Source organism: Simochromis diagramma, unplaced genomic scaffold (assembly GCF_900408965.1).
Source record: "Simochromis diagramma unplaced genomic scaffold, fSimDia1.1 OVJJ01000433.1, whole genome shotgun sequence".
In the NCBI taxonomy this organism is placed as follows: Eukaryota; Metazoa; Chordata; class Actinopteri; order Cichliformes; family Cichlidae; genus Simochromis; species Simochromis diagramma.
Window position 1 is genome coordinate 6,680,516 of NW_024387031.1, and position 142,216 is coordinate 6,822,731.

Below are 142,216 nucleotides of genomic sequence, written 5' to 3' on the forward strand. Positions count from 1 at the left end.
GGCTCAAGTTGCAAGTCTTTAAACTTTAAAGAGCTAGATTTGGGATTCTTTTTTACCGTTATGGGTAATAAAAATCGATAAAAAATACAAATGGACATTTTGGGACATTATATCAAACTGACCACTGATGTTCTTAAGAAAATATCAGAGTAGTCTGGGTTGAGATGTTAATAATCGGGAGAGAATATGCAAACATGTTATTAAAATGTTGTTAAGTTTTAAGTGCTACCCCCAGCCTCCTAGCAGATGCACCTATGACAACATTTTCAGAAAACTTGACCTCTGACCTTCACATTGAAGTTCAGGTCACTAAAAGGTCAACCTTTTATGGCTGAGGGGTAAAAAGCAAGAAACAACTTCAAGGCTCTGACAAATGGACCTATAAACTTCACAGGAGAATAAATAAGACCATTTTTAGCTGTGACTGCCGAGATCTCCAAATACCAAAGATATGATATCACACCTGAAGAGCGGCATGCAGAAACGGGGGCAGGTCAGGGTTAACCGTCCTCTTCAGGTTCTGTGAAATACTACTGACCACCTAAAACCTTGGTCACACAAACTCAAAGAACCAGCTCAAACAAGAGGAAGTCGTCCTGAATACATCTGCTCTTCTGCTTTTAGTTATTTCCTGTCATACTGAACAGGTTTCAAATAAAGAATTTCTCAAGTAATCCCTGTGAGCCAAAAGCTCAGGTTGCCACTCTAAAGGCTTAGATTCAAAGAGTTGTTTTCCTCTTTTGAAGCTGTATGAGTTAGGGCACAGTAGCCCCACCCACCTCCTGTTTAGACCACTTATTATAATTACTAAAGCCTGAAAAAACACTTTAGTTAACTGAAATACATAAAGCAAAACTTTGGGAAAAAATAATGGTGATGAACTGAAACAATGTTGTGAAGTAAAAAAAAAAACATACATGAAATTTACTTTGTATTTGGATAGTTTTTGTGAGTTTGGTCAAATTTGTCGAGACTCAAAGCTAACCCATTCTAATCTTCTTAAAGTAGAAAGACGAGATGCAACCTGATAACCCTCCAGTAACGATGAAGTTTTTATACTTCATTTTAAAGAAGAGGTGAAATGTTTTCACATAGGCTGTAACCTAAATGTCACTGAGCTACAAGCAGCTCAAACATCACAAACACCAGGTCACGTTTGTGACAGATATGGGGCTCAGTTCAGGTTTTGGAAACATTCTTTACCTTCTGAGACGAGACAGAATTTGACTTAAATCAGCCTTAAATTTGTGTTTTGTGTTTTTACCTGTATGATTTCAAACTGATGCTTCTTTTTTTAAAAGCTGTTTTCTTTATGCAAATTTGACAGATTTGACCTTAAAGTTAGATGCACCCTGTGTTTAAATAAAAAAATACAATAAGATCCACTTAAAAAAAGAAATCACAGTCTGATTATGACAACGCTGCATAAGTCAGTCGATACAAAGATTCTGATTGGAGTGTCACTAACCCACAGCTCACCTGCTGACCCTATACCTTCAGCAGCAGCTTGACCTCTGCGTGCAGACTGGATGGATAATGGATAGTGGATAATGGTAAATTAAACGTATAATTAATCAGCAGACAAGGAAGAGGAGCTGAAATGTTTCATTCCAAGAAGAAATAGAGTTAAATAAATAACAAATTTGCTTTGTTAGTTCATGATTTTCACATAAAGTCCTTAAACAGGCCGGTCACGCCAGAAAACCCTCTAAAGTTTCTCAATTAAAACAATTCTGTAGAGATGTCTGGACAAAAATACCCCAAAGTGAAGTCTGTTTGTGTTTAAAGCCTGATGAGGATTTTACTGTTTTTATATCACCACGTTTGTTTTCCATCTCGTTTTTGTCATTATTCCAATCACACTGATTGATTTGAGTCCTGTATATAAGTATCTGTACAAATTCTAACTGAATACTTGAAATGATCAGACTTTTCTGATGTTGGAATGAAACTTCTCAGTTCCAGGTTAATCTGCAGTCAGGTTAATCTGCCCAGCGACAGCAGTCACATGGTCCAAACTAATCTAAGTGTATCTGAATAGCAGGAGTTAAATATTTCCTTTGATTGCTCTTAGTTTTTTCTTTTTGGGACGTTTAAACATGAATAAATGTGTGTGTGTGTGTGAGAGAGTGTAAGTGTGTGTGGTAATATCTGAGCTACGAACACTGTTCATCTAAAATACTTTACAGCTAATTCAAACGGACGTCAGTGATGAATGAACTCCATCTTTAGTGCAATTAGTTAACATGCTCAGAGCATCGAGTGCGGCGACCACGGCCTCGCTGCTTTTTCACACACATGCGCTTAATAATTGAAAGCTGAATGTCAGACTGAGGTCCAGTTTTCTGCACACGGAGAGATTTTCCACAACAGCTTGTGAATCTGTCGGGTTGTTTTGTTTTTGTTTGGAGGAGACGCTCCTCAGTTTGGCCTCTCTGAGCGGTTTATCTGTCAAAGTGAAGGAGGTGTTTGGCAGAGACGAGGTGCATGATGGGAACAGTCGCAGCCTAAACACCGCCGGTCGGAGCCAATCAGCTGCGCCCATTAACATCTCAGGAACAAAAAAGTGTTAAACTGCACACAGATGTTCATCGTCACAGCAGCAGACTCAGACCAGAAACATGTCAGCAGGTCGATGTTTGAACACAACAAACTTTAAACTGACTGAACCCAGAGAACGTCCAAACTCCAGACTTCATCCTTAGGATGTCTCCATGGAAACACCTTCAGCTTCAGTTTACTGTAAACAGCTTGTAAAGGCAACATTTTTTAAATAATAATGTGAATGAAAGTTGCTCTGTTTCCACTGATGCAAATGGTAAAGTGCCCACAAGCTGCAGTTCCTCTAACATCCACCGGAGGCTCCAGCAGTGAGTCAGTCCCCATAAACCCCCATGTTAAAACTTTACAGCAGAAATAAACATGTTTACAGTTTATATAAAAACGTTTTTTGTCTCTATAGATAATTTACACCTTCATAACACGTCTACAGGTCAAGAATGTTTTTATAACTCACCTCTTTAAATTATATTAAGGCTTGAAGTTTGCATAATTAGGGGTGTGGTCTATTTGACTGACAGCTGGATAGTGATACAGGTGACTGTAGCTGCTAGCTGTCTGCTAGGCTTCACCTCAAGTAACTGGAGTTAGAACTGGACCTCTGCACCGTGTTTGTTGGAGCATTTTTATGCAATTATCTGACCAATAATATGGCTGCTGTGAGGTTTCTGTACTAACTGACTGTCCAAATGTTCTGAGCTTCAGTTTTGGTGAGGGAAATTTTAGGATTTTATTTGCAGCACTAATTAGGTTCTAAACCTTTATTAATTTCCCTCCATTTTGAACCTGGTTTCCAATGGGAGGTACTCATGTGCAGATCACCATAATGATTTAGGATTTGGGATGATATAGGAGTGTTCAGTCTACACAACATAACTGAGCTGTAGGTCCCCAAAGTGCCCAGATAAGGCCAGACATGTTTGCTATCTGGGTTAAGTCTGTATTTCAGTCTGAAGGAAGGACGCTTGGATTCAGCCTCACACACAGCTTAACCTGCAGTGCAACAAGGCAACATGTTGGCCAACCAGGAGAGCAGTTTCCTCGGCAGCACCGTTGCTCTCAAATCAAAAGTTTCACTTTCTTCAGCACTTGACTCAAGACATTCTGATAACTCAAACTCACATTTTGGGCAACCTTTCTTTCTCAGGTTGCCCAATGAGTTGCCTTGTTGAACAATAAAAGGAGATTAAACCTCTGACAGTCGAGCCATTGGTCGGACTTCCTGCCTGAGGCGAAATTAATCATTGAACCTGGAACATGTTGAACAAAAGGAAGCAGGAAGACTTGTTGTCGTTGTTGATGTGGTCACATGATGCAGTTTTTTTTATTGCTGACTGAACTCAGCCGTCACATCTCCCACCGTCTTCTCAATGGAAACAACAATTTGATTTGTGGCCGTTTCAGAGACGGCGGTTTCGGCTCTGGACAGGAAGTGGGATCCGGGTGATTGTTTGTTGGAGCATCCGTCTCTGACTCCAGTAAACCATTTTGAGCCCCGACCACAAGGGGACTCGGCTGATCGTTACAGCCTACGAGGTGAGAGTCATGTGACTGATGGAGACAGTTTTCTATAGGCTATTTATAGGTCTGATATGCATCAAAGATTCTGTCCTGATATGTTTAGGCAATGCACAATACATATCTTGGTGTTTGAAATGACTGATTGATATTTTTTTAAAAAGAGCGTGATTTCAAATGTATTGATTTATCAGTCAGGAAACCTTTTAAAATTATTTTCCATTGTTCACAGTCAATATGTTATCTGCAGTGGGTGGCAGAAGGCCACGCCCACAAGCAGATGCACAAACAAGAACCATGAGCTGCTATGTACACAAGATTTTCTCCACTTTACCCATATTAAACAGCTTTTCTTAAACAAGTAACTGAAGCTGTTACACTCCACCAGACCCCATTCATAAAAACAGTAATTTTACCTCAAAGAACACAGGAGTTACTCATCTACTGTTGCCACAATTGAATAGTTTGTAATATTGTGCTACTTTGGTGTTATAATGCATTAATTCGGACCTAAACTAATGCATTAAAAAGCAAAAGTCACACAAATAGGTCAATAACACTCATTTTCAGTGTTAAAAAAATCCCTGTTTTTGTCAAACAAGTCTGGTGGATTTAAAAAAGAGCCACTAACCCTGTCTTCTCCACAAGCTCTGTTGTCCTTCCTAGCTGCAGGAGAACTTCAGGCTTCAGCAAACTGAAGGTGCTGCATTAAGGAGTCACATGACTGGTCTCATGACCCACACCTTGCAGGTTGTAGCAGTAACTACGGTAGAAAAAACAAAAAACGCACACTCGTGGTGATCCATCCCACATAGAGTCTGACAGCCTCGGTATGACCTGGACAGATCTCATCCACCAAATAAATGGAGTTTTATGGCTGCTGTTCCGCCTGTCCACAGGCCCCGTCCCTTTGATGACTTGGTTGACGAGCTGTTTTCCGCGATGCGCGGGTCGTCTCCAAAACAAACGTTAAGACAAAAAACGGAAAAGTGGCTGAAAACTGTTAGGAACTGAAGAGTGAGCGATGAGTTGGGGTGAGTTTTATAAAAAAGGACATCACTACGAAAAAATGCATCAGCCGGTTTAAAATCTGCAGCGCTTCAATATAAAGTGCTTCATTACATTGTTACTTTTTTACAGTTTCTTATTAAAATATTGTTTTCCCTGGAGTGAAACCATAGTAAACATGTTACACGTTGGTAAAAATAAACATTTGGAATGTCTCTTTTTAACAAGTCCCATTGGCTGATTTTGGTCAAGCTGAACTCGTCCCCGGAGCCTGAAACAGCAAAACGGTCATATGGTTAACACAAGTCATTACACATTACAGGCAGTCACACAGGGTATGGATGAGAGAGCAGAGCATAATGGGAGATGAAGGTGAGTCAGGTCCACATAGCTGGAGCAGGGTTTGCTTATTTCCTAGTTTTTCTCACTAAGTTACTCACTTAAAAGTTTTTAATATTATTATCATTATTATCATCATCATTATTATCATCATGTAACAATTCTTCAGTTGGTCCCTTATTTCCATGAGAGTTCCAATCTCTGGGCATCCTGTTTCATGGGGACGCTCATGGGGATGCTTAGAATAAATGGGGCTCTATGGACTTAGAGCTAAAAGGGGTAAATGTTGTGGTAAAACCCCTTTCCTCGAGTACTACAGCACCATTTACTATATCTTACATTCTGATATCTGGCTTCATACAAGCAGTAGTTTCCAGATAGCATCACCTTTAACCACCACTTTGTCTACAAACACTTGTAAGATCTATGTAGCTATTGCCACCAAAGGACGACCTCCTGGCATAAATCCTAAACTGAGCAACCATTAGCAAAACAATGATAGTTTTTAGGCAAAATTGGCTTCACTGTAAGACTAACTGAAGGACCTTAGTGTTATATTTGTAAAAGATTAGCCTAGAAGCTGCCAAATAACCTCCAACTGATCGAGACAGTCCATCCTTCCCTGAGCCTGGTTCTGTTGGCGGTCTCTTCCTGTTAAAAGGGAGTTCTTCCTCTCCATCATCTCCAAGTGCTGTTCATAAAAGTTTTGTCTGATTGTTGGACCTCTTTCTTAAAGTTGTAGGCTTTTGACGTTATGGTATTACAATGAACTGGTGTTATAACAGTTGAAATAACCATTTTAGCTGTTTGGCTCCAGAGTGGAAAAGCTATCCTTAAACTGCTCTGCAAAACTTTTAGAAGCGATTCAGGGTAAAGTGTATCCACCACAGCTATTTTTCCAGTGCTGTTACTACTGTGACAGAATACTGGGGATTTTTCACAAACTGAAACACAATCTGCACAAACCTACAAAAGCTGGAGTGGTCCTTTGCATCTCTCTGTTGTTGCTGCGCTTCTAGATTTGGTTGTTTTTTGTTTCTCTGCAGTTTTTCTTTGGTTGATTGTTGGGGGTCGCTGAAGGACAAACATACAGGATGTGACAACCACCTGGTTTCTGGTTTTTAATTCGTCTCACTCTACCAGGAGCAAGCATCTGGTGGGGAAAATAATGAACCCTTTAGAATTCATTTCTGAGTCAGACCTAGCTCTTCCTAAGCTGCTCGAACTATGAGGGACATGAGTTCAAGTGATGAAATATCATTCTTTGAAATCAAATAGGAAGCTAGGACCCAGAAGAAAGCATCTTTCAAAAAACCACCTTTAGTTAACCTCAATCAGCTCCTGAAAAATAGATTGTTTTTAAATCGATGGTCCATAAACTGAACTCTGTAAACATTTTTGATTCATATTTTAAAAATTAACTAACCTGTCTTACGTCTGTTCCAATTTTATTGGTTATTCGATCATTCTGATCAGCGGGGAAGAGCAGAGTTTGCATCTCAGTTTACATAATTTTTCTCCAATCATAAGGTAGTATATCTAAAAATGTGATGACAGGACCAGAATCACAGAAGCATAAAGAGAGCCTGAGACTGAACCATGAACCTGAAGCTGCAGCTTACCATCTGCTGAGTCCTTCTTCTTGTTTAAAGCACCACAGTGAGAAAATAAGGCTGAACAGAAGTTCACTCAAACAGCAACAAAACAGCAACACATTTATAAAAAAAAAAATATTTCAAATATAAAAATTACAAATGTAAAAAATAAATAGATTACAAACAAAAAGTCAGTAGGAGTTTAGTCTCTGAGGAAGCAGCCAGCATGATGATGATGGTGATGATGGCGGCGATGTAAATGGGTTTGGCTTGCATGCGTCAGTGGGCCATCCAGTCAGCATGCTTGAGTCACCACATGCATCAGTTAGCATGTATAGGTTAGCACACAGTGTTTACGGCGGCTGATTTAACATGTGAATGGGCAGAGGGGGCGGGGTTTGGCGTGTTCAGCAGGCTGACGAACAGGAAGAGAGTGGAGGTGGGCAGGTAGACACACAGGAAGAGGACGACGTCCTCGCTGAGACAGAGGACAAAGTCGCTCTGCTCCATCAGCATCCAGTCCACCAGCACCCCCACCAACAGGTAGTACACCTGGAATTCCTGATGCTCCTCCCACTCCCCGTCACAACCCCAGTCTGGACCCACCGATGCCTCCTCCAACGAGTTCTTCTGCCTGACCACGCCCCCTCTGGTGTCATTGTCACTCACCATGGGCTTGATCTCCGCCCCTTCTGATGCCACTTCCTTCACCCGACTCCGCCCACGTTCCACAGCACGCTCCAACCGCCGGCTGCTCTCCACAAACTCCTGCAGGAACACAGAAAGGTGGACAAAGACCAAACACGTTAAAACACTGCGCCCCATTGATATTCAAGAAAGTCCTTTTATTAGGAATCATGATCAGAACTTTATTTTGAACATAATCATGTTTAACAATAAAGGAACTACACATCCCATGATGAATTGCAAACTGGAGATTCTACGACAAACAACTTCCCCTTCTTGAACTGACACCTGCAGGTCAATGTTCCCTCTAATTTTTCGTGTGTCTGAGCGAACACACAAACTCCCTGAGCGGTCCCTTGGACCACTGTGAGCAACATTAGACGTGTGCACTGTGGTCACGCCAGCATCAAATCCATCCAAGTTACATGGTTTATTAAAATAATCAAATTACAGCATTTACATTTATGTTAGACTACTTTTAATTAACTGCTTTAGCCCACTTACAATGAAAATTTTAAAAAATCTTGTTCATGACCTGTGTAGCATGTTAACACTATTGAAAGTAGTCTAAGGAGCTTGGAAAGAAAAGCGTCTGGACTTCTTTGAGTTGCTTCAAGACGTTTCACCTCTCATCCGAGAAGCTTCTTCAGTTCTAAGGTCAAATGGTGGAGAGTCCCAGATTTAAACCCAGTGGGAGTTTCCCCCCAAAGAGGGACAAAGGACCCCCTGATGATCCTCTACCTAATCACATGAGCCAAGGTGTGAAAGCGGGTGTGGGTCACAATCAGCCAGGGTTTAGGGTGAGCTCATTGTGAAACCTGGCCCCACCCTATCATGTGTTTTCCTGAGGTCAGATGGCCCAGGATGTGAGTGGGCGTTAAGGCGTCTGGGGAGGGATCTCAAAACTGGATTACAGATGGCAGACAGTTGGTGTCGTAAACCCCCGCCTCTGTTCAAAGATGGTCGCTCACAGTGGACATAGATGGCTTCTTTCACTCCTCTTTCAAACCATCTGTCCTCTCTGTCCAAAATGTGAACGTTGGCATCCTCGAAAGAGTGTCCTTTATCCTTAAGATGCAGATGAACTGCTGAGTCTTGTCCTGTGGAGGTGGCTCTTCTATGTTGTGCCATGCGCTTGTGAAGTGGCTGTTTGGTCTCTCCGACATAGAGGTCTGGGCATTCCTCGCTGCACTGTACAGCATACACCACGTTGTTAAGTTTGTGTTTTGGAGTTTTGTCTTTCGGGTGAACCAGTTTTTGTCTGAGTGTGTTGCTGGGTCTGAAATGCACCGGGATGTCATGCTTGGAGAAAACTCTCCTGAGTTTCTCTGATACACCGGCTACATAGGGGATGACAATGTTGTTGCATCTGTCCTTTTTATCCTCCCTCGCTGATGTCTGATCTTCTTTTCTGTGCATCTTTGCTGACTTGATAAATGCCCAATTAGGATAACCGTATGTTTTAAGTGCTTCCTTTACATGTGTGTGTTCCTTCTTTTTTCCTTCAGGCTTAGAGGGAACATGTTCTGCCCGGTGGTGTAGGGTCCTGATTACCCCAAGTTTGTGTTCCAGAGGGTGGTGGGAGTCAAAGAGGAGGTACTGGTCCGTGTGTGTGGGCTTCCGGTAAACTTTAATGTTGAGGTTGCCATTCTCTTCAATGTGCACAGCGCAGTCCAGGAAAGGCAAACAGTTGTCCTTTGTGTCTTCCCTGGTGAACTTGATGTTTTTATCCACGGCGTTAATGTGCGCAGTGAAGGATTCCACTTCTTGTGTTTTGATTTTGACCCAGGTGTCGTCCACATATCTGTACCAGTGGCTGGGTACTCTTCCTTTGAAAGAGCCAAGAGCCTTCCTTTCCACTTCCTCCATGTGTTTGTTTTTGTTTTTGTTTTTGCTCACAGGCTTTCGAGCGTTTTCCTTATAAAATGCCGTTTTTACCGTTTCTTCCCGCAGTAAATATAAACAACGATAGTATTAAGGAAGAAAACCAAACATTGCATATATTTTTATCATAACTCTGGTTTTACGTGGTCTATCAACACAATTTAAAAACTGGTATAAAGTCCACACTTTTCCCGTCAATTGTTCCGTCTGTCCTGCTCACATCTCCACGTTGTCATTAACGTGGCTTCACTCCACATCAGCCACGCCACTTTGCTAGCTAAAACACCGGTGTCGGCACATAATGACGCTGTCATAGCCTGTCAATGACGTTGATTAGCTGCGTATATACGAATGTGAATCGCATTATTGGCTGGATTATGGGATAAGGTGGCATCGTTCTAATCCCAGCAGCCAGTCACTTACTGACTAACACTGCAAAACAGAATTGTTAAAGTTTTAACGCAACGCAGATTTTCTGTGCGCAGAGACCGTGCCAGCAGTGCGCAATTGCGCATGCGCGCAGCTTAGAGGGAACATTGCTGCAGGTCATCATTACACTAACATATTTTCAGAGTTGAATGTTACCATATCAGTCCTTTTAGTAAATTCACCGAGCTCTGAGGGAGACAGACGAAAGATCTCACCATCAGAGCTTTGTCCATGAAGAACTCCTTCCCTGGAGTGCCGTCGTTGTACTTTGTATCAATGGCGAAGCAGAGGAAGAGGACGTCCACCACAATCTCAAAGATGGACAGGAAGCAGTGGGCCACCAGGAAGGAGAAAAGACACACGATGATGAGCGGCAGCAGCCACTCTGCGTAATCCCGCTGGTAGTTCAGGAGGAGGACTCCAGCGAACGCCGTCGTCGTCACAATCAGGATCTGAGGAGATATATTCAAATAAACTGATGACAGGTGGGAAAAGAAAAACTGAAATCCACTGTCCATATGCCGTGATGCTTCAAAGTTCACTAGCTACTTTTTTTCTACTAAAGACAGAAAGCAACAGAGCTCCCGAGAACACCTTAGACAGGTAACCTACAAGTCAACATCAGCTCCAGCTCTGCTGGGGTGTTTGTAAGCTAGAAATTTATCTGTCTGTGAGTGACAGGAGAATGGTGGACAAAAGCCAAGATGAAAGCCCTCCCTGCCACTAGATTTTACAGCTAAAAAACAAATGCAAAGAAAAGGAAGGAAGATGAACATAATAGCACTGTTTCTGGATCTGGCTAGCTAATAGCTCCTTTCCCCACCTATACTGGCGTATACGTATAGTATAGAAAAAACATTTAGGCATGGCATCAAATCTCATTTCACGGGACCAGTAAAAGTGTTTAAAGTCAATGTTTTGGAAATTCTGAACTTAATCCCACAGAACTGTAAATGGAAAATGGACTGGTTCTTATATAGTGCTTTTCTGCTGTAGCTGAGCACTCGAAGCTCTCTTACAGCAACATTCAGTTAGGTGATCACACTCAAAGTGAAGATCCTTCCTCCAAAGCAGCACAAACTGGCAGGAAAAATGAAAAATCAAGCTCCCGCCTCACCTTCCCCAGGAAGAGCACAAAGTCTCCAATGGCGTTTATTGTGGCGACTCGCAGCGCGTTTTCTACCAGGATCACGAAGGCATCACGTGCAGACGTGCAGAAACTGGTGCTGTTGATGGCTGTGGCTGCATATGCATTCTGGGAAATAAAACCAGACATGGTGAGATGATCATATCAATGAAGAGAAGAGAAGAGAAGAGAAGAGGGTGGAGTGTTACCTGATTGAGATAGTTGAGGCACTTCTCCAAACACCACAGACAACAGATACAAGTTTTCAGCATACAGCGAGCGCACGCATTCTCCTGATAAACAACAGATAATATCAGGTTATATATAAAATGTATTTATGTTTACATGTCACATACAACACACTGTACATGTAATCATTTTTAAAAAGGATGAACGAGTTGTTAATGCAACAGAAATGTTGTTGTAGTGACGAGGAGACTTCTGTTTGAACACCAAAACATCATCAGCATACAGACGGATGCCCTTCGGTCTGTATTGTTACCAAACCTTTAAAGGACATCAAGTCATTCTTCTGATGTTTTTTTTTCCAGATTGATCATAATTGGTGAAACTGTTCAATGAATCACTTCCGTGTAATCTTAGCAACAGTGTGTTCGCCACTGACAGGTTCACATTGTTCTTCTAAGTGACAGTGTCATGGTAAGGTTCCCTACTGAGAAAAAAAATCCATAAACCTATGCACATCTCAGGATTCATCAGGAGTTTCAAGAGGGCATACAGAAAAAGAGAAAATCTGCCTAAATGCTTTCTTTAATTAATTGTTACATAAAATCAATGTAAAATCTTAAATTTAATGGGATCTGGTGAAATAACATTTACTTGGTTGGTATATATTCAGTTTACACTAAGCACTGTCCTCTTTAAAAATTATTTATTTGAATAAATAAAACTTTGATTTTAGGTATTTTGTTTGCATCTTATTGCTTTATTACTTCATGTTTAGTAAAAGTGAAAACTAATTTTTTCAGGGTTGGATTTTTTTTAAAGGCTTCTGGCGTGTGGCAGCCTGTTACGGCAGCTCTGCTCATTTCTGAGCTTTTTTCTTATTTCCTCTTTCCTCTCTTCTTGTAACTTTCTAACTTAAGTCTTAGCAATTATATTCTGCCATCATGCACTACTGCTTTGTGCTAGTTATAGCATTTTATTCTATTTTTATATAGTATGTTATTCTTTTATCTTATTCTATTCCATTGTTTTTCTTAATATTTGCTGCTGTAACTTTGCACTGTCCACTTTCTGCTGTGACACAAAAAATTTCCCAGATGTGGGACTAATAAAGGTTTATCTTATCTTAACAGTCTAGTAAATAAAGTTTTTGTACCTTTCCTTTGAGCTGATTATGGATGTACATGAGGATGAGTCGTGGGATCTTGACCAGTGTGATGATGAAGGATCCTTTAGCAACTGTGCCCAGGTGGTACCGGACCAGCCTCAGGACTGAGGACAGGATTGGAGTCACTGGGAGTCGGTTCTTGTCCCTGAAACACAAAGTCCTGGTTAAGAGTCTTTCCTGCCAGGAGACATTTAGAAGAACCTTTATGTTTCCCGAAACGAGGGGGTACGCATGTGGAGAATTCACTCTGAAACCCAGAGTTTAAAAAGGCAGGCTAAAAAGATGCAGTATTATGCTGTCATTGTATACCAGAGTGACTAGAAATACAGACAGTATGATTTTAATACCTTGAGAGAAAACAAGCATAATAATTTTCTTGTAATTTTGACTCTGTACACCTCCACAGTGTACTTTACTTCAAACAATTACGATATGACTGAAGCGCACTCTCTAGAAGTATCACGGCCAATGTCTACAATCAAGAGAAACCTTCAAAAATATTATCTTTTTGCAGCTTGTTGTAAACAAGCTGCAACCCACTGCTTACAACCAATAAGAGGACCAGATTAGCCAGCAGAACTACCTCCAGATCAACACTAGTAAAACCAAGGAGCTGGTGGTAGACGTCTGCAGGCACAAACATCCTCCACTGCAACCACTAAACATTCAAGTTATGGACATTGAGACTCTGGACAGCTACAGGTACCTTGGTGTTCATCTGAACAATAAACTGGACTGGACTCATAATTCAGACGCCCTCTACAGAAAAGGGCAGAGCAGGCTGTAGCTGCTGCGGAGACTTAGGTCGTTTGGAGTGAAGAGCCCACTACTGAAGCGCTTCTATGACTCTGTGGTGGCCTCAGCCATCTTTTATGGTGTGGTCTGCAGGGGTGGCAGCATCTCTGCTGGGGACAGGAAGAGACTGAACAGGAGGGCCAGCTCTGTTCTAGGATGCCCTCTTGACAAGTGGAGGTGGTGAGTGACAGGAGAATGGTGGCTAAGCTGTCATCCCTGTTGGACAACATCTCCCATCACATGCAGGAGACTCTGAGAGCACTGAGCAGCTCCTTCAGTGGCTGCGGCACCCACGGTGTGGGACGGAGAGATTTCGCAGGTCTTTCCTCCCCACTGCTGTCAGACTCCACAACAAAGACTCCAACTGACCAAACACACACACATGTGCAAAAGCAATAATACTAAGTGCAATACTCTTTTCTGGCATCGTTGTATTATACTCAGTTGTATATAGCATTTGTATTCTATTTTATTCTGTTATATATAGTATTTTATTTTATTCTATTCTATTGTGTACAGTTGTGTACAGTATCTTATTCTTATCTTATTCCAGTGTTTTTCTAATTTTTGCTATGTAACTTTGCACTGTCCACTTTGTAACAAAACAAATTTCCCACGTGTGGGACTAATAAAGGTCATCTTATCTTATCTTAGATTAGACTTTATGACAAAACATCTAATGAGCCTGCACAGATAAATTTATACCAGAACGATTGCTAAAGAAAGGTATGGAGAATGATCCTGCTGTCATTGTCCAAATACCTACAGACCAGCTGTTCATTTTCCTAAAAGTATCCAAGCTGATTTTATCCACTTTCCACCATGTTGCTTTACTACATCGATTACAGTCAGTGTCTCAGGCGAAAAGAAGCTGTCTTTTCTCTTTAAATACCATCATATACCAAATTCCCCAGTGAAATATCAAGTATGAAAAAGGTATGTAAAGTGTAGTATGGACTCACCTTGTGAAATAGTACGTGACCACAGCACCGGCCACAGTCATCTGCTGACAGGCCAGGATGAACTCACTGATCCAGACCAGGCCCACAGCATGATACCAGGTCAAGTACTGAAGAGGACCGGTCAGTCTGAACTCCGTCAGCCCCGTCTCCTCGTTCTGTACGGGGTTACCTGCACGACCACACAGAGCAAAGAGAGAAAGAATAATTTGATGACTAAAACTAAATGAAATCTGCTACTTTACATTCAACGTTCAACAGAAACATAAATCCACAGAGACAGTTTCCAGTACCGCGATTCGCCCAAATTGGTTCAAGCATAATTTATAGGATAAACGATTTACGAATGAGTCAGTACAACCAAAAGGTACAACAAGAACAGAGAGAAACTGTAGATCTTGGACATGTGAACATGTGTATGTGATTGGGGGGGGTGGTTCAACCAAATATATACCAGCTGTTTGACTTATTAGCAAAACAAAGACGAATATCTAACAGCATTGTAGTTTAAACTGAAGACAGGAGGCCAAGGTAGCAGTAGCAGAGTTGAAGGTGTTAAGATGTTCCCTGGGAGTAACCAGGAGAGATAGGATTTGAAATGAGCACATCAGAGGGACAGCTCCATGTTTATGATGTCAGCTTTTCTCTTTGACTGCTGCAACTGACCGGTGGTTCCCAAGAAGAGAAGGACCAGGATCCAGTAGATCCAAAAGAGCAGGAGGGCAAAGAAGGTGACAAAGGGCTGCAGGGTGAGGAGGGGGAGGTGGATGAAGACTTTTCCTGCTACGTGGAACAGAGCGATGGTCAGAGCTACTCGTTTCCTCATGAAGAGCATCAGCAGCAGGAGGATGATCTGGAGACAAAACACACAGTCAGTCTCGGGTTTAAAACACCAATCGATCACACTTTCTATGCTCTGTTTGATGTCGAGTACATACAGTGAATACAGTGGCAGCAACGGCATAGACAAGTAGTGCCTGTCCGCTATCTCTGGTGACCTCCACCTCCTCCTTCGCTTCCTTCAGTACTTTAGAGGAAGTGTCGTTCCCGTATAGCCGGTAGTCAATGTAGAGCCACCAGAGCACACTAGTCCCCGCTTAGACACAAAAAGCAGAGCCCTGATTTCAGACACATTTCATCTGTTTACATCTTTTAATGCAACAAACAGACAGGAAGTGATCTCACCAAGGGATCCAAGGACAACCAGTGAGGTGAGGATCCAGACGAGGACAGCAGAGATGTAACGAATGATCACCATGAGGATCATGGAGAGGACTGAAAAAGACAGGGGAAAAAAAGTGATGTTAGAGCCTCAAGTGGCCATTAGAAGAACTGCAGTTTTTGGCACTTCCATATGAGAATTAGATTTTCGTCTTAGATGTTGATGCTTGTTCTCACACAGTGCGAGGACACAAAGTCCGATGATGATCTCTTTACTGGCAGCGACGCCAGCGATCAGTCGGTGCAGAACACTGTTATCCCCGACAAACGTCACCACAGCCTCAGCAAACCTTGCGTAGCAGGAGATGTCCACCGGAGTGCAGCGATTAAACACGGGCAGCGGTTTACTGAGAATGGAAGACAGAGGTCAGAGGTCACAGAAAAAGCAAAAAAGCAAGCGACTTTGGGGTGAAAAGCTGCTACATACCTTGGTGGAACAGGTAGTTTGGGGCATTTAGTGGTCCTCTGTTCGAGAACAGGATATCTATGAGCTGCTAACTCATAGGAGCACAGCTCAGAACCTGAAAGAAAAAAAACCCACCATCATATTTTAAATAATAATAAAATAACTTCTAATACGGCCCTTTAGATGCAGAGAAGGTCTTTGACAAGGTTTAATGATCCTAGTTCTTTAAAGTCTCACTGGGATGGTCCTCTGCTACCGCTGCTGTTTACACTAGCAATTCCACTTTTGCAGTAACTGTACAATCATACCCACAAATCTATGGGTTAACAACAGGACACACTGACCATCAACTATCCCTATATGTTGATAATATAATTTTGTTTATGCCAACAGCATCAGACTGATGTTTGCAGACAATATTCATGACCTAATGGAAGCACATCTGTTTCAGTAAATCAAACAGTTCCTGAAATAGGTTTTTACTGGCTTAACCATTTTAAAAACAATAAAACATAATAATAATCTTTATTTATAAACTGTTTTTCAGAACAAAGTACTTCACAGGACAATTCAGATAAATGGTAAATGGACTGGTTCTTATATAGCGCTTTTCTACTCTCACTGAGCACTCAAAGCACTCAGTAAAATAAACTTTATAAAATACTTGCAGGTGCCAGCGCCTCAGCCTCCTGGCAGTTGAATCTTTAGGTGGCACAATCCCACTTTTACATTTTAACAAGGTTAAAAGTTGTTCTATGATTATTGTGTAATGTTGAAACAACATTAACATCTTTTAACATTTTTGCAATCAAATTGTGCCCTGGCCTGAACATCCAGAAGCGTGATTATCATTATGAAAATTCACTGAATGTAAACTGGGAAAAAGCTTTGAATGTCACTGTGTCAAAACACTGAAACATTGACACCATTTTAACTACATATTGCTTTCTGCGTCATTGAGAAACCTGCAAAACAAAAATGCATGAATTGGATCAAGATTGTCAAATTGCAAAGTGTCAGAGATTGTCAGTTAAGTTATTAGTATGAGAAGCCTATATCATATTCTTCCTGTGTAAATACACCTATTGCATTCACAGGATTTTTAGTAAACATGACCTTTGACCTTAACCTTGAGGTCAAGGTCACCAATATTGATACTCATCCAAGATTTTTAGTAGATGCACTTATGGGATCAAGTCACTAAAAGTACAAAAAGGCACAACTGTTCAACTATAAGCTGTTCTGCTAAATTTGGGTTTTTTTGATATTCACAATATTTGTATTCTAGTCCTCAAGTTATAGAATCAGTATGATCTTAACATGCAGACTTTCATGGTTTTCACATCCAAGCTGATGGTCGGGGTGAGCGCTGGGTTTTTCCACAGTGCCGGCGTTTCCAACTCTGAGCGTATCCGCCGCATCACCGCTGACAGGCTGCACCTGAGTGTAATCTGGGCTGCTGGCTTCTTGGAATCAGTGCTCATATTCACTCTCCACCAGATCGTCTGCTAAGCCTCGTTAGTCAAGGCCGCCACAGTGACAGTATCTTGCCATAGTTATTCTTGTATTGACCTTGTACCTTCTGCTCACAGAAAACCTCTGGATGTTGCTGAAACTCACTGCCATAACCCGTCTTGGTTCAGTCACTGGTCAGCACACAGCTTCTCCACTTACACTCACCTGCCTGCCTTCCTGTCCAGCACTCTGATATTAACGGATTTACTCATCGGAGTACCTCTACACCCCATCCGCACCAACCCTTCTATGCTTCGCCTCCGCCTGTGAAAAGTAAGACTGTTTACAATTTGCAACCTACGCCTTGGATCCGCATCTGGCATCCCTTCTAACACTTGTTTCCCTTGTTTCAGTGACTCTGAGAATTACGCCACACCCTTTCCCTCTGTCCCACACCCCATGGGTCCTGCACTGGATGTTACCCAGTGTTGGGTCCCCAGCCCTCGTCCGCAACAGCCCCAAGGTCCCTCACGGACCATGTCACAGCTCACGTAGTGATTTACTAACCACTCGTTTCAGTGTTTTTGTAATCGTGTGACTTTTATAGTGTTGTTTCTTTGCTTCATAGTATACTTCACGTGATTATAGTACAGTTCAAGGAACTAGTACATCATAGTATTACTCCTGTTCATAATGTGTCAAAGAATTATTTGAGTAGTAGCTTCCTAGTTTGCTTTGTCACTTGCCCTAAGTTTATGGTATACTTGCTATCGCTCCTTGCATTTCTGTACACTTTGTGCCTCAGTTCACGTCTGTAATAAAAGTCTATTTTGCTCACAGTCCCTGACTCCAAGTGCGGTCTGCATTCAAGTCCATTCCCTCGTGTTGGCCCTCTGGCCTTGACATCTGGAGGAAAAGTTTAGGAATTATAGGTCTGTACTACATAGACAACTTCCAGGGGCCAAATGTAACCTGTGGTACACAGTTTCATTAATTCATCATAAATTAAACAGCTAAAAGGTTGATAGATGAGTCCAGGTCCATCTGCAATTGGCAGCTGCTTGTGTGAACCCACAGCATGCAGCCAGTTGAACTTCCCTAAACACAATACAAATCCTTCACTGTTCCCACGACCTGTGACACTAGGCAAGGATAGATCGATAGTTTGGTACATTCAGAAGAAAACTCGAACACAATGTTGGGCCCAGCAGCACTAAAAGGTCTGCACGTCCGCAGAAGACAACGGTGGAGGATGATCATAGGATCCTTTCCATGGTCAAGAAAAAAGAACACTTTCCAGGAGGTAAACATATTGTTGCTCAAGTTTACCATAAAGACACAACTTCAGAGAGCAACTCCAGTGGGTTCAGCACAAGCCGCAAAACCTATAGCTCTGAAACAGCAGACAGACAAAACTAAAATAAACATGTAGAGTAATGATGGAGGGAAAATGGGTGGAGAAGGCATTGAACAGCTCAGGATCTGAAGCAAACCACATCCATACAGTGTGCAGTCCAGACAGTGTGATGCATGGACCAGTTTAGCTTCCAGTGACACTAGGCCACTGCTGGTTACAGATGGACTCTGAAGTGTACATGGATATACTATACTGATATACTCTAGAGGTATGATACTATTTTTAAACCAGTTAGTTACTTGGGCTTTATTTATTGGTGCAACATAGACATATTGCAGAAAATTGCACATATTTGTATCAAAAAGATATCACTACCTCTGCTCTCCACAGTGATCATGCTTGCTGCCATACATAATCACCACCCAAAGGCACCATTCTTATGAGGGAAGAACTCGAACAAAAGAAACATGCAAAGCTCAGATGACTACAGTCATTAAAATGTCTTGTGTGCAAATCCTTTAAAAAAACCCATGGGAACGCGTGGCTGAAGAGGGGAAAAAACACCACCCAGTGCAAACAGCTCCAAGAGAAACTAGTCCCCAATATGCCCAGTCATTTGACTACTATGCCCAGTTTGTATCATTCCTGACTGTGAACTTGATTTGATTTTTATTTTGAACGTTTAATCTGAAACACAGATATGAATAATTCCGCTTGTATGAACAAACTGAGTGTGAGCGTGCTGGAGCTGGGCCTCTGTGACAGGCTGCTCAGGTGTAACAGATAAACTAGTTCCTCTGTGTGAATCTGTGACAGTGGATCCTTTATAAACGACTGCCGGAGGAGCTGTGAGGTCACCTGACCGAGGGTCTGCCGTCATGTTTCAACACGTTTGTGTCTCAAGTGAACAGTGAAGGCTCTGAGTCACAGAGCAGCCATGATGGAGGAGAAGCAGAGCAGAGTGGCACCAATGACACGACACGCATTAATGCTGCCTTTGTTACTGTACTGTAAGTTCAGTATACTGTTGGTGTGTCCGGTCTGCAGACATTCAATCATCACGGTGACGCGATGGCGCGCGGTCGGCCAAGTGCTGACATCACTGCTTCCTTTAAAACCAGCAACATGTTCGTACTTCGGTCTTTGTGAGAACATCGAGTCACACAGTGCACCCTCCAATCCCCCGCCACTTCCAGCACTCCACCTGCTTTTCGCCTCCAACGCATCACCCACCCTTCATATTTAACACCTGCTTTCAGATTCAGCACATTGTATGTTTTCACCTTCAGCAGATCACCCGTTACATCTTTAACACTTTGCATGCTGGAAAATGATTATTAAAAAAAAAATCAATAGAGAGAATGCCTTTGTCAGAAGTGTAAAGCTTGCACATGCATGCAGCAGAATGTGTGCAAAGCAAAAAATAACACAAGAAAACATGATGCAGCTGAACTGGTCCAGTTTAGAAGGTTGGTTTCAAATCCAATCCAGGACAAGGAGCAATGCAAGTGCAGGCAGGAGGGAGTGTTTCACTGGGCCCAGCTCTCACAGCTAATTACTCTCCAAATCAGACAAGACCACAAAACCAAAACCAAAACAGGGACATCTAGTGCCTAAGCGTCGTCACAACTTCAAGACAAGACTTCAAGACTTGCTTTCACCTCCAGCTGTTTACCTACTTCTATCTTTAATGGTTCACCTGCTTTAAGCTTCAATACTTCATCGGCTTTCCTCTTTAACACTTTGCATACTTCTTTCAAACTTTATTATATTATTTAACCTCAACATATCATCTGCTAGCCATAGAAGGGTATGGGGGGGGTGTGTTCTATAATGTGTTCTCTACTTTTTGTTTTGTTCTTTTTTGTCCCACATACATAATTGTTTCTTGTAATCACCAATATTGTTATTACTTTATGTGTTTGGTTTTCAGATGTTTGAAATTATCCTTGAATGGCATGGATACAAGAATATACACCTAAGTGTGTTCCTATAGTCACAATAACTTACCGTACTGTAACGAGTTGCAGATATTTACTATGTGCCATAAATGTTCTGTAACAGCTTTTGGGGTTTTTTTATTGAAAAATGAAAATAAATCTTATTAAAAAAACATCACCTGCTATCACCTCAAACACATCAGCTTCTTTACACTTTAATTCCTTCTATTTTTATTGCTTCCATTATCTTCATATTTATTAAGTTACCTGCTTTTATTTTTTTATATTCTGCACGCTTGATCTCAGCACAATCGTCACCTTTCAGTTTTCACCTCCAACACATCACCCCGGCCAGCTTCACCTGTTTTCATCTTTGACATATAATCTGTTTATACCTCAAAAACTTTACCTGCTTTAAATGTTTGACCTTGCTGAACAAATAAAGACACAGATTCAAATACATTTCCCATCAACACCCTCTCCTGCCTCTAAAGCCTAGAACAAAGCCTCTTTGTCCCTCAGCTCAGACGTGTAAAAATATATCTGGATATCCAGACACCTATTCAAGTGTGCAAGGAGTCGTGTGACATTTATGCCCTCACCATTGACCATAGCGAACTTCTTCAGGTCCTGGTAGGTCTTCAGCTCCTCTGTGGGACACAGAGACACACAAAGAGCCATCGACTTGATTTTCCTTTGAACAATGTCGATGTTACAGGGATCCAGGAAGAAAACAAACCTGTAAGCAACAGAAAGTACAGGAAGTCAGCACATCGACATTTATAATAGAAAAAATGACTCTCTCTCTCTCTCTCTCTCTCTCTCTCTCTCTCTCTCTCTCTCTCTATATATATATATATATATATATATATATATATATATATATATATATATATATATATATATATATATATATAATGCAGGTAAATGCCTCCAAAGACCTTAAAATCTAAAAAAGAGTGAGACCAAATAGGTCAGCAGTGGATTGGCATTTAAACCATTTAACAAATGGTGCTTCTAAAACCAGAAAAATCTCCATCTTCTAATAAATATGAAGACATGAAGCCAGTAACTTTATCAAAATTTAATTTCAGGAATTGCTGATAAAGAACACAATGCATTTTTAAAAGAAAAGCACAATTTTCCAGATTTTAGAAGAGTACCAAATATTATAAATAAAGCAAAAAATCTTCTGATAAAGTTCTTTAAGTGTCTTTAAGTGCAGGGAAGGCCTTCAGTAGGGTTGAATGGACCTACTTATTCAGTGCGTTTTAAAGTATCAGTTTTAAAGGATCACATTCAAATAAATATCAACTGCAGAAATGTTTAAGAACAGGAATATTTTACATCTAATTTCTATTAAAAGAGGTGTGTCGAGACTGCAATAGAATGCAATCACATTAAGGAAATATACTTTAAAAACTGGATAAACGGAGTGTAAGTTATAATTTTATACTCATGATCCATTTTATTATTAATCAACCTCATTATTATACAAAACCCAGCAGAAGCACTACATCAGCTGCCTGCTCTTCAGTCCATCGTGTATCAGTGCTGCTACTATCTGACTGTTTCACGTACTGTAGACTTGAACTGACTGCTGAATTTTGGCAGTGCTGCCCAGTCTGCCCAGTTTGATAATCCCGACTTGAGTCATGAACAGAAGTGTTTGAGTAAAAATAGAAGCTGAGTCTGAGCAGAGGAGGATTAAAGCTGAGCAGAATGCAGGAATGTAGATGTGGGAGAAACGTGTGACTCAACAACGAATGGAAACAAAGAGCCACAAAGAGTCTGCAGAGACTCAAACCCTCGCCGTTCCTCTCCTACAGGCGCAGGAATCTGTGATCCTGTGATCCCGCTCACTTCACCTGAAATCACCTCGCTCTCTGTTCAGCCTCGTGTTCCCGTGGGTTTATATCAGCTGAAGGACTACATCTGATCCCACATCAGTCAGAATGTCTCAGAGATCAAACAGTCTGAAACAGTAAAGAGCTGACAGATGTCTAACAAAGATCTGTACCGTGTGTAAAAGTAGGTCTGACATCGCCTCCAAACTCCAACAGCTGCTCGCCCTCCAGCAGGTGGAGCTCTGCGTGTGTGTGTGAGATGAGTCACAGCTCTCAGCTAGTGTCAGCATAATCAATGGTGAACTCTCCCACAGGACCTCAAACGCATCGAGTATTAAAGTGCCAGGATGAGCTGCCACAATGCTCTAAAAATACCCAAGTACTACTTCAGTAATACTGCAAATTAACAAAGACAGACTGTACAGGACAGACGTGCAACACAACCACAATACAAACAAAAATACTAAAGAATTACAGTGAAATTAAATTATTTACATATATCACCACCAGGAGCACAAAATAAATGAAACAAAAACTGCAAAAAGACCCTGCTAACTTAAAAAAAATCCAAAAATATTTATGCAATAAAATCCTAATTATTAGACACAAAACACAGCACTGTGTAATAAAATATCAACACAATAATCGAAACTGCTATGCACTGAAAGAGCTTTATAAACTGTAAAGATGAACACCTTAATACAACCTATAAACCAAGACAAGCCAAACTACAGAATTCCTGTAGTCGCGAGTTTTTCCGACAGAAAAATTCATACACAAAATCTCCCCTCTGATAACCTGTTTTTAAACATTGCTTTGTTAAGAGGAGTATATATTTACTCAAATATCACATTTTTGTTTCTCAAATAGTCAGAAGTAACTTCAAAATGCACAGATTCCTGTCAAACAGTAACAAACTCAACACTTTAACTGTACGAGGAACAGTAAAAACCTCAGTACTTACTTCCTGTCAGTGTGGTCGAGGCCACTCAGCCTGACGCCTTCAATCTGTTCATTTCGTTGGCCGCAAGTGTTGCCATAGCTGTCATATCCGAAGACGAGGCGAGCGGCGCCGCCGGTGACGATGGTGAACCCGCAGATGCTGCCCTGGAGGACAGAAAGAGAGTCAGCAAGTGCAACACACCTTTAGCAACAGGCGCGTTTCTTGCTGTCTATATTCACTGAATCTCATCCCTCAGTGCACTGTATCCCATCTACTGCTGTCACATTCTCCAGTTACACGTTAATTTATCTTCAGTCAATAATCTAATCTGATCAACTGCATACATTTGAATCTGGGCCTTCAGATTTTGCATGGTTGGGAAAATCTGTTGTGTTTTATCTGTACTGATACTCGCACCAGACTATGAATATATATGGAAACTTTCATGACTCTCATCTCAGCAGCACATAAAATGACCAAACTCAGGATGAGTTCCAGTAAAAACCCCGTCAGGACATCACTGTGAAAAATCTAAGACCACATGACATCTAAAAGGTTTAAATCCACAGAAATCAGGGCTGAATAGCAGATGTTCTGACCTGAACAGGTTCAGATTCACTGTTTATTCTCTACTCATAAAATTTTCATGCATCTATTCCTGTCCTCGCTTCAGTTGTAAAATCAAACGACTCTTGACCAGTCAGAGCTCTGCCTGAGGCTCTAAAAGCCAATCAGCTGCCTGCTCTGCTCCTGCTGCTACTTCCTGTTACCACAAGAATCTTAATCCAGATGTGCACATTCATTCAGTCCCCCCAAAAAATTATATAAAGGGGCAGAAATATATAGTTTAATAACATGCTTCAGTGTGGTCCACATAGCGCCACACAATTAGCCATCAAGTTATAGTTTGGAAAAGAATTCATTCTGATTGTATTTTTTCAGGTACCTCACAACTTTCACAAGCCTGAGTCTAACAGCTATGGTTAGAATGAGGCATTTAATAAAACCAAACATGTCGTGGTGCCGAGTCAAAAAATAGTACACCTAAATAATCAGAGTTTGCCCGCATCATACAGCCTGGCCTTCTGCCTTCAGACGTGCCGCAAATAAAAATGAGTTTTATCACTGCTGTGCTGTAGTTACAGGTCTCTTCAAACTGCTGCTTGCCTCAATAAGTCTGGCAGGAGATGTTGTTGATGTTCTAACAGCGTTTACGCTTGAGTTGTTGAACCCACCAGGGCCAGCAAATGAACATCTTTCCACTTCACCTTGAAAAGTAAAGCAATCTGTGCTGTCTTTTCTTTACTTCTGAGTTTTTTTCTCAGAAATTTAAGATGTAAGAGAACCCAAAAGTTGTGTAATTACTAAGCTGAAAAGGAAGAAAAACTACTTAACCACGTTTATTAAAGGGCAAAGACTCAGCGGCATTTCAGCAGTAATCCATCGTCAGCGATTACTGTGTTACAATGGCTAACTATATATAAAATATAAAAAACTGAAGACTTATTAAGTCAAAATCTACAATAAGGGGTTAAAATGTAAAATGAATGCAGTCACTGTGGCACAAGCTGGTAAAGATTTTCTGTATCTGTGCTTCTGGCAGCAGAAAAGTATTCAGCTGCATGTCCAGTAAGTAATTTTCCTCATAAATCAACTCAAACAGAAACGCTGTTAGAACATCAACAACACCAAACAAATTACAGAGGCAGGCAGCAGTTTGAAGGGGCTTCTAACTACAGTGCAAACAGTTTCTTCAAGTCGATTCTTAACAAGACAAAGCTGTAAAAGCAAGTTTCACCGACTTTACTTTTCATACATGTTTTTTTCTCTCAAAGTGTTCACACATCTCCCACGTCTTGCTTATACCGTCATGCGCTCTCACGCTGCTCAGCCAAATCCCAGTTACAGAGAAGCCTCAGAGTCCGTTCTTTATGAAAAACATTAGACTAAAACAGGCTTGTTCCACATTTTAGCACCAACTCTCAACCATAAACATCAGAAAATGCTAAATTCACTCGCCTGATTTTCTGGGTCAACGCTTATCGGTCAGTAAGATGCAGATTCATAATAATTTGTATTTTTATTTCATTTAAAATCTTTGGTTTAGTGTCAGTGAATAAAATTTGCTCATTTAAGTTTAAAAAACAAAATAAAACATAGTTTCATTTTTAGCCATCGGCCACTTTACTGGTTACATCTGTTCAGACTGCTTCAGACTCAAATAGCCACTCTGTGTTACTTTTACTTTTATTATTAATTAATTTGACTTCAGCCACAGAAAGCCTTAATAAAAACCACTCGATTGTCTCTCGAGAAGGAAGGACAAGCATTGTATTTCACCGTTTATGAGCTATATACCCATTATTGTTTATGTTCTTCCAGTCTTTGTAATGAAGTGATGATTTTAACCTTATTTTTTTATATGACCTGCTTCAAAGAACACGTTAAGAGTACGTTGGGCAAAATATCCAAGGTGAATTTAATAAGTAACAATATCATTTCATTTTTTTAATTAAGTCTAGTTTTTATTTCAGTAACTAAAATTTATTCCGCTTGTAACTCAGAAAATATTCATAAACGAAGCAAGTAACTTTTAAATAATGGCTAATATGGGATCAAGATTGCTAACAGTGAAAATACTTTTACTGCAGTTATCGTTAGAGATTTTGAACATAATCCTTCATAAACTGATAAAATTATTTTGTGAGCAACACAGACAGAAGAGTTATGCTCATAATCACAAGTGGGCTCTTATTTACCCAAAAATCTACTATAATTTGTGCTTTTATTTTACTTAGCAGCTAGTGCTGGTGGACATTATTAGCATAGTATGACTGTTTTATGAGGTATCACTACTGTAGTATCACTGTAGCATTGGTGGTATAATTGCTGTAATACAGGAGGGTGCTATTGCTACAGTATCACTGTAGTACAGGAAGTGTTATTACTGTGGTACTACTATATTATTGTGAGGTAATATAAATGCACTATTACTATTGTTTGGAACTCTTATTGCTATAATATCACTGTAATGTTGAGGGTATTGTTACTGTATTATTACTGTAGTACTGGGGTACCATTACTGTAATTGCTGTAATTAACTGCAATTACCGGAGTATCACTGTAGTTTTGTGTGCTATTATTACTGTATTGATACTGTATATCCGAGGGTATCATCACTGTAATACTGGGATGTTACTGTAGTATCACTGTAGTACTAAGAACAATATTTCTACAATAATATTGTAGTTCTGAGGTTATCATTACTGTAATAATAGGATATTAATACCTTATTGTCATTGTACTATTAGTTGGTATTAATACTCTAAAATTACTGTAGTTATGAGAACATCTTTACTGTAATATTTACTTTGTTATCATTGTAGTAGTATTAGGCATATCATTAATGTAATATTACTATAGTTCAGAGGTATAATACCCAGGGTATTACAGTAATAGTACTGTAGTGTCGTGTGGCAACATTACTGTATGTACTCCTGAGGTAATATCACTGGAATACCAGGTTACTATCGCCATATTATCATCGTAGTATTGTGTCTTTTATTACTGTAGCATTACTGTAGTACTGTGAGTGATGTGGGTGCTGATGGAGGGTTTCTGTGGTTACCATGCCGACGCAGAAGACGGTGAAGAGCAGAAACCAGGGCAGGTCTGTGCAGCTCCGGTCCTCCAGCGGTCTCCATTCTCTCTTTGTCCTCTGAAAGACACACACACACGCACGCACGCACACACACACACACACACACACGGTGAGAGCACAGCGGGGCCTTCAGGAACTCCATCCCTCCCTCTATCCCACCTGCCCCGGCCTGCTAACTCGGTTCCATCCCCCAGCTCCGTGTCTGTTTACGGCCGCAGAGAGCGGAGCGGGGCCGCTCACAGGCCGCGGTTACCCGCCTGTTCCCGGCTGGAGCTAATTGGATTAAACGAGCTGCTGGCTCTAATCCTAGCTCGGCCCGCTCTGGTCCCCGGGACCGGTTTCCCTTTCACGGTCACAAAATAAACACACACCGGCGCTCTGCTGAAGGACACGCTTAGAAGAACGAGCACGGTACCGGACCGAGCCGAACCGGACCGAACCGAACCAGGCCGCGCTTACCTCCGTGCTACCGCAGCATCCCATTGCAGTCAGGGTGGAGGTGCCCGGAGCTTCACGGAGCTTCACAGAGCTTCAGCTCAGCAGCAGCGGGGTCTGGAGCCCGACAGGCGGGGGGGTGGGGGGCGAGGAGGAGACGACCAGCCCCGCGTGATCCCGGAGGCCGAACCCGGAGCGGAGACGGTCCCGACGGTCAGACAGAACGCTCCGACCCGCTGAGCATTCTACTTGTCGGAGGCTACTCCGGGTACCTAACCGAGCGGGGATTAACGGCCGAGGATTTGTCCGCCACACTTCCTGGTGGGCCGTCAGGTGCTGCGGCCATTCATCTCATTGCGCTTGCGCTTGTGCCCGCGCCGTGAGCGGAGCAGAACAACAAAGCCGTTTTTGACCTGCAGCTGCAGTACCCGCTTTGACCACTAAATCCATTCTAAAGGCAAGATGCCGCTGTTTGCCCTGTAGAGCTAATCTACACTAGAAAGTAACACAAAACACTCTAAACAGTCACATCTTTTAAGTAATCATCAACAGTTTTCTCAAACAGAGTGAAATACCCCAAAGTTATGCAACAATCTATGCAATAAATAAAGAATTAAACCTCAGTTTCTCCCCCAAAATCCCGCAATTATACATTTCTGCAAACCTGATTGATATCTGCTATGAAAGGTTCAATAAAAGCATAAACCCATCGGAGGTGTGGGCTTATTTAACATAATAGTTTGAATACTAATAGTGTACGTCGTACTCTACCCTATTTATTTTGAAGCTTTATTTTTCAATAGAATATTTTATTATTATATAATGTATTTAATCTAGATTAGTTAGGAGTACAATCAGTGATGTGTTGCAAGGATAATGGAGCATTGTCTGATATGAAAATTAATGGATCAATACTTTTATTCACTTGCCATTCTACACTACAGAAGAGAGATGGATGCAAAATTAATTCAATTTAAATTCAGTGTGCCAAGCACTGAGCAGTGTATTTGCTTTGATTATTTTATTGACTGTATTTTTTATTGTTTTTTGTAACATGATATAACATAATATGAATCACACAAGAGCTGGAGGTGGCAGTACTGAAGATGCTCAGATTTCCATTGGAAGTAAACAGGATGCAGGATTAAAAATGAGTCTGTCAGGGGGATAGCTCAGTCAGAAACGTGAGGCTGAGATGATTTGCACATGTGCAGAGGAGGGAGAGTGAATGTACTGGACAAATGATGATGAAGGTGGAGCTGGCTGGCAGGAGGAAAGAGAAAGACGTTAGAGGAGGTTCATGGATATAGTGAAGGAGGACATACAGAGGGTTGTTGTGGAGATGGAGGCAAATGATCATCTGTGGCAACCAAAATAAGAGGAGCTGAAGATTAATTTTCAGTAAGCTTCCTCACTTACAAATACTGTTTATCCTTTTGATGTTTTCACTGTCGGGATGATAAGTTTGACCTGTGCTGCAGAAGAAGCTGCTCTGGTGTTGTCAGCTCCCCTGCATGTATGTATTTATGTACTTTCATTTCCCTCCTCTTCCTCAGTGTGCATTTGCTGTTGATGCTGAAGAAAGCCACTGTGTCTGTCACTGTAAACCTGCTGATTTTGATAAAGCTTTTAAAGAAAGCAGTTTGACCTCTGACCTCCACCGACAGACTGTCACGCAGAGCTCCTGCAACATTTAAAGAAGTGACATCTTTGTTTCACGTCCATGCGAACACTCAGTGCACTGTTGACATTCTCCACCAGTCACCACATACACAACACACCATCATACAGCAACATGCGCTTTCTTCCACATGCTGGACACATCACTGTCATAGCTAAGAAAGAAAAAAGGCTGGCGTTTGAACTTTGCATCACTACGTTCATATACCTCCAAGAGACTATGTTGGCTCATTTATGAAGCCATGCAGCTGCTGCGGTATTTTCAATTATAGAAATGTTTCCTACCATGAATTAGTCATAATTCTACTTTAGCAACTTTTCATAGCTATTAATAGAAACTGTTCCATTGGTGTGGAAAGGAAAGGGAAACAGAAAGTTGTGTGGAAATATTTTTAGCACTATACAGATTTTGTTCTGATTTTTGACTTCTAATGGCTACATTCTGATATTTCGAAGAGACAGATCTAGAAGAAGACTCGAAGATATCCTGAAGTACGTGCAGTTTGACAATCGAGCAGCCAGAGCAGATGGTGAACAAACCTTTCAGGAATATTTGAACAATATTTGTAGCTGGGCCTGTCTCCCTGGTTCTGATCTCTGTGAGGATGAACAGTTGGTAGCTTTCAGAGCCAGGTGCAGTTTCAGGCATACCGTCCCTTCTGAGAAAACTATGATGGCAGAACTGCGGGTTTGTTTGGGGTTTTTTTTTTTCATAAAATGATTGAAAATCATAATGCATGATGTCAAAATATTTTAGAGTATCTGTCATAGATTAAGAAAGGATGGAACTGTTATAAATACAGACAGAGCCATGTTGTTTAACTTGTCTAACTTAACCTAATTTAATGTTTGTATTTTATTTGTTTGTTTTAATCACTATTGTGTACATAAATTTTGCACATCATACTATGCACCTGTGGCACTTTTACTGTAACTATATTGTTTATTTATTGCAGGCTGTACTATTTGTATTCTGCACTAACACAATCATTTCCCTTATTCTCATTTGCTATTAACTGCTTTCCCCTGTGCTGTGTCCTGCAACCTTGTCTTCTTTTGTGCTCCTGTATTCCTCAAGTTAATTTTTTTGCTCCTTGTGCCCGTTGTGGATGCTGGTTTCTTTCTGGTTTTTGTTTACCTTTTGTTCAAACAGCCAAATAAATGACTCACTTTTGGTCTGATTGTGTCCTGCATTTGAATTCTTCACCCACCACATTCTCACACTAGATATTAGATTTCTGAGAAAGGACTTCTTCAAGTTTGTGTCACTTCTACAACCACAGCTAAACTGTAGATTCAACTTTCATCATGTCAAGCTTGAGTGTTTGAACTTTTATCTGAGAGCTGACCTGCTACTGCTGGTATAAATTTAAAGGAGGATTTTCCTTCAGTTGAAATCTGATCTGAATGTTTAAAGAAATTCTCAGTTTTTCCTTTGAGGCATTCATTAAACCACCTGTTAACGTGGGCGTGCCTTCAGCTGTGATCACCTTTTTTTTTAGCATTTTTATAGGCTGTCATGGCATCCCGCCCAAAGACTAAAAACGAAAGTTTATTTCGTACTCTCTCTGATTGCCATGAAGTAAAGGATTTGGTCTTCATGACAGCAGCTTCTGCAGGAGGCTGTGTGCCCCTCCTTAAACTGTTTTAGTGCTGATGTGACTGTAAGTGTGAGACAGTGAGGATGCTGATTTTCATTCAGTGTTACACTGATTTTGCAAAGTTTCCTTCACTTTTGTATTTGTCTTTAAAGCTGCACTCACTCTGCTAACTTCCTGTAGCCCCTCATAGGCTGAAATAAGTCAATTTCCGCACTTTGTGTTTAAATGCAGTTGTTTTCTTTTGCTGCATTTTACTCATACATTTGCTGCAGTGAAAGCTTCCCTACCTCCTCAGGTCATCCCTCAACAACAAATTGTTTCTGATGATTAAAATCAGGGGTTAAAGTGCTTTTTAAAAAAATACTTGCTTTGTATTGTTGAGCCATGAAGCTCTCTGCTTTCATCTTGTTAAGTTTAATTCTCCACAAAGGACGGTGAATATTGGAGTAGCAGCAGGGTTAGCAAATCACAGCCTGTACACAAAGCTCATGAAACAAAGTGTAAGGGTTCCCTCACCTTCCAAATCGCACTTTAACTCCTCAATAAAGGTACTGCAGTCAGTTTAGAAACTCCTGTATTCATTGTCCAGTCAGTGCTTTGTTATCATACTGTTGTTGTATTTTTGTAGTACTTTGGAGGTAAGTTTACTTTTTTTCTCCCACTAATTTTCCTGTAAATAATAATCAGATTCTCGCTGAGTCATTGAGTGAAACCAAACCCACTTTTTTATTGTTTTGTTCATTTTTGCGTTGCTTTTATTTTTTGAGTGTGTGTGTTCATGTAAAATAATCACGTTTGCTGTGTGAAGAGCAGCAGATCTTTTACCTTTTGCCTGAGTCGAACCTGTTGCTGAGAGCTTGAGGAGAGGCGCTTGGGGTCCATATTCCTGTGGGAGTCCTGGAGGGTCCCGGAGGGTTCCGCAGAGTCCTGGTGCTGCTGTCAGACTGAGGACGGCAGTGATGTAGGTCTGATCAGGCTGCAGAGGACAGAGAGCTTTTGTCTTATTGTTTACTGTTGTACCAGGCTGAACACTGGGGGGGGTGTGGGCATGTGTTTTCCTGCGTTCTTCTTGTTATGGGAGATTAAACTTTTCACGTGGTCACATTTCGGGCACATAAAGCAGTTGAACCTCATATACATACATAAATCATTAAGATTCATTAAAGTCTCAAATTAACGCACACAGTCATGTTTCCATTCCTTCAGAGGGCGTCATGACTGTGTGTGTTCATTTAAAGAGTTCACAGGCAGCAATGTTCAGCAGAAATATTTAACTTCTCTCAAAATCACATTTGAATCAGGCAGGAAGCAATCGTGACCAAACAAATCTGTCAGGAAGAGGCAAAAATCCAAAGACAGGCAGAAACACGAGGAAGGAAACAAACAAGACCAAAGAAATTTCTGGAAGGCTTAACTGGTGAGAACAAGAAAACACTGCAAAGGACCAAAGACACACAGAGGAGTTTATATACTGGAGAGTTCTTAACAGATTGCGAGCAGGTGATGGTGATGGAGCTGGGGCAATAAAGGTTTGCTCCCTTTCTTAGTCTGCCTCCTTAAGATGGCAGGAATACAGAAGAACCAAAGATTACAAAATAAATTACGAATTAGTTTGAAGCAAAGCAACTCTTGCAAAGATGACATACTTGTGTAAAATGTTCACAAAGAAACACTATAAATATTCAACTCTGTGCAATTTTTGGTCTCTGATTTCAAAACGAAAAAAAGATTGTGTTATTGGAAATGGAAAAAGTAGACAATGTAAAACTTGCAGTTTCCTTTGTTATCTTCTCTAAAACAAACAGACTGACATAATGAGGTGCCCTTTGACTTCTTGGGTCTGTTTGGAGGATTTGAGTTGTGTCGAGTTGATTGATCTTTTTATACCAACCAAAGTTCCTGTGAAGTCAGACACGGGTTCATCCATAATGTTTCCAATGTGCTAGCTGCCGGTGTCCAGTCCGACGCTGATGGAGACACAGCAGTGTTCAGATGTTTGTTTGGGGCTTTTACAGGCTGTAAATTCATCAGTCCACTTCAGCCACTTCTGTGTTTAATGCATTTATCAAGGGAAAGGAGGAATAACATGGTCTGACAAGATGAAACAACCTTAGTCATAAAATCCAAGCAGAATAAAAGAGCTGCTAATAGGCCATGTTTGCATTTCATTTACATTTATTCTGGTTTTACTTTCAAAATCAAACAAAGAAAGAAAATAACAATAAACAAACAAAAGGGAAAAAACTCCATTAGTTAATACATATTGAATCATATAGAATCAGGGAGGGGGACCCAGGGTTGGCCCGGGACAAGCTGGAGAGATTATATCTCTCAGCTGGCCCTGCAAGCTGGAGGAGGTGGCCGGGGAGAGGGAAGTCTGGGCTTCTCTGCTTAGGCTGCTGCCCCGCGACCTGGCCCCGGAGTGGAAGAAGGGATCATAATGAGCTTTTTGCCACTTGCTTGAGAACACTTGGGTATTGCCTCAGAGAGAATGGCTGATCTTATTAAACCACAGAGACACTGAGCATTGTACCTTTGTAAAGTTTCAGCAGATTGAAATTCTGGATTTGAAAAATTATGCTTTCTTTTCATTTTTAAGCACTAAAAATGTTATTACAGCTGTTGGGAAACGAATATCCAAGAGTGGTATGAGGAAGACTTTTTGTTTGTAAGTGATTTATTGTTTTTTTGTTTTTATTTCAGACTTTCACACTTTATTGGTAAATGTAATTCAGAATACAAAAAAACAAAAAATAAAAAAAATAAAAAAGTAATCATTTGATTGCTGTTTGAGTTCCATGAGGTCCATGAGCATGTCCACGAGGCATGCTTAACAGTCTGGAATTAAGTCTGCACAGGCTGCAGCTTTATTAAACAAGAAATTGTATAAAATTTCTTGAGTAGGGAAATAATAATAGTTCTTGGTATTGGCTAGACTTGGTATTTATCCACAAGATTAGCACTGTTATTAAATGTTGTTGTTATCGTGCTTATTTGAAGAGTTTCAGTTGGGTTTCAAAGCTCATCACAGTACAGAAACAGTACAGTGTTTAAAAGTAGAATGGGAGGGAGAGCCTTCGGTTTTCAGGCCCCTCCTCTATGGAACCAGCTTCCGGTTTGGATTCAGGAGACAGACACTATCTCTACTTTTAAGATTAGGCTTCAAATTTTCCTTTTTGCTAAAGCATATAGTTAGGGCTGGGTCAGGTGACCCTGAATCCTCCCTTAGTTATGCTGCAATAGGTGTAGACTGCTGATGGATTCCCATGATCCACTGAGTGTTTCTTCTTCACTCATATGTGTTTATACACCTCTCTGCATTTAATCATTACTTATTATTAATCTCTGGCTCTCTTCCACAGCATCCTCCCTTCACCCCTACCAGTCGGGGAGCAGATGGCCGCCCTTCCCTGAGATTGGTTCTGCTTGAGGCTTTTTCCTATTGAAAGGGAGTTTTTCCTTCCCACTTTCACCAAAGTGCTTGCTTATATGGGGACATATGATTGTTGTGTTTTTCTCTGTTTCTTTGTATTACTATAGGGTCTTTACCTTAAAATAGAAAGCACATTGAGGCAACTGCTGTTGTGATTTGGTACTGTATAAATAAACTTTTACTGAATTGAACAGAAGTTTATTAACAGGATCATCCAACATGTTCAACAAAGAAACTTTGCGTATTTATAACTGATGTGATGGGTGCAGTTTCACTCTGGTCCAGCAGAGGGCAGTGTGACACAGCAGATGCTTCATCATCGTCGGGAAAAACGCAACAAGACAACAAATTTAAACTTTCCAAGCTTTTACTTTATTTCACAGTTATAGACAACCAGGTTATTACAGGCTTTCTGAAATCTTATGTCAGCTAAAATCTATTAAAAGTGTGCTTTAATGTCTGCTAAAGTTCAAACAAACATCTTTTAATGCTTCCTGGGGGCAGCAGCTGGAAGTAAACTCTCACAGCTGGTTGTCATTTGTGCAGCTGTGCTGTCATGGCGATAAGTACCCTTTTGTAATTACCCACAAAAGAGCTCAGGTACAGCAGTGGTCTTCTGTGGCCCAGACTTGAATTCAGGTCATTTATTTCTGTTACACACACAATCAGGAGTTTACTCAAGGTGTTTTCCAGACAACAAGTATACAGAAAAATATGCACAATACACAGTGACAACACAGAATGGGTGGTGCAGGGAAAATCATGAAAATCTCATAAAAGGGATGTCAAATAGAGCAGCTTAGAGGAAAATACATTTAAAAAATATTATTGAATGGATAAAAGCTAAGCAAAAATGAGAACACAAATATCTGTATGAATGTCTTTATATTAGTTCAGTTATTTAACTGAACATATAGGTGAACACAATCAGGGAATAACTTTAAAATAAAACAGGAAATAGCCAAACAATAGAACATAACTACTAATACCTGAAATGAAAGAGACCAGGAAACAGAAGGGACCAAGGTATAAACGCAGAAACAAAGGAGGTACTGAAAGAAACACGAATGTACATACAATTTTCACAGGACTCTACTCTTTCCAGTGAAAACCTTCTTTTTCACATGAGTGTATCCTAATAACATGTAGTTAAGCACCCAAAACAGAAATCAGCGGGAATGTGGAAAACAACACTAGAGGCTAACTTCAAGCCAATAGCAAAAATCACCATTAACTGCGGAATCTACCAAGGAGATGTCCTGTGCCCACTGCTCTTCTACATAGGCAAGAACCCCTCAATGAGATTATTGAAAAGACTGGCTACGGATACCAGATGTCACTGTCTGTGTGGCAGACCGTGGGGATGAGAGGAATGAGGACCCAAGATGCAGGACTTAATGATGAAGGTAGTGCGTTTATTTACAGTGGTGCAAATAGTTCACAGAATAGATCCCCGTGTTTTCCCCTTGACTTCCGTGTCGTGTCTTCACCCACAAGTCCGTGCTCTTCCGCTCCTGTGTGTCCCCACACCCCGTGCTCGCTGCTCTTGTCTTCCCTGCTCCTTCCTGGAGAAAATAACAAAGAGGCAACTTGTCAGGACACTCGACCACCGCAGGCATGCACTCGCTGGACTTGACATTTAGCGCCACTAACGTGGAGTCTCACACAACAATCCCATGCCAAGGAGCGCTCAGCCACAGCCTTAAGAAGCTCCCCAACGTCACTTCATTAGCTTCAGGTGTGTGTGATCATCTGCTTCAGGTGTGGCCATCCTCTAGACAGGATACGCCCAGCAGGCCTACCTGAAACCCAGTACTCAGCCACACTCACAGACACACCCACTTGCCTATACATACAAGGGTGGGGAATCGCAAGAACAGCAGCAGTGCAGACAACACACACATCACAAAATAACAGCAATAATTATAACAGTAGTCCACGCTGCTCACGGACCCCGAGTCCCCGGAGCTTGAGTCCTGTGACACCAGATACAGATGGAATTGAGCATCAGCCACCTCCTCTACATGGATGACATCAAGCTGTATGCGAGGAGTGAACGAGACTTCAATTCGCTAATCCACACCACAAGGATATACAGCAATGAGACTGGAATGTCATTCGGACTGAAGAAGTGTAGTCGGATGGTAACCAATAGAGTTAAGGTAGTCAGACCTGAGGGTATCGCACTACCAGAAGGCAGTATCGCCAATATCAGGGACAGCTACAAGCACCTTGGAATCCCACAAGCAAATTGGAACCATGAATAGGCAAGGAAAGCTGCAACCACAAAATACCTGCAGAGGGTCAGGCAAGTCCTGAAAAGTCAGCTGAATGGGAAGAACAAGATCAGGACAATCAAAACCTACACCCTACCGGTGATCAGGTACCTTGCTGGGATAATAAGCTGCTCAAAGGAGGAGATAGAAGCCACTGACATCAAGACAAGGAAGCTCCTGAAAATGCAGAGTGGCCGGCATAGTATACCTGTATAGTATATCTGTGCCAAGTATTGCCTGGAAGTCCTGAGGGACAATGTCCGCTTTTATTAAAGTCAGTAAAGTCTGTACATCATCATATCAGTGAATATTAGTGCCAAATACCTAATAGACGCTAAAGTTTTTTAAATTCTCTGTACATTAAAGAGATTTTTCAAAAATAATAACTCTGAGGGGCAGCTCTTTCTCTGTGACAGGTCTGTGTGAACACTGAGTGTATACGGCAGAAGATTTTTAGGGTGACAGTTGAAGGGATTGTGTTTCTGTGGCACAACAGCTCAGATGCATGATTATATCGCACGTATCCAGCTGTGTGATCATCTGGAGCCAGGCCTCTGGGTCAGCAATCAAGCTGTGATGTCACTGTACAAACACCAATGAAATGGCTCCACTCTCACCTACTTATACAAAAGTCATATAGTTTGTGTGAGCGTTTTACTAGTTTGTGGTTTAGTATTTGGAACATTCTGATTCATTGTTAATCATCCAGGTAAGAAAATCAAATCACAAAAAGTTGATTCTGTGGGAGAAATGTGTCATCCAGGTAACTTCTTCGGTCTCAGCAGGCTTGCCCAAACTTATAAACAATACATTTGCAAACATTTAAGTACCATTCACAGAGAGTTGGGGAATGGTTGCAATCACAGCATTATAAGATGGTCAAAGATGTACTCACAGGAATTGAGGAAGAGTATATCTTTCACCATCCTACAATGCTGTGATTGCATTGTGAAAGTTGTCAGTTTTTGCCAACAGTGCATCAGCAGAATCTTGATAAGTTGAGTTTCATTTTTGATTAATAGAAACTATAAAGTTAAAAATAAACATTTTCCTGAATTATCTAAAGAAATCTAGAATCCTGCTTGAGAATATCAGGATTTCTTTTATTGTCTGAGATTCATTTTATTTTCTGAGTACGTCCTACCAGTGAGTCATCCATCAATTTAATGTGTCTAGTCAGGTCCTTGGACCACCTCAGCTGGCTCCCTTTGTTGTCGAGGACTAGCAGTTCTGCTCTGAGTTTCTCCAATATGACCAACCCCCTACCTTCCTCCTCATCTCTCCCAGAGAGGCCAGACACCCTCCATGGATCACCACCTTATCACTACTTAGTGTAAAATGTAGTAAAACAAAATAAATACCAAGTAAAATGGGCAAGCAACTTAAAATACATTAAAAGGGCAAACCACATTAACGTGTAATGAATTAAAATTCTAAATACCCCTTAGGTACTTCAGTGAGGCTGGGTCAGTAAAACTAACATCAACTTAGTGACAGAATAAATGTTTCAGCAATCAGTGAGCTCTAATCAGTGAATACATTCACACAGTTCCAGACTTAAAAAACAAACAAACAAGATAACAAAATAAAGAAACTACAAAATGGAGTAAGCAACGTGTATGTCAGGTTAAAGATCACTAAATAAATAAAGATCTAGTACGTTGCGTCTTCAGTGTTCTCATTTCACATGAATCACAGCGGAAACTCTCTTATTGTGAAACAGTGAATCCAGCTGCTGGTGACCGATAGAAACCCCGCAAAGTGAGCGCTCCATCAATGGACTCTCAGAATGACCGGAAGCGTTGCTACCACAATAAAAGCATATAAAAGCAATATAAAATATAAAAGCGATATAAAAACGATTTTCTTTTCACGCTTTTTAACAGGTTTAACTTTAAATTTTTAAATTTGCATCGGACCTGTTAAAACAAAAGCACGTCTTGAACAAAATACTCACAGAACTAATAGAAAGTTATTTTATAATACTAAAGTTTTTATATTTTGGTTGTTTCTGTCTTTTATTTTTATTCTTTGCCTGTACTTGACCGGTTGTTACCAATTTACTTAACTTATAATTGTACTGCAGTCATACAATATCAAGAGTCTTATTTTTTTTCCTTAATTAATAAGGTTGCATAAAATCTTATAAAATAAAATAAAGGTATTATATTTCATAAATTTAAATCAGGTAGCCTATTTGTTAGCTTATTACCTATTGGTCCACACTAAAAATTTATTATTTAATTAATTTTATTAGTTCCTTATGACAGGGTAAAAACCCCCACAAAATATCTCTGGTAAAAAGCAGAAATGAAATTGAAATATAAATATTGTTTCACTTTAAAATACACGAATAAATTGTCACTTTTAAAGAATAAATATGTTAAATATTATATAAAATATGATACACAATATACAATATTTAAAATATATTATCTAAAAATAGAATGTGATAAAATAAATATTTAAAAAAGGCACCCTTAAAATGTGCTCTTTAAAATGTAGTGCAGCTGGATAAAGAGCACTGACATGCTCACTACCCTCCACCTGAAGTCAGCAGCAAAAATCAATAAACCTGAAAGATCCGGTCTATGTAGATGAATTTAAGTAGATTTGCTTTGATTAGATCTGGAGGCAATTACATCAATGACTGCTTTCACGGACTTTTCTGTTGTTTTAGGGTTGCTCAGCTTTGACATTTGCTTGTTTTGTGTTTTTTGTTGTTATCCTGGTTGAATAAATTTTTCATTAATTATTTCCAAAACATAAACAAGTACAAAATCACACACCGGTTTGTAAAACTTCCACCAGTACGGGTGTTGGACTTCCTCACTGGCAGAACTCAGGTGGTGAGGGTGGGTAGATGCGTCTCTAACAGCATCACTATCAACACAGGAGCACCTCAGGGATGTGTCCTCTCGCCACTGCTCTACTCCCTCTACACTTCAGACTGTGTGGCCACCCACGGCTCCAACACCATTGTGAAGTTTGCTGACGACGCAGTGGTGTTGGGTGCCATCTCCAACAACGATGAGGCGGCCTACATGGATGAAGTGAAGAATCTGGCATCGTGGTGCCAGGACAACCACCTCCAGCTGAACGTTGGCAAGACCAAGGAGCTGGTGGTGGACTTCAGAAGGAGTCATTACAGAGACTACAAGCCCATCATCATCAATGGAGCTCCAGTGGAGAGGGTGCAGTCCTTCAAGTATCTCGGTGTCCACATCTCCTCAGACCTGACATGGTCTGCCCACATTCAGGTCCAGACCAAAAAGGCTAGGCAGCGCCTGTATCACCTACAACAACTGAGGAAGTCCAGGGTCTCTCCAAAGATCCTCAGGATTTTCTATACAGGCGCTGTGGAGAGCATCCTCACACAGAACATCACATCCTGGTTTGAGAACAGCTGTGTTAAGGACCAAACAGCTCTTCAGAGAGTGATCCGTACAGCAGAGCGATGCTGCAGGATTGATCTCCCCTCGCTTCAGGACACCTACAACAGGAGATGCCGGACTAGAGCAGCGCAGATACTGAAGGACCCGTCCCATCCTGGCATCCGGGCAAGGACAGAGAGACTCAAGAGGAGCTTCTATCCCCAAGCCCCCCCCCCCCACACACACACACACACGCCCTCTCACATCATCCATAAGTGACTGAGACAGGACTCTCTTCTAGACACTCTAAACCCACCGGCACAATGTACATTTCGAATTCCTTTAATTTTAAATATTGTCTATTTTGTAAAATGTTCAGATTGTCTATTCTTATTTAATTCACTTAATGTACAGAATTCACCTGCTTGCTACATGCTGCTGCTGCACATTCACTTAATGTATATATTATATATAATGTTCTCCCCCCCCTTTTGCACAAGTAGAGGAACGTGTCAGGTTTCATTTCACTGTTTGTTATACTTGTATAACTATGCATGTGACGAATAAAGAACCTTGAACCTTGAACATTCTTGTAGTTCATTTCCTCCATGGCGGTCGGGTTTTATTTTGAAGGTGCTAGGCGGAAGTGTGTTGTGACTATTGAGGCTTTACTCCGGTGAGTTTTGTCCGGCGGCTGTTGCTCCGTGAGGAGCAGATGCTGCTGAGTGAAGGCAGAGGAGAAGACAGGGAGTCCCGGACCGAGCAACTGACTGCTAGCCACACAGGTGAGATCACTTCGCTTCTCTCCTCCTGTCCTCCTCTTTCATGTTCTCCCCTCTGCTTCTGCTCTTTAATCCGGTTTAACTGCGGTACAGCGGGAACACAGGACTCGGTTTAAACGCTTCACCTTTTTTTTTTTCTCAGGGGGAAAGGGAAAAGTTCGCTTTAGGTTCTCGGACTGAATAAAAAGCACAGAAGAGGCTCAAAAATAAACTCCAAAGAACAAAAAGTGAGACAGTAAAGAGGAGGAGGACATCGGGGTGTGAACCCGGTTTACGTCAAACCTTTAAACTCTTTAAAAAACAGAATAAACTCTTGCTTTCAAAGTGCATTTTAATACATTTAGCAGGGGTTATTTGGATTTTTAATAAAGTTTTAAAGCGAGTTGAGAAGCAGAATGTGCAGTTTGTGATCGTACCGCTGGGGACGCTGCAGCAGCCCGTAGTTGAGGTTTTATGAATCAAACTCCTAAAGCGGCATCGAACTGCAGATCAAAGCTTCTGACATGTTTTATCTGCCCGGAAATGTTTATTCCTGAACCTCCACATGTGAGTGTGTGTGAAATGTTCATATTTACTCACCTTTTTTTTTACGCCACACAGCCTCCTTCAGAGTCCCAGGGGAGTAAAATCCAGACCTGATGAGCTGAAACCAGCAGCAGAATCTGCTTTTAGAAAGTCTGTGAAGACAAGCTCAGTTTTTATGTGTTGTAGATGATGCCAAGTCAGGCTGCAGTATTGTCATATTTCCTCAGTGTGTGTGTGTGTGTCACGCTGTCTATTAGAACCCACAGACATTACATCCTCAGTCTGGGAGTGTTATCACTGATGATTGGATTCTAATCATTTCCCTTAACCCTTGTGTTGTCCTCGGGTCAAAAATGACCCCTAGGTGAATGGCAAACAAGTATATGGGAATCCCGAGGACAACACAAGGGTTAATCAGTAACTGCATTGATTCGTTCAGACTTTGACGATGACAGTGTGGCGTTTTAGAGATGAAATGTGGAGTTGCAGATTTACCTGATCGAGCTTTATCGATAAAGTTTTCTATAGATGAAGCAGCTGTTGTGCCGTAGGCCGTTTCTGACCTTCTGATTTAATCATGGGCACACCACAAGAAACAAGTGTGTGTGTGTGTGTGTTAGAGGCGGAGCTGCAGCTCATTGATCAGTGTAAGTAAAGGTGTGTGTGTGTGTCCATGTGGTCTCCTTCCTTTTTGCCCAATCACATTGATCAGTCAGGCCACTGCTGCTTAAACTACTTTCAGATCAGTGAAAACTTTATTTAAAACCACGGGCGGCTCAGACTATTCTCGACTTTGCTCAAAGATTAAGGCAGATTAGTTGTAACTTTCAAAACTAAAGACTACGCCCAGGATAAGTAACGCTAAGTCTTATTTCAAAGACGTGCCTGAGGAGCTGCCCCGATGGCAAAGGACGGAAGAAACTTAAACAACACAGCCGATAATTTGCACAGCACAAAAGAAAGAGAAGAAATCGAGCTCAGCAGTTTAGATTAAAGACGTGATCCTAACATGCAGGTGATAGGCATGAATATAAATGCCAGCGGTGATAGGAGAAGATCAGTTCCAGCTTAAGCGCTCAGCACTCATCACTTCTTAAGCATGCACTGCAGCTCTTCACATGTGTTTGCTCAGATCAGATTAATCATGCCTGAAAGCTGCAGCTCCCAGTTGACGTCCAGCTGATCCCTGCGTTGATGCAGCAGGTAGATGTCCAGAGAGCGTACATCGATTCGTTTTAGACTCCATCTTTAGTGCCTGCTTTGTGATGAGACAAGACGCAACGAAAAACTCCCTTTTCAGGCTTGGGTAGGGGCATCCATCTGCTGCGACCGGTTGGCGGTGAGGGGAGGAAGACAGGATAAAGACACACTAGAGCCAGAGGTGAATAATAACTAAAATTCCTTCAAAAGGATCTTCCTCGAAATATAATTCAAATTAAAAAAATTAAAAGATGAAGAAAAGTCATTGTCGGGGTTTCTGCTATACACAGGGATGGATTCTGGGCGTTTTTGACTGTAAGGGTTATTACCCATTAAAACAGACTGTGAGAGTCACCTAGACCCTAATTCCTGGTCCCCTTCTTAGGGTCCTGAATCTCATTAACACCACGAGTAACACCTGAGCTGCCTAAACCTGGCGACAGGACGCATGATGACCTCTCACACCACCCAGACTTTAAACCCGAGACCTGCAGGTTAAAGAGCGACACCTGTGGCCCACTCTCAGGTTAATGTAGCGCGCGTGTAAAACCAGCTCGCTTTCTTATTTTCTTATCAAGTTTTACTGTTTCTGCATCCGAGAGTCTGCAGGGTGACATGAAGTTTGTTATCAGACGGTGAGGGTGGGGCTCGGCGTGGACATCCACAGGCTCTGCAGCTCTCGGTGTCCACACCAGTATGTGGGAGGTGAATGATTAAAATCAATACAAAATAAAATACAGAACTAGAGAGCATTGCATCTGCGTGTTGCCTTACATTGTGTGTGTTCTGCTTTTTTGTAAAGAAAACCACCAGTAGCCCACGAGAAGTTCTCAGAAACAGGGGCTGACGTCACATGGGTGAATATTGCTGACTGGAGCTTTAGTTGACATCTCTTATTTATTGAAATGTCTGACCTTAAACACCACATATCGTATCTAAGTGCGTATTCATGCCGCAGTAAAGGAAGAGATAAAGCTTTTGTTTCAAGCTTTATGGTGTAGATTTTCACGTGCACTTTGAGGCGTTTGAGTGCTTACACGCTGGATTTAAATCACAGGTGCTCAGATTGTTATTAGCGTGCAGGAGTGTTTTGCTTGGTTCAGACTTTCAGACCAATTGCAGTTATGGCAAAAAACCCACAAAGAGAAACAAAATCACTTGGCATGTGTTTGAAGATGCAGAAACGTATTTATTTGCAGCTTCTCGGTATTAGACCTTCCTTGAGTTCTCTACCTTTTCTGCTAATTAGTGTGTGGGAGGCTGTTTGCAGATCCAGACCTGAAAAAAAGTCAAAATACGAGGAAGGGATCAAGTTTTTACTGAATGATGGTTTGATGTTATACAAAGTGGGATAAAGTAACGCTTACAGGCAGGCAACACGATGGATGTGCTCTCTGTTTAATAAAGTCATAATCGAGTGGCAGTAGTCATCACGGTTCAAAGCGAGACCCAGCCCATGCAGGTGATGATGGCAGGGTGGAGGTATGCGAGGTGAAGTTGTTTTTGTGCTGTTGCGTGATTACAAGCTAAAGCAAACCAGAGTGCATGAAACCAAAACGTGAACCTTAGTTTGGAGTTTGTGGTGTGAGAGACCCTCAGGTGTGTATTTTTAAATCCTGAACGTTGGATTCATAGCCAGAAGTGACCGAATCTGGATGAGAGGGTGGAGTAAACCCGAGAGGAAAACGAGAGAGCTGAGAGGGTAAAAAAGGAGATTTTCTTAGAATCATCTACACTATAAATAATTCTAAGGAGATGAAATCCTGACTCCAGAAGGATACCTGGATCTGAAACGGGTTGCGATGTTCTCCTGAGATCATCCAGGAGACGCCCACAGTTTGATGTGTTTGTAAAGATGTGATGGCAGATGCGCAGTTTGCTCCAAAGGTTCCCTGGTCAGGATTCGAATCACCTTAAAAAATACTAATGTCAGGTCTCTGATTAAAATCCTCAGATAATTTAAAAATGTTTGATAAGATTTTTCGTGTTTTATTTGTGAAATATTTCCTGTTTTATTTCCAAATGCTCTCGCTAAGAATGAAGAGGGAAGCCTGTGAGGATGACTCTGATGGGAAACACTGGGACAGTTGCTGACTGTGTTTCAGCTGATAACTTGGACTGAGATCAGCAGCTTCAGTATCTGATGTGACCTTTGACCCCTGCACCTTTGAGCTCAGTGTTGTTTTGTGCTTTAATGCAGAGCGAGCAGCTGCTGACGATTATTCAGGCGGAGCAGCGACGGCGGCAGCAGGAATGTCTGTCACTACACAGCTGGGTCTGCTGCTGTGGAAGAACTTCACCTACAGACGACGACAGACGGTCAGTCACACACACACACACACACATCAGGGCTTAGCCTGTCAACCTTTACATCACTTTTCATTCATCAGGGTGTCATTTGGTCCATAAAAAGTCTTTTTAAAGGTTTTTTTTTTTTTTCAGTTTCTGCATTATTCAGTCAATCACTTGGTCCATAAATAACCTTTGAGGACCTTTAGACCCTTAAAATCTTAAATGTTGGACTGAACGAAATATATTTCTAGACAAAACAGTCGATTAGGCTGCTTTTATGAGCCTTTACTTTCCTGTCCTTAAAGAAACTGCACCTTCTGCTCTGACATGTTGGATTTATTAATCAGTCATGCGGTTCCTGAAACAGCCGATATCTTTAGCTGAAGGAAAAAGTGTTTGTGGGATTTTTACAGATGGTTACAGAAGAAAAGTCTAAACGCGTGGAATAAATGCCATGTTGTTTGTATATGTTATCAGTGTGTGCCTGTCCTCGGAGAAAGAACTACTTGTATAGCAATTTAGATTAAATGTTATTTAGCTGATCAGTTTCTGGATAAATCAATCGCTTGATTGTTTGATAACATGTCTGATAACAGAGAGAAACATTTTTTAATGATGCTTTTATGCAAAGCATCATGTGAGGAGCTGGAAATAAAAAAAATACTTTTATTTTCTACATTTTTATGTTTGCAAACTGAGATGAAGCTGACTTTAACTGGTTCAGTTTGTGTTACCTGGATAGGACCACCTGTCTGACTTGTTTTATGTTTGACCACAGAAACAAAGCGGTCAGCGTGATGGGGGTTTAAGGTCACCTCTCTGGAGTTATGTGGGGTTTTTTTGTTTTTTGGGGGGGATTTTCACTCGACCCTGATCAGTAACCTGGTTTGGGCTCCGTGCTCTGCTGCTGATCGATCAGTGACTTTTCATTACTTATGAATAACTTCTGATAATAAACACGTGAAGCTTAAAAGGAGCCAATCAGGAGGCTTTTAGACCGCATGCATGCACTCTTTTTGTGTTTCTCTAATGGTTTCCTGTTTCTAGCTGGATTACGTGTCAAAGTGTGTGTCTGTGTGTGTTTCAGCTCCAGCTCCTGGCGGAGATCGTCTGGCCCCTCTTCATCTTCTTCATCCTCATCTCTGTGCGGCTGAACTACCCTCCCTACGAGCAGCATGAGTGTGAGTTGAAAACCTTTATTTAAACGCTAATCAAACGGCGCTCTGGTTCAGAGCCTGAGCCGATCGATCCATTGAGGCAACGGCTGCCCCAGTTTCACAAAGTTTCAAGAGATGAAGAGTGATGTCGGAGAGCATCCTCATCCAATCAGCCTGCAGCATCGTGTCTGTTTGATCTGGGAGACAAATCTTGGTGTGATGCGAAGTTTATGCTTGTCATGGTTGACCCAGCACACGGAGCTTCGGGCTAAAAATGATGATGTCATAAAAATGGTGGTGACAACATCAGGCGGTGTTTGACGTATGTTGGACGTCATCTACGTTGACTTCGTTTTTCAGCTACGAAAGTGATTTTCTTTGCACAAAAAATGAGCACAGCTTCTGCTAGAAACACTGTCAAACCAAAACAGAACTGGACCAGCACCAGTCAGGTGGTGCAAATACGCGCTGGAGGTGAGAGACATGAACACAAAGCTTCAAATCTAGAACGTTCCTGCTGTGAGGTGCACCACCATTATATAAATCACACAATAGGCGTGTTTCTGACCCCAGCATCATCATGGAGGGGGGATAGAACTACCTTAATTTGTGCACCCTGACCCCGTCTCCTCCTCCGCCGTGGCAGTGAGGGTGTCAGTTATTGGTGGTCACACAGGGGGCGATCAGGCTGTAGGCACATACATTCCAGCCCAGTCCAGCTGGAGTCCTGTTTTCAGGTGTTCCTGGAGGGTCCAGGGGCGGCCAGATGAGTGCTGGAATATCTTGTGCTGGTTATCATCTCTCTTCAGACCCTTGCACCTTTAGGAACATCTGATATCAGTTTCACACTGATTGATTTCTCATTACCCGAGGTTATTGATTGACAGTGGTCCTGGAAGCAGGAGGAAGTGCAGTATTGCTTACTGCTGCAGGATTTCAAATTAAAGCTCCATGTGCTAAATGAATCTCCCCGTGTTGTTTATCACGAGGAGCTTGTTTTTATTGCTCTTTATCAGCCGTCGTGAAGGCCACAGTGATCCATCGACAATCAAAAAGCTCTGATAGGAGTGTTAAACTGCACGAAAGGGTTAAACCTCACTTCAGCGTCTTCTTTTTCCGTCTCAGCGTAGACCTCGATGTTGCATAAATAAATCAGCTGTTTGAAATCAGATGTTTTGAACATCTTCCCAAGCCTGAAAGGAAATATGACGAAGGACATGGAGAAGTTGGAGAGAAGAAGCTGACTCAGACAGGAAGTTATGGTGATCTCACAGAGAGAGAAAGTAGGAAAACATTTTCCAGGTTACTTCCACATGGAAACGATCTCAAGTTTGAATCAAAGGTGTTCGAAGCTGGACTGAACTGCAGATGGAAATTGGTGTTTTTTAAGTTTTCTGTTATGTGTAGATTCAACACCGGTTCATCTCTTGAGTTTGGCGAATTTTTATGTTTGAGTGATTCATTTGTTAATGCTAAATGGTTAAAAATGGTCAGGTATAAGAACTGGACTGAAAATGAGTGAAAAAGCAGCAAATGTCCAGAGAAAAACTGGATTTTGCTCCTTGAAAGCAAAATATGAAGACGTGAAGCAGTGACTCAGTAGCGAAGGTCCACTTTAAACCTATAGCGAATGGTTGTGTGATGCGAGGCCTTTTCGCCCGGCGAGCGCTGTGAAAATGAAGAAAAACTGAACAGCTGCTGGTAACTCCATTTATTAGTCACATGTCAGCAACTTAATTATGTTTCCACCCATCTGTTTGTTCATTTACTTTGAGCATTGACTGACACGTCCGCTCAGCGAAAGCTGACGTCACCCGACCAACAGTCCAGATCTCAAAAACACAGACTTCACGATTGATCAGTTCACGTTCTTTCCATCAACTGATCGGTAAACTCTTCCACAGCTGCAGACGATATTGTGCAGCCAACAGTCATATTTTAACCCGGATGAACCCTGTGAGATATAAAGTCACGATCTGGGACGACCCCAACCCCAAACTGTTTTACAGCAGTTCCGGAGAAAAAAAAAAGACTTCCTGTCGTGTGTTTTCATGCCGAGACTTTGAAGGGAAAAAAAGTAATTTTTCTCATTTGTTGAGCAGTTCAGTTGAAAAACAAAGGAAGAACAGCCTAAAATTGCTTAAGAGAAATTAGTGGAATCAGTGGAAATATACCAGTGTTTTTCCACACTGCTGTCCTTAGACACCTATTGTTATTCCACCCCCGTGAAATCTTTACCGTAAAGGCATTCAAGCAACTTGTCCAGATCAAGAAATGCTTTTAAGTGTTAACTTTTTACTATTAAATCTGGCATCACTGCACCGGGAATATCTGTGATTTTACTGGGAATTTGTCACAGTTAATAACAGCAATTTGCTGTAATTGACTCTTCAGCCGTCTTTTCATCTCGCTCTGTTGAAGCTCAGGAAATCCTTCCTTAAAACGACGCAGTTAAACTTTTAAAGTGTAACACATGTCGGCATAAACCGACTCAAATAGGGTGTAAAATGCCAAAGTTTAAAATGACTGAGGGGATCTTGAGATAATCCGGTGTCAGCGGCTGAAGATGAAGAATCAGAAGCTTCAGGCTATACTTTTTTACTGGATGAATGAAACCTGCCTCACAGGAAACAAAAGGAAACGCTTTCATTCCTCACCGATTATCTCAGAGGAGGAGTGCCTCTCTGCCTCACTCGGGCCAAACGTCAACATCAGGAGATGAAGACGGCACAGGAAGCTGCTCGTCTTCCTCTTTCCCCGTGAAAGCAGAAGCTCTGGGCACTCGAAGTACTTTCACTTCTCGTGCTGTGTGAGAATAGTTGTGCAGTGATTCACGCAGCATGTGAGCTGCAGGGACGTGTTGAAACTCGCCACGCTGGATCAGAGACGAGCTGGAGCCCGCTCGATCCTTTAATATCCAGTTTTACACACCAGCATAGCTTTGAACATGTTCATGGAGACGAATTTATAATGGTTAATCCCTCTGCGTGGGCACTTTGGGTCAACACTGCGTGCTAAACGTGCTGTACAAATTAATGTGACTTGACGTGACACGACAGCTCCGCTGCACACAGTTCAAACTTTTCTGTTTGTTTTTGTGGCAGATATTCAGAGCTGCTGAGCTGCTTTCAGCTGTAGATCCCACTTTTCTTTCAGGCGATTGTCCACCATGCCGGCCAAAAACATCAGAAGTATAATGGATGTGATTGAGTCAACAGGATAAAATTACTTTTTAAGATTAATTTCTAAAGAGAATGTGGCTGTTGACATCACCTTTAACGAGTCTGAATCAGTCATGTGAGGGCAGTCTTCTTCATCTGTGGCTTCTTTTTAAGGTTTTTCCGCATTATTCACTTCAGTTGACTCTGTTTACAGCATCTAAAAAAAAGTTTAGATGCTGTTTAAAATCTAAAGCGTAAAACCAAAGTGTGGATGTTTCATCCTAAAGCAACTCGTCAAGTGTTGAAATTTGATTGTCTTTTTAAAAAATATCAGCTCTTTCTCAAATTCAGTTGTTAACACGCTTGAGTGAAGTTGTTACGGGAGAACGTTTCCCACTGAGGTGCTTCACATCTGTACACCAACGTGTTACTCCAAAACCTCTGACCTTTCAGGGGTGTACTTGAATGCATCGCCAAGTCTCACAGGTGATTTAAGAGTTAAGGCGTTGTTGAAAAACTCACCTGCTGCACAGTGACCAGATAAAGAAGCGCTTTGGGAAGAAAATATTTCAACTGTGCTCCTGAGCAAATAAGATGGATAAGATACCTTTATTAGTCCCACGAGTGGGAAATTTCATGTTAAGGCTGCCGACCTAGTGCACGCAATAGCGGTGCCATCTTACCCCCCGACCATACATACATGACACAAAAACATCACATGGGGAAGACAGGTCAGAGAGGTATAACAATGGAAAATGCACAACACGAGGAAAGATGAGGAGAAAAAAATAACTCCCCCAGACTGAGCTCCAATAGGGAGATCAGTTTGAGAACAGAAAAAAACACCTCTGCACATAAGAGCACATGAAAAAACTCTTAATACACCAAAGAAACACATGACAAGCAACAGGGATGGGTAAAGGGTGAGAGACAGCCAGTGTAGACAGTGCATCCGGCCTGCAGCATAAGCGCTGGTCTCCTTGATCCACCGTCGGCATCGGAAGGGAATAAGCGTCGAAGGCGTTTGGAGGGGGAGGGGGGATGAGTGTACATCTGCATGTGTGTATATATGTGTGTGTGTGTGTGTGTGTGTGTGTGTGTGTGTGTGTGTATATATGTCCAAATGAGTTTATTTTACCAACTTCCAGCAAACTCTGAACACCTCAGGGGCCATGATAAGTGAAATTACTAAATAAAGCAGCCAGCTGACTGAGGTGTAACCACGCTGGAATATAACTGCAAAGAAAACAACGTGATGATGTGGATGGTGTGACGCAGTTATCACAGCAGAGTCAGGCCACAGTGCGTAGATCCACATGTTTGAGTTGGCAGCACGAAACAGAAGTTCTGTTTCATAATAAGGCACAGACAAGAGAGTCTCCACCTGCTGCTGGGACAGGTGGAGGACTGAAGGATATCCCTTTAGTCTGTCTGTGCCTAGACTAGCGCCATCTTTAGAGTATAACTATTTTCATTACAGTGTGTAAAAGGCTGTTTATGGCTATGATTCAGACGTCACTGAATAGCGAGCTAGCGTAGGTTACCAACCATAACACCCACATAACCTCAGCTTTCTTTCTTCCTCTAGTTTTTTCTTTTTCAGCCCCAGTGGGAAAAATCTTGATCTGACCTGTCTGTGTGTATGAACATGACTTCTCTGTCACGGGCAGCAGACATGATGAAAGTGATAAGTTTATTAAAATATTTGCCTAAACCCGCATGTTTATGTTTACCTGCCTGTTTTTGAAGATTGTTGGCAGACCGCCAACAATGCTGGTGTGGGGAAATCATGGTGCACACGTGCACAAGTGGACCCAAGTGCAGTAATGTAAATTGCACGAGTCTGCATATGGACCTGCTTACAATGTAAATCTGAACCTGACAAACACCAGGAGGGAGGTCCGAGTGGGTGGAGCTTTTGCTCGAGCTATTAATTGATTAAGCAGCACACAGTTCATCATTTGCTCTGTGGCACTCGTGGCTCAAGAGTTGGGAGTTTGCCTTGTAATTGGAAGGTTGCCGGTTCGAGCCCTGGCTTGGACAGTCTTGGCCGTTGTGTCTTTGGGCAAGACTCTTCACACTGGTGGTGGTCAGAGGGCCCGGTGGTGCCAGTGTCTGGCAGCCTCGTGGCTACAATGTAGCCTGCCATCACCAGTGTGTGAATGTGTGTGTGGATGACTGGATGTGTAAAGCGTTTTGGGGTCCTTAGGCACTAGTAAAGCGCTATACAAATACAGGCCATTTATTAACATGTTTTATGATCATTATCAGTTCACAGATTTAAGCTGCAGTGTGTCTTTTACACCCAGTTTAACAAGTCAAGCTCTGGTGTTTTGGTCTGGAGCCTGTGGGAGTTTTTCACCGCTGAGCTCATCCTGAAGCTGTTGTTCCACCTGTGTGGCCCTCACTCTGCTGTCGAGTGAAGTGAATCTGCGCCTCTCGTTTATCTTATCTGTGTTTTGATTAAAAAGAGGCCAGTTGGCAGTCTTAAAGGTTCCCTGATACCAGCGCCTTCTCTGCGCGTACAGCTGACACGGTGAAGCTCAATGAGAGAAAGGGGTAAAGGTCTTTGCTCTCAAAGTGAACCCGCTCGTGCCTCTGCCCTCGGCTTCAACCTGCAGCGGGTGCCGCTGATGCTCGACTGCGGGCGACAATAAACCAATTGTAGCTTATCTGACACCTCTGAGTCCAGGTGAACGTGGGAACACTTTGTTCCATCAGACCAGGAAGATAAAGAAACACCCTGAAGATCTTTCAGATTAAATCTGACCGCAGCACACAGGCAAAACCACATCTATGGCTTTAAAACCTACATATCTTACATTGGGAAACACAGGGGCTTTATTCTCTTCATGTTACAGTGCAGAGGTGAGTTGGAGGGCACCTAAAAATGTGCACTATATCTCCTGTGAGCCTGTTTGGAGCTGGTCACAGCTTTCCTGTCACTTTTACTGCAAGATCCTCCGACTTTCTTGTGACTTCCTGTTTTCTTTTCCTGTCTGCAGGTCATTTTCCAAACAAGGCGATGCCATCAGCCGGCACGCTGCCCTGGCTTCAGGGAATCCTCTGCAACGCCAACAACCCCTGCTTCAGACATCCGACACCGGGCGAGTCCCCGGGCATCGTCGGCAACTTCAACGACTCAATGTGAGTGGCCAAAAAAGAGGCTTTTATTCTGAAAAACTTCTCATCTTTATTAAACTGCTAAAGCGTGCTTGTGGTTTCATCTTTTACTAATCAGCAGACATTTTTAAGTAAAATGAATTTTATTCTGATAGTACCTCACATTCTTTCATTTCATTTTCATTACATTTACATATAGAGTGAAATCTCAGCTCAGTTCTTACATAAATGCCGTCTGTAGAGCTGAAACAGGCTGTCAGTGACTTTATTTCTGAAACTTTATTGATACACTTTAACTTTCCTCCTCTCACACATTAACAGACAAAACTGAATTTTAAGATTTCAGCTGCTTTTACCTCTAACCAACACCGGCAGGTCATCTGCTCTCAGTGTTTGTGTATAAGCTGACGCTTCAGCTGTTTTCATGGCCTAAACCCAAAATCAGTAAGGATTCATCATGACTGATTACATCACACACATCAGCCGATTTTGTGGTCGCTTTTTTCGCTATTAGTTTACACTCGGGAGCTGCTCGTTAAGCGGTACTGGAACAGTGACCTTCAAAGTAAAAGCTGCGGCCTTTTGAAATGTGTTGGTTTCAGCAATAAGGAGTCGCTTTTACTATGAAGGCGAACATAGTTTTTTTTTTTCTGGTTTGTGTCGTATGTTTTTGACTTTCACCACCACTCTGTGGTTAGTGGGCGAGCGTTTGCAGACTAACCGGCATCTTTCATCCAACCTGTGGTGTACCGTGGGAATCTGCTGGTGACCAGATCGATCATAAAGAGGTTTTGGGTGCAACATCTTCTTTGTGAGCCAATATCACCCAGAGGTCGCTGGAGGTTCGCTGGTCTCTAGGCCTGTGTGACTGAGGCCTCAAATCTTTAATCTTATTGGTTGCTTATCAAATTCCTGCTACGTTTTCATTCTCCTAAGGAGCCAGAAGCTCAATAACTCTCAGATGTTGTGACACATAAACATCAACTACTTTTAAGACTTAAAGCTACGATATAAATTACTTATCTGAGCTTTTTCACTTTAATACTTCATGTTCCTTTACTTGTTTTAAAGTGACACTTAAACTTCCTGTAGAGTTTAATTTTGAACCTTTTTCCACTGTTTCACTTCACATATTTTAAATGGCACCATCTGCTGACACCTTCCTCCCTTTTCTGTCTGCAGACAGTCGGTGTAAGAAGGTTAGCTTTTGAACCTGTGGACTGAAATAGTATCCTTACATATCTACTACTTTTATCTAGAACCTACTTTTGGCTGATGCCTTGTTCAGAAGGTGGTCACTTCAGCAGCAGATTGGATCTGTGATCAAACCGGGGGATCTTTTGCTTGTTAGGCGAATGTAAACCTTAAACTCTGGAGTTTAGTTAGTCACTGCTTCCATAATAACTAACACTTTAACTGTTTTGAGTGTCAACAGAAATGTCATTTTAACCTGTTTGTTGTTTTCACTGTAAGCTGGCATGTGCCGGGTCTTTCCCTCTGTGTTTGTATGTATGCTAAGAGCTCCTTTGTGGCTCACGTTTGATGTTTTACTTTTATTTTGCAGAATTTCTCGCCTTTTCTCGGACGCCAAGAAGATCCTCCTGTACAGTCAGAATGATAAAAACCTCGAGGGCTTCAAGGAGCTGGCTCAAGCCCTGCAGGTGCTGCAGTCCAGCCGCTCAGGTAGGACACGCAAAACGCAACCCTCACTGTGTGGGGATGAGCTCAGATCAGGGTTAGCGATGCAGTTTGACTTTGTTTGATTTCGCTAATCTGAGCATCAGTGTGGGTTGGAGTGATAACAGACATATCAGCCGTAATCACGTCATCACAAAATAAGAAATACACAGTGTAGATAAAAACTCAAAGCGTGTTTAAATGGCTTAAGTTCCAGCTACGAGGTGTATTTATAGACATGTTCTTGTTTTAATCTTAACAACCTGCACACGGCAGCAAAGATTAAAAAAAGGACTTTGCCAGCTTTTGGATAAGAAAAGTAAAATCTTACTGTGTCAACATGACCATAGTAATAATATTCATTATTATCATTTTTAAACTGTATAACAGAACAAATGCAGAATTTAAAAGAAGTCGAACATTTTCTTTTAACATCCAGCCGGTGCCTAAATGTGAAGGTTTTATCGCCATTCCTTTAACAGAGGAACCTAAAGGCCAAAATGCATGCACTTATTTTGAAAAGTAACGTTGTAAAAACACAGCAGAACCCTAAAACTGGTCACCTGGGCCCTGATTGGTGTTACGAAGTTAAACTTACTGAGACCTCGGGCCAGATGAGAGCCTCGGAAACCAGCCACATAACACCCATCTTCCATATTTCTGTGAGAACAGTTCCTCGTGCAAAACAAGGAAGCTGGAGGCAAATGTTTAAACATTTCTTGTGCTGATTTTATGGTAGCTATAGGACTTGGTCTTTTCAGACTTTTGAGACGCACCTGATGAATTCCTTAACCCCAGGTTACCATGTTAGAGGAGAAGATGGACTGAAGTTATCACCTAATGCTGGCTACATTGGTTAGCAAGCTTCATCTATAGACTGTACAGTAGGACACAAACAGTTAACAGACAACTTGGACGCCGTATTCATACAATTAAGCTAACAGCAGCCATAATATTGGTCGGATAATTGTATAAAAATTAAAAAACTGCTGGAGCCTCGAGTGGACGTTAGAGGAACTGCAGCTTTTGAAACTGGAGCCTTAGCTTTTATTTTTTAGCCCCAGAGATTAATGCTTGGAGAGAATGCCTTGACTAATCCTACAGTGTAATTCATAAACCTGTGAGTCATGACTGTCAGCAGGCTCTTTTTTGAATGCCACCTTCGTCAATAAATCATCTCTGAGATCAGCTCGCTGAAGGAACCTAACAGCTAGCGAGTCTTTGCAGAACCTCTCAAAGGTCAGCAGGTTTTTAGGCGTCCTCTCTCTGCCGCAGGAGTTTTCAGGCTCGCTGAACAAAAAGAATTTCTCTCTTTTGTGCGTTAATTTGCAGCTTTGGCTCTCTGTGGGGGGCGTTTGTTTTCCCTACCTGCACCGACCTGCCGGCTCTCTTGCTTCTCCTCCCTGTTGATTGAGCATCAGCACGTTTCTGCTCTTTATTCCCTCTAATCTGATAATAAATGAAGAAGTTTTATTGGTCAGGAGGGCGATGGTGTGATGAGGGGGCGGCATGACACGCTGCAGCAGGTTTACCTGCTTACCTTCCAGGTGAGCTCACCTGGTTAGAGGGCAGCAACCAGGATTCAGCAGTTCTCAGGAAACTTCATAGCCCGAGGCCTTAGAAACAGATCTGCGAAAATGCAAATGTTTCTCTGCAGGAAAGCGACCTTTAACAGTTTGTTCAGCACCAATAAAACAGATTTTCATCTGACAGACAATTTTCATGTCAGTTTTAAATCTAAAGCAAGCATAGAAAGCTTATCAGCTAATTATCAAGCTTCAAATGAGCCAAGACCTCCAACGTTCACATCGAGGCGTTAAGACTAAAGACCGCACAACGAAACACACTGAAAGTTTTTTCTTTGTTTGTTTCTTTCTGGTGGTTTTTATAGTTTGTTTTGTCACTTTGTGTTGTTTTTGTTTGTCTGTGTTTGTGTCCTGGTTTTTGTCTCTTCATGTTTAATTCGTTGTCTTTTTGTCGGTTTTTGTCTCTTTTGTAGTTGCTTTTTGTCTCTGTATGATATTTTGTTTCTTTGTATCCAGTTTTTGCCTCTTACTGTTTGATTTCTTCCTCTTTGTGTTTTTTGTCTTTGTTTTTGTGGTGTTTTTATTTGTCTGTGGTTGTTTTTTGCCTCGTTATGCTGGGTTTGTTGTTTTGTTCTGTTGTTTTTGGTCTTATGTTTTGGTTTGGTTTGTTTTGTATGACATGGGGTTTTTTTTTTGTCTCTGGTTTATTTATTTGTAGGGTTTGGGTTTTTTTGTCATTTTGTGTCCTGTCTTTGTCTCGTGTTGGTTTTCTTCTCTTTGTATTTGATTTTTGGCTGTTTATGTTGTTTTTGGCTCTCTGTAGTTTTTGTCTCTCTTTTGTTTTTATGGTTTTGTGTCTTATTGGTTTTTGTTTCTTTTTATCTTGTTTTTGCCTCTTCATGTTTGTGATTTGTGTCTGTTCGTGTTATTTTTTTTTTCTATGGTTCCATGGGTTATTTATTTGCCACTTTGTGTCCTTTTTTTATTTTTATGTGATTGTTTTTGTTTCTTTGTATTCAGTTATTGCATCTTTCTATTCAATTGTTCCCTCTTCGTGTTTGATTTTTTTCCACTTTGTGTTGTTTTCTCTCTGTTGTGGATTTTGTCTTTCGGTTGTCATCTGATCGCGAGCGGTCACTCCACACGCAGTTTTCTGATATTAACACAACTCTCTTCTGACTCTGCTGAGGGGGGTAGAAGGGTGGCAGCAGGAGCCGATTCTGATTGGCTGGCCCTGTGGCCCCTCCCCTGCAGGTGGACTGACAGGGTCAGTGTGTATCGTGCATGTTCGCGACGCCCTGTCGTGTTGGGTTTTCTGCTGCTCGGCTCGGCGCCGTCCCGCAGAGCGTCACTGAGTTCAGATGTGTCCCTGCAGCTGTACAAACGTGTAATTCAGAGTGCCCTAATGGGGGTCCACATCAGACCTGAACCTGGATTGGGTCGTTGCAGGCATCTCACATAACCATTACTGTACAGTTTAGCAGCTGACTGTTAGTTCCTCTGTGGATTAAAACCCATCCGGCAAGCTTGAAGTCATGAAAGTGGAGGACTCTTTGAACATCTTTAGTTTCTGAAACACTATCAAAAAGTTCAAACATGATGAGCGGCAGACAAGAACCAGTTTTTTAATGTCGTAGCGGAACGCGGTGGTGTGGTGGTTTAATGATGGTGAGTTGTGATTGAAGCAGACGGGCTTCTCTGCTGGAAACTGCTTCTCATTTGACCAATCACATCACTGCGAGCTGCTGATGTCAGACAGCTGTCCTCTGACCCATCACTAACACTAACTGTAGTAACACTCAGTCGGCTTTTTGTCCCCAAAGGGCCTCTATACCTCTGCTCATCTGAGCGCAGATGAACACCACATGATTGTCGCCTTCGAGCTGAAACAGGAAAATTAATCATCGATTGATTTATTAGAGACAGATCAGAGAACATATGATACTTCCTCGGAAAAGACTCGCTTTTACGGCAGTCCTGCCCGAACTTGATCTGTTCAGGGTTCCTCCTGCTCGAGCAGGAAGTGAAGCGAGTAGCTGATCTGGGTTGGCACTGAAATCAGATTGAGGCTGAGGAGTGACGGCTTCTGATTTTAAATAATTTCTTTCGCAACAAAATCACATAAATCATAAATATGATCTCTGTATTTTAGCTGAACATGCTGAAGTCTGCAAACATGGAATGAAAAGTGGAAAATTTAAACAGATAAATGGTAGATCGTCCAGGCTTACAGAAGCTTGTAAACCATAAAGTTGTGCTACGTGAGATAAGTGCAAAGACAAAGTGCATTTAGTGAAAACAATAAGCTGTCACACAAAACTGGACTAAAAGAAAATGTAAAGAAAATTGTGTGGGCTGTCACAACCCAGCGTACTCCTAGTGTCAGTCCCAAGCCCAGATAAGTGGGAGGTTTGCGTCAGGAAGGGCATCAGGCGTAAAATCTGTGGGAAAGCAGATGTGCAGATCCATCCATGGCGACCTCTGGGGAAAATAAGGAAGCAGCCGGAAGTACCTGTACTGTCCGGTCCAAATATGGTCGTTTGTGACAAACCTGTAATAAAATATGAATATAAAAAACCAACATGGCACGAGCCAAGTTACTAATGTTAAGTCACTTTGAGTGAGCTAAGGTAACAATTGTGTGACAGCACAATAGCTTTGTCCATGTTTTATAAAGTCTGTGAATAGAAGGGTAAAAATATTAATTGGATGTATGAAAATACAGATCACATCTTGGAAAATAAGAAGTGAAACAGGAAAATGCAGCAGAAGAGGGATAAAAAGATATGCCTCAGTTTGATGCTCTCCTGCTGATAAACAGAGTGATGAAGGAGCCGATTAATAACGGTGACGTCGTTCTAAGCTGGAGGATAAAAGCTTCTGAGGAAGCTCGACGATGCTTTTATTGAATTTTAGGGTTTCTGATGGAAGCTGGCTGATGGATCAGCAGCCGCATTTTACCAGTTAGAGCGTTTCTTCATGGATGTCCATAAAGCTGCAAATAAAACCAATCGATCGATACATTTCTGTGGTTTGCTGATGTTCAGCAGGCTGGAGGCAGGAGGACAGCAACGACTGTAATCTTGGATGATCCGTCATCTTAAATCTCCACATTTTGAAAGAGTGAAGCAACACAGGCAGAGAAGCTTCACACGTTAGCTTCCTGTTTGTTTCAAATGAATGACAAGAGAAGCTCCTCCCAGCCTTCGTTGCAGCTGCCTGTTCAAACCTGCAGAAGAAGAAGAAAGGCGCAGGGAGGGGTGGGCATGTATGCGTGCGGGGGCATCATGCAAAAGTGCATCCAGCTGCTGTGATGGAGCTGAGTGGAAAGTTTGAGCTGCAGGCGTGTGTGAGCACGCAGGTCGAACGAAGAGCAGCGATGACGTAGCAAAAATTGAACGTAAAGCCTACTCGCAGCCGCTCGGGTACGGACGTGCCCCCGACAAGCCCAAATATGGTCCGAACGCCTCCTCAGGCCGCAGTTATAGCATCTGTACCTTCACTAAAATGATTTCTATCTGACTTTCAGATTCAAACTGACATCAGATTAAAATAGAAAATCCAACCACAGTAAACGGACCATTAAACTCCAGCCGTCCAAATCCAAACACATAAAACCTCTCAATCGTCTGGGATTATTGGTAGTTCAAATATCTGTCAACAAAGGTTTTTATTGCTGTAGCAGTCGGCTCTGTTACCAACAGTCACACCTGTTTTTTGTTTTTTTTTTCTTTATTTTAATCTCAGATCTGTGTTTTTGTGCAATTGAATTTTTCTCATCGCAGTTTTTTGGGGTGTTTGAGGAATTTTGTTTTTCAGGGATTCCTCACAGTTTACTTACCAATGTCATAAGAACATAGAGGAATGTCTCTGTTTAATGGCCTGACTGTTACCTGTTAGTCTTTCTCCTGCACCAATCACGAGTCAGTGGTGTGTCACCTGAGAGGCCTAAAAGCTTGAATGAAACCAATGTTTTATCAGCCTGTCTCGTTCTCAGCTTGGACGGATTTTAGTCAAACCGAAAGCAGAGATGTCATTTTAAAAATGTGCTGGGGGAACTGCTTCACCCCCTCCTCTGTAAAAAATTACACAATTGTTTTGGCCACAAATACGTTCACATTTAAAAGACAAAACCCTCTGATTTACTGGAGGAGGAGAAGGAGGAGTCAGGTTTCTCTGACCTGCTCTGTTTTGTCTGTTTTTGTTTTTTCTCCCACAGGCTTCAAGTTGAAGCATTTCCTGCGAGACAATGAGACTCTGTCGAGTTTTCTGTTGAGGAACGCCTCCTTCCCCGAACACAGCGTCCAGCAGATCACGGAGGCCGACATAAACCTGCAGAAGGTGAGGAGGCATTCTGCACATGCTCAGTCTGACCCCTGTGAGCCCTACATGGATACGGGCAGCTGGAGGAATTTTACTCCAACTTTCATTCATGAGAAAACTAACAGTGTGGAGTAAAACCATCCACAATATACAAGATAAAAAGTTGACAGATATCAGATGAAAGTCTGAAAATATTGGTAAAATTAAAAAAATATAAAATGCACAGAAACACAACACAGTATGGAGTAAAAGAAGAAGAAGAAAGTGTCAGACTAAATAAAATAAATAAAAAAAATATGCAATAAAAGCTGGAATATTGTGAACTGGTGTACAGAACACAGGAAAGAAAAATGCAAATATGAATTAAGTGGAGAGGTGGAATAACAATAAGGAGGAAAAGTTCGTGAATGATTAAACACTTGAAATAGAATTTGCTAACTTGCAGAAAATCTGCAGAGTATATGGAATAAAAGACTGAAATGTCGGAGTACATGTTACACAGTAAAACATGAAAACAACACAATGATTGAAATTAATTTCAGAATATTAAAGTCAGACTATATGAAGCGAAACCTGAAGATAAAGAAATCCCTCTTTGGCCTCTGTTTCTGTCTCAGGTCCTCCTCGGGGGGTTCGGGGTCCACCTGAGGGACATGTGTCCCAGGAAGGGTGGCAAGCAGAGCCTGGAGGAATTTGTGACTATCTCGGACAAACAGGTGTCGGCGACGGTTCAAGAAAAGATCTGCCAGGCTCCGCCCGCCTGGCTCAACCACGCCGAGGAGCACTTTCTGGACAACTTGGACTTCCTCAAACCCATCCGGGTAAATACGGCCCTGCTAATCCACTGATATGATTCATGTTTTGCTCATTTAAAGCAGGTTTTTCATCCTGAAACTTTTAGAAACTTTTTCTCTCAGTGTGAAACCACCTCCTGCAGCGTTTCAGCTTATCCTGTATGAACACATTTCAAATCGTGACTTGTCTTCTTTTCTGTTAAATACTTTCTCAGATATAATGATCCTTATAGATGTCAAACACTTGAACTGGCACACGGAGCACCTTTTAGCCCAGAGTTCTGCCTGCAGGGGTGTCTTTCAGGCTGCCTCTAACATACTTTAAATAACAAACTTGTCTAAAAACGTGAATTTTACACTGGAATAGTCCAAAGGCATTTTTTCCTTCCCCCCCCCCCCCCCGCTCAGGTGACACAGCAAAGGTGTGCTGGCGTGTCCTCAGCATATTAAATGTGTGTGTGTGTGGGAGGAGGCGTGCCTCGGCCTGTCCCGGCTCTTTACAGTCTCAGTTTTCGTAGCCCGGAGACCAGTTTTAAAGAGTTTGAAGGATTCAATGCAGCCATATGTCACAAGAGGCCTCAGCCTCTTTTGTGTGCAGAAATCTACGAGCGCTTCGAGTGACTGCGAAGCTGAAACCGTGCGAGTTTCCACAGCAGCACAGAACGAAGTCCGTGAAAATCCAGCAGCCTCGTCTCAGAGAAGTCATAGGTGTTTGGCTAGTTATCAGTTATAGGAATCTTAAACAGAGTGAACTAGACTTAAAAGCCAGATTTTAGGGGAAAATCCCCCACACATGCCCATTATTGCCGTGCATTTATCTCCAGTTATGACACAGCAACTTTTAAAACTTGATTAAAAATCAGACAAATGACAACGTTCGGAGAAAAGTGGACAACACGAAAGCAAAGAAATGTTAGATACTCAGAGACAGAGAAGTGAAATCGTCACAAATATGAGCCAAAAATAAACAACAGTGAGCAGAGTTCAGGTGATCTGCTAGAAGTGCAGAACACCTAAAGAGTTCAGTTTGCTGAACGAGTGCTAAATCTGTCTGTTTACAGGGTCCAGAGAACGTTCGTATGATGACTTATGTCATCACTCAGTATCTTTCAACACTGCTGGGAAGGTCTCTGTCTCATCTGACTGTGAAACATGTAAAAATAAAAATGCACTGAAATGACTAAACTGAAGATAGATGAGTGGGTTATTATTTATTTCAGCCAAGGCTGAGCTGAAACTGAAAATGTCTCTTTGTGTCTTTCAGAGGGACGTCAGGGCTGACCCCGAGGCTGTCCAACAGGTCGCCAGGGCAACCGACAACCTGCTGGATAGTCTGGGTTCACTGGCAGTTGAGGTAAGTCATCAGCAGGAGCTCAGACCTTTATTAGTATGATTAATATCTCAGCAGCCGTGTTATTGGTTCACAGGTCCAGTTCAGACACTGAGGTTTAGCTTAGCATAAGCTAGCAGCTTAAACCACCTGTCAGTCAAAGAGGCCACTCCCCTTTTGTATCAGGCTCTGAAGGGGTTTATTTTTGCTTTAAATTGGCCTCTTTGGGGACTGGCTCACTGCTGGAGCCTCTGGTGGGCATTGGAGGAACTGGAGCTTTAGCTTAACTTTTCATCCTTGATGGCTGATGCTTGATTCAGGCTGATGCAAAGATCATCAGTCAGTTTTTCTTTGTGTCTTTTCATCATGTGCTTTTAATGATGGTGTTTGTCTCACGAACAAAGATCAGGGCACAAAATATCACAGTCAGCTTTTTACTGGACATGCGCGTCACCCAATCGAGTCTTCCGGGCCACGTCAGCACCATCAGGGGCCACTGGGTTTACTTGGCAGCTCCGAGTGTCTCTGCGAGTCTTTGTGTCCAGATAAAAGCAGTTTCCCTGCAGCAGAGACAGACGAGTTCCCAGCTGAACAAAGACTCAAATGTCTCAGTGGGTTTTTACTTCACAGCCGCCTCAGGAGGAGAAAGCACGAGTCCGAACAAACAGCAAACACTCAGCGTCCGTCTACGTCCTGCTGAGACGCTGAAGACCGCAGATGGCTGCATGCAGCCTTTAGTGACCATGTTAGAGGTCACAGAGACACTGAGGGGGCTCTGAAAGCTGCATTGTGCGGCAGAAAGTGGTTTGCGACACATCTGCAGCTCTGCAGAGCCTCCAGCCTGGGATTACAGTGGGAATAGACTGGAAATAAAGTTTGAGTGGGAGACTGTGGTTGGCGTGAACAGTTTGATAACCAGAGTAAAGTTCAGTTAGACTTCCCCAGATTGTTGTTTTTTGCCCCGAGGTTATCACACACTTTAAAACACACAGTACACACAATCGCTCTGTGGGCTAAAGTGAAAACATGTGACAGAGTGTTTTGTTTGGTTTGTGCAGGCGCTGAGTCAGGGACAGGATGAGTGTGATCCTGTGAAAAAGGGATTTAAGATGGGCATTATTGAACTGGCAATCCAGGAAATTACAACATTTAATTTAAAAAACCCGAACAGCTAAATAACTTTAACAATCTTATCTCCTTCGTTCTGCTTTGTTCTCATGGTCAGAGAGGAAGTGTTTTTCCCAGCACGGCATTAAAAATCATGTGATGAAGAAAGAAGAGACACTCAGCTGTGATGGGACCATTAGAACAAAACCCATTTTACATTTTCTGTGAAAAACTCCCAGTTTAAAATAACTTTATTCAAACATCTGGAGCTCCATCTGTTTGATAGGATCCCAGTCATATGAAAAACACATACAGGTAAACACGTAGTTTACACGCCCACGCCGTCAAAACCTGACCTACTTTCAAGCGTCTCAGCTGTTAGGTTTAAAGGAGATATGTACGGGATCTGATGATACGGCGACAATAAAGTAGTCCTTATTTTACTGCCTGGTTAATATATTTATTTGTTTAATCAGTTCATAAAAGAGTGCTTTGAACAATAACTTGAACAGCTTTAACATGAATGGTAAAACATGCCTGTCTGAATTTCCCAGAGCCCAGGGGACACACTATAGAAGCACTGACAACAAAGGCTGGGGACAGTAGAGAAACAATAAACATGCTGAGGACAAAAACGGGAAACCCAGCGTAGAAATACTGGAAACAAACTTTAGAGATACTCGACACATAGTACTCAAACTTTTGCAGATAATCCGGATAAATATTGAAGAGGTGGTGGGGACAAACTGAAGAAATACTGGGACAAAACTGTAGACATATTGAGGACATGTATGGGACAATAACTACCCTTTTCCTCAGATTGGAGCTGCAGCAGTTTCACTTCTGCTGATGCCGCTGACCGAAAGTAACCTGCGGCTCTTCCTCTTTGAGGTCCCTTCCTCCTGAGGCAATAAAAATAATAACATCTGAAGCTCCTTTTACCTTTCCTCTATTGGTACTTTTTTAATGCTCATATTTAGATTCTGCCAGCAGGCACCAAAACTCCTGTGGTGTTCCGGTCAAATTAGAACCTTTTCATTTCGAAGAAAATCACGTTGTTACAGAAGAATGTGTTCTTTCTGGCTCCTATTTTGTGACACACCTGGGGAACATCTGTGAGCTTAAAAGGACCTAATTACCAAAAACAGGTGAAATAGCAGAACTGGAAAGATTTTGAGTCAAACAAGCAAAAGTTGATGCTCAGATCTGTAAATCTGTTTGATTTATTCTCCTTTAAATTAGATATTTTTGGAGACTGAGCAGACACATAAATCATGACGTGGTTTAATGACCGAATGATTAATCTGTGAGCAGAAAACCAAACTGCTTAATGAGTTATCAGATATTTTGGTTTCAACTGTGAGACTTCAAATTAAGCATGTGGACCTTAAACCTTGTTTTTTGTACATTAACTGGATCAGCTCTTTGCATCTGAACTTTTGCTTTGTTACGTCACTTTTGTTATGATATGTATAAAATTAGTCTGAGCTTCAACAGGAAGCGCAGCCAGACACGAGTTTACTGTCAGCAGCTTTTAGCTAGGGGAGAGTTCAGCTTCATTCTGTGATCCATTTTTAGCATGTTCAGTTTTTAACCTTCGGCGAATGTCTATAATTCCTGAGTTCAGACTCTTTTTAAAGTTTATTTCATTTTTAATTACGCATTGTTTTCCACTTGAGCCTTAACTTTGATATTTTTCATTTATTACATGTTTATATATTTTAATTTAGAATTTTTCTGTAAATCTAGCGCTGGTTCATAACAACAGAGAGAACCCAAACATTGGGTCAGGGAGGAGCATCTGCCTTGATCTGAGGGGTGAAGGAACAGAGAGGAGAGTGTAGATAGACAGGGCAAAACACAAGCTACAGTCAAGTGCAGACAAAATGTAACAATTTGAAGAGGGAAGTGGATGCTCAGTGCATGATGGGAAGTCTCCCATCTCCTTGAGCATATAGCAGCGTAAATTAAGGGAGGGTTCAGGGTCGCGTGATCCAGCTTTAGCTATCAGTCGAGTCTCCCTCGACCAGTCTGACCAGTATCTTCTGTCTTGGGTCTACAGTTGGCCAGTATGAAGAGCTGGATCGATCTGAGGAACGAGATAGTCTTCCTGACGCAGAACGCCACGTCGTCGCCCAGCACCATGTACCAGGCCGTCTCCCGGATCGTGTGTGGTCACCCTGAAGGCGGCGGCCTGCAGATCAAATCCCTCAACTGGTACGAAGACAGCAACTACAAGGCTCTGTTCGGAAACTACAACAACAGCGAGGACGAGACGGCGTCGCTCTACGACAACTCCTCCAGTGAGTCCTCGGGGTCATCCTCGGACCTTCCAACCCCAATGAAGCTTTTGTATTCAGTAGACAAACATTCAGCTAATACAGCCCATGTCAGAGAATCTAAACTCTTGCTATATAACAGCCTCCTGTGAACAGACATATGTCCGAGTCCAAGAATAAAAACACTGAGGTGGACATTTATGTCTATTGGACTGTTATGTCCACTTCAAATAGGTGCTTTTAAAGCCAGACTCTGATACTTCTGTATTTATTTTTCTTTGTGTTATCGTGATTCCTGAAACACGCCTGCTACATGTATGTGGTAACCTCTGTCACGTGTGTGTTGTAGCTCCGTACTGTAACAGCCTGGTGAAGAACATGGACTCAAACCCCATGTCCAGGATGATCTGGCAGGCCCTGAAGCCCCTGCTGTTAGGGAAGCTCCTGTACACCCCCCACACACCTGCCACGCAGAAGATCATCCACGAGGTATGATGTCACTTCCTGTGCAAAAGCTCCAGACTGCAGCTGATTGGTCACCTTTAGCTAGTAACCCAGGGTAAAAAGACTCGTGTCTGTGGTGTGTTTAGGTGAATCGGACCTTCCAGGAGCTCGGTGTGTTCAGGGAGCTGGGGGGGATGTGGGAGGAGATCAGACCCAAAGTCTGGGACTTCATGGAGAACAGCGAGCAGATGAACGTGATCAGGGTAACCAAGCTCCGCCCACCACCTCACGTGTTCTTCATCATCGATGTCTTTCTAACTCATCTGCTTTATTTTAGACAAAATGTTCTCATACCTTTTCTTTTTTTCCTTTCTTCTGTCCTTCCTATCTTTCATTCAGACTCTGCTAAAGAACAACATCACTGCCAGAGTCTTCCGCGCTCAGCTTGCTGACACGGACTGGACCGTAGAGGACATCTCCAACTTCCTGTCCAAGCAGGCAGATAACCAGCAGCCACCAGGCAGCTACCTCACCTGGAGGGATGTGTTCAACGAGACCGATCAGGCCATCATGAGCATCTCCCACTTCATGGAGGTCAGTATCCAAGCATGCAGGGAAACTGGCTGTAGTTGGTGTGCACAGATCACATGACCGGATCTGTGTCTGTCTGTATTTTAAGTGTGTGAACCTGGACAAACTGGAGCCGGTCTCCAACGAGGAGAGAATGGTGAACGTGTCCATGAAGCTACTGGAAGACAGGAAGTTCTGGGCAGGGATTGTGTTTCTGGATGTCCCTTCCAACGCCACAGAGCTACCTCCCAAACTCAACTACAAGATCAGAATGGACATCGACAACGTGGAGCGGACCAATAAGATCAAAGACGCGTAAGGAGCCACACACACAGGAAGATAAAAGTGTCCTGTTCCTCATTCCTAAATTCCAGAATTTACTCCAGTAAAGCCAGCACAAATAGTTTATAGGTGGGTTTGTTTACGGTCCGTGTGAGGACTCGCCTCTCAGTCAGCAACAGCCAGGACATCCCCGTAATGTAAAGCATTTCATTTCTACAGGTAAAAACTGTATCTGGCAACACTGTAGAGAAAGCATAAACAGTATGTGGGTGAAAGGTTATCCGGTGCTGATGCTCTGCAAACCAGAGTTTTAGGTTTGTTTTTTAAAATTAATTGGAGCAAATTTTAACACTTAACATTTGTCTTATAATAATTACATTTTTACAACAACAATTTTTTTTAATGTACTTTTAAGTTACAGACCTTACAATGCAAAATAATGCATTTGAGGTCTAAATTGACAAAGTCATGGCCTTGGCTCCTTTGCTTGAGCATTACCTTTCTTTCAGTCTTGTACTGTTCCTTCTGTAGCTCTTTATCACACCCTGCTGTTTAACTAGCAGCACTTCCTGCACTCTGTCCTCCTTCTCAGATACTGGGACCCGGGTCCTCGTGCTGACCCGTTTGAGGACATGCGTTACATCTGGGGTGGGTTCTCGTACCTTCAGGACGTTATTGAGCAAGGCATCATCAGAGCGGTGACGGGCACCAAAGAGAAGACGGGAGTTTACATCCAGCAGATGCCGTACCCGTGTTACGTAGATGACATGTGAGATTATTTACATCATTTCCCAGGTTTGGTCCCCTCCTCGCCGCTCTCGGTCTGTAACCCCGTCCTTCCTGTCCTCTGTCTCAGTTTCCTGCGGGTGATGAGCCGCTCCATGCCTCTCTTCATGACTCTTGCCTGGATGTACTCAGTGGCCATCATCCTGAAGAGCGTGGTGTATGAGAAGGAGGCTCGACTGAAGGAGACTATGAGGATCATGGGTCTGGATAACGGCATCCTGTGGTTCAGCTGGTTCATCAGCAGCCTGATTCCTCTGCTCATCAGCGCCGGGCTGCTAGTGTTGCTGCTCAAGGTGACGACTAAAAACCAAAATGCATAGAAAACAGTGTCATTAGAAAAACAGAGCATCCACACATACACACCTCCAAGAATGCAATATTAATAATGTCCCATCTCTTCTTCTCGTGGTTCCTGTGCAGATGGGGAACCTCCTGCCCTACAGCGACCCCGGCGTCATCTTCCTCTTCCTGGGGTCCTTCGGTGTGGTGACCATCATGCAGTGCTTCCTGCTCAGCACGGCATTTGCCCGTGCCAACCTCGCCGCCGCCTGTGGAGGAATCATCTACTTCACCCTCTACTTGCCATACGTGCTCTGCGTCGCCTGGGAAGAGTACATCGGCTTCGGGACGAAAGTCTTCGCTGTAAGGCTGCGCATCTTTTTCACGATTTTGTTGTTGTGATGTGATGGGGCGAGTCACATGCCCACCTCTCGCTCTGCAGAGCCTTCTGTCCCCTGTGGCGTTCGGATTCGGCTGCGAGTACTTCGCCCTGTTTGAGGAGCAGGGAGTCGGTATCCAGTGGAAGAACCTGGTGTCCAGCCCACTGGAGGAGGATGACTTCAGCCTCCGCACCGCCATCATCATCATGTACTTTGACTCCTTCCTGTACGGAGTCCTGACCTGGTACCTTGAAGCCGTGTTTCCAGGTGAGAGCTTTTCTTCTTCATGTGTTTATTGAACTGCAGTCATCATTATTTAGCATGCTACAAGAAGTAAATGTTAGTTATACATTATTAACGGTTATAATCAACACATCCTTTGAATAGCTCATCCCCAGTTCTTCAAACTATCGATCAGTCCACAGGCTGTTTGTACACTGACCATGAAAAATCTCTGATACACAACAAAGACTCCATAAAGCACGTTCTGCTCCTCAGGTCAGTATGGGATCCCTCGCCCGTGGTACTTCCCCTTCACTAAATCCTATTGGATTGGAGAAAAGGACGGAAAGTCCAACAAACTCCCACTGAATCGGAGAGGAAACCCCGGAGGTGAGATTGCTGTGCTGCGAAGCTGCAGAACTTCCTCCTAAAAACCAACAACTGAGTTCTCTTTATTTTTAAACAGAGCTTTTAATGTGAAAGAGACTTCCTGAACAGTGCAGTAAGATGTGTCTGTATGTCTGCAGCGGTGTGCATGGAGGAGGAGCCGGCTCATCTGGAGCCTGGAGTCTACATCGAGAACCTGGTGAAAGTTTACCGTCATGGTAAGAAGCTGGCGGTGGATGGACTGACGCTCGGCTTCTACGAGGGACAAATCACCTCCTTCCTGGGACACAACGGAGCCGGAAAAACCACCACCATGTGAGTGCCAGACACACCACACTGCTGATACAGATTCTGCCACAGGTCCTGGTGCAGGTAATATCCTCCTCTCTTTTCCCTGCAGGTCCATACTTACTGGCCTGTTCCCACCTACCTCTGGCACTGCCTACATCCTGGGCAGAGACATCCGGACGGAGCTGAGCGCCATTAGGCAGAGTCTGGGAGTCTGTCCACAGCACAACGTCCTCTTCAGCATGTGAGTGCTTTTCCTCAACATGCTTCTTATGCTGTCTTCGCTCCGTCTTTACCTCGATTGTTACGTGACCTTGCTCATGTTGTGGCACCTCTTGCAGGCTCACGGTGGAGGAGCACATCTGGTTCTACGCACGGCTCAAAGGCCTGCCAGAGGAACGCGTGAAAGGCGAGATCGAGCAGATCCTGCAGGACACAGGGCTGCCGCACAAACGCAACTGCAGGACCAGCACTCTGTCTGGGGGCATGCAGAGGAAGCTGTCTGTGGCCCTGGCCTTCGTCGGGGGGTCAAAGGTTGTAATCCTGGACGAGCCCACAGCCGGCGTGGACCCTTACGCCCGCAGAGGAATCTGGGACTTGCTGCTGAAGTACCGTCAGGGTAAGGTTCTCCCAGATTGGTCAGATTTTAGCTACTCTCTTCGTTTTGACTGGATTTTTAACGTTGGGTCTCCTTTCAGGCCGGACCATCATCCTGTCCACTCACCACATGGACGAGGCTGACATCCTCGGCGACCGCATCGCCATCATCAGCCACGGGAAGCTGTGCTGCGTGGGCTCATCTCTGTACCTGAAGAACCAGCTGGGGACCGGCTACTACCTGACGCTGGTGAAGAAGAACCCAGAGCCATCACTCAGCTCCTGCAGGAACTCGGCCAGCACAGTCTCCTTCACCAAGAAGGTCTCTGTAGAATTTATTTACTAGTAATGCTTAGCTCTGCAGTTTTCAGTAGTATATAGGTCTTTCTTTACACTGTATTCCAGTATGATTAATTAATTTTCAGCAGTTTGTCTGTTAGTGAAAAGTATTTTTGCAGTATTTTACCTTTACCGTGTAGTTGTCTCCTTATAGTATTTTTCTTTAGCATTTGGAGTATTAATTAGCAATATTAATTCCTGTGAAGTAGCAATACCTTAAAGTAAAACCATTTGTGTTTTAGGAGGAGGAGTGCGGCTCAGTCAGCAGCAGCGACGCAGGACTCGGCAGCGAACATGAAAGTGAGGCCGCTACCATCGGTGAGCTCTCTGTTCCCACAGAGCGTTTGATTGGTTCGCTGTCCGGTGGATCTGATTTGTTTTGTGTTTCCGTCTTCAGAAAATGGCCCAGCAGCATCCATCTGCAATATCCCCTTTGTACCCCCGGACGTGTCGCTGGTTTCTGCCTTGATCCTGCGTCACGTCCCCGACGCCCGCCTGGTGGAGGACCTGGGACACGAGCTGACCTACGTCCTGCCGTACAGCGCTGCCAAAGACGGAGCCTTCGTGGAGCTCTTCAAAGACCTGGACATGAAGCTTTCCGACCTCGGCATTTCCAGCTACGGAGTGTCGGACACCACCCTGGAGGAGGTGGGACACATTTGAGTAAAACTGATTTGTGAAGCATTCTTCTCGGTGAATCACCGTGAAGCATGAAAACAAAAGTATGACATTAGTTTTAATGTTTTATGTCACTTTAGATTTTCCTGAAAGTGGCTGAAGACAACGGAGTCGACACTGAAGTGACCTCAGGTGAGGAAGGAGTGATGTCTGACTGTGACATATCAAAATAAGAGCCTGAAATCACATTTCCAAGTTTTTTTGTTTAGACGGGACACTTCCTGTTCAGAGGCGGAGGAGGACTCATGCTTTCGGTGGAGGAGACCCTCAGAGCTGCTTGAGACCGTTAACAGATGATGACAACGATGACTGCAATGATTCTGAAGACCAAGGTACAAAAAAAACACAGCAAAGCAAAATTTATTCACAGAGAGTTACAATGGGATAAAATACCAGGGGCGCAAAATTCAAGGGAAGAAATCAAAAGACTGGAATTTCAAAATAAAGCACCAACTGTACAAAGTAACGAGTGCAAATATGAGAAGTTTCTCACTTTTGTTGTCTTGTAACATCCTGTCTGCGCACTCTCAAAGTTTTCTTATTTGATCATGTGACATCGTTTCCTCTCAGAGTGCAAAGAAACCGACTGGCTGAACTGTACTGATGGTAAAGGCTCATATCAGGTGACAGGCTGGACTCTGAGGAGGCAGCAGTTTGTTGCTCTGATGTGGAAGCGGTTTCTGTATGCCCGGCGCTCCAGGAAGGGCTTCTTCGCTCAGGTATGCCGTCGTCAGCGATAAAAACCCGCTGCTGCTTTCTGATCAAACCGGCCTGCTGCGGCTCATCGGGGAAAAAAAATCTGTGTTTCAGATCGTCCTTCCGGCCGTGTTTGTCTGCATCGCTCTGGTCTTCAGTCTCATCGTGCCGCCGTTTGGAGTTTATCCCAGTTTGGAGCTGCAGCCATGGATGTACCAGGAACAAGCGACCTTCATCAGGTACACGACTGCCCTGAACTCTCACTGAGTTATCCAGAGGTATTTCCTGCAATCTGACTGTGGTTGTGTTTTTCGTCCTCTCAGTGATGATGCTCCTGGAAATGCCAACATGCAGAAGCTTTTAGATGCGCTGCTGAACGCTCCGGGATTTGGGACTCGCTGCATGGACGGATACACGATCCCGTAAGAAACTTCGACACCCTGAGCATTAAATTCTCTGTTGCTCCACTTTAAAGTAGTCTTCATCAACGTGTGAGTGAATCAGCTTTTACTCACCTGAAACCTCACTACATTTTTTTTTCTACCCTCTGTCTCTTCCTCTCCTCCTCCCTGTAGAGAGGCACCCTGTACGATGGGCGATGAGGACTGGTACACTCCTGAAGTTCCTGAAAGCGTCCTGGAACTCTTTAGCTCCAGAAACTGGACCATGGACGATCCCTCTCCAGCCTGCATGTGCAGCTGCGATAGCAAGAAGAAGATGCTGCCAGACTGCCCGGCTGGAGCCGGAGGTCTGCCCCCACCTGAGGTCAGAGCACGGGGAGTGGTGGGCAGATACGAAAGGAGGACACACACATTCAACCTCTATGGGATGCTCGTTTTACACCCAGTCAACTTGCTAATTAACGTCATTAGCTGGCAGATGTTCCAACAATAGGTTTTTAGTGTAATCGTTTTTTTAGCTGTAATAACTTTATCAAAGCCATCTTACTACAACAAATTCAAGACGAGCAATTATTTTTAATTTTAAATTATTTTGTGAATTAAATGCAGACGCTTTAAATGATTGTATTTACATTTTACACAGCATCCCAACATTTATTACTAGAAGAATTAGAACACTCAAATCATCCACTTTTTCACTTTGAGCTCTCTGAAGGGGAATTTCTGTAAGCTTAGAAAAACTTTGAAAAGAATCACCTGAACACACTTAATATTAAAATATTAGTTTTAACATAGTTTTAAAAAAAAACTCTTCTTTTGTGCATTTGGCCCAACTTTAGTCTTAGATTTACCCGACCTAAGCCTGACCCACCTGTGTGCAGCATCCTGTGAAATTGTGGTTAAATAAAAAGGGACTCTTCCTGTCGTTCAGATGAAGCTGAGTGAAACGGACATCCTACAGAACCTCACTGGGAGAAACATCTCCGACTACCTGGTGAAGACTTACGCTCAGATCATTGGCAAGAGGTAAGACACACTTAGAGGACTCACCTGCTCACACACACACACACACACACTCAGAGGACTCACCTGCTCACACACACACACACACTCAGAGGACTCACCTGCTCACACACACACACACACACACTCAGAGGACTCACCTGCTCACACACACACACACACACTCAGAGGACTCACCTGCTCACACACACACACACACACTCAGAGGACTCACCTGCTCACACACACACACACACACTCAGAGGACTCACCTGCTCACACACACACACACACTCAGAGGACTCACCTGCTCACACACACACACACACTCAGAGGACTCACCTGCTCACACACACACACACACTCAGAGGACTCACCTGCTCACACACACACACACACACTCAGAGGACTCACCTGCTCACACACACACACACACACTCAGAGGACTCACCTGCTCACACACACACCTGAACACAAGAGCCAGACTGAAAGTTTTTTTCTGTTTTCACAGCTTGAAGAACAAAGTCTGGGTGAATGAATTCAGGTCAGTGTCTGGTTTTATTTTGAAATCATAAACACCATCTGTTGGTCATTTGTAGGTGCTCAGCTGTTTTCTTTTGGTATTTTTACAGGTACGGAGGCTTCTCATTGGGTGCCAGGAGCACTCAAGTCCTCCCTCCGGCTAACGAGATCGACGACGCCATAGAGAGAGTCCGAAAGATCTTTGAGTTACAGAAGGTCAGTCAGAGAGAAACATGTTTGACTCATTGCAGCTTTTATTGTCCAGACATTCCTCCAGGCTGTCGGGTTTATTACAAAGCAGACGTTTTACTAAAAACACGCCGGCTTCAGGCTCGACTCACAGGCTGATGAACTCAAAAGACAATTACACCATCAGAATCTAAGTTGAGATGGTGGATATATTTTAGGTCAGAAATAATTTATCTTTAGTCTAATGAAGTTCATCAGAGGAAAGCCAGTCCACCTGTCTGATCCAGAACCAGCCCTTGGTTCTTTAAAGGGAAAGTAAGACTTTGAAATGTGACTGCTGTTTCCTGCAGGGAGCCGCTGCAGATCGATTCCTGGACACTCTGTCTGGCTTCATCAACGGTCTCGACACAAAGAACAACGTCAAGGTGAGAACACACGGTGGCGCCGGCCTCAGGAGTATGACTGCAATAATAACTGTAGTATTTTCAATGAAGGTCTGTTTGGTCTTTATACTATGAATTAGCGTTCCAGCATTTCGTGCTTTATATCAACAGGAGATATTAAGACAGTTTTTTCAGGGTTGAGAAACACTTAAGTTAAAATCGTTTTATAGTTACATTTTTTTCCAATTATTGAAATCTAATAATACGAGTGGACTTTTGTGGACTCAACATGAACGTGTGGCAGGTAAATTGTGTGGTTTACAGACAACTTGATGTCATTTTTCTTTGTTGTTTTGTTTGTAATGTAATATGTTTTTATTTTATTACTAATTACATGTTAGAAACAAAACCATCAGTCCTTCAATCAAATATTTGACTCACTTCACCCACTGACAGTTGAAAGAGTCAGTTTAGTCAAACCTGCTGATTAAAACTGGTCATTCACGGCTCTGTTGGGAGGAGGGGACGCCAGCTAACATGAAGAGGCTGTTCACTGGTTTGTCCTTGAATCCTCTCTCCTCAGATCTGGTTTAACAACAAAGGCTGGCACAGCATCGGTGCCTTCATCAACGTGATGAACAACGCCATCCTCAGGGCAAACCTCCCTCAGGGGAGAGACGCCAGCAAGTACGGCATCAGCGCCGTCAACCACCCGCTGAACTTGACCAAGGAGCAGCTGTCCCAGGTCGCTCTGTGAGTGCACACCTGAACGACACACCTGTCGGCAGTCTTTGTTTGCACCTCAGTCCTCTTAACCCCCCCCTCTTTGTCTCTCCCCACCACCTCCTTCTGCTCTTCATCTCCAGGGTGACGACCTCCGTGGACGTCCTTGTGTCCATCTGCGTCATCTTCGCCATGTCCTTCGTGCCTGCGAGCTTCGTGGTCTTCCTCATCCAGGAGCGGGTCAGCAAAGCCAAACACATGCATTTCATCAGTGGCGTCCATCCGCTGCTCTACTGGACCACCAACTTCATATGGGACATGGTGAGACCCGAAACAAGTGCCCCTGTGTCCTGTGTGTTTGTGCGCTTGGGTGTTTGCTGATGCCTGCTTGTCTCTGCAGTGCAACTACATCGTCCCGGCAACGCTCGTCATCCTCATCTTCATCTGCTTCCAACAAAAAGCCTACGTATCATCCACAAATCTGCCGACCCTCGCCCTGCTGCTGCTGCTCTACGGGTCAGATACTGCAAAATACTGCAAAATACTGCAAAGTACTGCAGTGTACTGCATGCTGCCACTGTATCATACTACATCAGACAGTGGCACCGAGCCAGTTTGGGCTCTAACAGAAACCTTTGTTTTCCTTTTTCTCCCAGCTGGTCAATCACGCCGCTCATGTACCCGGCTTCCTTCTTCTTCAAGATCCCCAGCACGGCGTACGTCGTCCTCACCAGCGTCAACATCCTCATCGGCATCAACGGCAGCATCTCCACCTTCGTCATGGAGCTGTTCGGAAACAACGTGAGTCCTCACGGACGTCAAGGCTAGATTTTAAAACGATTCACAGATCGAATGAAAATAGACCCGAGAGCAGCGGTTTGACTTTCCATTCTTTTCAGGAAATCGGAGGAATCAACGACATCCTGAAGAACGTCCTCCTCATCTTCCCTCATTTCTGTCTCGGTCGAGGTCTCATCGACATGGTGAAGAACCAGGCGATGGCCGACGCCCTCGAGAGATTCGGTAGCTTTCCAGTTTCTGATCGCAGCATTTATTTATTTGTTGTCTGTAGTCAGTAAGCGTGATGTGAGGCTGTTGAATGGCTCTGTGAACGCTGTGGTCGTGTTCCAGGTGAGAACAGGTTCCGCTCTCCTCTGGAGTGGGACATGGTGGGAAAGAACCTGCTCGCCATGGCTGTGGAGGGAGTTGTCTTCTTTTTCATCACCGTCCTCATTCAGTACAGGTTTTGCATCAAACCCAAGTGAGTCAGCACACCTGGATCGCTTCATTTCGTCTTATGCAGACCAGTTTGCAGGAAAGCCGGTATGAGCACCGTGTTTGTGCGTCTATGTGTGTGCAGGCCGGTCAGTAAGCTCACCAAACTGGCACCTCTGGGCGAGGAGGATGAGGACGTGGCCCGAGAGAGACAGAGGATCGTCCACGGCCTCGGACAAGGAGACATCGTGGAACTTCGGCAGCTGACGAAGGTGCAGATTTTTATCCAACTTGTTTTTTCCACCTGAACCAAACACACAGTCAGAGGCTGAATGACGCTGATAAACTATATTAATGAAACAAATCAAGTACTTCTTAAGAGCTGTTACCCAACGCAAGGAAATTTTAACACAGCTTTTCCAAACATCTGGTTTTATTTCAGATGCTTACGTTATTTTACTTTCCACACAGAAACAGAATTTTTTCACCAAAACCAGAAACTACCAGGGTCAAGATGATTAGCCCCCATCCTAACAGTCAGTTTTGTTTAATTTTTGCAGTCATTTCTTGTAGTTTTTAACAAGTCTCGTGTACGTCTCCTGAGCAATCCCAGCCCATTCTTCTTTTGGGAATGTCTCAGGCTTCTCCTCAAATTTGGAGGAGCCTGAGAAAGAAAACCTAATGAGTCACTCTCTCTTTCTCCCAGATTATAACAAATCTGTTGTTGTGTATGTGTATTTTTATGATGCTTGTTAATCTTTATTGGAGATAGGAAGTAGTTTAATCCAAAGTAAATGATTCGTGACCGAGTGAACTGTGTCCTGCAGGTGTTTAAGAGGAAGGAGAAGCCGGCGGTGGATCGACTGTGTGTCGGGATTCCTCCCGGAGAGGTGAGCTCGATCTGCAGTCTCATGTTTCAGTTCAGCCTCTAAAACCAAACCATCACCTTCGTAAAAACGAACCTGTGAATGGTGATTTTAAAATGTGCGTCCTCAGTGTTTCGGCCTCCTCGGTGTGAACGGAGCCGGAAAGACGACCACCTTCAAGATGCTGACGGGAGACACCATAGTGACCAGAGGAGAGGCTTTCCTGGCTGGGAAGAGGTGAGGTCAAAGGTCTAAGCAGCTCAGAGCTTATTGGAGCTGAAACTTTCTGGGTTGTTGTTGTTGTGTGTTGGAGTCGGGGATTGACCTGGTTTCCTGCAGATTTATTCTGAGGATTTAGTTCGCTGAGAACTCATTTCACTTCACGTGGTTGGGCCTTAAAATTGGAGGCCATAAGTCGTAATTAAATAATTTAACCTCATTTTAAAAGAGAAGGTAGGACGATGTGTGACACGTAAAAAAGTTTCAAAAAAGTTTCAAACAAGTGAAAGATCTCTGGATCGATCCTGAAATCTCTTTGGGGTTGTATCAGAAAGAACATCTAAGGTAAAAATCATGGATTTAAAATCTGTGGAGCCAGCCGCCATGTTATTCCAAATCATGAACACTGATTAATTAACTAAAGACATGAGCGTCTTCATCTCTGAGGGCTTTGTCTTCTCGTGATTTCTTCTGACTGTGCAAACAGAACCTGAGCTGAAGCTTTAACAGCCGAGCAGCTCATTACTCGCTGCTCGGATCCTCGTTCAGCAGCTCAAACAAAGTTGCTAAAACAAAGCCAGGAAGTTGCTCCATTATTTTATAATTGTCAGCAATTCACGTGCAGAGCTGCGCAATGTTCCCTGCAGGGCCTTCGCCCTCACACACCGTCCTCCATCCCCAAAAAGTCACACTAGGCACAGGTGCAGTGGTGGGACAGCAAGAGGATTAATCTAAATTAAAATTAAAGTATTTTTCTGCTCGTCATGCTAATATCTGTGTGTTTGCAGCATCCTGCGGGAGATTGACGAGGTGCATCGAAACATGGGTTACTGCCCTCAGTTTGACGCCATCAACGAGCTGCTGACAGGAAGAGAGCACCTGGAGCTGTACGCCATCCTCAGAGGGGTTCCTGAGAAGGAAGTGTGTGACGTGAGTGTGAACACACTGCCAACAGACTGCAAACACTCAAAAGCACAAAGCAAACATGCACTGCCAACACACGTTGTAAATATGCAGTTTTAAATAATAAGACACCCTGAGCAACACACTGCTGTGCATCTGCTACCCATGATAATGCTCATCATGATGATTCTGCTGCTGTTTGATTGACAGGTAGCAGAGTGGGGTATCAGGAAGCTGAGTCTGGTCAAGTATGCAGATAAAGCAGCTGGAAGCTACAGCGGAGGAAACATGAGGAAGCTGTCCACATCCATGGCTCTGATCGGAGCGCCCCCTGTAGTGTTTCTGGTAAGATGCACCTCACTGCCTAACTTTAGTTAAAGGTAAAACTAGATTGAAGTAAGATCACCACGAGGGGCATCGAAGCAGAGCCACAGATTCAAGACTGCAGGTTTTTCCTTTAATTTGTCACTCGTCTTGTAACTGAAGAAACACGCTGTTGCACAACAGCAGCAGAACCAAGGCAGCCAATCACAGTGCAGATACTTAACAGTAGGATTTGTGTGTGTGGGGGTGAGGTGGAGCTGGAAGGGTGGAGGTTGTGTAATGGGAAAAGGATTTAAAGGAGCTGCTGAGGAAAACAGGAGTAGGAGACGGGAAGGTCTGAAGCACAGAACAACGAGAGCCGGTGCTTTGTCAGGTGCAGGTGGAGGAGGTGTGGCTACAATGACACTCCTCCCCCTCCTCCTCACCTTTACCTTCTGCTTCCTGCTGCATCTGTGGGCCAACCTCAACCTGGCTATCCTACTCGTTACAGGACGAGCCGACCACGGGTATGGACCCCAAGGCCCGCCGAGCCCTCTGGAACTGCATCCACAGCGTCATCAAGGAGGGCCGCTCCGTCGTCCTCACCTCGCACAGGTAAACACAAGGACGGCGGATGGTTTCATGGTTAATGCGTCCTCATAGTGGGTCTGCCAGTCGCTCAGTTTAGTTGGTAGAGATTTTGAAAGGTTGAGACATGTTTTTACTATATCTGTAGAACATTTTTGGCACTTTTATATTTCCAGTTCAGATTTATCTTTATTGATTCCAAAATTGCTCACTGACATCAGTAACTAACCCTTTGGCTGGTGATAAAACAGTAATAGATATCTACAAGCACAGCCAAACATTTAAATGTTAAACAGTCATCGTGACACCAGCTGGCGTCCCCTCTAAATGTGCTTATTAAAGCGGCTGTGTGTGTTTCAGCATGGAGGAGTGTGAGGCTCTGTGCACGAGGATGGCAATCATGGTGAACGGCCGTTTCAGATGTCTCGGCAGCGTCCAGCACCTGAAGAACAGGTAGCGCTCACAGACACACGACAGCAGCTACATTTAAACACATTCATCCTCCAAATCCAGCTTTTTAAATTGATCGGTCAGAGAAGTTTGTGCTCAGAGAGCCTCTAATGTGAGCTTATTTCAAATGAGTATCTTCAGTGTTGAACTCCCGGTTTTGTGCCTCAGGTTTGGCGATGGGTACACCATCATCCTGCGGGTGGCGGGGCCGAACCCCGACCTGCTGCCCGTCATGAAGTTCATTGAAAGCGAGCTGAGCGGCAGCACGCTGAAGGAGAAGCACCGGAACATGCTGCAGTACCAGCTGCCGTCCTCGCTCACCTCGCTCGCTCACATCTTCTCCATCCTGGCCAAAAATAAAGAGACGCTGAGGATCGAGGACTACTCCGTCACTCAGACCACGCTGGACCAGGTAGAGACTCGCACGCACCTAAGAAGGTACTAAGGGGGTGTGGCGTGCAGAGGCTCTGACTGATGTTTGTACTTTCAGGTGTTTGTAAACTTCGCGAAGGACCAGAGCGACGACTATCACTCCAAAGACAACTCTGTGAGGCGGAAGGACGTCGTCGTCATCGACCTCCCGGTACAGAGCTCGACCAGCGGAGCCTCGCATGATGGTGGCGGGCTGTCGGAGAGCGTCATGTGACCGCACTGTGAGGCTGAAGCTTCAGCCTGGACTTGACCTGCAGCAGAGAAGACACCTACCTCTTCTCTGATGTCACACTGATTTTTAAAAAAAAATGGCGGTGGGTGGAGTCACCTGCTGCCTTATGCCAGTCAATGCAAATGATTTCCTCTGGAGGCGGGGAGCGCTTTGCCGACAACGCCGACTTAAACACTTGAACGAGTGCCTTCAGACCTCCCGCGGCTCCGAGACTCTTCTTCTCTTCCTGATTGAATGCGAAGAACGCGAGCGACTGTTTTTGGTGACAAACGATGAAGAATCCGAGGGCTGTTTGAAAAAATAAAATCACACGTTTAAAAACAAAACAAAACAAAAAACATTTGATTCCGTTTCTACTGTCAGACTTTATTTATATGTGTAGTGAAAAGAGACATGTGTAATTTGTTTTATTTTGACAGAGTCATTAACTGTTTCCTGTAGTGTTTAACTGCCAATCAAAGCACCTGATACAGAGGAGACATGTACTGATTTTTATAGTTTTGTTTTTTAAAGAAAGGATACTAAGAAAAGCCGATTTGTGAGTTTGGGTGTGAAACAGTGAAATACCTCATCAGCTTCTGAAGCACACTACAGTATTGATGAGCAGCCTTGCTGATCGATCGGCGCTCTGATTGGTCGGCGAGCTGCTAAAGGTGACTCTCTGTGACTGCAGCACTTGAAGTGTTCAAACACCATCAGTTTGTCTTTGCACTGAAATCAAACTTGATCACGCTTATTGACCGTGCGGCTGATGGATGAAGAGCTGTTACGACCCGAACCAGGATTAAACTGAAACAAATCTCCTGCCTCCACCCGGCTCTTTACTTCGCTCTGACACACACACACACACACACACACACACACACACACACACACACACACACACACACACACACACACACACACACACTCTCTTAGGTTTTTTTAAATCGCTAACAGTAAAAAATGAATTCAGGTTTGGAAAAGTTGGAAAAGTTCCGTTTAAAAAGCAGAATCAGTTTCTTTCTGACACTGAATCTCACCCAGCAATCCTGAACACCACCTCTGTGAGGTATTTTGACCATGTCCCTACAGGTAGGAGGCTTCTGAACACCTCCCTATCCCAACAGATGACTAGGAGGTGGTGTGTGGGGAGAGGGCAGTTAAGACGTCTCTGTTTAGACTGCTGGCCCCACTGATCTGAACCCGGATAACTGGCAGGAAGATGGATGGATGGATCCTGATGAATCTCCTCAGACCTCTCATATACACTCATGACTAAAAAATGTTTGTGGAAACAAAATTTGTGCCACTATATTCTTTATTATTATTATTATTATTATTATTATTTACATGTTTCTATGATGTAGTGAAGAACAATCGTGAGCATTTCATGTTTCAAAGGCTTTTATTAGCAAATAAATCAAATTTCAAGCAAAGACTTCTTCTGCTGCAGTTCTCTGTGACGTGCTGGCTATCAGTGCTGATCAGTTTGCGGGTTTCTGCTTGTCCACCCACTTTTTAAGGAAGAACCAAGTAATGTTACTGTTCATAATCCATGTGGCCAAAGGTTAAAGGCCCTGAGGTGGACATGCATAAAAATAAAGTCTAAACTTTAAAGACAGAATTCAGATTTACACACAGTTTGAAGTTTTTGTGTGAAAGAAAAGAAAACATGTTAAAACCAAGAAATCTTCAAATTCTAGAAATCTTAAGTTTTCTTCTTTATTTTGAATGAGATGCTTTCCCACAGGGTTAAATAAGATTTTAGGGTCATTTCATCAGAATCAGCTGATTTTTACCTGAATACTAGTAAAACTGCTATTACAGGAGAGCATCCATAGCTCACATCGCACCCCGAAGGCTAAAGGCTGCATTAAAACTTTGATGTTTGTATTACCACACGATGCCACCCACCTGTTATGGCGTGTCTGTGTCTTTTCATATAATATATTACTCCATGTTTTGTTTTTTTCAAGGTCAGCTTTGACCTTGGATCCCAACAATGAAGATCAAATGCTTAGTCAACCCAATGGCCTTTGTGTATTGATATAAAGTCTGAAGACTATGCATAGAAATTTTGGGAAGTAGAAAGTTTCTACTGATTTTCACAGTTGCTGTGACCTTGACCCGCGACCATCACACAAAATTTGAAAATGAAACCTTAAACTGTGGACGCCTGACTGCTAACAAACAAACAGACCGATTACATGCTCTCTCCCTTTGGTGGAAGAACAGGGACTGGATAGAAATAGAAAGTGTACTTTATTGGTCCCCGTGGGGAAAATCCCTCTCTGCATTTAACCCATTCACTCAGTGAAGCAGTGGGCAGCCATTGGGCGCCCGGGGAGCAGTGTGTAGGGACTGTACCTTGCTCAGGGGTACCTCAGGGTAGCTGTTCAGGGGAATCGAACCCCCGACCTTCCGATCATGGGGCCGCCACTCTACCTACTGAGCTATCCCTGCCCCACCAGGATGTTGATCCTGGTGTTAAAAATAGGTGAAAATGGGAATTTTCACATGTTCCAACTTGTTTTGAGCAGCCACCCATCACACGTGGTGACACAATGCCTTAAAAAGTGCATTTTGGATAAAATTTAAGTTTTCTCAGAAAACAACACGATCAAAATTACATTAAAAAGCTCCAGATTTTAACCCAGCTCTACTTGCTTCTCAGTTTTCAGCCTTTTTATATGTTGTCTTTGTACCAGATATTATCATATATAAAGCTACTTTGGGCTGCTCCTTTATTCACAGCAGGTAGCTCCACACATGCCTGATGCAACCACTCTCTGAGCCAAATGAGGGACCTTTCACCTGTTAGGTGAATGTGTAAACTGCTCCAGATGTTGTCGGATAACAGGCGTGAAATGACGTGTAAATCATCTCCTTTATTTAAATATTTTTTAGTCCCAGCTTTGTGGAAAATAATTCCATCCATGAGCGGAAAAACAGTCCACAGAGTCTGAGAGGCACGTGACAGTTTATTTTCACACTTTGAAACTTTAAAGCAGCCAGTCAGTTAACCTAAAGCAAAGAGAAGCCCCGCCCACCTTTTAGCTGTCGCCAACACTTGCTGCTGAGCACGTCTGCGTCTACAGAGGCCCAAGTAGGTCAAACTAAAGATCAGGTTTGCATGCTAAACTTTGTTCTGGGTGAGAGGCGGGCATCAGGACAGGAAGTTACTTCAGAGGCGAGAAAGGACACGGCAACATGAGCTGGTTCCTCTGAGAGTCCAGATTGACGATGTTGTTTCTCACTGAAAGACACAAATTATTGATTATTGATTAATGTATGAGGGATTTTTGTCAGTGTGCGATGTCATGATGGGCGGAGTCTCACCTGCAGCCACCACTCTGGCATCATGGTGAGCTGTGTGTCGGATTTCAGCTCTATGGTCGGGGCTCTCGAACCACCAGAGGGCATGAACTGACGAGATGCACACAGTCATTGTCAACCACTCACAGTCCCATGATCACTCACAGTGACATCGTCACCTCAATACCTCTATTTTGCAGTCCAAACTCGCAGTGGAAAGCTCCTATCAGCTTGCCGTACCCAGGTGCATCATGGGCATTGATAGCGGCCTGGAAGGCCTTTCCCCAAACTGCTGGTCCACCAGGACGCATCTGGAAAGAAACCAGCTCGTACACACCTGAAACAAACAAACAAACAAAACAGGTGAGTGTTGACCAGCTGGGGATGATGTCACTGACACGTGAAACACAGAGGGCGGGGCTTACCACCCTCTTGCAGCGGACTTTGCAGGCGGCTCCAAGGGACCATATAGGTGACTTCGTTGTCCTGTGACGTCAGCATTGGTAAGGCCTTGGAGAGGTACTCTGACACCCAGGCGGGATCCTGAGCAAGTGTCGCCCGGACCTCTGCCCGCTGGGCGTAACTGTCTGAGGAGTGGGTAGGGACCCGTTACCTTTTAAAAGCCCCATGAAGAAGAAACACATTCATATTGTGTGAGAGAAGAAGAAACAGGTCCTCACCATACTTCCATATGTGGAAGGCCTTGTTCAGGCCACCGTACTCAACGCTCCAGTAGCCGACCAGCTCGGAGTGGGCAGTGCGCAGGTGGATCTTCTCATTGGTAAGCTTGAGGAAGGCGGCATTCTGATCCGGGCGGATGCAGTACGTGCGGAACTCATAGAAGGTTCTGTGTTTCTGCTGGGGACCGGTGCCGAAGTGCGCACGTGGCTGCAGAGAGGAGGGAGGAGTGCAGAGGTCTCACTCTGACAGAAAAGAAGGAGCATGGAGTTCACCGATACTCAAAACACATTCTGGTGTCTGTTGTCCTAAAATCAGCGTTTGTATGATACAGCAACAAGAACACGCAAGCCAATCAGCAAACAAAGAAACACATTTGGATCAAAAGGTCTGAATCATGGGCCAATGCTGCTGGGGCACGAGTCAGGGACCGATCGCCATTGGCTGGGTCACCTGAACGAGGACGTCTGATGTCACAGGACTGAAACACCGGATGACTTCAGGAAACATCACTGATGATGTGACTGCTGAAAGAAGTGTACAGAAGTGTGTACAGGGCTATACTCCCTCAAAAACTGGCAGGATGAAGATTAACAGTGTGAATGGGTAATTTTATAATAAATAAGCAAATGAGTGTGTACCATCAGACTGTCCTTTATCTAAATAAAATTGGATGTGAGGGTCATGAAATTATTTCTGTGTACCTAATATCACTAACTCTGTGAGATGCAGTTTTTCAGCAGAACGAACCATCTAAGGCTGGAACCAGAACCACAACCAGAACTCCTAAAGCATGTTTAAGGCAGCAGGAGGTCATTTGTTTGTTTGTTTTGTTTTTAATTTGTCAGAGATGTTTCTTATTTAACCACTCCCCTTCTCCCATGCCTTTTTGGGTCCCACATTAAAAAACTCAAAACAATCTGTTTATAAGTCTGTATTGGGGGCATGTGAGCCCTTTAATCTGTGTTAGAGATATGACCAGTGTTAGAGGAACATCCAGAACCCAGCATGGGAGGACAGACACTGATAAAAATCAACACAAAACTGTCGTCATGGAAACGGTTTTAGTTGTATCCTGCTGCCACCTGCTGGGCTCCTTAAAACACTGCAGCTGAGGGATACGTGACCGTGGACCACAGAGCAGGCTCTGTTTGTGTCTCCGTGTGTACTCGTGTGCGTATTCACGTGAACCCACTGCTTTTCTGCTGCTGGTTAATTTTAAACTTGTGACCTTTGACCCAGATCAAAGCTCAGCAGGTCACACACGGAGCTCACAAACATGAAGTCTAGAGCAGGAATGTGCGTGTGCACAGGTTAAAGTTTACATGTTCCAGCTCGGACGTGCGTGCACTGTCAGGGTCAAGGTGCAGATTCGGTGCACTGACCTGCTGGACTGGTTCTGGGCTGCAGCTGGACTCACCTGAGCAGCAGCAGCAGCGGGTCTGAGGAATAGCGCGGCGGACCTCAGAGAGCAGCTCAGCTTCAACATGTTGAGAAAGTGTCCGAAACGAGTGGAACTGCAGGAAGAAACTCAGGCAGGACGTGTGCAGATCCTCTACGAGCATGAGGTCTCACTCCTTAGTACTTTCTTCCGCTCCCTCTCAATGAGATGATTCCTATCAGGGTATTTTTTTTTTTTTTTAATTCTACTGGTCAGTCCCTGGACACTGGCACTGACTCTGCCTGATGTCTCTTCTTTCTTACCTGCCCCCTTACTATCCCTGTGTCTGATTGGACTGATGCACCCAGTCCCTGCTCCAATCCAGCTGCACCACCACCTACTTTACCACCAGCTGGGGTCATTGAATGAGTTACTCAGGAGGCTCCAACCACGCATGACAGTACCTTTTCAATGTACGTGGAGACACGATGAGGGATTTTACATCCACAGCAATCATTAACACATAGGTAACTTGGTTGTAGCTGCTAGCTGCCTCCAGGCTTCTCCACCTAGGGAGTAAAGACACAAATAAGACTTAAATACTATCTGGTGACAAATATTTATTGTGAATTGTCTGTGCTAAACAATAAAATAAGCAAATTAATTAAGGCCAATCTGTAAACACTTTGTTTTTGCTTTTTGTTTTTTACAGTTGTGCGTCTAAATTTAAGGCGGAGTGAGCTCTCCTGTCTTAACGTCTCAGATAGCAGGACATTATGACGTCACGACTTTTAAAACGTTTTCCATTTGGCTGAATTTATGAATTACTTTATTATCACTATCTCACGCGCAGTGTTTGATCTTTGATTGCTTAAAAAAAATAAAGTAAATCTTAAGTAAATTATTATTTTTTTATTAAACCGGAACATAAACAAACCACTAGCTTTACGTCACGTCCACAGGAGGAAGTTGAAGCAGAGAGGTCGGCTCCTCCGCGTGTGCTGAGTGCGCGTGCGGCAGTCGGGATGTTAACGGTCCTGCAGGTGTGCGTCCGCCGCCACCTGTGGAGGAGCGCGTGTTCTTCTGCCGCGGGAGCGCAGAGGGGCTCTGGGGCCGCGGGGGGTCGCGGTCTGAGCCGGCCCGGGGTCCGGACCTGCACCGTAGACCCGAACCTGGAGGAGCAGTTCGTGTTTCTGGACTGCACAGGTGAGCGCGCAGGTGCTACAGGGATAAGAACAGGCTCAGCCCAGCAGGTGGTTAGCTGTTCTGCAACAGTTTAATGTGGAGATATCTCTGTTTATGTGTATCTCTGTATATGTGTTTAATGTGGAGATATATCAGTTTATCAAAGAGAAACACTAAAATCAAGCACCAGCTGACAGTTCAACCTTAACTGGAAAGTTGAACTCTCCGGTAATAGTTTTTTCTCATTTATTATTATTATTTCTGCTGGATCAGTAAAGGTATTAGCATAGCATTACCTGTCTGTCTTCTGCTATGTTCATATGATCAACAGGAACAAACGGGTACTACTAAGAATCTCTTAATAATGCAAGCTTTAGACCCTCCTGCTGTCTGCACACTGAGGTCTGCGGGATCTTCCAGGAGTGGCAATGCTATTTTTTTTTAGTGGAATGATTGGTTGGTGGTGGTTCTGTAACATAAGCTGCTCTGGAGCAGGTTAGGTGTGCAATCACTGAAAACCGAGCCTTAAAGCCCCAATTCCAGCTTCAGAGGACAGGTGTCTGCAGAGTTGCTGCAAAGGTGTCATGAGTCTGTCTTCTTCTCTCCTGGTTCAGATGCAGATGAGGACTCCAGTCAGGAGGAGAAAGAGCTCCTCCATCAACTGAGTGCCACCACTTCCTCCTCCTCCTCCTCCGCTGCTGCTGCGCCCGGATCATTGGTCGATACTCAGTTGTCCCCGCAGAAACACCTGAGGTCTCTCGAGCGTCAGCTGCAGCTGTTGAGGCATGGCGTCCTGAAGGAGCCGCAGGCAAAGCTGGACTCCCTGATCCAGTTCCATGATGTGGACTTCCCGTTGGACGAGAGCATCGTGGCTGCAAAGAAGAAAAAGAAGGCGGCTGTGGGGAAAGGCGAGCACAAGATCTACGGCACCCCCGACGTGGACGAGCCGGTCAGCGACACCTGCTGCTCAGGCTGCGGCGCCATGCTGCACTGCACCGCCGCCGCTGTCCCTGGCTACCTGCCCAGTGAGAAATACAAGGTGCTGGTCCAGGAGGGTCGTCTGAGCGGCGCCACCTGTCAGCGCTGCCACCTGCTCACCCACCACCACAAGGCCCTGAACCTGCAAATGCCCAAAGACCAGTACCGGGACGTGGTGCGGCAGATCCGCCCGCACAAGGCTCTGGTGCTGCTCATCGTCGACCTACTCGACGTGCCGGACTCCATCATCCCCGACCTGCCTGAGCTGGTGGGACGCAACAAATACATCGTTGTTCTTGGCAACAAGATCGACCTGCTGCCCGGAGACTCGCCGAACTACCTGCAGCGACTCAAGCGGCAGCTCTCTCAGTACTGCAAGGAAGCCGGCTTTGGCGATCAGGTGACCGACGTCCACCTGATCAGTGCTAAGACTGGGTACGGCATAGAGGAGCTGATCTCCAGTCTGCAGCGGTCCTGGAAGTACAAAGGCGATGTGTACCTGGTGGGCAGCGCCAATGCCGGGAAGTCGACGCTCTTCAACACGCTGCTGGAGTCCGACTACTGCAAGTCCAGAGCCTCAAACGTCATTCACAAGGCTACCATCTCACCGTGGCCAGGTCTGCACCAGACTCCATGTACATTTCCCCCAATTTATCGTATCTTTGTTTTCATCCAGACACAGAGAAGTCCCAGAGCATGATGGGAGATGTTTATGAATTTGAAGTGGCTGCTGCTTAATTCGGGTTGAAAAAAATTCTGTCACAAACAAATCTGTCAGCGATACATTCAAGACAAATGCTACTGGTTTTAGATTTTTAGTTAAATCTACTCCGATCATATTTATTCTTTTGAGTTTCCTGTTTTCACGTAGAATGATTTAAAGGAGCTTAGTTAACAGTTACTAATGACAGCTGCACCCACGACAGATGGTGTCAGAGAGTCTATTTTTATTTTTATTTTAAGACATTTGGCAATAAAAAAAAAAAAAAAAAAAAAAAATATATATATATATATATATATATATATATATATATACTGTTTTAATGATTTAATTCTTCTCCTCTTCAATTATTTCTGATATTCTTGTCTCTTGGTTAAACTGTTGAGTTTCCCATAATCATGTGACTGTTTCCTCCTGCTGTGGTGCATTCAGGGACGACTCTGAACCTGCTGAAGTTCCCCATCATCAACCCGACTCCGTACAGGATGTTCAAGCGTCAGGAGCGACTGAAGGAGGCGTCGCAGCAAAAGGAGAGCGAGCTGTCGCCGGAAGAGCTAAAAAGGCTGCAGTACTTCAGCAGGCAGGGATACTTAGTGGGTAAGTGGTGAAGGAGCAGGAAAGACGAGGAGGTGCTTCCTGTCTGAGCATGTGTTTATCTCTTCAGGTCGCATTGGCAGAACATTCCGGGTTGAAGGATTCAGACCGAATGAGATCCAGTTTGATCCTGACAGCCTGGCATTTGGAGAAAACGAAGATGGCGAGGAGACGACGACAGGTGGGCGAACTGATGCAGGAATCTGTCGAAAGCATTTTATGAGAATCCAAAAATGTTTAAGTGATCATTAATGAAGCTTTAATTAGTGGTTATCTTGCTGTAACGTGCTTTACCTTCTTCCTGTATTCAGACTGATATTTACTTACTCCACAGGAGACTCCATTAATCTTCTCTCCCATCTAAGCCTCCAGTTGTGATGCTCATAAATTATTACAAGTCTTATAGAGTTTTACTACACTGCTGATTTGACCTTTGACCTCTGTGTGACGTTGCCTTCCAGCTGCCAGCAGGTCAACTGAGGAGCTGAGTCACAACGAGCTAAAAGACGCCCACTGGCTGTACGACACGCCGGGAATCATGAAGGAGCTTGATGTGAGGCTCATTTTAATCTTCAGGCTTGGAGCTAGTCCTTTAAGAAGACTTTCTTATGATTGGCTACCCTTCGTCCCAATTATTGTAGTCACCTGAGTTCATTCTCTAAGCAAATATCTCTGGAGTCACCCTTATACTTTCATTAACTATAAATCAGTGGCAGAAGCTCTGATTTTACATGTTAACTGTAAATGCCAGCCTCCACACAGCAGGGGGCACTGCTCCACTGAATAGACTTCTCCTCAGTGTGTTCCTGACATTGGATGTTCACAAATCTTTCTTTTCCTCTCTCTTTCTCAGATTCTAAACCTGCTGCATGAACAGGAAGTGAGGTTGGTGGTTCCCACCCAGGCCATTGTCCCGCGAACGTTCGTTCTGAAGCCCGGCACGAGTCTGTTTGTGGGAGCTCTGGCCAGGATCGACTTCCTGCAGGTGAGAAGAAGAAGCTGAACAAAATAACTGAAATCCAACAACTGTGGCGAAGAGTGAAAAAGAGCAAGAGAAGCAAGCTGTTAGTCAGAGTGGAGGAGCAGCACCAGTGAGAGCGGACTCCATCTCCACTGAGCTGGATGAGCTAGTGACTGTAGTCCTCGAAGTTTGGGGGAGGGGGTAGGGCAAGGCAGAACAAGGCTTGCTGGGGAGGCCACTGAACGTATTCTTCAGTCATTTATTTATTAATGAGTACAGGTGTGGTCACCTGTACCTGTGGGTGTGAATGTCACAGTTGGCTGGGGAAAAAATTAAAGGGAAAAATCCAAAATAAATTTCAAACTTGTCAACCTAAATCTTTTTTTTTCCTTTGAAGTCTTTAAAGATGTACAATAATTCCACTTTGGACAAAGAACACTTCAAGTTTCTGTTATCCTGACCACACCAACGAGCCAGTATCTGTTTAAATAAACCCAGATGTTGTTAAATAAATTGATACATTCATGATTGGAGATGTTTAAGGATTAAAAATATCACAGTGGCACATGGACGTAAGCCTGGGCTCTGAAACGGCACCACTGGTACTTGAACATGTGGATGTGCCTCAAGCAGCTGCTGCCACAAATAGAAATGAGCTCTTTGGTGCTTCTGAGCGATTAATAAGTGATTGTTCAGCTGCTGATCCGCGCTGCCCTCCACAGGGAGAAAAGTCCTGCTGGTTTTCTGTCGTGGCCTCCGATCGGGTGCCAGTTCACATCACTAGCCTGGAAAAAGCTGACAGCATTTATGAGAAACACGGTGGACACGTGCTGCTGGGGGTGAGTTGCATGAGCCCTGCACAGTGCTGCTTTTGAGTGCTTGTGATTATTAATGCTTGTGTGCGTGCTGCGTTCAGGTGCCTGTCGGAGGCTCGGAGCGCATGAAGGAGTTTCCTGCATTGGTTCCTCAGGAGTTCAGTTTGGAGGGTCGGGGTTACCTGGAGGCTGCTGCTGACATCAAACTGTCATCTGCAGGTAAATTCATAAACATCACCTGCAGCACCTTCAGGTTCTCACCTGCCTCACCTGCCCATCTCTCTCACTGTCTCTCTGCAGGCTGGGTGGCTGTGACAGCAGTGGAGGGCGATCAGCTGCTGTTGAGAGTTCACGGGCCGCAAGCTGCAGGGTTCGGTTTGAGGACGCCGTCGCTGCTTCCTCACGTCATCTCTCTGAAAGGAGAACGTATCCGCAAGTCTGCTGCATACAAACCAATGAAAGCCGTGGGTCTGCTGCACAGCGGACTGTCGGCCGCCGGAACCGAGAGGCTGCAGGTGAAGAGGAAGAAGAAGAAGAACTGAGCCAAGGGTAGAGGATGTGGAGGAGGCGCTCTCACCACCAAGACTCTCTGACCTCTGACCTCAGGGAATGTGATTCTGGATCAATTTGGCTTTGTTGGAGGATGTGTGTCGTTTTGTTAAATAAATATAAATATTTCATACTGTTATCGTCAATGGCGTTTATACAGCTGGGTCTTAATGTTCTGACAGTGACAGGCTGAAATTCAGCCAAAATAAATATGAAGTTATACTATCGAAATAAAATTAAATTCACACTTTTAAACCAACGTCCTCACAAACTGGGCCTCCAGTGCCGTTTCCTCACTTCTTTATTTGTGGTTCTTAAATAAATAATTCACTCGTTTCCCCCGAGAAACTCCTGTTTCTTTCACTCTTTCTGGTAGACTTTAACCTCCTGGACAGTGTTCATCATTTGTTTTGTTATTTTCAGAGCGTCTTCTTTGAAATGGTTTATTTTATTGACGTAGCTCATAAGTGACATTAGACTTTGTATTTCATTAAGTTGTATACTAATTTTCCCTGAGCCAGTTCTGCTAAAGGTCTATTCCTGGTAAAGGGGAGTTTTTCCTTTCCACTGTCACCAAGTGCTTGCTCATAAGGGGTCATTTGATTGTTGGGGTTATCTCGCTATTATTGCAGGGTTTTTATGCTTGTTGTTGTGATTTGGCACTATATAAATAAAATTTAATTTGTTTTAAATGTAAGGTGTAAAATCAGAGGTCTAGGTGGAAATACCCTCACATTAAATCTTGTTACTATTTAAACTCTTATTCACAAAAATCTGTTGGAAAACTGTTAATTTGGGGAGTTTTGGTGTTAGCTGGTCGTGATGCTTTGATTCCATTCTGTGCAAAAACACATCCATGTGTGATATTTTAAATGTTGTAAATATTTAAAGTCACACCAGATTTTCTTTGAAATCTGATTTTTAGGACTAATGAGGCTTTTAATAGACTCCGAGCTCCGGTTAATTCTGAATATGTTCCAACTTTATTAAAAACGGGCAGACAGATGCTGAAGTTGCTGATAGTGTTTGGAAATCTTTATTTACAAAAAAGCAGAAGAAAGTACGTTACAGATTAAAGCTTTAATCGGTTAGTTTTTAGCTGAAGAGCGCACTCAAGCTGCTCACAATAACATCAGACAGTTAGACAAACATTTCTAATTTGATTTAAACCTCCTGACAGGAGAAGACGTTTCATCTTGTTAAACAGGCTGCAAACCTTTGTAAACGATAAAGTTGGTGTAATATTATCTGATCATTTTCATCACTCAGTTACTCTGATATTCAGCTGTACATGGGGCATGGTGGAGGCCAAAGTGCTCAAGTTGAGGCTTCAAGACGGAAACTAAAATACAAAGTCTGTAGAAGCAGGAAGAACCTTCTGATCGCAGTGTGAATTAGCAACAAAAGTGGTTTCGGGACCGACTGGACGGACTTTTTGGCTCACGTAAATGTAGTGTCCTCTGAACGCAGCCCCAAATAAATTTTGTTCCTTTCTTTAAAAATATCATTTTCACCTCTCTGTCACAGTTCAGTTAGGCTTAGAGATGCCTGAGAGCAAGCACTGAGGGCAGTGCTTGCTCTGGAAGACTCGATGAGCCCCAATGGGCTTAATTACAGAAAAGATCAAATAACACCATCCTTATCGTTAAGTTACAGAAACTACACAAGCTGCTGCTGACACAAACCTTTACCAGCAGTAACTCATACGCATGATGTCGTTTTCATTTGATAGTAATAAGCCTCTGTAATAATAACAGTCCTCGGATGACGATCACTCTGTACAGTCGGAAAGAAAACACTTTGGCGTCTCCACTAAAAGGAATATCGCACTGAAACTGTAATGAAAAATAACCCCCCAACCCCTAACCATTAATGGAATTTAATGTTTTACTACAGCTGGTGTAATAACCAGATCTTTAATCAAAGCATTCACAAACTGGTACCAGGGCCACACTAAGGGAAAAAAGGAATTTTGAGAATAAAATTCATCTTCCTGTTGGCGCCTCTATAATATGGCCTGTGCTGACAAATTTGCACAGTCTGGTGAAAAGTATCCGGAATTCAGCTATTCCAGTTAGGCACATTTGAGCAAACTCAAATAGCTGCTAATGCACAGATGCAAGAACATCAGTGGTCACAATAGTGAGAGGCCACCACAGGAAACGGTGAGACACTTAAAGTGTTTGATCCTGAAGGCGTGGGGCTCAGGTGCTATGTGGTGTGAAGCCTGCTCAACACACACACACACACACACACACACACACACACACACACACACACACACACACACACACACACACACACACACACACACACACACACACACACACACACACACACACACACACACTTTTTTTGTGGAAGCACAAAATAATTGTGTGAGCAGGTTTTCATCCTTTCAAAAATCTGGTTATTTTAAGTAGACTTACTATTTAGTTTGGTTTTAATCAATCTTTTCCATAAAGTAGCCCTAACACTAGTCCCTAACACAAAAATGGCATATTCAGACCAAATGCAAAGTGAAGTTTAAGTGCAGCGTGATTACAAACAAAGTTTGGAAAAGGTTGTGAAGAACTGAACGCAAATTCAACAGATTTGCTTTGAGCTGTGTCGATTTTCCTGCAGACTGTCCATTCTCTTCAAGCCAGAAATGGAGGAAAAGCCAGTTGCTAAATGATAAGGAGAGTAATCTTAGGACTTCATTTGAATGTTACATGACTCCAGGTATTGGTGAGGTTTATTAAGAAGCAGTCATCCCACTGGCTATTAATATATGTGATTGTGAAAAGGTCCAAAAACAATCCAGCGACTCTGCTTCAGGTTTTGTTTGAACACACCAAAGGAGAAAAGCATTTTTCTGCAGACTTGAACCTTCAGACGACAAATATAAAAACAAATGAGAAGAAAAGCGCAACATTTCAACAGCTGATTGTCAAAGGCACTGAATGTTTTTTCTTTAAAAAAAAAAAAGGGAAAAAAATTCCACTTTTACACTAGAAAAATCTTTCTTTTTTTTCCTACATGGAGACTTCACGACACTGACAGGTTTCAAAAAGGTCTCCAGATGTTCTGTGGAGGTCATGAAAATTGATATGATGTTAAAATTCATTGTATGTGCAACAGCAGAGTTGAGGTGGACATGATCTGAGAGAGAGAAAAGCATATGTACATGCCAGTGTGTCGGCTCAAACTGACCCTACAGACCAGACCAGACCAGCATGTAAAAGTTCAAAAGGGTCTGAGCACCTAACATAGCCCCCGACGCCTCTTCCAGGACTCCACAGGAGGAGGCGGATTCTGGAAGACCTTCCAGAATCCTGGAAGTCTTCAAATCAGCAAAACAAGAGCAAATCTGGTGATAACTGAATAGAATCAGCTGCTAAATTTAAAGAGTTGGTGCTCGGACACCAAATGATGAGACATTTGTTCAGTTTATACGTTTGTGCAGTCTTATTTCACACAACTGGAGTGTCTGCACTTTAAAGCAGAGACGGGTCCTAAAGATGCACAGTGTGCTGGATACAGCTCATTTCTGGGAACTGCTGTCCATGTAGTAGACGTTCACCAGGTGGCGGTTCAAGTGGCGCCGATACTCCACCTCCAGGGGGAACGTGCGGTCGCAAAAGATGCACATGTGACTCTTTAGCTCAGTAGGAGTTGGGATCTCATCAGTGGGTGTTTCTGGGTCATTGGGCATCTTAGTCGACCCGGCGCCGTTGCCATTGAGGCCGGAGTCGTCGCTGCCCTCGGAGGCGCTGTCGCTGATGTCACTCCCTCCTTCATGGCTGCTGTGGATGCCCTCGTCATCCTCGGGCTCGGTGGGTTTGCTTCGCTGCCCAGGGAGCACCAGAGAAGGTGGTGACTTGGGTTTTAGGAATGTTGGCGCAGGTTGTTCTTCAGCAGGAGAAGGCGTGTCCTCACCGGAGCTGCAGGTGGGTGAAATGTCCGTCTTCTCAGAGTGTTTGTTTGGAGTCTTTTCCGGCTCTGGTGGAGCATGTGTACTTGCGGTGGTTCTTGCTGCAGGGCTGTGTTCTGTTGGGTCGCTGTGAGCGGTTTCCTTTGAGTTGTCCAGATGAGGAGAAACTTTCTGAGCCTCTGAGCATGGACTGTTGATTGAAGTTGCTCGACCCTCTGCTGGCTCCACAGCAGGCTGAGGGGTGGGGGCTTTCTTGTTGGAGCTCCTCGTCTTCTTCTGCTTTGCTGGTATTGCCCCATTGGACTTGTGTGCTGTCAGACTGGACTCAGTTACCTTGCTGGTGTTTTGTGAGGCAGGTTTAGACTGAACATCCTCCACAGCTGAGGCTTTCACCCTCCTGGTCTTGGATGGAGTGCAGGGCTTGCTGGAAAGATCTAAAGCCTCCACAGCTCTCCTCTTTAATGCCTTTTCCTTGACTACCTTTTCCTTCTGACCTTTCTCTGGACACTTGTGTTTCTGTGGAGCTTGTTTGACGTGCTCTGCAGTCTTCTTTGTTCCAGACTTTCTGGCTTTGCTGGCATTTTTGCTGTCATTCTTCTGATTTTCTTTCTCTTTCTCAGGCATCCCTTTTTGTTCCTCTTTGTCCAGCTTCTGCCTGGCTGATCTTGCCTCCTCTGGTCTTTGTTGGTCAGATTTCTCTCTCTCTGCTGGGTCTTTCTGGGTTATGCGTGCTTCTGCTTGGTTCTGAACAGCTACTTTCTCTGTTGCAAGCTTCTTGGCTCGTCTCTTCACTTTGTTCTCTAAACTTTCTGTCTCCATCTGGATTTCTTTAACAGATGCGTTCTCCACCGGACTCTCAGTGACCTTCTCGACCTTCTTCTGTCTTGTGATCTTTTTCTCTGGTTCCACTTTGTCCTTCGCTTTTGGCAGTTTTTCAGATGTGATGGTTGATTTCTTCTGAACCTTGCCAGGTGTTTCGGTCTGTACCGATTGGCCAGTGCTGGGCCGAGTGTTCTTTCTGATTGACAGATTGATAGGACTCGACTCCTCCTCCCCGTTGTCCATGTCCAGGTCTTCCTCAATGCTGGATGAATCATCAAGCTTATTTGCTCCAGAGTCTGACTTTTCCTCTGCACTCTCGGGACCTGGTTTCTTGACTCGCAGCTTGACTTTAGAAACATCCAGGGCAACATTGCAGCCAGAGTGCCTAGACTTGATGTGATACTGCAGGTTGCATTTCTTGGAGGCAGCATACTTGCAGAGGGGACAGAGAAACTGCCGAGGATTGAGGTGGAGTTCAACATGCTTCTTGTAGTTGCTGCGATCAGCGGTCTTGTACTCACAGTAGGGGCAGGAAAGAGGTTTGGGGCCATTGTGGACCTGTCGAGCATGTCGAGTCACCTCGTGTTGGTTGGCTGCCAGGTAGGTACAGCTCTCGCACTTGAAAGGACGCTCACCTGCACACAAGAAAGTGAGGTGTTACACCCTTGCAGTGAAGGCAGTAGGATATAGAAAAGCTTCATGCAGCAGGTGAGTCTGATACTTGAGGATCTATATACGTCAGTAGACTGATTCCTTATGTTTGTCTGTAACTGCTATATGTCTGTATTCACAACCCTGAGGTCCCTTTCTTAACCATAAAGAACAAAAAACACACCATGCATAAGTCTGACTCATCTCTAGTTCAAAGTAATCTCCTTGTGCACCTGTGGACAACTTCCTATCGTGGCTGCTGTTTTTTGAATGAGCTCCATGGTGAAATTGAGCAAACTAGCTTCCAAACATCAACTTCGGTTTAAAGTGGCCACCTTTCAGACCAAAGATCATCACTGCTGAAGTTGAACGGTCTCCAGCTGGAGCCCATAGACCAAACATTTATCCAACGGTGTGAGGGAGGGCAATTACTGCTGACCAAACCAACAAAACTTTACCATCCTACCCTCCTCACAGAATTTGGTTACGTGAAGATTGGTCAAATTGCTGTTAATGTGCTTTTTGCTTTTTATAGGTGGAGTTTTTATTTAACCTTTTCTCAGCAAATCTATAAATTGTATCTTGTTTAGTAAAATCTGCAAAATTATTACTTTCAAATCATTCAGGTTTATTCGTGTATTCGATGGAAGCCAAACAACTGAAACAGGATTGTTCATGCAGGAGTTTGAGGATCACAGAAGAGCAGATAAAACTGAAACCACTTAATCAGAGGCCGTTTTCTGACCCCGCTGATATGTTTTCAGATTCATCTGCTCTTCGGTGTGAATGCCCCACAGAGCAACACAACACAACACAGGAGGTGGTAGCATATAGTTCTGCTGTTACCATGTTAGTCCAACAGCGACAGCTTCAGTGAGAGCAACACAAACAGAAATGTTCAGAGTGAGTCAGAGGAACAAAAACAGAGCGAAAACATCAGTGATATTAATTCTACTTAGTCCTATCATATATCACTAATATCACCACGCTACATCTACTAAAGTACAGCAGTGTGAGCACTACAACTACTGTAATACTAATACTTTAACAATTTTACTCTCTAGTCTTGAATATTCAACTATGAGCTAGATAAGAAAGAAAGGTAAATTTCAGAATCTAGACCAAGGGTGTCAAACTTGGCCGTATTTCATAAATATGGGACAAATCCTGCTTTCAAGGGACAAGAAACTACTACTACTACTGCCCTGACAAACTGCCCGGGTCTTTACGCCATCTGCTTAATCCTGGAACAAGTGCCAAACAAAGAGAGCAAACCACTCACTCTGGCTGGCTAAGAGAAACATCGAGTAGTGTTGTACAACTGATTTAACAGTTTACTATTCAACTCTCCAACTGATTTATTAGCCTCTACAGTTAGTTTTACCTGAGTGAGTCCTCATGTGTCGGGTCAGGTGGGTCTTCTGTGAGCTTGAGTAGTCGCAGTATGGACACTGGAATGGGCGAACACCTGAAATAGACAGAAAATAACACTGAGGTCCCACGACTAACTACATACAGACACTTTTAGTGCCTAAAAGACTTCAGACAGGCAAAAGACAGAAACGCAGAGGGTCGTCGTACCAGTGTGAGTCCGAATGTGTTGGATATAGTTGCTCTTGCGGTCAGAGAAGTAGGAGCACTGGCTGCAGGTGTGCAGTTTGCTGGGGAAGTGATTCCTTAGATGTTTCCTCCAGTGGTACTGACTGACGGTGGTGTATGGACACAGAGTACACTTAAACACCCTGCAGAGACACAGCGGCAGCACACACTCGTTACTCAGGTCGGTAAAACAACTGGTCATTAATTTTCCTGCAAAATGCTGGTATATGAAGGCAAAGTGTGTGTGTCAGTGCACAAGTGCAGGTCTTACCTGTGGTCTTCACCCTCCTTGTTGTGGTGTTTCAGGTGGGCGATGTAGTGGTCGTATCGGTTGGTGTTGTAGCCGCAGCGCTCACACCTGATCAGCCCTTTGATGTCATCTGCATTGGCTGCCACCTCCCCGCCGCTCTCGGCCTCACCACCTGCCGGGGCCTCGGGTGCTTCCGCCTCCTTTGCCTTGGTCTTGCTCCTCCCCTCCACCCGGTTCACCACCATCATCTTGCTGATACTGTGGGTGCTTAGATGATCCACAAACTCCTGCTCATTTTCCGCCTGGAAGTGACATGGTTTGCAGTGGAACGGTTTCTTCTTCTTCGTGCTCTCCGTCACAGCAGGCGGGGCCTCTTTGCGTTTGGCACCCTGGGGAGGTGGTGTTTTAGTGGTGGTGGCGGAGGAGGAGCAGGGCTGAGGCGGGCAGGACAGATCTTCAGCTTTGTCTTCCTCATCCTCGTTCTCATTCTCCTCTGTCCTGTTTCCAACAACCACAGCACGGATACCTGGGCCCAGAGTCTCGGGATACTTCTCAATACCGGCATCTCTCTGATTCTGGTTCTCGTAGCCATACCTGATCGCACACACAGGTGAGTTAGTGGCCAGATGAAACAGGTATCTGCAATATTACTATCAGGTTCTATAGAGCAGGTCTTTCTTTTATTATCAGTAATATCTCACTCAGAAAATCTAGAGCATGCTTTAAAATATTTTGCCTGCTGTGGGCATCCTTTGCACAAACAAGGGAATTCCTCACAATACGCACTCACAGTTAAGCTGAAATCAAATCAAACTACCCACACTAAGTGCTGCTGGAAAGGGAAAATGACTACAAAAGCAACAACTCATTCTTCATGACAGCAAAAAAGGCAGATAACTCGCTTCTGAACTGGGAGCACATGGGAGCTTCACGGGCTGTCCTTAACTGGAATATGTAACGCCTTTTGCAACTTCACAGGGAAACATAAAACATTTATAGGTCTTAGCTTCCTTCATTTTAAATCCAGACTTTTTAATGACCCGCGGGAACCCTGTGTGTGTAATCATGTTGGACCAAACGCAATCTCAACAGAAAAAAAGTGTGATTATGATTTCTGCCATTCAGAGGAGCTGTCGCTGAAGGTTTTTTCTCTTAATGGCAAATATAGAAACGGCTGGATGTTTCCAGGAATAGCAAACAACCCATGAGTTAAAAAATAGTTTCAATGTTTGTTTAAAGTTTCCCTTGGTTAATATGGGGGTCAAGCCGAGGTCGGACTCATTCTCACTTCCTCACCTGACCACACTCTCATCCTCGCTGTCCGAGTAGCTGCCTCCCACGGTCTTCAGCTCCATCATCTCCTTCTCACCATCACAGCCACCGCTGCTCTCCGCGGCTGTCACCGCTGCCACGTTTGCCAGCATCACCAACTGAGGGGCGGGCAGCGTGTTCCTGGGCATGTCGCTGAGATTCTGCCCATCCTCCATCAGAGGAACACCCACGGGGAACATATCGAGCGAGAACACAGGCTGAACTGCCATGTGGAGTTCAGCGCTTCACCTAGACACACGGAAAGCTGCAGGGACAACGACACGGGAGGAATATTTTTAATAACTGCGACTTCAGAATCATAACCACATATATGTTTCTGGTTATTTTTTCCTTTAACTTATGTGTAACACTGAACATGAAGCGTTCTAAATCCTCTCTGCCTAAGACGGACCACAGATAACAGTTTTTCTCATGTAGGATTTGAGTGCAATCTACTTAATAATGTCCATAATTACAGATAAATGCAAATCTGCAAATCCACACAAGCTCATGGCCCTCATTTCTGAATATTTGAGTAGAACCGTTCCTACCCTGTGCAAAAAAATAATCTACAAAACATGTGGACCGGCTTGTTTTCGTATGTTACTAAATCAGACTGAACCAACAGGCTTGTGCAATCTGCATACTGCCACTACTTCTCTATCACTCCTCTAGTTTACCTCCAGTTGAAGCAGAAGTGGTGACGATGTTTTAAGAGAGAAACCTGCATCGCTAAGGCAAGAAAAAGGGGGGGAAAGCGAGGTTCCACTTGATCACTTCCACTTTGGCTTTAGAACTAAAGAAACTCTTGGATGAGACGTGAAACGTTTTCAAGAAATTTAAATAAGTCCACTTGCCTTCTTATAAAGCTTCCTAGGCTAACATGACCTGGATGACTGAGACATTATGGTTTGTTTGGGGGATTTTTGCAAACTGTAGATGATGACCAAAGGGCAATAATAACGACAATAGTTTTATTATTGTTATTAGCAGCAGTTTTCTATTTAAAGACTTGTGATTTTTCCTAAGAAAAGGGCCACTATTTGTTCTCATGCTGTTACATCTAAGTTTGAGGGTAGAGTACGAACACAGTCAGGTATAAAATTACTGATAAATCACTGGCTTGTGTGTAAATTTTTCTTACTCACAATTTACGCAGTGCATATGCACAGCGTACTCCTACGTGGAATAAAATGTGTCATAGAAACAGTGTTTGTCTTAACTTTTAAAAAGTGTATTCTTTTCCTAGTATTACTAAAACTTTTTAAAAATATTTGTAATACTTGCACTGTATGATACATTTTACTGATACAATGCGTGTGTTTTTAACTTATTGTAAAAATTAAAAAAAAATGGGACTTTATTTTATTTTGTTTAAAATATTTTTCATAGTAAAAAAAAAAAAAAAAGCGATTCGTTGGTCATGTTAGTCGCTTAAATAGCTTGGTCACTTGCGGCTTAGGTCTTTTTAATTTACCAATTTCAAATATTATTAATATTACTAATCAATGAGCCTCCCTGGAGATGAATTTGCCTATTATAAAAAAGAGGAAGTCATTACAGGGTAATTTTCCTTCCTCTCAGAATAAACATCCTGCAGTAAAGATGCTGAAATAACAACTGAAAACTTTCACTGCATCGCTTTGTCGGCCATTTTGAAAGCAGCACCACGGCTCAGTCGACAGCGCCACACAGAAGTCCCTCTGGAAAAACACCAAGTTTAGAGGACCATCCCGCGGGGAAGGAGGCCGCCTGGCAGCTACTTAAACCCCACATCTCACCAACTAAAGGTCAAAGTTATTCAGCAGAAAATGAGCCGAATTTATGGTGGAAAAACAGAAGTGACAAAAACCTAAAACTCTGCCACATAAAAACACAAATACCTCCATAAATCTGTCGACATCGAATTAGCAGTGGTGGAAGTAAACTTGTTCAGCTGATTTGGATCAAGTTAAATAAGGTCAGAGTGGACAAAAGAAGGAGGTTTTAAGTGAAGGATTAAAAAGTGAAAGTCCAATAATCTCCCCAGATTTAGGATGTCTGGGGACTAACAACATCAGGAACTATTTTCTGTAGAAAAAAAATCTCACTCACGATTTTTTTTCCTGAGACGTTTGATTAAATCACTTTTAACTTGAACCCATGAGATTATATTTTACTCGTGTAAAAAATGGTAGCTGTAAAGCTGCCGTTGTAATTTACAGCCACCATTTCAGATCCTTACGGAGTTTCACCAAACTTCGTTTGCGGAAGCGCACAAGTCGAATCAAACAGCGACATTTTACTGCGGCACTTCGGAGTCGGTCTAAAGTGTTACAGGAGCTTTTCCAGCTGTTTTCCAGCGGCGAATCTGCAGCTGGCAGCCGGGAAAATGTGGGGAAAGTGTGGGTCGATGTGTTAGAGTGTTAGCCATGGTCCTGATCAGCCCCGGACAGCGCCTTCTTCACCACCTCACCGCCTCCATTTTCCCAAACTGACTTCAACTTTGCAGCCGCTCCGCTCCGACAAAAACCCCGCACAGATGCGCTTTCAGCCCGACACTTCCCGCCCTGCAGCCTGGACACTCACCGGCTCCTCACGTCCGAACTCTACGAAACTTTTCCTGGACTTCTGCTTCTGTTTGTAGTTTTTCTTTCTCCCTTCGACGAACAGCGCACGGAGAAAAGTGAACACAACTTTCCGCACATTCCTCCACAGCGACGCACGACCGTGACGTCAGCACGTCGTTCACACAGCGCGAGGAGGTGTGGAAATCAGTTCCCAATCTTTTATTTTAAAGTAACCGTATTATTTATTTATTTATTTATTTATTAAATAGCATAATTTATTAATTTTATTCACTTTATTTTGATTATTGTACCTGATACATCCAGTTGATTTAATTTGTTTTATATAAAATGTCACAGTTACCTACAAAGATGACTTTTCCCTCATACAGAACAATAAAGACAGTTTTTTTGTTTTGCTTTTTAATTCAAAACAAAAAGTTATACTCTGTTGTTTCAGTGTTGTGCCAAAAAGTAGCCTTGTATTGTTATGGAACTCTTGTGCTTGCTACACCAAATAGCCAGTTCCTGTTAAAAAAAAAAAAAAAAAAAAGGAAGAAAGAAAGAAAGAAATGTCTGTCTCCTAAACAGCTAATGCAGTGCTCTTGTTAAACTCTTTGAATTAAAGCTGAAAGTCTGTGCCTCAATCACATCTTGTTTTTTGTTTGTTTGTTTGTAATTTTATTTTAAATCCACTGTGGTGTGGACAGAAACAAAATCACAAAATATGTTGCTTCCCCAAATTCTGGACACAACTGTACATAGTCCTCACCCTCACCTGACCATGAAATTTATACAAATTGTAAAACCTCCATACACACCTATCGTTCAACTAGATTATCCCATTATTGATGAAAGTATATGAATCAGTATAATAAAGGGTTAAAAATGCTCACACCACTGATTTCTCAGAATCATTTTTGTTTCAGTCAATCAGGTTTGAATCCTTATTGAATGATTTTAAACACAAAATTAACATCTGAGTATATCAAAACAGTGCTAACAGACTGGCAAAAGCAAAGGAAAAGGCCGATAGTGAATTTTATAGGAGGTCGGATACTAAGGCATGAGAAAAGAACTTGTATCAACTGGCTAGGCAGAGATATCAAACTGGAAAGGATGTGCAACAGGTTAGGGTGATTAAGGGCAGAGATGGAAGTGTACTAGCACTCAAAATGAGTACTTTGAGAAGTGATGAATGAAGAAAATGAGAGAGAGAGTGGAGGATGGATGGTGGAAAGAGTGAATCAGGAAGAGCTGATGATTCGTAGGGAGGAAATGAGGGTAGCTATGATGAGGACAAAGAGTGGAAAGGCAGATGGTCCAGATGACATACCAGGAGATGTCTAGGAGAGAGGGCAGTGGACCTTTTGATCAGATTGTTTAACACAATGAGAGTAGGGAACAGCTGGAAAAGAGCCCGGAGAGGCGAAGGCGTGCTCTGGAGAGGATGACTGAGAAATGGAATAGAAGTGCGTTGGTACCTATTTTCAAGAACAAGGTTCTCAGAGTTTAACAAGAGCAGTGAGCAGTATTCAGCAATACAGGAAACATCAGGGTAACGAGACACAGCTAATTCAAGAAGATGATACCTGGGCATCATTACTGGAAACAAGTGACAGGAGCTACAAAACAAAATACAAACCTTATTTATTTAGATTTTCTAAAAGGATCTTGGAGCAGTTACCACTTAAAAAAGAAATGAGAATGAGGAGAGAAAGTGGGGGTTTGGCACCTCTGGGCCTCCATCTGGAGCCTGCCTAACATTAAAAGTTTCACCCACAGTGAGAAACAACCAGCAGCTTACTTACAGGTATTATCACTTCTCCTTCAGTTTGCACAGACGACAGAGCAAAGACTGCCGGCCGAGGAAGACTGCAGGTGCTGCTAAACACTTCTGGAAAAACATAACGAAACTGATTCCAAGTCCAGCATAAACTTTAAATTCATGGATGGATTTCTTTTTTGCCAGGCAAAAAGCTGTATTGAACATATTGTAACAACAACACAGGCTGACCAAATACAATGATCCATAAATATAAATATGAAAAATAAATATGTCAATAAATAAAAATTATACAAAAAGGACAGAGAAAAAAGAAAAAAGGCACACACACATATTAAATTTAAATTACTAAGTAATGAGAGTAATTTATAGACTGATCCATTTTGAACTGCTTTCAGAGACTTACTAAACAGCTTTAGATCATTCGTCCAGAATCTGCATTTGTGAATGAAATATTTTCCAATTAAAATTACATTGTTAAGTTCAATTCACGGAGAATCTCCGTGAATCGCTACCTTATTGTGTTCCTAGGGATCCCAGGGGCTATGTTGTCTGGGCGCTTTTGCCCCCTGGTAGGGTCTCCCATGGCAAATTGGTCCTGGGTGAGGGACCAGACAAAGAGCGATTCAGAAGACCCTTATGAAGAAAAAAAAATAGGGTTACCGGGGCCCCGCCCTGGAGCCAGGCCCGGGGAGGGTGCCCGAGGGTGAGCGTCTGGTGGCCGGGCCTTAGTCCATGGGGCCCAGCCGGGCACAGCCCGAAAAGGGGACATGGGCCCATCCTCCCGCAGGCCCACCACCCGCAGGAGGCGCCATAGGGGTCGGGTGCATTGTGTGCCCGGCGGCGGCCAGGAGCAGAGGCCCTGGCGGACTGATCCCCGGCTGCCAAGACTGGCAATTGGGACATGGAATGTCACCTCTCTGGTGGGGAAGGAGCCTGAGTTAGTGCGTGAGGTTGAGAGGTACCGGCTAGATATAGTCGGACTCACCTCTATGCATGGCTTGGGCTCTGGAACCAGTCTCCTGGAGAGGGGCTGGACTCTGTCTCAGTCTGGAGTTGCCCCTGGTGAGAGGCGGCGGGCTGGGGTGGGTATTCTAATATCCCCTCGGCTTGCTGCCGGTACGTTGGGGTTTTTCCCGGTGGATGAGAGGGTTTGTTCCCTGCGCCTTAGGGTCGGGGAACAGGTCCTGACTGTCATCTGCGCTTATGCGCCGAGTGGCAGTTCAGAGTACCCAGCCTTCTTAGAGTTCCTGGGTGGGGTGCTGGAAGGTGCTCCACCTGGAGACTCTGTTGTCCTGCTGGCAGACTTCAATGCTCACGTGGGTAACGACAGCGAGACCTGGAGGGGCGTGATTGGGAGGAACGGCCTCCCTGATCTGAACCCGAGCGGTGTTTTGTTATTGGACTTCTGTGCAAATCACAGTTTGGCCATAACGAACACCTTGTTCGAACATAAGAGTGTCCATAAGTGCACGTTGCACCAGGACGCTCTAGGCCGTAGGTCGATGATCGATTTTGTAATCGTATCACCAGACCTGCGACCATATGTTCTGGACACTCGGGTAAAGAGAGGGGCTGAGCTGTCAACTGATCACCACCTGGTGGTGAGTTGGATCATGTGGCAAGGGAGGACGCTGGACAGACCTGGTGCACCTAAACGCGTAGTGAGGGTGTGCTGGGAACGTCTAGCAGAGGCCCCAGTCCGCGAGATCTTCAACGCACACCTCCGGCAGAGCTTCAACAGCATGAGACTGGGGACATTGAGTCCGAATGGACCATGTTCAGCGTCTCCATTGCCGAAGCTGCTGCATTGAGCTGTGGCCGCAAGGTGGTTGGTGCCTGCCGTGGTGGTAATCCCCGAACCAAATGGTGGACACCAGAGGTGAAGGGAGCCACCAGGCTGAAGAAGGAGTCCTATCGGGCTTGGTTAGCCTGTGGGACTCCAGACAGGCCAAGCGGAATGCAGCTCGGGCAGTGGCTGAAGCAAAAACTCGGGTGTGGGAGGAGTTCGGAGAGGCCATAGAAAAAGACTTTCAGACTGCCTCGAAGAGATTCTGGCAAACCGTCAGGCGTCTCAGGAGGGGAAAGCGGTGCTCTACCTGCACTGTGTATAGTGCTGGCGGAACGCTGCTGACTTCGACTGAGAAAATTGTCAGGCGGTGGAAGGAATACTTTGAGGACCTCCTTAATCCCACTGACACATCTTCCGAGGAGGAAGCAGAGTCTGGGGATGAGGGGAATGACCCACCAATTTCTGAAGGCGAGGCCACTGAGGCAGTTAAACAACTCCTTGGTGGCAGAGCCCCTGGTGTTGATGAGGTCCGCCCCGAGTTCCTGAAGGCTCTGGACGTTGTAGGGCTGTCCTGGTTGACACGCCTCTACAATGTTGCGTGGAGATCAGGGGCAGTACCCCTGGACTGGCAGACCAGGGTGGTGGTCCCCATCTTTAAGAAGGGGGACCGGAGGGTGTGTTCCAACTACAGGGGGATCACACTCCTCAGCCTCCTTGGGAAAGTCTATGCCAGGGTGCTGGAAAGGAGAGTATATCCGCTAGTCGAATCTCGGATACAAGAGGAACAATGCGGTTTTCGTCCTGGTCGCGGAACACTGGACCAGCTCTTTATCCTCTCAAGGATACTTGACGGTGCATGGGAGTTTGCCCAACCAGTCTACATGTGTTTTGTGGACTTGGAGAAGGCATTCGGCCGTGTCCCTCGGGGTGTCCTGTGGGAGGTGCTGCGGGAGTATGGGGTGTCTGGCCCATTACTACGGGCCATTCGATCCCTATACAACCGTTGCAAGAGCTTGGTTCGCATTGCCGGCAATAAGTCGGACTCGTTCCCGGTGGGTGATGGGCTCCGCCAGGGCTGCCCTTTGTCACCGATTCTGTTCTTTAGACTGTTAGCCTGTACGTTAGCCTGTTATTGGACTCATCTCAGACGGGGATGAGTCTGCCTACAGGAGGGAGGTTGAACGTCTGGTGTCCTGGTGCAGCCACAACAACCTGGTGCTGAATGCCCAGAAGACAGTGGAGATTATTGTGGACTTCAGGAAGCACACAGCCCCACTCCCCCCCATCATCCTGACTGACACCCTCATCACCTCTGTGGACTCATTCCGCTTCCTGGGTACCACCATCACCCAGGACCTGAAGTGGGAGCCCACCATCACCTCCGTCATTAAGAAAGCCCAGCAGAGGATGTACTTCCTGAGGCAGCTGAAGAAATTCAACCTGCCAACACGGACGATGATGCAATTCTACACTGCAATCATCGAGTCCATCCTCACCTCCTCCATCACCATGTGGTACGCTGGAGCCACTATCAGGGACAAACAGAGACTGCAGCGTGTTGTGCGCTCTGCTGAGAAGGTGATTGGCTGCAGACTCCCATCTCTGCAGGACCTGTACACCTCCAGGACACTGGGGCGTGCAGCTCAGATCTCAGCTGACCCGTCTCACCCTGGACACAGTCTGTTTGACCTGCTCCCCTCAGGCAGGAGGCTCCGCCATAACCTCTCGCCATAAGAACAGTTTCTTCCCCTCTGCTGTTGGACTGATGAACAATAACCGTATGACTGTTCCCACCACTAACACATGACCCTACGCTGTGTTCACTGCATCATTCCATGTTTGGCACTGATCACCACATGCACTCATGTATATATCTATCTACTTAGCACTTTTAATTCTTATTTTTATTTTTATGTCTATTTAAGCGTTATATGACAGTATGTTTTCACTAAGTACCGCAGGAATTTCCTAATGTTGTAAACCTGCTCAACATTTGGCAATAAAACCCTTTCTGATTCTGATTCTGTTCAGAATTTTTATGGACAGGATTTCTAGGCGCAGCCAAGTGGCGGAGGGTTTTCACTTCGGTGGCCTCAGAATCTCATCTCTGCTTTTCGCGGATGATGTGGTTCTGTTGGCTTCATCGGGTGAAGGCCTCCAGCTCACACTGGAATGGTTCGCAGCCGAGTGTGAAGCAGCGGGAATGAGGATCAGCACCTCCAAATCTGAGGCCATGGTTCTCAGCCAGAAAAGGGTGGAGTGCCCACTCCCGGGTCGAGAATGAGTTCCTGCCCCAAGTGGAGGAGTTCAAGTATCTCAGGTTCTTGTTCGCGAGCGATGGGAGAAGGGAGCGGGAAATCGACAGATGGATTGGTGCTGCAGCTGCAGTGATGCAGAGGCTGCACCGGTCCATCGTGGTGAAGAGGAAGCTGAGTGTAAAAGCAAAGCTCTCAATTTACCGGTCGATCTACGTCCCTACCCTCACCTATGGCCACGACCTGTGGGTAGTGACCGAAAGAACGAGATCGCGGATACAAGCGGCGGAAATGAGCTTCCTCCGAAGGGTGGCTGGCCTCTCACTTAGAGATAGGGTGAGAAGTTCGGCCATCCGGGAGGGGCTCAGAGTAGAGAAGCTGCTCCTTCACATCGAAAGGAGCCAGCTGAGGTGGTTCGGGCATCTGACAAGGATGCCCCCTGGGTGAGGTGTTCTGGGCATGTCCCACCGGGAAGAGGCCCCGGGGCAGACCCAGGACACGCTGGAGAGAGTATATCTCTCGGCTGGCCTGGGAACGCCTTGGTGTTCCCCTGGATAAGCTGGAGGAGGTGGCTGGGGAGAGGGAGGTCTGGGCCTCTTTGCTTAGGCTGCTGCCCCCGCGACCCAGCCCCGGATAAAGCGGATGAAGATGGATGGATTGTTGAGTAAATTTCTGCTTTTCTATTCTGGCCTGCAACCAATCCAAAAGGACTGTACTGTTTTACACTGAATTTTTCTGACTCACTGTTACAAAAATACAGTGATTTACCTGTTCTTTAAATCTCAGTGTAATAAAATCATTAACTGGATAAATTTCATTTAAAATGGTTTAAAATGTTGTCTCCAAATTTTGGTTATCTGATCTGATAGAGATAAAAATATCTTATAAAGATATAGTGTCTTTTAACCTGATTAGTATAATTTTTTTTAGCATTAAATGTAATATTTTCATTGTGGCGCAGATCAGGATCTTTGAAATCTCGGAGTGCTGCAGATCTTCGCTAAAGTTTGAGAGAGTGGGACTGTTTTATCAACTTTTTATAGATTTTTGGATTAAAGCGAAGACTGAATTTAAAACAAAGTTCTTGACACGGCAACGCACCACCAATATCATTCATGAAATGTGATATTGCCCAAACGGATATTACTGGGATTGGTGTAATTAAGAAAACTTTGTTGTTGTATTTCAACATTTTGACCACATGGAGGCGCAGAAAACATTCGTAAACTACCACAGCCCGTTCAGACTGTAATAATAAACTTCATGTCAACAATTTATTATATTTTTTAAGTTCTTTTGTGTAGTTTATATGATTTATTTTCAGATAATTTACTTGGCTTGTAGTTTTTATTTTGTGCCAATTTTTCAATGTTCAATTAATTAATTTCACTTTATTTTATTTTAGTTTTGTTTGCTTAATCGTCTAAATGCATTAATATTAAATTAATGTAGTCATTGTTTTAAAGGTACGTAACTGATTGTCACTTAACAACTCTGTTGTTTGTTTAACTGAAGCATTGTTTGTTGTTGTTTACCTGTTTATTGGTTGTTTATTAAATTGTTTCTTCTCATTGTTTTATTTAGTCTTAATGTACTTTATTTTTATCTCTTATTTTACTTTGTGTAATTCATTTAATTTAAGTAATTTTATTTTATTTTAGTATGATTTATTTCATTTCATTTCATTTATTTATTTATTTATTTCGTTTTCTTCGTTTAATTTTTTTTACAGCCTTTAATCCTTAAGAATAACTAGCTTGACTCAGGGAAGATCAGTGATTCATAACGCAAATAAAAGATTTATGAAGTCTGTAGGCGGTAAGAAGACGTCACTGCTTTGTATAACCGGAGCCAAGTCTCTTCTTCAAATTCACTACTGTGAACTTCCTGCAGGAAAATCGTTGCGTTTGCCTTCAAAATAAAGGTCTGGCTAATCATTAGGAGATAAGAAGAGTTTAGCTAATTTTATTCTCAGGTGTTATCGTCACCCTAGCAGATTAGCATAGAAAAAAAGTAACTGATTATGTGAGTAATTTCATTCAATAATCTGATACATCCTAAATGATTTGGTGCTCTGATAATTTTTACAGTTGCATATTTTTTATGTTTAACAATAATTTCTGATTTGAGTTCTAGTAGTTCTTACATTCGATGTTGTCTCATTAATCATCTGACAATTCTTCTGACCTCTACAGTTTGGCCTGGGTCTGCCTCTCCACTGTTAGGATAAGAAGATCTTTTGGAACCTTCACTAAAGCTGTTTTTTGTACTGTGATGAGCTCTGAAACCTGACTGGATCTCTTCAAATAAACCATCTTCAGATAAAAGGAAGCTTGGAGATTGGCCTATAATTAGCTAAGACAGTGATGGCCTTTAAAAATGATCATGAAAGTACTTGAAGGCATGTGGTACATAGCTGATTAACAGTGACAGATTAAATGGTGAGGTGTTTCTTTTATTATGTTTATCTATATGATTGGAGCAGAACTGGTTGAAATCTTTCCCTTCTATAAGCGGTGGAAATGTTATATTAATCACTATGTGCCTCATTGTGACATTTTAGGGCACTGTATTGCACAGGTACAAAAGTGTGTTGCCCTTTCATATGTGGACACTCAATATGGTTTCTTGAATTTTTTTTTTTCAATTAACTTTGGCCTTGGGCAGTGAGAGTGAAGGTAAAGGTCAAATGCAAGGCCTAGTATGTCGTTAAAGCTGTGGATGCGAACAAATCGACACTACCTACTCCCTCCCTTGGGGTGGAGTGGGGAGGGGGGTTATATTAAAAAGAGTGTTTGTCAATAAAAGGAAAAAAACTTATCAATGGATACATCCATGTTTTATATAGACAAAGACTTCTTGATTGATTAATTCACTGACTGACTGACAGATCAGTGGGATTAATTTATAACATATAATTTATTAGTAAGTGGTTTTGTGTTTTATTGTGAAAGTCTGAAACCGGAGGTGTTCACAATAGTTTCGTCACACTGACGGGTTAGTGTCCTCTGCTGCACGCGAAAGTTTATCCACTTTCTCCGGAACTTCGCAGCTCACTGTCCGAACTGACGTTTGCTGCTCCCGGCTCCGGTACTGACTGACGTGCGGATGTTTCTCTCGAGCACTTTTCAGAACTTTTCCGCGGGATTTGTTAACGTTTGTTAGCCAACTTTAAAAGAGTCGTTTAACGGAGACACATAGTTTCCGAGCCGCGTAGCTGTGAGTTTATTTTAAACCGGAACCGAGGGGCAAACTAATTAATTTACCATCCACCTGAACGTGACGGAGCTCGTTTTTGTTTTTGACGTCTCGGTTATTCGCTTTATTCCCGCGACATTTCGCTCTTATTTTACCCGGATATCACAGGAAACTTGGAAACTTTCCCGACAACTTGCAGGAAAATGGAGTCTGAAAGCAGATAACATTAAGCGACCAGGGGAAACAGACGTTATTTCCGCTTCATCGGCCGGGTTTTAACGAAACACCTCCGGGACTGTGCGAGCCAGGATGCCCGGAGAGTCCTCCGTCAACTTCGGCGTCCTCCACCGGATATGTAAGCTGGTGGTGCTGCTCTGTTTTCTCCACATCGCCGTCACTGTGGTCTTCTATGTCCGCTCCTTCGATTTCCGCCTCGCCTTCGTTCAGAATCAGCAGTCCAGTAATAACATCCCTAAGATCCAGAATAACAACTCGGTGGTGACCTCCGGACTCGAGCCTGCGAAAGACGGGGATAAAGTCTCCGAAGAGGGGGAAGTCTTGGAGCAGCCGGTGAAGAAGCTGGAGAAATGCCCCGAGACGTCCCCCCTGCTGGGTAAGACTAGCCAGAACCCTGGTTCTGAGGTCCACAGTCTGTTTAAAGGTTTAAAACAGCACAAACCTCGGAGATTGACTAGTTTCGGTCCTCACATTTTAATAGGAAACAGGGCAGTATAATTGTGACAGTCTTGGTTTCTGTGACTTAATAACCTATTCAAACAGACTTTTTAGCTTCAACTACCAAAAACAATAAATATACTTTTCACGACTCACGATCGTTTACTTTTTAACGGTATAAATGCAGATTATTAACAATTAAAACCAAGCATTTGGGGCTTAAATAGTGTACTTGTTCCCTCCCGACACCTCACTGTATTTCTGTAGCAAGATACTGTACTGCTCCTTTAAGTTTCATCACCAAGAACAAATGAGGTCACTTGAGTGTTTGAATTGTTGTTTTAGAAACGGTTTGTGGAGCTGGATTTTTTTAATAACTGCCTGAGGTTGGAAATGCTGCCTTATTGCAGGGGTAAGACATTGTTTAAGATCCATCCATCCATTCTCTTGCGCTTATCCTTTTCAGGTTGACGATGCTGTGACAGCATGAGTCGTTGCAGAAAAAAGCAGCACACTGGACATCGTGTCTTCCTTTCCTGACAAAAACTACAGTTAGGGTAGCTTTATCTACTAAACTTCATACTGGTTGTTATTATTTATGTATGGCACATCCCTCTGCTGTGGAGAAGAGGCGTGAGAACAGTTACTCAAAGAGACGCCTTCACGTGCTCATCTTGTCCAACAAACAGTCCAGACCTCTGTGATATTAAATAAATGAAAACGGCAGTTGAAGAGTTTAATTCAGAAATGTGGCTGCCTTAAAGCCACATTCCTGTACTCTTTTTGCCTGTTGCACAATCGAGTTACAAATCACTTTCTGTTCCCACTTTATGGCATTAGAGAGCACCTACTTTCAGTGATGCTGGCAGAAATGAAACTTACAGGTTTTAAAAGTATGATCTAAATATGAAGCTCAAGCTTCAGGGTCTGCTCCAGTATCAGGATAGTAACAGACAAGGCTTTGCAATTTAGCTGAGATCTTTAGACTTGATCAGGTGTTTTTCATAGGTTTTACGGCTTTTTATATTGATAAAAGACCCCTCCCTGCAATAGTAATAGATACACAAAGAAAAAAAGGTCACCTTCTGGTATAGAAATTACTTTTTCTTTTTTTCCCCCCCGTTTTACAGCGAGTTCAAGGAAGTCTTCTGTGAATGAACAAAAACTTCATATGTTATATTTACAGGACAGTCTGGACAATGAACCGTCAGCAGTTATATTTTCTGTAATTTTACACATTTTGTTATATACTTTCACTGATCCATGATGCAAAATAACTTTGAGATCCCTGGACTAGATTAACCAAATATATTTTGTGGTACATGATATGTTTTGAAGTGTACCTGGAAATAGCTTAAATGACATCTCGGTCCAAAAATACCTCCTGCCTCCTTCTGTCGTGAGGTCAAAGATAGCTCTGAAGTACGACTGATAAGAACTTGTGCTCTGACTTCATGCTAACAGTTTGTTACCATGAAAAAGTCATTACAAAAAAAGATCCAGTGTAACTCCATTCTTCCTCCTTATTAAGGCTTCTCATGTCTGCATCACTATGAATTATGGGAACAGCATTATCTCCTCTCCTTCCATAAAGGAGAATTCAAATGACTAATCTTGTCAAATTGCATATGTGTATGAATTTCATGGACACATGCTAAATCTAGCAGTGGGAAAGCTTTAATGTTTGGTTTTTTTTTTGTGGTTTTTTTAGTAAACCAATTAGACATAGAAAATATTAAAATTTTAATCACTCCTCACAGTCTTAAACCTCAAAAATGTGATTAATTTGCTTTAATAATAAGAGTGCATGCACCTTTGCATTCATGTGCTCCTCGGAGGGCCGGAATCTCCCAAGCTGAGAAATCATTCCTATGATAGTATTGTGCTGATTTTGGCCGAAGAGGATTACTGCCAGTTAATACCTCTTCCAACTCATCTTTGTCTGTGAACAGTTACAAATTACAAACTAAATCCCAAAAATCCCAAAACAACGAAAAGTTTCAACTTTATTATTGCCAACTTTATTACCATTTTCCCATTACGGTATTTATTTTTTAGCCAGCTGGAAACAACTTTTTTCGATATCACATGACCGCGCAGTAAGATTGAAATAACCAAAATGAGAGTAATTGTTGTGTGTGTCGTTACTTTTTAAATAGATGAGGTGGAAGAACACGAGGAGCTGCCTCCATGTTAGGTTTCATGAATCTGTGGGGTTGCAGATGGCTCTAGTTTAATCACCAGAGTGGGCTTGATTTATGGGGGAGTTTTGTGTGTTCTTGAGTTCATCTGATTGGAGTCCAAACAGCGTTCAGGAGATACGACGTACAGCTGCAGCCAGGTGTTCGGTTACTTTTAAACTTCGTAGTTTTGGCTCACATTAAATCTGTGTCATCCAGCTGTGATCTAAAGATCTCTAATAAAGTGTTTCCTCTCTCCTCGTGTCTCCTCCTGGTGTGGGGATGCAGTCAGAGGTGCTGGGATGTTATCCAGATGTGAGATAATGCAAGCCAATCAGAGCCTCTGTACATGCTCCTCCTCTGAGTTTCTGCTGGAGCTCGGGTTTCTGCTAAAGCTGCTCGTCCTCCATGCTTTGTTTGTGAGAAACAGCCGACAGAAGCAGCAGCAGTTTGCAGGCTTACGAGTCTCTGAGGAGGTAGAGTAGAGGAAACCAGATGCTGTCTGTTCACATCTGACCTGAGGTTTCCAGTCCTGAGGCTTCCTTTATAAACACACACATGCAAACACACACACACCTCATGTCAAGGTTGGAATTTATAAGATAAAAAACGCTTACAGAGCCCCTTTAGCGGAAACATTCAGACCAGCTGGCTCTCGAGTGCATCTCTCCTCCCACAGACACACTCCATCTCCTCCGTGTTGGACTGCAGCTTGGAGTCCTCGTCTTGTTCTGCAACCTCTGTGACTTTGGCATAGCAGCACCCATGAACCAGTTCGCCAGCCTACTGCAGGTTTTAGCTAGAGTGCTGCAACTAAAAGGAGAGAATCCACATTCATGAGGTGCTTTGCATTTTTGGTTGAATGAGTTGTGTCCATTATGAGGTGGACTGTGGTTTTAAAACAAGTCTGTTCCAAATCACAGGTGCAGACAGTGTTATAAAATATTTTGTAGTGCAGGTACACTTTTAGTACGAGTTCTGTGTTCTCTTTCATAAACGTTCTCTCTGCGTGTTTGTCTGGACTTTCAGTTTGATCAGTTTGTGTAACTTTGATCAGGATGTTTGTTATTAGTCTGATGATCTCACCGTTTCCTCAGCTGTGACCTCTCGGACCCCCTCAGACCTCTCAGATCAGCTCTGTCAGCCCACAGACATTCAGCTTCATCGCACTCTTTGGTTTCTGAGTGCGAACTAGTCTGAACCCATCTTGACTTTTAACTACACAGAGAACTTGTGGAAGTGTGGATTTTTAAAATTGTGACCTCATACAGAGAGTTTTAGTTTGCTGTTGGAAAAAAAAAAATGTATGACTCAAAATCAGGGGTGCCAAACATTAGGCCTGGGGCCCAGAACCAGCCAGGCAAAGACTTAAATCCGGCCAGACTGGACAGCTTTAGAAAATGTGACAGAAAACATACATTTTTAACTGTATTTTCATAAGCTTTATAGCTTTAACTTTACTGATAAAGACCCAATATATGGATGTTCATGCTACACAAAAAAGATTGTTTTTTACAATCTACTATAGACATTTATATATTTATTTATTCATTTATTTTTTGCAGTGTGCAATTAATATTCATTGCACACTGTCCATTTTCTTTCTGTTTGAGCCGGATTAAGTTTGCTCTCCTTGGTTATTAATGAGCAGTGAAAATGATCAATGGTTTGACTCTGTGAACTCTGTCAGACATTGTGTCATATAAAGAGGTTTCACTCTACAACACTTATTTGTTTCTGTAAGACCAAAAGCTCCTATTATCCTAACTAATATTTACTCAAGTATTGGGCAGATTACGTGGAGCCACAAGATGGCTCCACGTAATCTACGGCCTGACAGCCAGAGGTCAGTAATGGGTATGTAGGATCAGTCGATTGGTCAGCTGTGGGGTTATTTAGGTCAAGTGACTTGTGTTTGCTCCAATCTCATAGATGGCAAACTGTGTGAAGTGAACCCTCACTATCAAATAGGTTTGAATTTTCACAGTAAAGACCATTGAAATCCGCTTGTTAAGTGGATACGATTTGCCATTAGCTCTTTCTGGGTCCAAGCGCTCCTTCGGGTTCCAGAATCAAACAAGCACTTAAAAACAGTCCAAATTCTTCTAGCTCCAGTAAAATGATCTGTGCAAGTCTGCTTTTTAAGGACTGCCCTTAAATCTCCTCAAAGACCAGCTTGAATGATCCAGGAGTAAAGTGACATTATCAAGCAGTTTGTATCCATTGGCAGGAAACTTCTCAGCTTTTAATTCAACTGAAGACCTACGGGCAGTCCTTTAAAAGCACAAACTGTGATCAGCTAGGAGTGTTGGTAAGTCCAGCATGCTACGGAGGATTGAAAACGTTATGAAGGAGACTCGCAACTGTAAATACGGACTCTACACTGTAAAAGTGAGTTATTTAGCAATAAAGTCTTTGAAACTTATGACATGCTTATGATTGTTGTTCACTGTATCATAGGGAGAAAATTGAGCCATTGCCCAAACTTTTGTATATGACTGTAAATACTCAGCTCAAGATTAACTCCTCCTTTATAAAAAACAAACAAAACTTCATTAGGATATCTCAAAACTCCTGAAATATGATTGCACGCTGCTCTATTTAACAAATCAAATCTCACACAGGCCTACATCTTTTAATAGCTGACCTTAAATCTTTATCCAGAGGGATGACCAACTGAAAGCAGCTTGAAGTGGCTTAAAGATGAACATATTAACATGTGAAACTGTGCTGAAACCATGAGTGGAAGGCTAAACAGTGAAGGATGTGGTAAAATGGTTCCAGCTGTGCTCCCGCTTCCTCTGTTAGGGAGTCCTGTTTGGTTTCTGTTGACACGTCATCACACGGTGAGAAATAGTACTCTGGACTTGCAGAGGAGCAGAACATTTTATCTGACATGAGTAGGACTCTGTTCTAGCTGTAGTTTTCTTGGCACTGGTCTAGCATGATGTCACTGTTACAGAGATGTCCGTAACGCGCGGGCAGACATGTTTCCGTGTTCAGGAAAATGACGTGAATATACAGGCTGTATAAAAGTTGTTGACCTGAGATCAGCGTCTAACTGCTCTCTGGATGAAGAGCGCACATCTTTGTGTGTTAATGAGCTGTTTGGACTTTTGGACTCTTTCTGCAGCAGCATATTTCTCTGATTACACACTGAGAACTGCAGAAGGTTGGAAAATGTTCTGCAGGACGAAAACCGTTTTCTGTCCTGCTGTTTGTGCTCACATCATTTCAGTCAGAATAAACCAGAACAGACTGGAAGAACACGCTGCAGGCGTACACAAACACGTTTAACCTGTCCTGACGATTATGTGACCAGACTCTTCACAGCAGTTTTCCTCAGATACATTTTACTTCGTCTCTCAGGGGCCGCTCTTTTCATTAATTCAGATATAATGCTTATAACACATCAGAGTTTAATGGGAGGCGGTGCTGGTTATCTTGGTGATATGTTTGGCATGAAAGGACTCTGCATCGTTTGATGGGAATGAAATTTATCACTCACAGAGGGATGAACCCTGAAAATCAAGGTGTGACTGGCTAGTCCAGTTTGCCCAAATTTCATTGTAGCAACTCAAAAGCGGTTCTCAGTAGTTTGTATGCCTCCCCCCCCACCTGCTTGTATGCATGCCTGACAGTGTTGGGCCATGCTCCTGATGAGATGAGATGGTGTCCTGGGTATCACTGAGCTCCTGGATAGTCTGAGTTGCAACTTGGCATAAGCCAAACATACGTTTTGAGCGCAATCTATCGGATTTAGGTAAGGCAAGTGTGGGGGCCAGTCAGTAGTATCAATTCCTTCATCCTTCAGGAACTGCCTTCATACTCTCGCCACATGAGGCCAGGCATTGTTGTGCACCAGCGGGAACCCAGGGCCCACTGCACCAGTGTATCGCCTGACAACAGGTCCCAGGATTTCATCCTGATATCTAATGGCAGTCAGGGTGCTGTTGCTGACCCCGTGGAGGTCTGTGCGTCACTCCATAGATATGCCTCTCAGACTATCACTGACCCACCATACTAATACATACGTGCTAAACAATGTTACAGGGAACATATTGTTCTCCACGGCTTCTCCATATGCTTTCACGGCTGTCACATGTGTTCACGGTGAAGCTGCTCTCATCTGTGACGAGCAGGACGCCAGTGGTGAACCTGCCAGTTCTGGTATTCTATGGCTAATGCCATATGGGCTAAGGGCCTTCTATGGCCCTGTCCAGCACTCCCAGGGTACCTGCCTGTCTCCCAGAATATTTGGAATAATTTTTATTCATTAGCTTATCCTACTGTATTTTTCCATGTGGATGTTAGTGAATGAGGCCTAGTTGTTGTATATTTATATATTATTTCACTTTTTGTTTTTCTACACTCTATTTTGTTTTTTTTTTAAATAATACTTTGGCTCAGTTTTTTGCCTGTGGGTGAAGCTCTCTGCTGTGGCCACCTGAAAAGGTTTTGCTGATCCTTTACTCTGTAGTCAGACTCTCTGATGTTGGTGTTTGTGTCCTCAGTGGGTCCCCTGCGAGTGGAGTTTAACATTCCTGTAAACCTGGAGCTGATAAAAAAGGAGAACCCCAACGTGCAGCCGGGCGGACGCTTCAAACCCAAAGACTGCGAGGCGCTGCAGAAAGTGGCCATCATCATCCCGTTCCGCAACAGAGAGGAGCACCTTAAGTACTGGCTGTACTACCTGCACCCAATCCTGCAAAGGCAGCAGCTTGACTACGGGATCTATGTCATCAACCAGGTACACTTACAATGTGTGTTCATACATGAGAACAAAGAGACAATTAAAATCCTGTGTGTATAAGTTCCACTGTTTACTTGACAGGGTGGACTGTTTGCCTCTTTGCGTAAAAATGAAATGAGAGAGAGCATGTTTATCCAGAGTTTGGTTTCACAAATAGTAAAATAATACATCAGGTCTCCTGCCTGTGTGACGCCGGTGTTGGCATGAATGGCTCTTTATCCTCACAACGCCAGATACATTCCTGGAATTCAATTCAATTCAATTCAATTCAATTTTATTTATATAGCGCCAAATCACAACAAAAGTCGCCTCAAGGCGCTTCATAGATACAGAGAAAAACCCAACAATCATATGACCCCCTATGAGCAAGCACTTTGGCGACAGTGGGAAGGAAAAACTCCCTTTTAACAGGAAGAAACCTCCGGCAGAACCAGGCTCAGGGAGGGGCGGGGCCATCTGCTGCGACCGGTTGGGGTGAGAGAAGGAAGACAGGATAAAAGACATGCTGTGGAAGAGAGACAGAGGTTAATAACAGATATGATTCAATGCAGAGAGGTCTATTAATACATAGTGAGTGAGAAAGGTGACTGGAAAGGAAAAACTCAATGCATCATGGGAATCCCCCAGCAGCCTACATCTATTGCAGCATAACTAAGGGAGGATTCAGGGTCACCTGGTCCAGCACTAACTATATGCTTTAGCAAAAAGGAAAGTTTTAAGCCTAATCTTAAAAGTAGAGATAGTGTCTGTCTCCCGAATCCAAACTGGAAGCTGGTTCCACAGAAGAGGGGCCTGAAAATTCAAGCTTCAGCTTGTTGCTTACATGAAATAATCAGTTTGGAGACATTAAATACACTGTTGTGTCTGGGTGCTTCCTCCTCACTATCACTCCCCCTTACTGTGCGATGGCAGGAGTTTGTTTTGCAGTGTGCAGCTGTCAGTGATAAAAAGAAGTTTATCAAATGTGACTGATGGGGGTGTGTGCAGGGGGTTGATCTCGTTACTTCTGACCAGAAATACCAGTCAGTTAAGCTATTCGTGTAGCTAACTATTGGTTTACAACAGGAATAAACCATTTATAATAAGTCCTCTGTACAAAATCAAACTTTTTATTAATGCAGTAACTGCCTTTAAAATTACTGTTGAGTATTAGATTAACAAGAAAAAGAAGTAATGAAAGCAAGCCATGGGGTTTAAAAATAAGATGATAATCTTTATTTATTTATTTATTTATTTATTTATTTATTTTTGCCTCTTTTTGAACTGGACCCCATCTTATAACTAAAAAGGAGCAGTGGCTATCAGATGTAAAGCCCTTAAAGTTCCTCTTAGGGTGGAGAACAGTGGTTAAAAAAAGGCTTCAATCCTGGAACAATTAATGAAATACCTTTGAACTTCTCTGTCTACTCTTCAATCACATCATGATTGTTTAACATAAAAATCCACAGGTATCTCACAGTAAGAACTCTAAACTTCTTTCTTACACGAAGCTTCTTCAATCAGCAGAATTTACTGTGAATTCTTGGAAACTGGGAGTGTGATCACTAGTGCTATTGATGTTTGCAGGCTGCAGTGTCACATACTTTTGAGGATTCTGGAAACTGTGTGAGTGAAAGACTGGTGGCTTTTGCTTAAGTACACAGAGAGGGTGTGTTCACTGTGTTTTGTGTTGTGCAGAAGGCTTATCAGCACAACGCAAACTGGAGCAACACTAACAGCATTAGTGGCTTTGGAGCTGAAATTCGAGTCGGATCAGTCACCCATCTCAAACAATTTTAGGTTTAGATTGGACTCTGGTTACTAGGAAGATTCATTGTATTGCCGTTACTCCCACCACTTATAGATTACCAGAGGAGTTATTTAACATCTCTCTTAGCAGGACTGAAGTAAATACGCTTAAATCTACTTTAAGCCCAACAAAACCCACTCAGGCAAATTATTATCAAAATAAACTATTGTTGTACAGTTTGATAAGCTGACAGATTCTGCTACTCCAAGATGTAGGTGATGATGGTGTGTTTAACTAAACAAACGAATGTGTCTGTGTGACATCAAGCGTTGTGTTTGGATAGTCATGTCTTTTCTCAGCTTCTTAGATCCTGTTCCTGATAAATCCTACAAAGGGAAACAAAACTGAATTGAAATAAAAATTCAAAATTAATAACTCTCATCTGTGTTGATTAATTTTTGATTATTTGAATAAAAGGACAGTTTTTAGTTTTCGGGCTCAGAAGTCACCAGTGTTTCTGGATCTTTGCATAGTTGAAATGTTAAAATGTGTTTACACAGCATCTGGAGAGCTTGTGATATGCAGTAGAGGCCATTAATTAAAAACTTGTTAGAAATTTGTTATTGCTCCCAAATGTTGTGCCTCTGGGCGCTGCTTTCTGCTGTCTGTGTGGGAATGAGAACTTTGCGTATAGTTACAGTCTGCGTGCTTGGTCTGAGGATCTTTACTGAGACACTGACAGTAATGTTAGCAGTCTGGCTTGGTTTGATAAAAGCCAGCCACCAGGCCTCTGAGGACGGATAAGCAAGCTCGGGTGTTATTTACATGTAAATGAGCTGGTGCCCCACCTGCAGACAGAATCAGGGTCAGTTTACACCTACCCAGGTGAACCCAGGTGACCTAACGAATGAATATTCTCTAAATACGTGGGAGTTCATTTGCAGAAAACTTAAATAACAGAGATGAGTAAACTAGCACCTGCTTTTCCAGTCAACAAAGACCTCAGTGTTTTGCCTTTCTATACCACGTAACTCTATTCAAATATCTTCTAATGTACCTGCAGTCACTCTGCATGTATTCAAACCTAATCCAAATGTTTCCCAGCCTCCATTCAAATATCTGCTGATTAACCTTCTCTATAGGTATATGCTAACGTAAACATACACAAAACTTAATTTAAGATAAATGCTAATATAACATCGGTCTGCACGTAGGCCAGCAGGAGGCTGTCGCTGATGAAAATTTCACACAATTGGATGGAAAATGCCAAACAATAGTTTTGTATTATAATCATTTTAAATTGAAGGGTTTGAATCATAAATATTTAACACTCAGTGAATATATGTGGTGATAGTGACTGTTTACAAACATCATCTGGCACACGCAGCTGGTGTGTGTGTGTGTGTGTGTGTGTGTGTGTGTGTGTGTGTGTGTGTTGTTGTAACTGCATGGACCCCAGTGACTGAAGACTGAGCGTCATAGTCAATCACCTGACTGATTTCTGAACTTTCTTCTTCTGCTTTGTTTCTCTGTGTGACTCACAGTTGTTGTTTTTCTCTCTCTTGTGTGTGTGTCCTTCCTCCTCCTCTTCCTCCTCACTGTGCTTATCTTGCTGCCCCTCCTCACCCCTCCAAACTCCCCTCCCTTTGCATGTCAGGCCTTTCTGACCAATGGTTGTGGCCCTGGAGACGCTGAGGCTCAACCCCCGTTTGGTGTTGACTGAGGGGGTCGCACTGGTAATACAGGCTTCCTTCTTCTCTTGTTTTCTATCTGCTCAAACTTGTTTCTACTGTATTTGTTTCCTGTGAAGCTTTACTAACCTCTTTGTGGATCTTTTCATTCTGGCAACAGGAATTTTATCAGTTCCCTTCGGGCGCACTTCTTATTTTTTTTTGCATGATTACACTTGTTAAAGCACGCTACAGAGCTGCTGTGATGCAGATATCTGCAGCAGCTGCAGATCTCAACTTGCCTTCATGCCTCATGAAGTCACCTGAAGGATCTCTAGCTTTGTGTGCTTGTCAGCTGAAACACAACTCCTTTGTTGGGTTGATTTTGCCCTAAAAATAAATATGTTTAGTTTAGTCTTTTAAAAAGAACGCTTGTTTGGTTAGAGCATTAAAAACTACTTGGTTAAGATTAGTCACTAACAAGAACTCAGTTATGTTTAGGCCCTCCATACACCTTGGTCAGGTTTAGACTTTAGAAACTACCCATTAATTGGGTGGTTTCTACATCTACATAAACATAAATCTTCAGATTTATGTTTATGTAGATGTACATCAACCTTCATCTTTAGGCTTCCTTCACACCTGCTCAGTGCTCACGTTTGTTGCATAATCACCTGAGGTCTGTTTACTGCTCCCATAGAAACCTGAGTTATTATTAGCACAGCAGCAGCAGGCATGAAGTTCTGAAGTTTCTCTCATCCATCCCACGTGGCTGCTCACAGCTCCTTTATTCATCATGAAGGACAACTGGACCGGGATCAGTGTGAAGGAGTGTTGGATTCACTGCTGGTCTGTTTGTGAACAATGGTCATGAGCACCATTCACAAACAGTTGGAGAATGGCTGCCGTAACAGCATTGTAAGATGGTGAAAGATGTACCCTTAGGTCCTGTCCTTGATTTAGAGATGGTGAGGTCTTCCTCACAGCCCATTGTTCATTCAGTGAGCTTGTTTCAGTTATTATGCAAATATACGGTTTATAATGTTGGGGAAACCCGCAGTCACCTGAGACACTCATGTTACACTTCAATGAGATACTTTTTACCCCCCCAAAAAAGGCAGAGGTACAGGGAGTGCAGAATTATTAGGCAAATGAGTATTTTGTCCACATCATCCTCTTCATGCATGTTGTCTTACTCCAAGCTGTATAGGCTCGAAAGCCTACTACCAATTAAGCATATTAGGTGATGTGCATCTCTGTAATGAGAAGGGGTGTGGTCTAATGACATCAACACCCTATATCAGGTGTGCATAATTATTAGGCAACGTCCTTTCCTTTGGCAAAATGGGTCAAAAGAAGGACTTGACAGGCTCAGAAAAGTCAAAAATAGTGAGATATCTTGCAGAGGGATGCAGCAGTCTCAAAATTGCAAAGCTTCTGAAGCGTGATCATCGAACAATCAAGCGTTTCATTCAAAATAGTCAACAGGGTCGCAAGAAGCGTGTGGAAAAACCAAGGCGCAAAATAACTGCCCATGAACTGAGAAAAGTCAAGCGTGCAGCTGCCAAGATGCCACTTGCCACCAGTTTGGCCATATTTCAGAGCTGCAACATCACTGGAGTGCCCAAAAGCACAAGGTGTGCAATACTCAGAGACATGGCCAAGGTAAGAAAGGCTGAAAGACGACCACCACTGAACAAGACACACAAGCTGAAACGTCAAGACTGGGCCAAGAAATATCTCAAGACTGGTTTTTCTAAGGTTTTATGGACTGATGAAATGAGAGTGAGTCTTGATGGGCCAGATGGATGGGCCCGTGGCTGGATTGGTAAAGGGCAGAGAGCTCCAGTCCGACTCAGACGCCAGCAAGGTGGAGGTGGAGTACTGGTTTGGGCTGGTATCATCAAAGATGAGCTTGTGGGGCCTTTTCGGGTTGAGGATGGAGTCAAGCTCAACTCCCAGTCCTACTGCCAGTTTCTGGAAGACACCTTCTTCAAGCAGTGGTACAGGAAGAAGTCTGCATCCTTCAAGAAAAACATGATTTTCATGCAGGACAATGCTCCATCACACACGTCCAAGTACTCCACAGCGTGGCTGGCAAGAAAGGGTATAAAAGAAGACAAACTAATGACATGGCCTCCTTGTTCACCTGATCTGAACCCCATTGAGAACCTGTGGTCCATCATCAAATGTGAGATTTACAAGGAGGGAAAACAGTACACCTCTCTGAACAGTGTCTGGGAGGCTGTGGTTGCTGCTGCACGCAATGTTGATGGTGAACAGATCAAAACACTGACAGAATCCATGGATGGCAGGCTTTTGAGTGTCCTTGCAAAGAAAGGTGGCTATATTGGTCGCTGATTTGTTTTTGTTTTGTTTTTGCATGTCAGAAATGTATATTTGTGAATGTGGAGATGTTATATTGGTGTCACTGGTAAAAATAAATAATTGAAATGGGTATATATTTGTTTTTTGTTAAGTTGCCTAATAATTATGCACAGTAATAGTCACCTGCACACACAGATATCCCCCTAAAATAGCTAAAACTAAAAACAAACTGAAAACTACTTCCAAAAACATTCAGCTTTGATATTAATGAGTTTTTTGGGTTCATTGAGAACATGGTTGTTGTTCAATAATAACATTATTCCTCAAAAATACAACTTGCCTAATAATTCTGCACTCCCTGTATTGTTGTCATCCCGCCAGGTGGCCATGTAGTGTAGACATCCAGGTCAAAGGTCAACTTTCCTTAAACTCACCTAGTGTGCGATAGAAATCCTATCTATTAGGATGTTTTGAAGGGCATTGTGCCTTTGATTGAAGAGTGTAGACACACAGGATTTTATTTGATCAATGTGACTTGAAGCTGTCAGACCAACTTTATTTACTTTATGGGGTAGTGCAGATGTGTGACTTAAATGCTTTTTATTTATCACCTCGAGGCAGTATGAAGATTTGGGTGGCTGGTAACAAGCCACCGAGGAATCCAGAAGACTCAGTCTAATAGCTTGAATGATCCATCATGCTGGGATTAACAATATTTTTTTCTAGTTTTTGTCCATCTGTTTATAGTTTCAGTGCACTGTAATAACCTCTGTTTGGAGCAGCTTCGTGCTGTCTTATTGTCCTTAAACGGCTCTTCTGACTTCACTCTCTCTTTGAAGGAAGTCATTTGTTTTCATATGAAGCAGAAAGTACACTAAATGCAAGAAAAATGCTGCAAACTTGCATAAAGTGATTAAGAGTGTAGCAGGAGACTCAAAGTCTGTCACCACTAAATGGGTGATGCAGATTAGGCTGCATTGAAAGTAGCCCCTGTAATCTTATGAGACTATAGTCGTACGTCAGCGCAGACATAAACATTTTTAAACCCAGTAAAATTTCATTAAACTGTTTGTTGTCTCAAAATCCTGCAATGTTTTAAGGTCATACTGAGCTTTATCTTGTATTACCTCGAGGGAGGCTTTTACTCATATCAGTTTCTGCATATTTGTACAGTTCAAGTTGTTTAACATTCTTCAAACCGGTCGATCAGGGAGCTGCTGTACAAAGAGACAAAAAAAACATCATTGTTTGCCTGGTGATGGATTCATTACATTTGATCTACTATATTATATACTCTACGATACAGGTCAAGTTTGAAAGTGTTTTTTGTGACTAACTTCACACTCTGTTCTTTAACCAATGCCGCACTTTTAACCCCGTGATTATCTGTGTGTGTCAGGATGGCGACGAGACCTTCAACAGAGCAAAGCTGCTGAACATTGGCTACGCGGAGGCCTTGAAGGAGTACGATTACAACTGCTTCGTCTTCAGCGATGTCGACCTCATCCCCATGGACGACCGCAACACCTACAAGTGCTTCAGCCAGCCTCGGCACCTGTCTGTGTCCATGGACAAGTTCGGCTTCAGGTGAGACGCCACAGGAAATAAAGGGATGAGAAACTTAAACGACAGTTACGCCACGGAAAACTGAATGGAGGTGCAAGACAAGCAGATTTATTGTGACCGTCTCCAATGAACTTGGGATCTCGTTGATTTGAAGTGATTACTTCAAAGTCGGGGACCAGGTCTGCAATAACTTGCAGTCTACTGTTGTCTTCAAAGCAACTTTAGTGCATCGAGATGGGATGGAGTTAGTCTGCTATTAGTGATAAAAACTGTGATTGGAAATCATTTGCTGTCTACATTCACAGAAATTCATATGAACTTCTTACAGTCAAAGTCCAGTCAGAACCTCGTAGATTTAGAACAGAAGTTCAGAAATTCCTCCATAAATTTTGACGTAGTTGCTGCAGGACGGTGTTTTAATTGCAAATAACCAGAATACAACCAGCTGATTTGAGTTGAGTCCCGATAAGTGGAGACCGACTCAGATTGATTGCAACATGTTGATGATCTGTCTGCATTAAATTACATTTAAATAGAGGTTATTTGGAAACCTTTACCAATCTGTCTGAGTATGATTGCAGTTGGTCAGAGTCAGACCAGGAATGTTTGGAGATGGGTTTTTCTATCACCAGGTGACTTTTGCCATCAGTTTCTGATTGAAGGTGATTGCCATGGGGTTGTTTGTGCAACACTATCACTCTCACTTACCCAAATACTTGCAGTGAGTCACTAAATGTAAAAAGAAAATTCATGCAAACACCAGACAACCAACAATTTTTATTTTTTTTCTCCGTTGTAAAGAAGCTGCTGTCGAATTTTTACTCATTTTACATGTGTACTTACAGACATACAGTAATGGTTAATCAATTTCTTGTAACCTGACCCTGTTATTGAGGATCTCTTTGTCATGCTTTGAGCTGATGGTGTCAAACTCTGTTCTGTTGAGGTCAGCTGAGAGATGCACAGTATGTGCCGTATACCTGTCAGATATATGTTTTGTAGCCAATGTTTTGGGAGGAGACTTTTAAAGGAGTCTATCTCAGTCTTATCTCAGCTATGTAACCCAAGGTCGAACACAAGGTCAGGCAGAATTATCTCATGATTAGTTCATAACAATACCCTGGAACTGTAAAAATGACCCCTGCTTGCATGCATTTAGGAGTTTTTGAGAAAAACATCCTCTTCCTTTTTCTTGCTGGATCCTCCAGCCTGTCTGACTACATTACAACACAGGAGAGGCTGTGCAGCTGCTGATTGTAATGCTGTGTTTGAGGCTGGGATAATTATATAACACAAAAGTGATTGAACTCATTAGTCACAGTTTTGGAGTAAAAGAGACTTGCTGCTGAAGATAAATTTAAAAAAAGCCTCCTTGAAGCATTCATAGCTGAGAAATGAGGGTCTTTTTTTTTTTTTTCTTTCTAAAAATCCTTGTCTTTGGTCTCGCTGTGAGGTGTGAAACAAAAGTGCCACTTTTGGCATCGAATCATCCTGCAGAGCTGACGTGTCAGTACTCGGGTCTGGATATGCTCAGCACTGAATCTGTATTGTGGGCCGGGTTAATCGTGCAGACAGTGTGTAGTTCAAGTGAAGAGAACAGACAGACTTTGAAACCACTGAGAAAGAGGTGGGTACTGAAAGAAAACCTCCCTTCCTGTTTCCTGTCGCTGCTGTCCCTGAGCAGCAGCGTTTCCTGTCAGGAAGCCCAAAGAAGCTGATGTGTGTCATTTCACCTCCTGCTGTTGTTCTGTGAAAAACAGGCTGAGCATGGAAGGAAAAAATGTCCACTGTCACTCAGATCATGATACGAAGTGTTTACACAAAACTGCTTTGTACAAATACAGGATGGTAACTGGTTATGAGAACAAGTGAAAGCTGCTTCCTCTATGCTCTGCAGGCTGCAGCTGAGTGAGGCCTTATCATGTCCAGCTTTATGTTTTTCTTCTTGACTTTATTAGAGTCACTTTGCACGATTCACAGTTTAGAATAATAATAATTTACCTTATATTAGGCCTTGGTGCAGTCCCTCAGTTCATGCTTTGTCTGAAATGAGCCATTTTAGCTCCTCTCCTTTAATATCCAAGATCGATCATGTCAGTCAGCTTTAATGACCTGTTTGTCCTCTGCAGGTTACCGTACAATCAGTATTTTGGAGGCGTCTCCTCGTTGAGTAAAGAGCAATACTTGAAGATCAACGGCTTTCCCAACAACTATTGGGGCTGGGGAGGAGAGGACGATGACATCTACAACAGGTACATTTTCTGCTTTACATGCTGCAGTGGACTCGCTCGTGTCATTACAAACACATCACATACCGTCTTTATACACATGTCACATGATCCACAGTCTACAGGTCAACCGCAGCTCCAGTGTCAGTTTTTATGTGTCTGAAGCTTTTATTTGATTTGAATTGACAGCAAATATGTGTTGTTATCCACTCATCAGCTAATGAATCATCATAAAAATGAATAAAAATGTGCATGAAAATTACCCACGTTTGAAAAGAACATTTTTATATGGGGCAAAAAGGAAATATGTAACATTTACAAACACTTGGAAAATAGTTTATAAAATTATGAAAAAAAAAAAAAAATGCATGCCTGGACAATAATGACTTTTTTTTTTTTTTTTAATTACCAAAAGATAATTCAATGCTACAAATTAATTATTACCATCTTTATTATATTTAAAAAATATAAATCAAACAAAAATCAAAGAAAGACATTTTAAATATATTCTTTTAAAAAAACTGTTGTGTTTTCAGGGTGGCGTCTAAAGGAATGTCCATCTCCAGAGCCACCGGTGAAATCGGGAAGTGCCGCATGATCCGACACAACAGAGACAAGATGAATGATCCAAACCCACAGAGGTGCAGACCCAAATCATCTTCACACAACTCTGCTTGTTATACCAGACACACACAACACACACTGTCGTTTATTCTGCATGATGACAGGGAGTCACGCTGGAGTACACCCACTCCTGAACGGTTTTCACTTCATATAAAACTTGTCACATGAGATTTAATTTCATTAATTTCATTTCCAATGTTATTCCTCACTGTTGCATACTTTGGAAATATAACATTGACTTTCACTGCTATGCCGATGATCCGCTGCAGTGTATTTCTTCCAAACCCAGTTTCTCCCTTCCACCCATCTCTCTTTGATTGCTTTAAGAAGATTAACCATAGTTCTCTGATTTTTCTCAAACTCAGTGGTAATAAAATAGAAGCTCCACCTGTCAGCACAGATTCCACTTTAACTAAATCCTACAGGTTTTCCATTAATATTGATGACAACTCCATCCTTCTCTCCACTCAGGTTAAGAGTCTGGGTGTCATCCTTGACAGTACTTTATTAATCTTCCACTTAAGCAACATCAGTCATCTCTGTCCCATCATCAACCTCCATGCTGCTGCCACGATTAGTCGACTATTAAAATCGTCGATGACTGATTTAATAGTCGGCGCATCGTTTGAAGCTTTGTAAGATCCCAAAAGACGCAGGAATAAGTAGTAGGATTTATGAGTGTAATAACGGACTGAAACAGAAGATGGCAGCACTGCATGTACCAGGATGCCAGCTGCCGTTAAACCCCGAAGAAGAAGAAGCAGCGTCCGGTATCGTAGCTGTGTCCAAATTCAGGAACCGCATCCTCCTGTGACCGCATTTGTAGGCCGATTACGTTACAGCGACACGACGAAGACTGTCCAAATTCGAAGACTCCCGACAAATGCGGCCGACAAATGCGCCTTTCATTTCCCCAGATTTGATGGATGGGTCGGGTGTGTACTTCGTGGCCCAACCTATCCCAGAATTCATAGCGCGGCCCTGCTCAGTTTCCAAAAATGGGGCAGCTAGTTAGTTTTAATGTTACTCTTATTATTCTTTCTGGGCCACAAAATAAACATTTAACATTTTCAGGCGAGAATGTAGCTGTGTAAACTTCAAATATCTGCTCAGTTTATCAAGACACCGCATATTTTCAAAAGCGTTCCGACGTTTTCGGAGACGTTTGTTACCCACTAGCTCAATAACTAGCCGGGGTTCAAGGCTCACTAGAGTTCGTGAAAACACCGAACTCTCGGTAAATCGTTTTCAGACCCACCGCTGTCTTTCGCTACTCAGGTTAAACATGATATATAAGTCACTTACATAACTTAAAATGATATTGTTTGGCTTTTTTAGTATTTTATTTGTTCCTGATTAAATTGGTTTGGCTGAGATTAAAGTTATAGTTTTTACACAGCTAAATAAACTCAAGCAGACAGCTGATTATCAGAAGTGTGAGATGCTCGAGAATATTCTCCGGTGTCCTGTTATATTTTAGATAGCAAGGAGCAGACGGCTGCGTTTATTCAACTCCACCAAGACAATCTGCTAATTTCATTAAAATTTAATAAACTATAATCTTCTCTTTATTTTTAGTTAGCACATACCTTAAACACTTAAAGCTGTAAGCTAATGATAGTTATATAAGAGCAGATCCATGCTGGTGCAGTAAGCTGTACGTTTTACGTCCAATGGATGCATGATCTGATTAGTCGACTCGTGGCAAAAATAATCGGTGACTAGTCGACTATCAAAATAATCGTTTGTGGCAGCCCTACCCTCAATGCTGCTGTCATCCTTGTCCATGGCTTTGTCACTTTTTGGATGGATTATTGTAATTCTCTTCTCTTTGGTCTCCCTAACAAATCCCTTGATGAACTCCAGAATTCTGCAGCCTTGATTGTAACTTGCCCACACCCTCAGAGAGCACATCACCTCTGTGTTTCAGCCACCTCACTGGCTGCCTGTAGTGTCTAGAATCACTTTTAAAATATTGCTTTTCACTTTCAAATCTCTCCATAACCTGGCTCCTCCCTGCTTGTGTGATTTACCCCACGTTGCTAGTCCCTTCCGCTCCCTTATGTCTTCTTCTGATACTCACCTTATTGTTCCCCGCACCCATCTCACCACTTTTGGGAACAGAGCTTTAAGCTGCTCTGTTCCCCAGCTCGGGAATTCACTTCCACCTGATATTAGAAACACAGGCTCTTTTCCCTTATTCAATTCAAAACTAAAAATGCATCTTCAAACTGGCTCACTCTCTTTAAACATCGACTCCAATTATTGTCTAATGCTGTTTTTTAAAATCCTTTTTACTCTTTGTCTTCTATGCTTTGAACACTGACCTTGGGTTTTAGTAAGGCGCCCACGAAAAGTGTTATTATTGTTATCAGTACTGTTAGGTCTACACTTATAGACCTCGCTGACTCAGAGACTTATTCCCGTGAACAAAGCAAGACGAACAGAGATCGATCGGTTTTAACTTGCGCATGGGGAGCCCAGTTGGAATCTTAGAGCTGTGAGTTCTGCACCCAACCTCAGAGGCCTCCAACTCTGGCCCCCTCCTGCAGAACATATGTCGTGTGTGTCCGCAACAGTGAACGTGTGATGTGTGTGTGTGAGCATGTGATGTGATCAGTGAAACGTGAATGTATGTCTGTGTAGAAAACAGAGGTGAGCATTCATGCTAAAGATCTAATCATCTTGCACACTGACAACCATAATGATCCACAATTCTCTAACAAGTACCATTACTGATCAATATTTATACTGCTAATTAAAATGATGGCTAAATGTGGTTTTAAGAGTGAGGCTGTTGGTTCTGAAGGGTCTGGATGCTGTTTTTGGTTCCAGGTTTAACCGGATTGCTCACACTCGAGAGACCATGAACAAAGACGGCATAAACTCTCTGAATTACCAGGTGGTGAGCATCCAGAAGCTTGACCTTTTCACTATGATCACCGTGGATGTGGGAAAGCCATGAAGGATCTGTGGCACCGGGACCAGGCTGAAATTCACACCGTGCCTCTGACACTTGAAGCTTTAAGTTCTGGTTCTGCTCCAGAACTACTGGACTGTTTCCGTGATTTTTTTTTTTTTTTTTTTTGGGTTTTTGCACAAACAGACTCATGGTTTGTGGAGTTTTTTCGGGGCCTTAAGGACTCATTTCTGATTGGTCAGCTGGAACCAATCAGCTCCCACCATCTGTGCGTCAGACGCTGCTGCAGGATATTTCCTAAACAAGACTTTTGTTTTGAAAATCAGACAATCGGAGCGGCCCTCAGGGTCATGTGGTCTGGGCTTTACTGCTGGAGGATTAGGGGTTATTGAGTGTGTCTGTTTTACCTTTTTTAAAAATCAGGTTTTCAATCAGTGATCAGTGTTTCTTTTCTTTTTACAGCCAAAGTTTAATCCAAAATGAAACAAGAGTCTGTTCCTCAATAGATTCTATTACTAATTAATCAGCACTGATTGATTATCTGCTTGTTTTGATTCCAACAAAACAGAAAAAAAGAAAAATGATAGATTATCGGTGATGGTTGGTTTCTCTGTTGACTGATTAGCTGTACTTCATTTTGATTGATTGATTGTATCTCTAAGTGTCCTTATTGGTACCAAAGACTTTACTGATCCTGTGGATGAGGTCAACTGACTGCTGGACAAGTTCGTTTGATTATTGATGACACATATTGATTCAGTGTGTGTTATCTGTCCTGCATGTTCATTTTTGTCTGCAGACCAGTCTCCTCCTCACTCTGTGAACAAATCACCTGTAAATGTGCCTTAGTGGTGGGACTGGTGGAGAAGCCAGTGTATGAATGTGTGGGTTTTTTTGTTTTGTTTTTTTTCCCTTTAATATGCCATGTGTATGTTCTTCTTTGTGTCTTGTTTCATTCGGTGTTTGTGGTGTTGTCTCTGTGGGTCATGCTGTGCTGTAGATAATCATTTCCAGGGTGGAGGTCAGCCTGACCCACAGAGACGAAACGTGAATGGGAACACAGCAGGCTAGAAAAAAAGAAAAGGTAATGATCCTTTTAAAAGCACTAAATTCAGATTCATAAAACCAGTTAAATTAATAAATACCTGAAATCAGATTTCTGTCCTGCTGCAGTGATTTTGGCTATAATATGTTTCTGTATGTGGACATTAAAGATGATGTGTTGGGCTTTTCATTGTTTCCTCTATTTGGATTCCTTTCCTGTAATGCAAAGAGCATTTCACAATTTTAAAAAAAATTAAGTAAATAAAGAATTATTTGGTTTCCCTGCACCAGTAATATGCTTTGATGCTTCTTAGAAGATTATAAAAGCTTTTGCTACCGAAAAACATTTTTTTTTTTTTTTTAGTCAAATGTTATTCACAGAAGCCCCGCCCAACTGCTCTGTCTGACTCAGAAAGTTTATTTAACGTTTGAATCTGTTTTGCCTGGAAAAAGAAAGACATTATAGTCCTGTCTTCCTGTCTTCACCCCCCAACTTGTTGCTGCAGATGGCTACCCCTGCCAGTGCCTGGTTCTGCAGGAGGTTGTCTGACATTGGGGTTTTCGTAAGCTGTAAGCCATAATCATCAACATTATAAAAAAAATAAAGCTTGAAATATCTTTCTTCATATGTAATGAGTCTATATCATATATTAGTTTGACTTTTTAAGTTAAATTACTGAAATAAATTAACTCTTGCAAATCTTCAAATTTTTCAAGTTTCAGGAAATTCTATCCAAATTCAATAAAAGCTGTGCCTCCGAAGCATAACAGAAAAGGAACTTTGCTTTGATTAAAAAACATTTTACGCCAGTAAACGAGGGAAAGTGATACAGTCCTAAAAGCAAATATTTAAAATCACAGCTTAAAACTGACCACTGCATGTACAGAATCATTAGAAACAAAGTCACAGGGCAACTTAACAAATTTCTTCCTCGAGATCAGAACACAACAGAGAAATACTAAATTACTGTGGAAAAGTATTAATCAGAGAACACCTGAAAAATATATCCATACAACTTCAAGTAAACTGGACCATACAAAATGAGTCTCGTTTTTGTAAACAGTTTTAACGACTATTTTATTAATGTTTGTTATTAATATTTTATTAATAAAGTTTGCAGAAATACAATCTGCTTTATTTTAATTGGTAAAACTACTTTATCATCATCTTTGTAATTGGGAGTTAAAGTACGTAAAAATATCTAAACTATAGCCAAACTCATGAGCAAAGTGCACCTGGGGGCTTGATACTTTTCCCCTAAAGAATTATAAGGACATTTTAACTACTTCTGTTAGTCATTTTATTAATTAGTCATTGGAGGAAGGTATATTCCCATGCCATTAAAAACCTCTACTGTAACTCTATCAATATACCACCAGCCTCTTCAAAAATGATTGAAAAGGTTGTGTCTAAAGAATTGATGGCCTATCTAACTGGAGAAAATCTACTACACCCCATACAGTTTGGTTTTCGAGCTTACTGCTCCACATCTAACTCCATCTGTCTATCAATGCCAACAAACTGGATTCAGTCCTGACTCCTGCTTATCGTACTGCTTTCAGTGTTTCAGGATAAAACTGAAAATATCATAACTGAGAGCCTGTACTATGGGAGTACCACAAGGCTCAGTCTTAGGACCATTGCTGCTCACTATAAACAATTTAGTAAATATGATTTTCCATCTGTGTGATGGTGTTAAAACCTTGATGTATGCTGATGACCCAGTGCTATATTTACACGTTAAAGACCTTGAACAAATTGCTGCCAAATTAACATTCAGTATTCAAAAAGTGCCAAAATCATTCATATTTTATTCTGAATAAACAGAAATCAGTGACTATGTTCTTTCAGAATGAACACAATGTATTCACCCAAGTATCTACACTGATGGAAAACAGTTAAAAAAAATGCTGTTCAGTTTAAATATTCAGAGGTTACCTTAGATTCCACTCTTATATTTTAAAAAACATTTCAAAAAGATGTGTCATATGCTTAAATACAGCATAGCTACTTTAATTCATTAGGAACTAACTGACAGTTGCTGCATCTAAGACATAATTGAATGCAATGATTCTTTCTTAATTTCATTACTGCATTTCATGCTGGTCACAGGACTGGATTAAAATCCATCAGATCATTTCACAAATGAGTTCTTAAAGTTCTGGATACTATTATAGTGAGATAATTACTGAAAATAACATGTAACATTTTGATAATCTAATATTGTATTGTTTATACATAATGCTGCTCTGACACCTTTGATGGAGAAAGAAGTTTCACCAAGTCATGTAGTATAAAGACGAGCTTTATGACTTGACCAAAGAGTTTCAGCCTGTCCCTTTCATCAGGGTCATCAAGAACAGTATTGCAGACAGCATTTTAAATAAATTAAGTGTCTGAGTAGAGAAAAAAATCTAATAGGAAACATTTAAAACAACCGATTGTATGACCTCAGTGTATTTCTACACCAACAGAGCACCAGCATGGATGGGCTCAGCATGTGGTCATGTGACATTTTGACCAAATAAGGAGTGACTGATGTCCAGAGATGGGCAGTAACGCCTTACTTGTTACTGTAATATGATTACTTTTTCAAGTAACGAGTAAGGTAAGGGTTTACTATTGTAAAAACGGTAATTAGATTACCGTTACTTTCCCGTAGGAACGCTGCGTTAACAGTGCAGTGCTGCAACAGTGGATCATATATCGAGTGCGGGAGAGAGTATGAGCATGCAGCGTTTAAAGCGTGGAAGTACTGACCTTACTTTGAGTTTGATTCCATAAAAAGTGACAAAAACATTAGCGTCCGTTGTGCGTGGGAAGAAAACTTCTTTTTACACCGAAAAAAACCCTAAACAAGCTCCGAGTGCGCAACTACGTAATGGGAAATTCACAGAGAAACTCGCAGATTCTTCCACTGACCGCTGCAGCACACCTGCACCAGAGCACACCTCCGCCTACTCCACTCCTGCTTTATAGGTGAAAATAGAGCAACAGGACCGCTAGTCTTTGATTTTATTTATTTTCTGCTGTGTTTTACTTGCATCTATTTGAAAGACTGAGTGTAAACACAAAAAATATTTTATTTTATTTGCTGGAATGTGCAGAAAATAGGTTTAAATGTTAAACTAATTTCTTCAAGTCAGAGAATGGTGCATATAATTTAATTTTTGCTTGATGCATAAAGTTAAAAGATTAAAACTGATAAAACAAGTTTAAAAAAAAGAGACTTTTCCATTTGATTACATTTTGTATGATGGATTATGCAGAAAAAGTAGAATTGGGCTGAAAGATCTATCGCTTTATCACCTATTCAGGTTGTAAATCGTGTTTTTAAAAAGTAACTAAGTAATTCATTACTTTTGAAAATAAGTAATCAGTAAAGTAACGGGATTACTTTTTTGGGGAAGTAATCAGTAATTAGTTTTGATTACTTTTTTCAAGTAACTTGACCAACACTGCTGATGTCACATCTAAGTGTGAGATTTGTCCAGCACTGCTCTGAGTAAATGAGCGGAGCTAATGGTAGGACTGTAATATACCTTTCCAGATGACACTGGGAGTGTCAGCGGGAAGTTTAAGGTGGTTTTCAAACAGGATTTACAACCAAACACCTTTATTATCAGCGTGTTGATCAGAGTGAGTTTACTGAATGTAGTCATAAGAGAAAGTTTGGAAGAGTTTGAAGTATTTTCAGACCTGGAGGTTTGATGATTGTTAAAGTCTCCATGAAACAAACTGAAGTCACAGCCCATTGTTCATTCAGTGGGCTAGTTTCAGTCATTGTGCAAATTTTAGCCTTTAGATTTAACTTTAGCATTTATATTTAACTAATTTTGTATTAGATTTTAACTAATTAGATTTAACTAATAGATTTAACTAATAGATTTAACTAATAGATTTAACTAATAGATTTAACTAATAGATTTAACTAATAGATTTAACTAATAGATTTAACTAATAGATTTAACTAATAGATTTAACTAAATGTTGTAAAAATTTACTCGAAAAAATATGTTTTTGTAAGGTTTTGAGCTAAATGTGGAAAAATGTTGCCGTTAATTTCAGCATGTTTCACTTTACAAACGGCGCCCCATATGTTCAGAAACATTTTTGTCATTGTTTTAACAAACAACTTTTCTGCTGTATATTTATATTTATTTACAAAACAAATTACCTTTCTATACCTTTTTAATCTGAGAAATGTGCTTTGAACATAAATATTTTATACTGATGAATCGAATCGAATGCCTGCTATAGGACCAGTCAAAGGATTTTCAAAAGTGACTCCATCAATTTAAAAAAGCCATTATAATTTTAAAACTAGCCAATTTAAAGTCTCCAATTAGTATTCTAGAAGCATTTTAAAATCGATATCACTATTTTTCCTACATTACAGAAACCTTGTTACTCCACTCGAAGGTTCAATATCTACAGCTTGTCCACCTCCGATTTAATATCAACAATTTAATCTTCAATTAATTTGCTATGTAATTCCATAATCATAAGAACTTCTTCATGTGTCCAGTTTTTACACAGAACTTCAAAAATCATCTGTCGAGGTTTGTGAACTTCTCTAAGGGGATTTTGGCAAATTCATCCTTGGTTTTAGCCCAGATTCTGTTGGTAAGCCTGTTGCAGATGACTGCAACTCTTTCCTGAGTGAAGAACGTGCCGAAACATTTTCCAATCCGCATAACTAGTTTTTCTACACAGATTTCCACCAATATATTTATGTTTCTTGTGTTACGATTCAACTTATCAATATCTTTTACTAAAAATTACTGTCTTTCATCTGTAATAAAATGGTCAGTGTGGCTGCTCTACCAGGTGTAACAATTAGGTTAAACATCCAGGCATCCATGAAAACGGAATTTATTAAACTTAATGGAGTTAGAAGTTAGCAGGAAGTTAGCTCGCTAGTTTTTATCTAAATATAATATAGCATGTCCTGACTGAGAGATTTCTGAAACAAATTAAAACGTACAGCTCTGCTATCACTTCCGACATAAATGCAGACAAGAAAGTAAACATCACTGACGTTTGTAGGGTTACTGAAGTTTGGCTAGCTGATTTAAAACGATGTGCTACGTGATCGCTAGCGACACAGCTATGTTAGCATAATATAAACAGTGAAGGTCGAGGATGAACGCTAACTTTATTCCACTCGATAAAAGTTGCCGTGAGGATTCTTGATGGTCAGGGACAAATGCAATCGCATGGCAGGATGCTGTAAATGGACCAAACTTAAGTCAGAAGAACAACTGAGATAATTCATCCACTGAGCTTTAAAATGAATAGCGGTAATAAAAACTGAGTGAGGGCGACAGTGATCACTGACTGTTTTTAGGGGCTTTTTAACCCTAGAACACTATCGCTAAAAATAGTAACACCATCACTAACGCCGGGTGATTTTACCCAATATAATATACCCAACAAAAAGTACTTGTCATCAAAATATATAAAATATATGACAACACATGACAAATTAGAGGGGTTTTCTTTTATTTTCAGCTGTGCCATATCTAACAAAATGGAAAAAAAGTTTCATGGGGGGACCCTAAAAAATGCTCCAAAATTTCTGGAAAATTAGCAGTTGGAGAACAAAACAAATCCTAAACAAAAATATAATGATGCTGGAAACTTGGTCTTTGGTCCACCCATTCCTGGGCTATTTGAGTCTTCCCTGGTGAAGGCACAGTCTTCTTGACACACGAACAGCTGCAGGAGAGAGAAACAAAAAATGGCATTTTTTGAGTGGGTAAAAATGACCAGTTGACTAAAATTTTTTTTTTTTACCATATGAATTCCCTTGGAAATCACCACTTGTTGATATTTATTCATAACCACTGCACTAAATAAGGATAACATGCAAATTCCAGGACCACTCTTACCTACCTATTCCTTATATGCAGTCAGTACACACAGGGTAGTAATGGCGTGGACACACCGGTCGACGGCAGACATGGCACCTGTATCGCGTCTTCCTGTCCAAGCCTGTGGGGCAGTCAGCACACCTCACTAAGGGACCACTGCTTTCTGCTGCCACTGGTCCTGCCTCACCTTCAAGAGTGCCAGGGGTAGGGATGTCGAGCACGCTACAGATCAGGACTCTGAGTTGACGTGACAGATTTGAAGAGGGGAGCCTCTGCTCTGCCCATGGTTTGATGAGTGCCAATGCCAAAGCCTGCATATAAGGCCTCCTCTGCATTTGGTTTTCACCTCTCTTCATTGCATTCTCATTGTGAATGATCCATGAGTTTATCACATCAGCATTGATCATGCCATAGAACACGCAAAGGGGCCATCTCTTGATTTTTCTTCCACAACCATAGTGAGCGCAAATCTGGTCAAAAGTATCAACACCTCCCTTTGTTTTGTTGTAAAATTCAATCACTTCAGGCTTACGAGTGGGTCCTATGCTTGGTTGTGTATGCATGGATGACAGGAGCAGTACAACCTTCTTTTTTGAAGCTTTGTCAGGGAGGAAGGACACCAAGGTTAGATCTTTGGTAAAGAGAAATGCACTGGAGCCTGGCGCGTGATTTTCTTTAACTTTCTTTTATTGTTCCCACTAAGGTCATGCCACAGCTAGCTACATAACATAGCTTTTAGATTAAAAAAAAGAAAAGAAAAAGAAATCTAATCAGCTAACAATTGCCAAGCTAAACAAACCTTACCTATGTGTTACTCACTAGCTGGGATCCCAAAGACACTAAACCTGCAACAGGGTGACAGCTGTAGTTGAAGAGGGACAGTAAATATGGTGAGCCTGAATGTTGTCACCCTTGAAATGCGGCAAGATCACCTGATTTTATACACTAACACTATCACCGGGTGAAATCCACCCAAAACCTACTTTACCCTCTATCACTATTGCCGGGTGAAATTCACCCGAACACATGCCTGTAGGAAAAAGCGGGATTTGGGGTAGGGAAACACCCACGCCTTCAAAGACGTCAAAGACAATGCTGAAGCTACCCAGGGACCCACCACACTCAGACAAACGCAACATATTGAAAATTATGTAAATACATATGCTCGGGTGAAAATCACCTGGCGATAGTGTTCTAGGGTTAAGAATAAAAAGAACCAGATACAAAGCATTAAAACTTGTTAAAAACACAAAAGCCTTATTTAACGCAGGGTAGTTTGGAAGCAGGATTCATCACGTCATCAATTAAAGACCGGATAGTAATAGTAGCAGTTACTGTTACTATAGTTACATTATACTGTTACTGCAATTACATTAGTAGCTGCTACTGCTACCACACTTGAAGTGTTGGTCCTTGGTGTGGATTAAGTCTGTGATGATTCAAAATAAATTGCAGTTCAAACTTTCATCTTGTGTCATCTTCTTAATTAAAATAGTTGCAAATATCAACATTTCTTCTCCATCTCGATCTATTCTCTAGCGTTCAATATTGATTCAATATCAAAACCTGACGTTGTTTCAATATTAAAAAAGGGTGCAAAAGTTATGTTGGGTCAACGTCAGATTTCAACGTTGATTGAAACAATGTTTAGTCAATGTCTCCTTGCTATCTGGGTAGTGTCCAGATGTTTATAAATCCAGTGGACCAGAATGGTGTCAGAACCTAAACCACATGACCACATACTGGGCAGTTCTAGCATCACAGAATACTTCAAATACAAGAGTCATATATTAACATGTTAATGTGCACTAACTAATAACCCATTTGATATATTTCCATCTATATAAGTATGAGTTCAGAGTGCCCTCCGACCTACTATATCTTCTATATAAAAGTAAACCCCACAGTAATCACATTACTGCTGTAATGTGTAATCAAGCTAAGACGTTTTTAAATGTTAGGCTTATGTTCCAAAAACCAACAAAGTGGGATTTTCATGCAAGTGAGCAAGTCATACTCTTTAACAGAAGAGGATTAGGGCCACTGGGAAAAAAAGAAGTGGGCACGTCAAAATAAATCTGAGGAAAAAGTCAGAATTCAGAGAAAAAAAGTCAGAATTCTGACTTTTTTCTTATAATTCTGACTTTTTTCTCAGAATTGTTTTTTCTCAGACTTCTGAGAAAAAAGTCAGAATTCTAAGAAAAATAATTCTAAGGAAAAAGTCAGAATTCTGAGAAAAAAAATCAGAATTCTGACTTTGATCTCAGAATTCTGGAAAAGAAGAAAAAAAAGATGTGCCCATTTTTTTCCATTGGCCCTAATCCTCTTCCGTACAACCCTTTACTTTAAAACAAAAGTAATACTTCATTTACCCCCTCAAGAACATTTATATTACTGTGTGTGTGCCCCCTTCATGATTTGTCACCCTGATCATTTCACTGTAACGTCTCAGTTGAGGTAAAAAAAAATAATAAGAAGAAAGAAATGGAGCGAAAATGGCATCCAGGGGAGAGTTCAGGGAGAAAACCACTGCTGAGTATAAACAGCACAAACGCTCATCTCACATTTTTTGAAATGCTTCTGCATGATCCCCAAGACTTTGAGGAAAATATTCTGTAGACTGTTTGAAAAGACAAAAGTGGAACTATTTTGAATCCCATGACATCACACTAACAACATTTCATAAAAACAACATCATTGCAGCAGTCAAACATGGTGGTGGCAGTGTGATGGTACTCAGAGCCATAAATTCTGCTCTCTACTAGAAAATCCATCCATCAGTTCCTGTCCTGAAGCTCAAGCACACTGAGGTTAAGCAGCAGGACAAAGATCAGAAACACAGCAGGAAGTCCACCTCTGGATGGCTCAGAAAAACAAAATGAAGGCGTTAGAGTGGCTGAGTCAAAGTCCAGATTGAGATGCCTTGGTGTGACTTTAAACAAGTCAGTCATGCTGGAAAACCCTTCAATGTGTATGAAATGAAAACAATTCTGCAAAGAATAGTGGGCTAAAATTCCTCCACAGCAATATGAAAGACTTATATTGTCAGTTATCAGAAATACCCAATTGCAGTTCTTGCTGCCAAAGGTGGTGGAACATTAAAAAAAAATCTGTCTCTGCTGAGTTAACGGTAAAAATCTATGCTCTAAATTTTGCTATTTTCCTTTATTATGGCCTGAATTGAATGAGTTGATTGATCTCTCGTTTGCTCAAGAAAATAGATCTGCTGATGCGCAAAATTAATATTTGAACTTTAAAAATTAAGGAGAAATTAACTAGGTGTGAGGTGTATATTTACATAAATTACAATAGAAAACAGCAGCTGACTGGACTAAATATGGAGGACAAAACCTGCCAAAATATAAAATAAATACAAAAATATATTCATACCAATTAAAATGTACAGTAAGTGCCATTAAATGCACAAAATGTAACAACTAAAGAATCATTAATTATATAATGTGACATAACTGTTTTATTGTAAATTAATTTAGATTAGATCCTCTGTTTGTCTACACATATTTATGTATTTATTTAGTTGTTTATTTAGGTGTACAATGATCCTCACTGTAAATGACACTTTTTTTCTTGTAAATTATAACGTTACTCTTGGATTTTTGTTTTTTCACTGTTTATTTAATTGTTTGTTGATACAATTGGGACTTCACTGTTGAACCTTTTTTCTCAGACTCATCCCTATTTTTTTGTTTTTCTTGTCTTTCAATCTACTGTCATATCAAAGTATCTGAAGAATAAAATAACACTATAATAATGTATGATTTTGTTCTCAATTTATAATCACT

The 142,216-nt window shown here is 42.6% G+C and overlaps 6 protein-coding genes across 12 annotated transcripts; 3 read left to right on the plus strand and 3 right to left on the minus strand.

The window, feature by feature from the left end:
* Positions 1 to 377: 377 nt before the first annotated feature.
* Positions 378 to 31,748, minus strand: slc44a1b (solute carrier family 44 member 1b). Of its 6 annotated transcripts, none has more exons than XM_040043133.1 (17): positions 31,625 to 31,748; positions 27,051 to 27,140; positions 23,444 to 23,586; positions 21,235 to 21,371; positions 15,902 to 15,995; positions 15,652 to 15,821; positions 15,439 to 15,528; positions 15,192 to 15,349; positions 14,920 to 15,106; positions 14,257 to 14,425; positions 12,488 to 12,644; positions 11,355 to 11,438; positions 11,137 to 11,274; positions 10,235 to 10,471; positions 7,689 to 7,787; positions 6,395 to 6,577; positions 378 to 5,356 (listed from the first exon to the last, which is right to left on the minus strand). In XM_040043133.1, exons 1-16 carry the CDS (start codon positions 31,679 to 31,681, stop codon positions 6,440 to 6,442), a joined length of 2,148 nt encoding a protein of 715 aa, XP_039899067.1. In that variant the 5' UTR covers positions 31,682 to 31,748; the 3' UTR covers positions 378 to 5,356; positions 6,395 to 6,439. The 6 variants fall into 6 exon arrangements, with proteins under 6 accessions (XP_039899067.1, XP_039899066.1, XP_039899068.1 ...); XM_040043132.1 differs by having other exon boundaries at positions 6,391 to 6,577; XM_040043134.1 differs by lacking the exon at positions 6,395 to 6,577.
* An 8,788-nt stretch (positions 31,749 to 40,536) lies between these two features.
* LOC120740670 (phospholipid-transporting ATPase ABCA1-like) lies at positions 40,537 to 80,335 on the plus strand. 2 transcript variants are annotated; one of them, XM_040043157.1, is made up of 49 exons: positions 40,537 to 40,667; positions 44,590 to 44,708; positions 45,769 to 45,862; positions 52,005 to 52,146; positions 53,687 to 53,805; positions 59,545 to 59,666; positions 60,266 to 60,469; positions 61,707 to 61,796; positions 64,942 to 65,182; positions 65,508 to 65,647; positions 65,749 to 65,865; positions 66,002 to 66,196; positions 66,282 to 66,487; positions 67,047 to 67,223; positions 67,311 to 67,533; positions 67,661 to 67,882; positions 67,962 to 68,166; positions 68,398 to 68,511; positions 68,649 to 68,823; positions 68,909 to 69,040; positions 69,138 to 69,415; positions 69,495 to 69,715; positions 69,975 to 70,050; positions 70,130 to 70,380; positions 70,491 to 70,542; positions 70,620 to 70,742; positions 70,981 to 71,129; positions 71,221 to 71,345; positions 71,430 to 71,528; positions 71,682 to 71,871; positions 72,439 to 72,533; positions 73,021 to 73,053; positions 73,142 to 73,247; positions 73,571 to 73,645; positions 74,187 to 74,356; positions 74,470 to 74,647; positions 74,727 to 74,842; positions 74,983 to 75,127; positions 75,226 to 75,349; positions 75,458 to 75,587; positions 75,687 to 75,813; positions 76,369 to 76,431; positions 76,538 to 76,644; positions 77,415 to 77,556; positions 77,740 to 77,874; positions 78,344 to 78,447; positions 78,781 to 78,873; positions 79,039 to 79,282; positions 79,361 to 80,335. In XM_040043157.1, the coding sequence occupies exons 1-49, from the start codon at positions 40,598 to 40,600 to the stop codon at positions 79,514 to 79,516; spliced, it is 7,014 nt and encodes a 2,337-aa protein (XP_039899091.1). In that variant the 5' UTR covers positions 40,537 to 40,597; the 3' UTR covers positions 79,517 to 80,335. The 2 variants fall into 2 exon arrangements, with proteins under 2 accessions (XP_039899091.1, XP_039899092.1); XM_040043158.1 differs by having other exon boundaries at positions 69,978 to 70,050.
* A 1,794-nt stretch (positions 80,336 to 82,129) lies between these two features.
* Positions 82,130 to 85,150, minus strand: nipsnap3a (nipsnap homolog 3A (C. elegans)). The gene is made up of 6 exons (XM_040043163.1): positions 84,930 to 85,150; positions 83,512 to 83,719; positions 83,257 to 83,418; positions 83,019 to 83,168; positions 82,856 to 82,942; positions 82,130 to 82,772 (listed from the first exon to the last, which is right to left on the minus strand). The coding sequence occupies exons 1-6, from the start codon at positions 84,996 to 84,998 to the stop codon at positions 82,696 to 82,698; spliced, it is 753 nt and encodes a 250-aa protein (XP_039899097.1). The 5' UTR covers positions 84,999 to 85,150; the 3' UTR covers positions 82,130 to 82,695.
* A 693-nt stretch (positions 85,151 to 85,843) lies between these two features.
* Positions 85,844 to 91,390, plus strand: noa1 (nitric oxide associated 1). Its single transcript, XM_040043160.1, has 9 exons — positions 85,844 to 86,096; positions 86,690 to 87,670; positions 88,207 to 88,371; positions 88,439 to 88,549; positions 88,830 to 88,921; positions 89,222 to 89,353; positions 90,052 to 90,168; positions 90,246 to 90,363; positions 90,445 to 91,390. The coding sequence occupies exons 1-9, from the start codon at positions 85,916 to 85,918 to the stop codon at positions 90,684 to 90,686; spliced, it is 2,139 nt and encodes a 712-aa protein (XP_039899094.1). The 5' UTR covers positions 85,844 to 85,915; the 3' UTR covers positions 90,687 to 91,390.
* A 323-nt stretch (positions 91,391 to 91,713) lies between these two features.
* rest (RE1-silencing transcription factor) lies at positions 91,714 to 101,980 on the minus strand. The gene is made up of 6 exons (XM_040043159.1): positions 101,811 to 101,980; positions 99,228 to 99,507; positions 97,953 to 98,525; positions 97,664 to 97,824; positions 97,467 to 97,550; positions 91,714 to 96,066 (listed from the first exon to the last, which is right to left on the minus strand). Exons 2-6 carry the CDS (start codon positions 99,470 to 99,472, stop codon positions 94,220 to 94,222), a joined length of 2,910 nt encoding a protein of 969 aa, XP_039899093.1. The 5' UTR covers positions 99,473 to 99,507; positions 101,811 to 101,980; the 3' UTR covers positions 91,714 to 94,219.
* An 8,622-nt stretch (positions 101,981 to 110,602) lies between these two features.
* b4galt1l (DP-Gal:betaGlcNAc beta 1,4- galactosyltransferase, polypeptide 1, like) lies at positions 110,603 to 132,982 on the plus strand. The gene is made up of 6 exons (XM_040043162.1): positions 110,603 to 111,432; positions 118,189 to 118,424; positions 125,554 to 125,741; positions 127,850 to 127,972; positions 128,485 to 128,589; positions 131,408 to 132,982. The coding sequence occupies exons 1-6, from the start codon at positions 111,129 to 111,131 to the stop codon at positions 131,535 to 131,537; spliced, it is 1,086 nt and encodes a 361-aa protein (XP_039899096.1). The 5' UTR covers positions 110,603 to 111,128; the 3' UTR covers positions 131,538 to 132,982.
* Positions 132,983 to 142,216: the final 9,234 nt, after the last annotated feature.

What these genes read in the sequence shown, in the direction of transcription:
- slc44a1b (XM_040043129.1), bottom strand. Translation starts at nt 31,681, where the DNA reads ATGGACCCCAAGCGCCTCTCCTCAAGCTCTCAGCAACAGGTTCGACTC. An exon ending in CCGTCTTCTGCGTCGGCATG is followed by an intron (nt 23,587 to 27,050) that starts GTAACCACAGAA and finishes TCTGTCCTCCAG; the next exon opens with GGCAGCATCTGCGGGTTCAC. An exon ending in TTGCTGCCACTGTATTCACT is followed by an intron (nt 15,107 to 15,191) that starts GTATGTACTCGA and finishes TTTTGTCTCCAG; the next exon opens with ATCATCCTCCTGCTGCTGAT.
- LOC120740670 (XM_040043157.1), top strand. Translation starts at nt 40,598, where the DNA reads ATGCTGCTGAGTGAAGGCAGAGGAGAAGACAGGGAGTCCCGGACCGAG. An exon ending in CGACACTGAAGTGACCTCAG is followed by an intron (nt 70,543 to 70,619) that starts GTGAGGAAGGAG and finishes TTTTTTGTTTAG; the next exon opens with ACGGGACACTTCCTGTTCAG. An exon ending in AGATCTTTGAGTTACAGAAG is followed by an intron (nt 73,248 to 73,570) that starts GTCAGTCAGAGA and finishes TGTTTCCTGCAG; the next exon opens with GGAGCCGCTGCAGATCGATT.
- nipsnap3a (XM_040043163.1), bottom strand. Translation starts at nt 84,998, where the DNA reads ATGTTGAAGCTGAGCTGCTCTCTGAGGTCCGCCGCGCTATTCCTCAGA. An exon ending in CCGCTGCTGCTGCTGCTCAG is followed by an intron (nt 83,720 to 84,929) that starts GTGAGTCCAGCT and finishes TCCTCTCTGCAG; the next exon opens with CCACGTGCGCACTTCGGCAC. An exon ending in TGCCAGAGTGGTGGCTGCAG is followed by an intron (nt 82,773 to 82,855) that starts GTGAGACTCCGC and finishes TGTGTCTTTCAG; the next exon opens with TGAGAAACAACATCGTCAAT.
- noa1 (XM_040043160.1), top strand. Translation starts at nt 85,916, where the DNA reads ATGTTAACGGTCCTGCAGGTGTGCGTCCGCCGCCACCTGTGGAGGAGC. An exon ending in CGTGTTTCTGGACTGCACAG is followed by an intron (nt 86,097 to 86,689) that starts GTGAGCGCGCAG and finishes CTCCTGGTTCAG; the next exon opens with ATGCAGATGAGGACTCCAGT. An exon ending in TACCATCTCACCGTGGCCAG is followed by an intron (nt 87,671 to 88,206) that starts GTCTGCACCAGA and finishes TGGTGCATTCAG; the next exon opens with GGACGACTCTGAACCTGCTG.
- rest (XM_040043159.1), bottom strand. Translation starts at nt 99,472, where the DNA reads ATGGCAGTTCAGCCTGTGTTCTCGCTCGATATGTTCCCCGTGGGTGTT. An exon ending in GAGGATGAGAGTGTGGTCAG is followed by an intron (nt 98,526 to 99,227) that starts GTGAGGAAGTGA and finishes GTGTGCGATCAG; the next exon opens with GTATGGCTACGAGAACCAGA. An exon ending in ACACATTCGGACTCACACTG is followed by an intron (nt 97,551 to 97,663) that starts GTACGACGACCC and finishes TGTCTATTTCAG; the next exon opens with GTGTTCGCCCATTCCAGTGT.
- b4galt1l (XM_040043162.1), top strand. Translation starts at nt 111,129, where the DNA reads ATGCCCGGAGAGTCCTCCGTCAACTTCGGCGTCCTCCACCGGATATGT. An exon ending in CGAGACGTCCCCCCTGCTGG is followed by an intron (nt 111,433 to 118,188) that starts GTAAGACTAGCC and finishes TTGTGTCCTCAG; the next exon opens with TGGGTCCCCTGCGAGTGGAG. An exon ending in AATGATCCAAACCCACAGAG is followed by an intron (nt 128,590 to 131,407) that starts GTGCAGACCCAA and finishes TTTTGGTTCCAG; the next exon opens with GTTTAACCGGATTGCTCACA.